Here is a 121,896-nt window from a genome sequence, read left to right as displayed (position 1 = left end):
CCAAATGCTCTCATGGCCAGACAAAGGCCTGCGCCTATCTCATTTCCTGCTAGGGACTTACAAAGGGACCATCTTTAGTAAAAATGGATGACAGTAACAATACACTATCCGAGATACCGAATCCTTGGAAACACATGTGCTATTGCAAATACACATGGTTGACTGAGTACATAACGCAGTGCAATCAGAACACTTCACCGTTACATTTATATCTAAATAGATTAAAACATATCGCGTAAACCTGAGCGGGGAAATATAACTAAAAAAAATCCCCATGAACTATTCCAGTTTTAAATAAAAATCAAGATGTGTTAAATCATCTCTTCTTTGTGCTTTGTGAATACTATTTGCAATCGAGTTTCAATTCAGTTTTCCACAATTAGCTGTTGTGGACAGAGTTAGTAACACAGTGTAATGAGAACACTTCACCATTAACTTCTAAACATAACGGCTAACATGGATGTGTTATCAACGTGTTTGGAAAAGTATATCTTTTCCCACGATTGCAAGGGTCTTTTTTAAATTTTCCTTTCTAGTTTTTGTGCTCTATTACATCATACGCGTTAGAGGCATAGCGACGCACCAGTTAATCAGTAAATATCGATTTTTAAAGCTTACAATACATGCATTGAATCGCGTGTGTAACAATCTTGTACTTCTTATTCGTACTTTGCTCAATGTACTCTAATGGGTTATGAGACACCTGAAGCCGCTAGAGGCCGCTATGTTTATTACGGCGTTACAAAAAAAAGAGCTCATCTTTGAATAGAATTATGACTATCTTAATTTTAGAACTTTCGTGACTGCAGGAATTATTATTTGGTTCTTTCGGTTAAGTCACGTCTAAAGATAAAATAATACATTAAATTAAATAATAGAATACGACGTTTCGATTGCAACACAAGCAATCATCATCAGGTATAATGAAATAGCGACATAAATCTAACCAGAAAACTATAGACAGACATATTAGCAGACAGATATCACCAAGATACATAGCGGGAGCAACACAGGTAACAGAGAGGGGTGATCGTCTCTGTGGGGTGGCCTTAAATAGACAGAGGGGGGGGCGGAGGCAGAGAGAAGGAAGGGGGGTTAGAGAAAAATTAGCATATCAATGAGTGGTCAACAGACGTGGTGCTGCACGGCAAGTAAGTTTTAAGCTTATCTTTTTTCTCTCTCTCTGGCGACTTGTTTTCTCTGCCTGTGTCCTCTTTAGAATGTTCAAACTTAAATTCTAACTTAGCAATCTTTGAAATACGTAATCAACCAGGCTATGCGTTAATTGTGTGTTGACCGACCCTCTGTGTTGTATTACATTACATTTCGATATTTTACTAGGTTATTTAATTTTAGTGTGTCCTTCTCCTGATTTTCAGGCTTACTTGCCGTGCAGCACCACGTCTGTTGACCACTCATTGATATGCTAATTTTTTCTCTAACCCCCCTTCCTTCTCTCTGCCTCCGCCCCCCCCTCTGTCTCTATGGCCACCCCACAGAGACGATCACCCCTCTCTGTTACCTGTGTTGCTCCCGCAATGTATCTTGGTGATATCTGTCTGCTAATATGTCTGTCTATAGTTTTCTGGTTAGATTTTATGTCGCTATTTCATTATACCTGATGATGATTGCTTGTGTTGCAATCGAAACGTCGTATTCTATTATTTAATTTAATTTATTATTTTATCTTTAGACGTGACTTAACCAAAAGAACCAAATAATAAGAATTATGACTGTGAATGACAATTCATTGAATCACTGAGGAAGGGATAGGCTGTTGTTTTTACTCCAAAGAGCAATACCGGAAAATGAAAACCTCCCTGATCTACACTGCGCACTGCATTTGTCATCACAGCCACTTGCGTATCACACCTTTTGCATGCGCGTGACAAAGCAAAAGTCACGCGCCTTTATTGTTGGAGTCGGCCTGGTCTGCACAAAACCCACAGTCAGTCTGTTACGCTGCGCTTGAGGCAGCTGCATTTGGTTTCAGGTGGCCTGCTTTACAAAGGCAACACTCTGCACGGTTTAGCTGCTGATGCTGCTGCTGCTGATGCTTCTGCTGCTGATGCTGCTGATGCTGCAGTACTCTCAAACACATTGCAAATCTGCTACTGGCACAATGTCTCATCACACCGTGACAGAAGTGGCACAGACACAGGTCCTGGTGAGCTGCAGGAAGTTGTTGTTGTCTTGGTTCGTTACATGAGGGTTGCTGAACACAAAGCGGCCATCAACAAACAACATTGAAATAAATTACATTTATTTTCTACCCACGTGACTTTACCGACAGAACCAAAGAGTATGGATCCCTGCAGTCACGAACACGTCAAATCTAGGTTACAATTGAAGGTGTACCGGTAATGGATGCAAGTCAACGTTTCCTAAATTTAACAAGGTTATAGGAACATTCTAAATGACAGCATTGCAGTCATTTCCAGAGGTGAGCATTGCAATAAAATAAATCAAAAGATGAGTATTCTGAACGACAGAATGCCAGTAAATAATCTTGGTCCAACGATTTCAACTATTGCACACACAACGTTGGCCCAACCTATGCTTACTGGGGTGGTAGATGAACACAGCATGGAAGGTGTGAAATCAGCCTGGTTGTAAGCAATGTTAACTTATTATAATACTGCACACCGATAATTCACAAGTACTATACTGTATATCCGGTGTGTGCAACTGGAGAGAAGCGATATGTGAATCACAGAGCAAGGAACACATCTTCAATCGTGCTGGGCGTGGATGGTGTGGTGCAGAGGTGGGACAAAGTCATTGTTATGCAAGTCCAAGTCGAGTCGCAAGTCATCAAATTCATGACTCGAGTCTGACTCGAGTCCAAGTCACATGACTCGAGTCCACACCTCTGGTGTGGTGTAAAAGTTTTACTTGCATATATAGAAATCCAAAATAGAGTTTTTTTGGGGTTAGATCACGTAAATATAAATGCGTCGTTAAACCCGCCACCACCCGACACAGCCAATTCGTAAGGTTTGTGACCTAAACAGAACGTGCCAATTCGTACAGGTGTGTTGGAGAGTAAACCCACAACATTCACAATTCCAGTACAAATATATAGAAATACAAAAGCATTATATTATTTGTTTCTTTCGGTTAAGTCACGTCTAAAGATAAAATAATAAATTAAATTAAATAATAGAATACGACGTTTCGATTGCAACACAAGCAATAATCAACAGGTATAATGAAATAGCGACATAAAATCTAACCATAAAACTATAGACAGACATATTAGCAGACAGATATCACCAAGATACATAGAGAGAGCAACAAAGGTAACAGAGAGAGGTGGTCGTCTCTGTGGGGTGGCCTTAAATAGACAGAGGAGGGCGGAAGCAGAGAGAGGGAGGGGGGTTAGAGAAAAAATTAGCATATCAATGAGTGGACAACAAAACGTGGTGCTGCAAGTGCGATGACACGGCAAGCAAGCCTGAAAATCAGGAGAAGGACACACTAAAATTAAATAACCTAGTAAAATATCGAAATGTAATGTAATACAACACAGAGGGTCGGTCAACACACAATTAACGCATAGCCTGGTTGATTACGTATTTCAAAGATTGCTAAGTTAGAATTTAAGTGTGAACATTCCAAAGAGAGGACACAGGCAGAGAGAACAAGTAGTCAGAGAGAGAGAAAAAGAAGATAAGTTTAAAACTTCCCCGTAGAAGTGGTTCAATCTTAATTTTAGAACTTTCGTGACTGCAGGAATTATTATTTGTTTATAGCATTATAGTTTCTGTACAAACTGAAATAGCGCTTCTTTAAAATGAGCTAAAATTCAACACACACCTCCATAAAGTGACATTATGAATACTACATTACAACGACAAAATTACTTTGTGTAGTGGAGTTCACCACAGGTTTTTAACATGAATGTTAAATAATGATGATGCTGCTGCTAACACAGCTCACGATTTGCGTTGGTGTCACAGCGCCCCTCTGTGGTGGCCACGCGCAGGTGCGAGACGCGTCTCCACTGCGGGGCTTGACAAGTTGACATTCACACAGCTGCTCTGATGGGGTCAGCCACAGAGATACCCCGGATAGCCTGTTACATAATATTGGGGCAAGTGCTGATAGCGAGCACATATGAAAGGCCAACACCACGCCCGGCCGCCTTTGTCTCCCGAGTGGCTATGTTTACACACCGCAAACCAGGTACTCGTTTGAGGCTGAGTCGACCTAGGGGAGGCCCAGGACCGGTTCAGAGAATCGCCACCAGTGTTGGTGGCCGTGAACGGGAATCGAACTCGGGAGGCCGGGTTCGTAGCGCAGCTCCAAACCACCGCTTTGTATCCACCACCACCACCAGCACCACCAGCACCACCACCACCACCAGCACCACCACCAGCACCACCAGCACCACCACCACCACCAGCACCACCACCACCAGCACCACCAGCACCACCGCTTTGTATCCACCACACACCACCACCAGCACCACCACCACCACCAGCACCACCGCTTTGTATCCACCACCACCACCAGCACCACCACCACCACCAGCACCACCAGCACCACCGCTTTGTATCCACCACACACCACCACCAGCACAACCAACACCAGCACCACCAGCACCACCAGCACCACCACCATCACCACCACCAGCATGGTGTGCTGGAGCTGAGAAGGGGAATTTCACGCAATTGCCTTCACTGGGATCTATGAAAAACACTATCACAGTAAGCCTAACTTTTTATTTTTAATCTGAATGGTAAGACACCCCAATCATAACAGAGAAAGGCCCATTGTGAACTGTAGTTTCAAGTCAAACATCACCAATTCTCACAATGGCATGGGCCCCACTGAAACTCGCCTCACAATTATTTCTCTCTGTGTGTGGTCATGGAATTTCGTGACATATTTGTATCCATCTGAGAGCCGGTTCGGAGGTCACTCGCCACTGATGTTTGCCATCGCTGTTAATGATGCACGGATGGACGGACGGATCGATGAGCCTCATTCGTAAGCACATTCAACAACACATTCCTGCGGAGGGAGCTGGGAGGAACGTTGGGTTGCTCGGTCAATGGCCAGGGTCAACGGCGGCGTGGTGTATTCCGCAAATACGGCCAACTGTGAGGGCGGGCACAAGCCGGCGTGAGTAGGTTAAACGTTGAGTTTTATAAGGGCACCACGGGGTGACCAGCCCCCACCCTCCCCACCCAGCCCCTCCCCACCCAGCCCCTCCCTGCACGACGGACAGACGGACACAATAATCCCCTGTGGGCTGGTGGAACCAGTGGGTTCCTACCAGTATTACAGTTCTATAGTTGGAAAGTGTGTATGTTGAACTTCTTTCGCACCGTACGTCGTAAATGTGAAGGCATTGTAGAATATATAAATAGTAATGCAATATTGTTGTAAAGATCTGTGTAGCATTATTGTGTCTGCCATGCGGGCTTTAAATAGAAATACATTTTCCTTTGGCAATTTAGTAATAAGACAGACTTGGCTACATTCTGTGCTGTTTAGCACTATTCAGCAAACTGAAATTGATCACACTTTATCATGATATGCAGGGTACAGTAACATGCATAAATAACTCCTGAATTCGTCCTCACAGCAAGTGTTTATTGATTGTATCCGCTGTGTTCATTATGCTGAGCAATGCCTCCAATCCTCGCGCGCGTGTGCAGGCTGCAGCGGGGGTAGGTGGACCACGCACGGATGTTGCTCAGCAGCCCCCTTCCCCGTGGCGTCAACACGGCAACAGATATCGCCTCTTCCGTGGTCATGGGATCGAGTGTTGTACCCTCGCACGCGCGGGGTTTTTCGGGGTGCTCCAGTTTCCTCCCGCAAGCGAGACCCTCGTCATTAGCTGGCGGGTAACGCCTTCATACGTAGAGGCCCGCAGAGCTGGGGCAAGCGTCGGCACAGGTTCCTCACGGCGCGGCTGCCTTCCCGCTCGTCTGGGGCTCCTCCTCGCGCCTCTCGAGTCGTTCTCTCTCCAGCAGAGCGATCGGATACTCTGAGGTGCATTACAAGTCGATATTATATTTACAAACTTTTAATTATTTACCACTCCAAACGTGAAACCAGTCCAATGTGCAGTTGTACAAAGGTAAACAAAAACACTCTCAGTGGGATTTCCCTTGGTGTGTTAGTCTCGATGAGGGGGAAATCTCTGATGGTGTTTGTCATGCCGGTCATCATCATTTGTCTGACAATTGTAGAACTGGCCACGACTTGCTGATGAATGCCAATATCACAAAACCATTCCAAGTCTGTTTTACTGCACGACTGTCATGTACATGCAATACTTCGCAGCAAAGAACATGAGCAATAGCTTCAGAGAAGACTGTTGCATGCCCGATGGCAACGATTCGTTAATGGCTAATGACTCGTGCACGTTATTAAGCAGGAACTCTGCTCTAATTAAAATCTGATAACGAATTGACTGGGCCGGAACGAAGTTTCGCGGCGTGGCTTGGTCCCGTTTTTGGGGGGGGGACCCGGTCCGTGCAGCACCAATCCGCCTACGCGGCGCGGAAACGACGAAGCGCCTCGACATTTTACGTTCAAATTTAGTTTTTAAACCAAAATAATAAAACACCACACAAATAAACAATCATATTTACACACACGCAAACACGACGGTCGCCTTGTTCTTCCAAAAATAAACGCGGGGCAAAAGATGGAACCACCCGTTGAACGTAACGAGCCGGGCAGCGCCATGTGAGTGCCTCGCCGAACCGATCCAAACGCCGTGAACACGTGCGAGTTCATTCGCGACTCTAATTACATTCTGTTCGCGTCGTGAATGTGTGAGCTGCAGCAGCAGCTTCTATAATCTGTTGCTAGAAGAGCAGCAGTGACGACTCCCGGGTAGTGGTCACCACACTGCCAGTGCACGAGTGTACAGTAGTGTACAGTGCGTTAGTACAGCAGGTGCCGTGGGCATGCTGGACGATGTCCGTCTTGATTCACGATGATTGTCGTGACAATCAATAGCGATACAAGATATTGATCAGCTTTACACTCATTTTAATGTGATTATAGTAACAGCTATACATGTTTAACTGTTAATCGTGGTAAAAAATAATACTAATGATCGGTATCTACAACGGTTATACTATACCAAAATGTTCATGATAATAAGTTAAATAACCCGACATTAATAATAAATCACAATCGTGGGACGCCACGAACGGTGAGGATGGTGGTGGTGGACACCACGCGCGAGTGAGACACTGAACGCGAGGGGGCCGCCCGGCATCCTCAAAGCCTCGCCTCCTCCTCCTACACGCAGCAGCAGTAGCTGCTGTGCCTCGTCTCCTTAGCCCTGCGATTTGTTTGTGTTGTTTACACCATCACCACTAGTTAGTGTGTTGCTATGCCCGGCGTAGTGTGTTGTTGCTGAAGGTGTTGTTGACTCGCTGTGTTGCGTTATCGCTGCGATGCTGGGCGGCCTCAGGAGGCGACCACTTTCACGGTAGCGGCGTCGGGCGGTTTCGGTCGCCAGGCTCCGCGCTGTGTGAGTAGACTCGGTGTGACACACACACTCACTCATCTAACACACACACTCACTCATCTTACACATACTCATCTAACACACACACACACACACTCATCTAACACACTCACTCATCTAACACACACACTCACTCATCTAACACACACACTCATCTAACACACTCACTCATCTAACACACACACACACTCATCTAACACACACACACACTCATCTAACACACACTCACACTCACTCATCTAACACACACTCGCTCATCTAACACACACACACTCACTCATCTAACACACTCACTCACTCATCTAACACACACACTCACTCACTCATCTAACACACACACTCACTCATCTAACACACACACACACTCACTCATCTAACACACACTCACACTCACTCATCTAACACACACACTCACTCATCTAACACACACACACTCACTCATCTTAAACATACTCATCTAACACACACTCACTCATCTTACACACACACTCACTCATCTAACACACTCACTCATCTAACACACTCACACACACTCATCTAACACACACACTCATCTAACACACACACTCATCTAACACACACACTCATCTAACACACACACTCATCTAACACACACACTCATCTAACACACACTCATCTAACACACACTCATCTAACACACTCACTCATCTAACACACACTCACTCATCTAACACACTCACTCATCGTGTATAACTCGACGCGTTCGCTTGTTTATTATATACGTCTCGAAGTGTGCTGCCTGGGAGGCGTGGTGTCAATACCAGTGATGATGAGACGTGAACCACCATGAATATGCATGTTGAACTTCTTTCGCACCGTACGTAGCCAGCCGTGCCAATCGGAGGTGTGAACTTGACTGCAATAACCCGCCGCCAGTGCTCTCTGGCTTCACCAAGGCACGCTGACCAGCGTCGTGAAGTCTGGTCAGGGAAGGGGCCATCATCCAGCAGTGGATTGACAGCACAATTGTTTACTGTACGCCTGCGACAATCGTACACCACATGTTACGTAACATGACATGGTATATGATGACATGTTATATAACATGCCATGGTATATCTCGGTGTTGTGTCCATTAGGAAAAGCCGGTTGACCGAAACGTCGATATCTTCCCTCTGGGTGTATAACCAAACCCCGACGTTGTTACTTTATATATATCCCGTTATTCATCGCGCAAGTGCCGTGGTGCATTGTAATTGAACTGCGTACGACTGTTCCATGTAACAGCCCTGTTGTCAGTCCACTGCTGGATGAGGGCCTCCATAGGCTGTGCGGGTTGTGGAGGTTGTTTGGTCGTACTTCACCACGCTGGTCAGTGCAAGTTGGCGAAGTCGGGCAGCAAGCAGCACGTTACGTGGGAACATGATGCTGTTGTTACACGTCTTGCACAATGACACGTGTAAACAGCATAGTGACATACTTGTACAATGTAGTACAATCACATTGGCAGTATATGTACTTTATTACACATCAACACGCGGACGTAACGGCTTAATCTGTAGGTATATACGCTACTCGATAAAGCGTTGCTATTTGTGCAATTGTACGTTGCAAGTCCTGAATTGACACTACACTGTGCACGGACATTTACAGTATGTAAATAACGATACGCATACTACGACATGACATGTTAAAATAAATCACGAGGCATGCGTCTGATATCGTCAGACCTCGGAAGCAAAGCGGTTTGAGATTGCATCCTGTTTGGATGAGCAACCATCACTCATAAGACCATCAACCCACGTTGACCAGCAGTGGCTTGATGAAAGAGAACGGACACGCAGAGTGACTCACTCCCGCATGAAGCACGCATACATCACATCCTGTACACAGATGTAGCCTGTGCTGTATGCACCATCGGGCAAATCATTGCAGTAGCAGGCTTCAGCTGCGAGGTAACGTGACATTGGACCGGTGTGCTCGCGAGTTTAACTGTTTTGTGTACGAAGCTCAGAGAGAGTGAATCGCGTTTGGAAGTGAGCCGAGGTGCTGTCAACATGTCACGTGAAGCATGGTGGTGTGTTGCTCCGAGTCGAGATACCGGACACCACACTGGCGTTCTGAATGTCACACGGGTTGTACACGATGTCACTGTATTGTACTGTGAGCTGTAAGCCACACAGCGATGCGTATGTGTCAGCTTTAGCGTTGGTAATATTTTGTGTCGATAGTTCAGAGGCGTCATTAATGTTGTTGGCCTTTTGGCTTTAATGTCATCGTGACGTATTCACGTATTAGTAAATAAAACCCGATTTACAATGTTATGTACATAGCTGTTTTGTGTGCTATTGAGAAGTGCCTTTACCTGAAACTTAACCGCATATGTATATTTTTAGGGAATTGTTGACTAGTGTGCTGAGTTGTTTTTTGTAAATTGTTCATAGCTATTGATTGATAAACACGTGTTTAGAGTGTTTGACTGAAAACAACATCCGAGACTTGGCATGCTAATCCAGAGGACAAGATTTATAGACATGTCAGATAGCAAAGCTAATGCTACAGCATGGGGTTGTTTTGACAGTTAACGTTTCCAGCAAAGCATTTATGTTCGTGACAAAATACTGCACTCGGCATCAGACTAAGGTGGTAATGGTAAAGCAGAAACTCTGTGTGTCACACAATTGGTATTGTGGTCAAGAGTGTTTATTCTCTGATGTAATGTGTTGTACAGATTTACGTTATGACATCCACATTGAGTATATAGCGTTGTATTTCTTAAATTTGTGTTGAAAATAGACAAAAACATTGCTGGTAGACCTGGGGTCAGTTAGATGTACAAGTGTTGCAGCATTGTTAGTTGATGCTACAATTACAATGATATTGTAATTCATTGTTAAAACAGATGCCAGGTCTGATTGCTGCTGGAGTGGAACTTCTCATAGCCACGATTCCTGTTAGCCTCATTGAGTCCAAATTCCCTTCAATACGTGTTCTTTATACAGGAGGAAACAGGAATGCCCAGAGAAATATAACACAGTTCCGTGCATATGGCATCACGTGCTCACTCTCTGTACTGTCATCTCCGAGCTGTGCCGGTTTGACCCCAGTCACCGCTGATGCTGTTGCTGATTGCCCTGTGAAAATGTCCAGAAACAGTTTCAAAATATGCACGCTGAACATTTTTGCACAGATAATAGATCATGTAATGTGTCAAAAATAGGTCCTCTGGATGTAACTGGTATTGATCAATACCGGTTACAATACCAGAGCGATGGTGTTATTTCACCCTTCTTACTTGCAGATGGAACTGTCCATGTGAGATGTGCCAAGTGGAAGGGATTATTTTACTAGCAATGCCGATTTACTGTATTTCAACCTGCTTGCTTCAGTGTGATAAAACCTCGAACAGAAAACAGACAGATTTGTTAAAATCTTCAAACATTTGCACTGTCCGCCACCTGAATTGTTCTCTCTAGTGGCGGCCCTTCTGACAGCAGTGGCATGATCAAGCAATTACAAGGCTGCACCTTTAACTTTACTACCTTTACCATTTCAGGTGACGAATGCTGGGATATCAACACCGCGCCTTTTGCCATGCACGTGGGAAAGCACTCTTGCTTCAGTGTGATAAAACCTCGAACAGAAAACAGACAGATTTGTTAAAATCTTCAAACATTTGCACTGTCCGCCACCTGAAATGGCCAGGTGTGCGCTTACGGACATATTGCCTACGCTGGAGAGATAAAGATCCCCACCGGCCATTGGTGTCGTGGGATAAGGTATCTCCTTCCTTCTTGTCCACCACAAGCGTCCACATGCAAAAAGGAGAGGGCAGCTCGCCCAAGCGGAGTCGCTTGTCAGCGGACAGCGCTGGCACGGGCAGCAACAGCGTCCCCAAGGACAGTGATGCTCCTCGTGAAGAACGGAGAAAAGTTGATGCACAAGTCCGCCCCACTCAGGGCAGCATGTACAGGAAGTGTAAGTGTGCTTACCTTACGCTAGCACCGATTCCACAATTTGTAAACAGACTGTGTCAAGACCACTGATCCATTTTATATATTCGCAGAATACAAAATGTTTTATAATTAGTTTTTCTCTGAAGTCAAGTTATTAAGGTCCTTAATAATGCTTGGATCGATGCCCACCAGACACACTGCTTGGCACTGCTATGTGGTGGTCAGCAGAGGGCGGTACAGCAAAATTCATTGTTGTACTGCGGTTATATGCTGCCATTCTATGCTCCCTCTGCCTTCACCAACTAGCGCTGACCAAGGTGGTGAAGTATGGTCAAATAATCGATACGATCCATGTCATGCGGGGGGCCCTCATTTAACAATTGCTTGAGTAAAGACCTATGGATGTTTTATTACCATTTCCTGTTTGATTATGATCATACAATTGTTTGTACAATTTAATATGATACATGAATGTTGTTCACGATTGCCATTCCATGACACAAACTTCTAAATCATGACATTTGATTTAAAAAAAGTTTTATTGTGTACATGACATAAAAAAATTTGAGCCCAATTCATGTGTTGGCAGAAAAGCTATTTTCTTATTGTTAAAATGCACAAAACTTGTAAATGTTTTGAAAATTTGGCCATTTTCCACCAACTGTTGGTGTTGGGGTGTTGCCATGATGGAATGGTAAGAACACTGCGCTTGCAATCCAGAGGTCATCAGCTTGCTTTGGTTTCCCGGGATGGCAGTTGAAACAATGGGCACCTTTATTAACACCCTCCCACCCACCACGGTCAAGTAGCAGGACTGTGTGATGGGGTAAAATGTGGGTGCTCCCACTTCTTGCAAGACTGGACAGCGTCCTTATCTCTAAATATCCCTCCACTTGAGGCCCTTCCACTAGCAGCAGCATGAGCAAGTAAATGCAGTGTTGCACCTTGACCTCACGTGTCGTGCCAACACTACACGTGGAATCGTTGCTGGTCCTCGTGTTCTCACAGGGAGTCACTGCCGGTGGTGGAAAGGCATGGAGGACAGGAGCAGCGATGCGAGCGTGTTGGGCCTCCGCAACCACATGTCCTTCAGTGTGATGACCTACAACATCCTGTCGCAGAGATTGCTCGAGGACAATGCCTACCTGTACCGCCACTGTAGCCGCAGCGTGCTGGAATGGGCCTACCGCTTCCCCAACCTGATCCAGGAGATCGAACGGTTCAATGCGGATGTACGTTGACATCGTGCAATACAAACAATGTGGATTTGTACAGTGTCTTCATGTGATCGCGAGCTCAAAATCCCATTATTTTTTTCTCTTGAAAAAGAGATGGTCAGTCATAGTCATAGGCAGGGCAGATTTTCTTGAGCCTGGGCTTTAACAGAGACAGAAAGTCAACAGTACAGATGGCTGGGGAAGGCAGGCCATGGGAGAACAAGCAGTAACTCTAGAAACTGCCCCTCCTGAAGCAGCCTCATTCATGTCATTATTTTATTAATTTTATCAAAGAGCACTGATATCATTTTGCATTAGTTCCTTGGCAGCTGTAGTATTCCATATCATTTTACAATGCCACTACATTGTTGTGATGATTTCTTCAGTGGGGTTCCTATTTTGGCTGCACGACTTTTGTTGCTTAAATCTAATTTATTTGGTGTTCGAGACCTGTTATCTTTTTACTTACTTTTGTTGGTGACCTTTTATGTGTTTACCATGACTAGTCAATATGTGATATGAACGCTTTGTTTTATTACAATTATTAGAACTTCCAATTTAACTATGAACTTACAACTGAATATGGGACTTGGATATCATTTATAAATGGAAAGCATTCATATTCTGTCTTTTTCAGAGCTAGGAAAGTATAATTTACAATTGTAGTCTTGCAGACAATTTTGAGTGTGTCGTTCGTAAAGATTTGAATGAACATGTAATTGGAATTTAGAGCTCACATTGTTGCTGCAAGTATAATTGACCCCAGATATAATTGCAGAAGGGCGTTTTCAGCTGTCAATGTTTAATCTAGTGGACCAAAGTACAAGCTCCTCCCTTGGGTGTTGACATACATTCTTGCAATGTTTGCACGCGCATCAACTATGCCAAGAGAAAAACAACATGTTTAACCGTGGATTTGCAGAGTAAGCCTTGGCAGCAAAAAGTCAATGGTTCAATATAGCCACTGCATGCTTTAATCTGTTGGTAAAACTGTAAGACGAGTTACACTTTAATTGTAAAATGAATTACTAACTTAGTTACATTAATCAAAACATATCATCGCCATCATACTTTTTTATCTTTTAACTAGGTAAGGACTTGTTTCGACTAAAAGTCTTGTTTCTAGGAGGGACCCAGGTTACAGATACAATACAGGAAATATGATTACTAGGACATTTTGAATATATACCAAAAAAATTGGACTGAAATTTAAATCTAGCTCACAAGTACACTCAATATTAACATGGAAAAGGCAAACGATAAAACTAGGCTGAGTAAAAAAAATGATCAGTAGCAATTTGACTCAAACCTTCAAATCACGGTGTCCGGTCCTTCATAGAAGGCCGATTTTGATGGAATGGCCATTGGTGTTGTTGAATGAGGGATGCCACATTGTTGTTAAATTAAGGATGCCACATTGTTACAGGTTATTAGCAGCATCATTCGTGAATTAACATCCTACAAATCTGGTATCAATGCTTAGCACATTATACATCAACGTAGGCTATTCCATTTACATTTAACTGGACAAAATACCATGTTGAATATTGTGCATGGTTATTTTAGTAATTAAAATATTAAATTAAAACATATTTTTGCAAATGTAACTTTATTGATTGTCATCAGAAATTACAACTTTGGTATTAATTTCACAGTTTTTATAACAAAAGAAAGGTATTGCAAAATACATGAACATCAGTTTAACCTTGCGATTGCTGGTTTAATCAGTGAATGAAAAAACACTCAAATTATGTTAAAATATAAAATCTTCTCATACAGTCTCCACACGTGTGTTTGGTGAGTTGTATTGTAACATGCAACTCGTTGTTTATTGCAGGTACTGTGTCTGCAGGAGGTGCAAAAGGACCATTACATCGACCAGTTGAAGCCTCGTCTCATCAGACTGGGTATGGAGCAGGGCCGGTGCAAGGGAGATGCTAGGGTTGGCCCCACCCCATCAAATGTCCATTTGGCCCTCCCAAGCTCACTATCCTTAGTGGTATCAACCTGTAATTGTTTTTATTTAATGAGGTAAGGCCCACTGAGCTATGAAGCTCTTTTTCAGAAGCAACTTGGCCACAAATGATTTATAGCAGCAAAATACTGTAAACGCATGTTGATTTTAAATGTGGAGGAAAAAACCGGAGGACCTGGAGAAAAATCCACCAGACCACGGGGAGAAGATACAAACGGTAAATATACAAACTTCAGGGTTGCGATCGAACCCACGACCTCCTGCATACCAGGCGAGGTAGTTAACATCTCGCTATCACGGCGCGAATACAGTATATCACTATCGACCGTCCTCCCATCCAATAGGAACTGGAGCCAGGCCTGGTATTCAAGGGAACATGGTATGGAGTTTCTTCAAGCTTATTTACTTCTCTATTGAGAAGAACGATAGTAGCTATGTGACTTGATTTAAAATTAAGACACATGGGCCACCCTTGGTGTAATGACTTCGACTGTAGCAGAATGAATTTCGGGATTTACTTGAACCTGACTGCAAGAGTCCAATGTACCAACTTTGTCTTGCCACTGAAAAAGCTATGAAACGTAATTTGTAGTGAGAATGCAGGATGTTGAGTAGTATTCAAATTAATGGTATATTTTGAAATGCATTTTTTTGGAATGCAGCATTGCACAGAAATATCACAAGAGTTGCCCCCATCCACATTATTCTACAACTCATTAAGTCAAAGCCGCAAAGGGAAACATGTGGGTGTGCGTGATAGAGAGCTTCACCAACGCTGTGCAAGCTTCTTCGTTCAAAGTTCACAGTATTATTGGTCGATTTGTTGTATTTTCACTGCATTGCCACACAGGCTACAGCTGCCACTACAAGATGCGCACGGGCGATAAGAACGATGGCTGCGCCATCTGCTTCAAGAGGTCGCGCTTCTCCCTGCGCTCGTGGCACGCGGTGGAGTACTACCGGCCCGGGGTGTCGCTCATGGACCGGGACAACGTGGGCACCATCGCCGTGCTGCAGCCACTGCCCCAAGAGGTCGAACACCCGTTAACGCCGCACCCTACGAGATGCGCTTCGAGCCCAGAGAACGCACTCGTTCACACTGCGGGTGTATTCACCATGAAGTACGTGCCGTCTGCTTCACAGCGGCCGTTAAAGATCCCGTCGTGACGCTATGCGTGAGCCGGCATCGCAGTTTGAAGATTAGTTTAAAATCGCTTAATTGGGAAGCCACAGTAATATTGTCCCCTACTGGCCCGCTAGTTGACCAGTGCTGCATTGTTCACCTTCTGCCTCACAGAGACAGCTGCCGCCGGGGTCCCCTGCCACGTGGTTTCTTGAGATGTGCTGGAGATGAGAGATGCGCTGTAGATGAGAGATGCGCTGTAATAATATTAAGTGTTGATGATAACGATGACACGTTCCATCTAATTAACGAATCTGCGTGTGTTTGGTGTCTCATACTGCTCAACTACATATATATTCAAAAGAACAAAACCTTTGTGAACACTGCTGTTGCCAAGGTAGCTCTGCTGTACATCTTAATTGTCTGCAAATGACCCTTGTGTCAACATTTCATAATAAAATTTACTTTTTTCCTATTCTATGAGGATGTGCAGAAAAGTAAAGTTACAATATTGACAGTCCTTTTCTAGACTCCAGGAAATGTAATGGATCCCAGTCGTATCACTGTTATGTGTGGTTAATGATAATTTCACGAATGTTATTGTTTTTGTTGACTAGGGTACAAGTTCGGCACCCTATACACAATTCCCCCCGAGTGTCTGCATTGCCAACACACATCTCCTCTTCAATCCCAAAAGGGGGGATATCAAGGTACATTAATATCGTTTTTGGTGTCTTTACGTTGTTATTTTCATAGTTGAATAACCAACGATTTGTTTGTTTTAATGTTAAGGTCCTCAACATTGCTGTTATTACAGGGTAATCCATTTATAAATACACCACTGATTTCTCAAGAGTCAAAGTGATTTCCTGTTCAAATGTATGTACGTGTGTATGTTGAACTTCTTTTGCGCCGTACGTAGCCAACCTTGCTAATCGGAGGTGCGGGGGAAGGACAACAATTAAACACAGACCACAAACTAAACACAATGATGAACATTGAGGCAGCGTTCATCTATTACAGCCCTGAGTCAGTGGTGGAAACTCAGCATCCCGTTGGCAGGGACAAGTCCTGTGGACTTTACCCACAAAGTTTTACTCATTCTATTGACCCCAGAGAGAGATGGACTAAATCAACCCCCAGCCGGGTGGATTGGTGAAGTGGAGCCAAGGAGCTGTTCGGATATCACTCGCCACTCATGTTACCCGTGGCCTGGAATCCAACTGGAGGACAATGTACCTTGACATTGGAAGTTATTCAGTTTCGTAAACAAATGTGTTCATGACCGTCACGTAATTATTTTCATTATATAACATTCAGGCTTTTTTTTATATATAAACACATTAAGTTAATATTACTGTTTATAGTGTTCAAGAAAAAATGCTATCATTGTTGGCCGTCTGTCAAGGATGGCCTTCAGTAGTTCTCAGCGTGATGTCTGTCTTGCATCTTCGAAGCAGATGCCGCAATGTCCAGCAAGGCGGAAATAATTCATAATCTAAATAATCAGGAAGCCAAATCTGTTTATTTATTTTCATGTGTACTCCAGTATGTTTAGCTTGTAATGGCCTTTTTGTTTGTTTCCTTGTTCCTGCGCGTCTCGTGTAATGGTCTGCAGCTTGCCCAACTGGCCCTGCTGCTCGCCGAGATTGACAAAGTGTCGGACGGCGGACGTTTGCCGGTGCTGCTGTGCGGAGACTTCAACAGCGTGCCCGGCTCACCGCTGTACCACTTCCTACGCCACGGATACCTCCACTACCACGGCCTGCCTGCCTGGAAGGCGAGGCCCTGCATCTGCTGCACTTTTGTGTCTCATGTTAACATCGTCATCATAGTCGTCATCTGTCCCTTCCGTCTGCTCGCTAGTGACGAAGAGGCCAAATTATTTTCCACCTGGGTTCTCGTCTTCTTCAATCTCCATCCGTTGTCTTCATCTATCCGCCGGGTTTTCTGTCTTCTCCTACTCCTGTATCCTTTCACTTTTCTGTCGCATCGCCAATTACGGGATCTTGTCCGGGCTTATTCTCGTGATGTGTGCCAGCTACTGAAGCCTTCTTTCCTTCACTTTACTGGAATAATGTTTAGTTGTATCTGTGTCGTTCATACTAATTACTTCTCACTATCCCTGGGGAACCACAGACAAGCTGGAAGGCGGCCAGGTGGAGAGTTGGTGTCAACAATTGCCCAAGCCCTGCAATCTCTATGTTTTAAGAAGATTTCGGCAAATTAATGAGTGCTTATACACTTTGTTGAACAAGGTAGTTTTGTTATATAGTAATTTTATATCTCTGCAGTCTTGAAACTGCACGAGTCTTGTATTCCAGCCATGTGCTGTGTACACTTTTAAAGTGAGGAGCGGTTTCTAAAGAGTGGAACTCATTCTCTATTTGTAGTGTTCAATTTTTTTTCATGTTTTTACATTTACATAACAGTGAGATATTAACTACCTCGCCTCGTGTACAGAAGCTTGTTGGTTTGATCGCGACCCTGACGCCTGCTGTATATTTTGAGTTTGCATGTCTCCCTGTGGTTGCATGGATTTTTATTTCGGTCCTCCGGTTTTTCCCTCCACATTTATAAATATGAGTTTCGAGTATTTGGCTGATGTAAATTTCCACGTGATAAGCCACTTGATTGGGCTATCATTTGTGGCCAGGTTACTTCTGAAAAATATCTATATAACTCAGTAGGCCTTACCTGGTAAAATAAAAATAAATGTTTTGTTTAGAATCATGTATGTTCGTCAACCATTAACTTGCAAAGAGAAATTAAATTTATTGTACAATTCAATGAGAGTACCGGGCAGTCCTTGCCAATGGGTGCAGCCTAAATGTAATTGGCCACAACAGCAAAGGAGGGAGTGACAAGACCCCACGTGTAGTCATTTGCAGCACCTCTGATCAGTCCACATATGAAGCGATTGTTGAGCTTTACCGACAGATGGCGTGAAAGGTCAAAACCAGTTGGTTGGACTGCTGGGTCTGTCGCGAAGTGCACAGTGGCTATGCCTGAGCTTGTTCTTGCTACTCGGTATGCTGCCTGAAAATGACATTGAGGTTTTTTAGAGGAATTGTCCAAGCAGAGGGCCTGAAGCTAAAACAGTGGCTCGGTGGATTGAACACACTCTTTGATTCTTTCGGTAAAGTCAATTAGGTGGGAAAAAAAAATAGAAAAAAATATATATATAAATAACTATTATTATTTTTTTTTTTCACCTACGTGACTTTACCGAAAGAACCAAAGAGTATGGATCCTTGCAGTCACGAAAACTTCAAATCTAGGATGGATTGAGCACACTTTTAAACGTGTGGCTTGTCTTGCACATCAAGGATTCTGCAAGGCGAATTGTCGCCTGGTGTCAGAACGGGCGATGTTGGACAGAACGGGCAGCCAGGCCAGGTTGGTTTGGTCTCATTCTACCTTTTGTTATATGCATAGTTTAATTTGCAGCTGAGCATCCACAAGTGCTGTTTGGGAAGAGCTGAGAATCCAGAAGTCATTGCCGAGTCAAATCCAGAGCTCCGTAGCATCAGCATATTCCCAAAGATCTATGGAAAGTAGTACGTTAGGAGTAAGTCGAAGAGGTAGCTTAAGGAATGTATAAATACGGAAAACAAGTCGCCGATATGGTTGTGATAGAACAAGAAATGAGAACAAGAGATGAGAGACAAAATCAACTACAGAGTGGATGCCGAGAGTGGGTAAAGAAGCAGAATTCAAAACGCTTGAAGGCCACTACTGGACGGCAGCGATGAAAGAAAGGAATTCAGATGATCCAGTTATTATTGACTGCATAATTGCATTGCACTCTCATGCCTATGGATTGCCCTCTCATGCTTACGTGTCTTTTGGATTGCACCCGTTGGGTGGCACTCCCTCGTCGAGGAGGCCGCTCTTCTCCTTTTCTACAGCTACATGCTAATTTCTCACATTAACATCACGAGCCCCGGCCACGTCTTTATAACCCCTGAGCTACACCCATTTCAAACCTTTTAAAACAGTCTGCATCAGCAACAGACCATGCTTTCCCACCTAATGACGGACGCTTGTGTTGCGCCCGAAACGTCGTGATCTATTTTATTTTCTACCTACGTGACTTTACCGAAAGAACCAAAGAGTATGGATTCCTGCAGTCACGAAAGCTTCAAATCAAGATTGCATAATTACCATTTAAAGAACTCGAGCTATTAAGGTTTGGTTCAAGGTGTGTCTGTCTTGAATAATAATGTACAGCCCAAAGAAGGGCTCCCCGTAGGAGTTGTGAAACCATACTTAGGCTGCTGCTCATTGTGGGGCAGTCGAGAGAGGGCACCCAAGACCGGCTCATATCTCTGATAATGTCATCCATGGCTGGTAATCGAATTTGGATCGCCGGGTTCACAGTGTAGACGAAACCACTGCCCGACTGCTTCACCCCCTATCGCGAAGGCTGCACAGAATTGTAGAGCAAACTCAACGTCTGTGCTAAGTGGAGCGATGGTGTGTGTGTGTGTGCGCAGGTGTCAGGGCAGCAGGAAGTGTACCAGGCAAATCATCGTCTGCTGCAAGCCCCGCTTTGGCCTCAAACACTCGGCGTGTCTCCGTTCTGCCAGTACATGGAGGTGAGCAAACCTCAAGCAGCCCAACAAGCCAAGCCCCTCCAGCCGCCAGAGTCGGCACAACGACCATCACCGCCGGCCAGCTTGGGTACCACAGCCGCCACTGCGCTGCAAGAGCGGGCAGCAGGTACAGAAAACAACCCCACTCCTCACGCTCACCCACTACACGCCTGGAGGTAGCGTTTGGCTTCTAACGATGCACCAATCAATTGATTATAACGGATTCTTACGCTCACGACATGTGCATTAGGATACATGTTTTTGGTAATGCCGAGTTTAAATGTTATGGAAATTAATGCTAATGTTTACGTGACAAACCTTACTGGTTGGCTCTGTCGGCTAGTCGCGGGTTTAACAACAAGTTTATATTTACGCGATCTAACCCACAAGAAAACCTTTACTATAGAATTTTATGTCAATGTTACATTTAAGCTAGATGCAAACTAATGTATTGTTGAATCAAGTTACGACCACAGTATTGTGACAATTCATAACATTTCTGTCGGGGTAAATCGTTACATGCTGAGCTATTCTCGTTTTAATTGGGGATTACCAACTGCACATATTGTCAGAGCAAGTGGTGAACATGTAAATCAACGGCCTACCCCCAGGTACAATTTTGGAGTGAATAATGTTTGACTGATCAATAGGCTATTTGTGGGGCATGCTGCATTGTGCTTGAATATTATGTAACTTCATTATTTATCAAATCAAGATATTTAAGTATCGTTTAGAGAGCTCTTATAAGCGAAAACTTCATGATAATCACTGATAGAGATTGGTTGTAGTTATTTTCTTGAAGTAAATATTCAGCAAAATAACTTAACAATTCTGGAAATTCGCTATATGAAGCTGGTTGTAATCACCAGCGAAACCTCGTACTCAATTGTAAATGTTGTGGTTTAACTCGTCATCACACCGATGTACTGAACTTATTGCCAATTGTCACGTTTTGTTGACGTGACAAAGCTTACGAATTGGCTGTGTCGGGTGGTGGGTCAACGGCACATTTATATTTACGTGATCTAACCCAGAAACCTTCTGAATGAACATGTGTTTTTGCTTTCACGGTACATTGCTACAGCTCCGGCTGTAGCCAGCAACCAACTAAAGGCAGCACCTTCAGGGAACGCCCCATGTGGACATTATGCCACATCCGGAGGCGGATCACGTTCTCATACTAACTGCAGGTACGCTGGCACGTATAACACAGCGACTTGCTCTTGTGAGAATGACACTATCATCCTTTACTGTGCGCTTGAATCCAGAAGTCAAGGTGATTGAAGGAAATAGCTTGAACTACCAAACCATCGTGTTACGCTCTTGGGGGCTATTCCTTCGCACAGCGTTGAATTGGGGCCAATTGAGTCGATTGTGTTGTTGTTGTTGGAATGAGCAGTGGTACTGTTTGTCCGATAGAGGGAGTGCCTAGCTTGCATTCACATACCTTGCGCGGAAAGTTTCACAGCATGACCAGTTCCGAACAGCTGTTAAAGCCGACTGACGTCACACTGCAGCCCATCACAACATTGGTGCAATGACATCCCCACAAATAGAATGTGGAATGCCATGCATATAAATTGCCACATCACATTGTGTTTGTTACCAATTTGCTTTCATTTAGGGGAATGTTGCATCTCTGATTATGTCTGAGGAGCGTGTGCGCATGAGAAATGCTATTACATGTGGGCAGCACTGCAGTGTGCATGCATTATTTATTATCCCAGCGTAATGGGAGAAGGTGTTCCTGGATGTCAGGAGCACAGATGGTGGTGGGGTCGTCATACTAGCCTTGGCTGCGTAACTTGAACCCTACTGGGGCCCATCAAACTCCCTAGGCTATAAGACATGGCAACAGATGACACTCCCATTTTTTCAAATTATTCTCGAGGGGTGCCACTGAGCTCTGGTATTGTTTAGCTTTGAGTCATTCTGACAGCTTTGTCAGTCAGCTGAATGAAACTTACGGGATTTTTACCATATGTCCCTGACTGCCAGTGTGGTTTCCCATGAAATGAAACTTCATTGTAGATTTGACATTGAATATGCTTAACAGAGCGGTAACGTTTTTGACATTTGATGCGTTTCAAATTATCAACTGTAAAAGGGGGGCGGATCATTGAAAAAAGGCAATACTGTATATTAATATGCACGTTCATTATGCTATGGTGTGGTTATACAACATTTTGAAAGTCATATTTATAACTTATATTTTATTCGAGAATCTTTTAATTGTAATAAAATAATAAAATATATAAGCTATGTGCAATTAAACCTCATGGTGAAAATATGTATTTTATCAAATTGAAATTTTATCTCGGTGCATAAGGCTACACAATGCATCTAACATCTTTAATAACAATATTCTATTTCCTAACAACTTCAGTAACAAAACATGTGTTACCTGTTTGCTTTTTAACGTATATAACATTACAATCGTAATTGCATAACGTGATATTACTTTACAATAAATGGCCATTGTATCCATCGCTGTCTTCCTTTGCCCACCGAATTTCACTTCTCCCTCCCTTGCCAACCCCAAGCCCTTTCCCTAAGGCGATCCAGCACAGGATGAGCTTCAACTCTGTCTACTCACACTTCGTCCCAGAGGAAAACCTAATGGAGGCGACCATCTGTACATCCACAACAGGAGTCACAGTGGATTACATTTTTTACACATGTCCGAGTCCATCACCCTTCGAAGGCAAGTGCTCTTCACTGGATGCTGAGGTTTAGTTAGGCACAGTAATGAAGAAACCAATGTATTAATATCTTAATATCTCGCAGATTTGCCGACCCTATACGTGCCATCCCTCCCGGTTAGCACGTTTGGTTACGTACGGTGCGAAAGAAGTTCAACATACACACATCTCGAAGTCTTAGTGTTTTGATGGCTGGTGCCCCCTCTGAGTTCCCAGGATGTGGCTCCTCCACACACTGGGTGGCCCTTCTGCTGTGCTGCTCCCCATCTGTGGAGCGCCTGGCCCAGTGTTGTTAGCAATTCAAAGACACCGGCGGTGTTTAAACCCCGCCTCAAGACACATTTGTTTTCTCTGGCTTTTGGTTCTCTAAATTACCTCCTACACTCAGTCTTCCCTGCCCTTGGCCAATGATTTATTTTTGTTATGTACAGCACTTTGAGCACCTTGTAGAATGGTGCTTTATGTAATTAAATATTAATATTAATGTAACCATTTCTGTATAAAAGCTAAGCCATTACATTGGCCTCAATCTTACCCTTTTGCAAGCCAAAAGGCTTGCTATGGTGCTCTTGTTAATCCTGGGACACAGTTTCTGTTTGAGCATCATTGTCCCTTTGTTGCAAGATGCCCATCCAGGGCCTGGGTGTGTCTTAACCTATATCCATTTTCTTATTTTAATACCTTTGTATGAGATACACTGCTTTCAACAGACTAACAGTTGTTTTTATGAATAGGGGTCCATGTGGCAGTGTAATATTACAGCTTTAGCTCTTGTGATATACGATTTATTCCACAAATCCTCCATGCTCATTTTCATAATTCTGTTTTCAACGTTGTGCTTACAAGATTATTGAATGCTGCCATGGTGTGGCGGTTAGTACATGAGAATTGCAATCCAGAGGTCACCGGTTCAATTGCATCTCGTGGCACAGCAGTATAAGTGTGTACGCAGCAGTCGATTGGCAGGTCACGTCGAGTTGGTGTAAAGTGTGGGTACAGGTCACCTCTTCCAAGAAGCGTGGAAGAATAGGCCCAAAATATCCTCGAGTGGAATCCTTTACACCGCTAGTGTGACATGAGCAAGAAATTTATAACATTCTGCTATTTGTTCTACCAGTGCTCCACTTTAATTTTAATAATTTTGTTTAATGTCACTCCTATGAGATGTAGAATACTGCTCATACCATGTGAAGTTCTGTGGAAGTGAAATGTAAAGCTAGAAGGAGAACTGCATTTACTGCTGTACAGCTTCGACAAACTAAACACAACCAAAAGCAGTTCTTAATAAATTTGTTTTTAAGCTAGGTTTAATTGTGCTTAGCTCCAGTGGCTTCCTAATATCGGAAGGAAGTGGCGTTCCAGACGGCGGAAGAAGCGCCTCTGTAAGCGCGCAATGATGCGGTGACCACTGCCTGTTTGATGCTTGAGCAGTGTGTGTTGTGGCGTGCGCAACGTGACGTGTGCAGGCCGGCCCTGGAGGGAGGCAGGCAGCAGGTGCCCGGGGTTTGGCTGGCGGCTGAGGCCTATTGCGCGCCTCACCCTGCTCACGTTGCCGCAGATCTGGCAGCACAAGGGCCTCCCCAATGAGGCGGCGCCTTCCGACCACCTGCCCCTTCTCGCCAAATTTGCCCTCGAGTTCTAACCCCCCTCACCGCCCGCCAGCTGCTATTAATATTGATTGCTGGAGAAATCTCTTGGGCAAGAATGGGCATGCCCACTACGATGTATGAGGCTCATCTGGACGTCGTTTTTAACTCCGGTCGACGTCTAACACTCCTCTTACCCCATCTCCACTGGCATATCCGAGCCGAGCCAGCGCGGGGCCCTCGCGGTATGGGTGGTTTTCCACTGGCTTTTGGGTGACCTGAGCAAGAACCAAACAATGCTACGCTGAGCATCGCAAGACATCTGACTTGGGGGCCAAGCAGGGTCAGCGGCGGATCTATCGATGCCTTTTTTTGCACATAACAACTCAAGGCAGACCGTCGCCTCATCTTCTACGTGCATCTCCACTCGCTCCTTGTGTGTGATGTCAGCTGCACGGCTTTGCTTCTGGAGTGGAAACACAAATCGGTGCCTCCTGAGTCACGCTGGGCTGGCTTGGTGTGGCCATTGTGCGGTTGTCCAGTGGAAAAAAGCAAGCAACATTCACAGTGGAATGTTCTACCTCACTGTTTGCCATTCAAGTTTTGCTCACAGTGTCTCTGCAATGGCCAAAGTATGAGCTTAATCAGTGCCCCTCCCCCCACCGCCAAATTCAAACTGAGCTTATGTGAAGCCTCCACCACCATGGGAAGCTGGTCACTCCCTGGCTGCATGAACATCGCTTTTTGTTTTGTTTCCTGTAAGACTTAGAGGTGGAAAGCAAAAGCCATGGAATGTTTTAAATGCACATAATTGTCCACAAAACGGCCATATCTAGCAACACGATTTGTTTCAAATATGAATTGACACTTAAACATAATGAAAAAGATAATTTTCTATATAGAAAAACAAGAATCCTACTCATCAATGTTTTCTGTTTAAGTTATGTCTTCCATTTCTTCATACTTAAGAAATACTTTCCTTTTACTTAACGTTGTCTGTGCTTGCATTTTAAGTTGTTCACCGTACTGTTCACATCTCCCCCGGTGAGCGGTGTGCAGTATTGCCACAAGTGCTTAGCTGTTCATAAAACACAGTGAATACAAAGCCACAGTTTGTACACCCTGCATAACACAGACTTAAAGCATTTCATTGAAAGGTCAGAGTAGAGAACAAGATGGCTTTAAAGTCAGTGTTGTGAGTGTACCTCCTACACTCCTTGGAAAACACTGTGTGTCCTCTACATAAGAACATTGAACCATGACTGAAAATCTATTGGACAATAACTGTAACGGTTCTGTCCCATGGGAATTCTACCTCCTACAGTACAGGATAATGTAGTTCCTTGCAAATTGAAAAGAGAGTTCTGTGTATTAGAAGTTAGCAGCACGCTCCATATCACAAAACCAGCCCGACCTTGTAAACAATTTATGTAATGTGGTACAGCTTTGCAGAATTGTAAATGGAAAGCTTGATTATAATGTACTACACAACACATTTTTGGGGGCTTAGGTTGGATTCAAACCGGTGAATCATATGTATGTGTGTTGAACTTCTTTCACACCAACAAAGGAAAGACATAAAGCAAATTCGACTCTAGGCAAGCATGTTTAATTTCGATTAAATTCATGGGCCAATTATCTATGAAACTACAAATAGACTTTGGCTTAGCAATCACTATTTCCCACCCTCCCATGCACCAGAGAGTTTGTGTGGGAGGGCCTGGGAAGAATTGACGTGAATCACTGTCACGTACGACTGGCTTTACAAGCACTCCCATGTCTTCTGTGCCGACCAAAGCCTATCACAAGGTAGTTCATTATTACACAGATATTAAAAAGCAACCTTTGGGAACACGTGGGTGTGGGTAGCTGGCTGGACTTCTTGCCCTATGCGACTGAACAATACAGGATTTCTGCAGAAGCATCGTTGAGTACATGCCTCTAAAGATTTGCTATCGGATGAACACGAAATGAGGAATTGTATTCCACTTAAAATGTGATTGTTCTTAAAGGGGGAGTCTGTGCTTCTGATTGAATTAATCGTGAATGTCTGCTCATGCAGATGTAACATGGCAGAAACATCCAGTTCTATTGTAATGTCTTGGCATTGCAATTGTTGTTATAGCTCAGAGTTATTACAGTGTGGGGCAATCACACTCACTTCGAGTGCTAATTGGGACATTATTCCACTCGTATAATCCTCTTGACTTGTATTGATCAACATACTCAATTCCAAGAGACTTACTAGATGCATAGTTGGAGTTTAAAACTTCAGGGTTTGTCTTGTGGGAAATGGTTTAGGAGGCTCGGTGTGAGATGTGCTAATGGAAGTAGCGTTTCTGTTCTGCTTTAATTCCAAGCAGCTATCTGTGTTTGATATTTATCCAAAATTCATTTGTTCATTTGCTTGAGTTGGGGGTTGAGGGGGTCTCCTTGGAACATAACAGGAGTGTGTAACATATTGGTCACATCTTGGCATGATTCACTGCTATTTGTGCCTGTAATCTTTAACGTTTAGCAAGGAAATAATCTTCAAATAGTGAAAATGTCTATACAAATATTAGGATAGAAGCCACGCAATTTGGCAGCTAATCACCATTAAATATATTTTGTAGCCAATTAAGGAGACTCGTATAACAATATATGCAGTTACATCTCGACTTAAAGCTTTCGTAACTGCATTAATTCATATTCTTTGGGTTTTTCGGTAAATGTTTTTTATTGTTCTACGTGACTTTACCGAAAAACCCAGAGAAAATGTATTGAGTTACCATGGTTATTTTGGGTCCTGGTTTTGTTATGTGGCCATATTTCCAAAACACCAGCTATTTGGCTCTAAAGGTTTTCTTTTCAAATGAACAAGAATGTGTTTTTGACAGTAGTAAGTGGAGTAAACAATCTTAAAAGTGGAATGTATCTAAATGTAGATGCGCTGCAAGTAGAACCAGCAGGTGTGAGTCAGGGTCACGGCAGAAACCCCATTGAGTAATTTTTTTAAAGTTGACTGCCAGGTGTGTAACATTTGGAGGAGAGGAACGTTGTGGTTGTTTATATGTATATATGTGTTAGCAATGCAACTGACTGACAAATTGGTGACATGTTTATAAAAGAAGAGCAATGGCTTAGTTATTTTCAAAGTTATTTTTGTCTTTACATTCTTAAAGTGCGCGTTCAAACGATGTATGGAACAAAGTCAAATCACATTGCCACGACAATTTCAAATCCCAAATTGCATTTTTACTTTGTAAACAGGTAAACCTCTTAACAGGTCATAGAAATAAAACCTCGTCCTTATATCTTGGCAAACTGACAAGGCACATTGGTGAGTGTTTCAAATTTGATAAATAATCTCACAACCTCATGTTGTTTGGCGATTGTCTGGCAATGGTGCACGAATGGCACGAATGTGTTGAGTTTTGTTGTTTATACTGCAATTAGCCATTTAGTGTCGCCAATCTCAGCATTACTACTCTCCCTACAAAAAAGTAACACGCAGTGTAATAAGGCGGTGGGTGGAGTTTCTTCAAGGGTCGTTGACAATGTCTGGCCACTCCACCGTAGTTATGGCATCTTGACGTGAACAGCATTTTGGCGTGTGAAGACAACATTGTGAATCTGTTCTAGATTTGAAGCTTTCGTGACTGCAAGGATTCATACTCTTAGGTTTTTTTCCGGTAAAGTCACGTAGGTAAAAATAAATAATAAAAATTAATAATACTAATAATTGTGAATCCGTTTGTGCACCACAAGGTGCAGATGCGTTAAAGAACAATAGCAACAGGTAGGTGCAATTTAGCCTTTAAGGGTCAGTTTAGGGCCTATTTAATTTGGTTTAGAATGTTTTTTTTGTTACACTAGTTCAATGTCAACTTGTGCTACGGTTTTTTATGTTGTCTTTGTTAGGAATGATGTATTGTTTGAGTGGGGCAATTTTAAAGTTCAAAACCCGAGTGCAGAAGTTAATTATACATCTGTATTAGTCTCTGAATATTACTGCAATCACTCTTCACTGGACAATTATTAAAAAGATGTACAGGCAGTTAACTTGGAAGTAGCTCTATGAGTGATTTTCATAAGTGTATAGGGTAACGTAGTTTAGTTTCTGCAAACGCTAAATTAGCATTGTGAAGTGGGGTAAAACAGTTGCAAACTAATCTTCTGTACAGTACATGCCATACATCATTGAATTCATTCTTTGGTTTGTGAGATAAATGTCACAAGTTATTGAAAAGAAGCATATCACGTGCCTAAATCACCCAAGGTATATGCTACGTGGGTGTGAAATTAGGTTTAAAGGCACAGAGGGAGATCAGAGAGAAAAAGCTGCCAGCCTGTGCTCTCTGATGCCTGACGTCTTTAAAGCCCTCCTGGTGCTCTGCATATGCCACGTCTGCCCGTTCTCGGAGACTTTTAACTTGTGAGGACATCTCCACCCTCATTCCATCGTTGGTTCAAACCCACACGAATGAATGCGATTCTGGCTCCAGTGTGTTACAACAGTTGCAACATGCATAGATAATTGTTGTAAGTGCTGTGTAGATTAAGGAAACAATATTGACCGTTAAAGTTTACATTGAAAGTTCTAGGAGCTTTAACAGGTTTCACAATTTTGTCTTTCTAATACTTGTATGCCAGTGAGCAGATGTAATGGACAGACTATCGTCTAATGTATTGCACATTTACCGTTCATTCTTTAAAAAGTTGAGACTTTAAAATTACTTCTGTGCATGTTGATTTGTGCCTCATTTTTATTAAACTTGTTGCTGTTTAAATAAAAAGGCGAAGTTAAGTATACGTTATTCTTCATTGACGTACTTAACGGACTGTTGTATTTCTACCAACTCATCCCAAATCTAATACTGTATTATCTCCATGTATAGCCACTGAAGTTATTGGATTAACCATTTGTTACATAAAGCGCATCTGAAGAAATGTTATTATGCATTGCAAAGGTAACTAGTTCCAAATAAGAGTCATGGATGCCCTAAGGATTTAACTTAAAATGTAGAGTTGTAGCCAGTACAATGGGTTCGGCCACGTCATAGTTTTATGCCACCCGATAAGATTGTCACATTTACAAAGATGATGTTTATACGTGCCCACGCATTCATTGTAATTCTGACCCAATGAAGCTGCTCGCCGTGACAGAATGCAACAATAACATGGCAACGCTTCTCTCTCAAACTGCCTTGAGCTTCATGTAATGCACGCGGATATCAAATAGCTATCTATCCTTTGAGTCGTACATACGTTGAAGACAGATGACTATATGGGAGCAAAACACAGTGGTATATCTTGTTATTTTAATCGTTTATTGATTCACACGTAAAAGTTGTAGATTTGACAGAAGTCATGCATGTTACAAACCAGCACACAATACCTTTTGTCGTCTGAAATCCATGAATTCCCTTCTTCAGTCTCTCCAAAGAGATCACATGAACTTGTACATAATTTTCAAATTTATATTACATATCGTTTATTACAAAAATGGAAACCAAATAACCATTCGTAGTTTTATTATTCCAAATTCACTCCAGTCTGCCATTCATTTTGAACAGGGGTTACATTAAAATGAATTATCTTGTCCTTATGGGTTAATCTTCACGTAAACGACGCCTGTCCTGAACTTCTCGACAGGCTCGTCAGGTGCCCCACTTTTACAAACTATGATGTTTTTGTTTTAAGATGTGGGATATTTCCCTGTACAACTTGGCCACCAATGTGACGATGGATTAAAACTGCGCCGCTTAGAAGGGGACGGCATCCATCGGGCAACGTCACGTGAAGAATATGTAAAATATGGGCAGAACTTTATAAAGAAGTATCGAGTACTAAACTCAGGATAATGCGTACTCAACAGCAATAACACAGGCCACGTGATGGCAGGGAGCTGGTGTCGTCAAATGTAATTGTAACAGAACAACAATACACAATGTGTTTAAAAAAACTATTATAATACACAATGTGTTTATTTTGACGATACGCTTTGTTCTAATTCACGATGATATTGGTCATCCCGAGTAATAATCTCATGTCCTTATTTTAGCACCCTTGGACTAAAATAGCTTTAACACGATTATCCAACATTGCTAAAACAAGACCGTGTAACGCCGCAAAAAGTTCAATAAAACAAGAGCGATCCACCCCTGGTGTACGGTGCATCTCAAGTTTGTTGTTGCAACCATTCTGAATTGTGAGCCGTCGGCTTGCACTTCCAAAACCAAGTTATTCAAGCAAACATTTCCTCTATTGTTTTCACTACAAATGTCCAAACCGTTCATGATTTATAGAGTTGAATAAACCACGGCAATGAGAGTTGACGGGAAGCATGTAGGTGCGGCATCTTGAAAGAAATAGACATTGGTATTCACAGTCGGATTTAATAAATATCACATTGATGCCGTTTACGTAATGTTATAATGAATTAGTATGTGCTTTCGTTGAATGTAAAACAAAATCGTGAATTTTAAAATAAAACATTTTGTAGCGACACATTATTTTTTATGTCATTTAGATCGTCCAGGAAAGCCTCCACTGAGTGTCAAGAGTCAGAACATTGGGATATCTCATCGTCTAAAGTCGTTCCTCAGTCGGCCGCAAGGTTTCAATCTTCCAATAAAGTGTGCTTCCTGCAAGATAATACTAATCATCTGCTGTTGTATGTGTATTGTAATGGTACTGGTAATGAAGTTGTCGAGGCCATACGTACGTTAGGTTTTCTAACCCCCAGTGCAGTTTAATAATGGACTTATACCCGCGTAAGATGTGGCTTTATTCTAGTATGTATTATTGAAACTTTAAATATACAGCATCCAACTGTAGAAGACTTACGTAAAAAAAAGTGTACAATATGTAAAAATAGCAAACAATATGAAATGGCCACCAAATTGATGTTTTATAAAGATATGAAGCTAATTCTAAGCTAATGCTCGCTAAAACAATACTACATTTGGACAAATCCCAGGCTATATGCTCATGAAGTGATCCACGTGTCAACATTAAAATATTTTGATTTCAGCATCGTCTCCTCGTCAACAGATCTGCTAAGCTGAGCCTGTAAATGTCGAACATTGCTCATGCGTCGAATGACCTTAAACCGGGGGTGGGGAGCCTTCTCCTTACTGAGGGCCCGACATAATTTTCGAATACTTTTTGTTGGCCACACATTCCCTAACGATACACTTTGGTTACTTGGCAAGTCCAAAATGTCCCCCTCTAGTACCCGATTAGTGCAGCAAAGATGCTTGTGGCGCCGGATCAATGGCGTCAACAGGCCGGAGGTTCCCCTGCCCTAAACAATGACATTGTACAGCATTTGAGAATAGCCTTCAAATGTCAAGCGCAGATGTTAGCTGCTGTGCAATTTTCAAAATACCACTGCATATCTGAGACGTACCCTTCCTACGGTTTGTCCATAACAATTATGAAAGCAATAAAAACAATTAAGTGTCATTCAAAGTCTAAATCTGCAACGATATTTATACATAAGCATCACTACAAACACAATCTAAGTTTACGAATATCACTGTTGGCCTCTGCTGCAAATACGAGAGGATGAGCGATCACTTATAGTGCAAAATATGGTTCTTGTTATAAAGCTTATGCACTTTTGGGTAGCAGGTGTAAGACACCCAAATGTGACGATGTTGTTATTGCTTCGCTTGGTTTAAAAAGCAATTACCATCAAGTGGAGAGGTGGAAAACAAAATGTGACTGCACAGGAAAACAATACGAGTTGGCAAACAGTTTGCGTGAAATACTGAGAAGGAATCGTTCTCAAGACGGTCTTCTCTGCAGCGTCTCTGCGGAAAACCCGTTGGGAGGGGGAGCGGAGGGGGTGGTTCAGTTACCAGGACAATGTGTTAACGGACCTTTGGAATAAAACAAAATTTGAGACTTTATAAAATTGGGAGTGAATAGGAAACATTGTTGATATGCCAACACCACTCTTCAACCCAAGGCCCGGGGGCTTACGAGCCGCCTGGATAACGTGACACTCGTTTGAAAATTATCCAACGCCAATGAGTTTCGACGATGGAAAAGTGACGCAGCCCAACGATTTCTAATTGGCATGCCGAACAGAAATTCTAGCAACTGAAATTAAAACAGTCTGCAGCTACACTGCTCGGACAAGAGGAAGTGGAGTCGTGGCGACTCCTTGGACGTTATTCGCGTGTTGAGGAAAGGGGATTGATTTGTGCTGCGGTAAATAGACAATTCAGCATTACATGTTGGTAATCATAATCGTGTTGATTTTTTGTGCCAAGTATTGAAATAAATTGCCCTTCTACCAGAACGAAAAATCAATCCGCTCATCACAACTGTGACAGAAGGCAAATTTTCTCGCGATGGAGTGTTGAAAAGAAGATAGTATTTTGCTGTTGTCTGAAACATGTAATTTATAATGTTTTTTTTTTAAAGCTGCACACTCAGTCATTGTACGAGGTCCAGGAAAGTCTACGGTGTGTTCTTTTAAACGTTACCATTCCTTCATCAAAATGGAACGCCATCTCCCCCCGTTTGCTGTGTAAATATTCACATATAGTACGAGATGCAAACCAAACCACTACGGTCTAGTGCAACAGAGCCTCCAGGACACATACCAGTGGTTGTCTAAATATGGGAACTACTACCCGCCTTCATTCATGCTTTGTGCCTTCATACTCCAGGGACAGCTGCGCTTGTAACAGAGACACAACAGATGGCGTCTCTCCACGACAACCCTCGGCCATCAACAAAAAGTGAATTTATCTCTGCCTTTTATAACCCCGTGTTGTGATCACTGGATAATAATTCTAATTAGTCGATCCGCTGGTCACATGCGGTGGGGTAGATTGTGGATACTCCCAAATGTTCGAAGACGTCTGGAAAAGACAAGGTCCAGTAGAGGTGCTCTCCAGAGCTCCCTCGAGTGGAGGCTCTTCTGCTAGCAGTGGAGTGGACAAGCAATTGCGGGGCTGCACTTTTATCTTCAAACACGCTTGCCTCCAACCATTGCGAGACACCACGACTGGGACGTGTTACCATTTACTCTCAAACGCAGTCGTGCGCAACATTGCTGCGTGGCCCTGCTTCATGATGGATTTATCACAAGTAACAACACTGCCATGTCAATCTCTCAGTCACGGCAGTGGACAGAAATTATCTTTAATAAGTATGCTTGATAATGTAACCGTCTGATTAAGGCCATAATGTTAAAGCACGGCTGGTGGTTATGTCTAGGTATGAGGCAGTATTTGAAACACAAGCTCTGCTGTGTTTACTTTAAATGAAATGCAATAACTGTGTAAAACAGCCCCTGCTATATAAAAAAGTGTGTCAGTCTTCAGGATGTTAATGAGCAAACTGACACTTGTGGGATTCTACACTAAAACTATATTAAAAAGTAAACTTAAACGCAACGGAATATATTGTGCTATTTGTTTCTTTAGTGTTTGTAATTTTTTTTGCCACGTGTGTTTTCAGTGATAAGTTGGATTCCATTATCCATGGAATCGCGCCCATTTAAGAATGTGCGTCATGATTAATGTTCGCTCACACACACACACTCCAAAGCTCCTTTACAATGTGCTTGCATGAATTTTACATTTAGCCAGTGGCCCTTTCATTCTTCTCTGTATACAACAAAAAAACCCGTCCAATTTAATTCAAAGCGTGTCCCTGAGAACCAATGTCTAGGTATCGATGTTACTTAAATGAGAGATTTATGTTTGCCATTTGGCGAGAAGATTTTGGACAGCGAAATACCAAATCCTGGCCTGAACTATTCTGACTAATGCTCTCCAACCGCAGCCCTAATCCCTGCAAAGCAAAAGTGGTTGTATGGCATTCCTCCAAGAATAAAATAAATTAAGTCTATGGGAAAAAAAACACAAGTGGTCAGCTGTTCCTCATATTCAATACATGGGAGTTGCAAACCTTATACAGCAGTCTAAAAACAATAATCGCTACAACAGGCAGCACTGTTTGTGAGGTCAGCTGCCCACACAGCCCAAGCACGTGTCTTGAGTTCCCATCTCAGTCCACGTGAGCGCCTCCTCGATGGAGGGAGTTCACGATGCCGGGTAGGAAAAGGGGGCACAGCGCCTGGCTGGGCAAGCGTGCATTGGAGTCTCCACTTCCGTAGCGCTGCCGTGGGCCGGAGCGGTAGCGGCTCAGTGGGCTGTGCTGTCAACCCGGGTGGCCGTGTTGCGACTCCCATTCACGGCCAATCATTCACGAGTGATGTCAGAAGCCATTCCTCCCCATCGCGACGCACGCTTTGAACGGTCAAAACAAAATAACGACATAAAACCGTGACCAACGTGGTGCAAGGGAGGGGACGGGGGGTTAATCCGTCAGTGGTTTAAGAATGGCTGTAATGTTAATGCTGTTTTTATAATAATGGTTATCAGAGGATACAAGCCTGGTGGCATCACTCATAGCATTTCCTTCAACACAGGCCGTTGTTTAGTGGGGAGGCCTGCCTATTATCCTCGTTCAGAGTTAAGTACATTTTCTCATCCAAGAGCCGACAAGTTCTATTTCTTATAACTGCTGTCAGTGCCCGTAAGATTGTCTGAATCGTGGACCCTACTGTACGCAATCGTAGTTTTCCCACATCTAATGCAGATAAGAATAAGCGATTGAAAACAACTCTATTCTAAGGAAGTAAACAGTTGCCTTGTGACATCTACATGGGGATTACAAAGTTTAGATTGCTTCCGTCCCTCAGTACTTTTAAAGTATCAAATCGCACTTCGTATCAAAACAACATGCACGTGGGACCACGTCCCTTTTTGGTTCAAATTCATTCTCATGAGAGATGGATTTAAATAAACCTCTTTTATCTATTTAAAAACACATTATAGTAAATTGGAAAGAAAAAAAACCCCATCTAGTTTTGATTATCCCTAGCCGAGCACACAATACCACAATCTAACTTCTGCTTTCTGCCTTAAAATTCCCCCCACGGAGCTACCGCCCGTGTCAAGTTGTCCCCAAAGAAACTGGTGTCCACGCGCGAGGCAGGCTGCGCCACCCCACGCTCCTGCAAACTCAGCTTCCACGCAGTGAAGGGAATCCCAGGTAAAGACGTTTAAAAAAAAAGAAACGGAGCCACATCGATCAGGGCTTGATATCCGCCGCGTTAAGTAGCGTCCACTGTGCGAGGAGTTTGCAGCCGGGAGGGTTCTGCAACGATGGGAGAGGCGCCCTCCAAGCTCCTGCTGCGGATCATCGCCGCCTCGCTGGGTCACACTCGGATCTGGTAGCCGCTCTCGGTGAGGGTGACCGGCAATGCAGACTTCCTCCCTCCGGGCGTGCACCTGTGACACAATGATAGACACGGATGGACCTTTTATTCCAAATTCGTACGAGTAAGACTGTGCATTTTTTACAAGCAAAATGATATAAAAGTGACTTCCTGCTGAAGTGAGTGTGAGATGGTGGCCCAGAGCTTGGTGGTGTAAATTCCACATTCCGATGAAAGTGGACAAACTCTCCATGAAACAGCTGTTTATTTTTAATGCTTTCCAACTAAAATCAAAAGCGCCAATGCATTCGCTCTCTCCGTTAATCCGTAAAAAAACGCATGGGCTCACAATAACTCTCATGAAGATCACCCAACACGAATACAATTTCTGTACGAGGTTGCGTGTTGCTATCAGGGACGTACACGACGTAAAATCCAAGCAAATGTATTTTCGCGTTACCTAAAAGTCTCCACTAAATACACAGCCCCTAGCGACAATGGGGCAAGCCTTGTCGGCCACGGCAGTGACGTCACGCGCTCGCCTCCCCAGGACGTCATTGCGTGCGACTTTACGTCACCCACGTCACAAATCACTCTCCGTGTGACGTCACCGCTCATTAAATCTTGTACCGCCGAGAACAAACGGTGTGTTTGAAAGCGGCACAGTATCCACGTGCCTGCCACGATTTATTTTGTTTAAATACCGCGCTATTTGGATGAGATTGATTAGACTCTAACATGTTTATTTTCCATGCATATTTCTGGAATGTAGTTGTCATGCATTGCAACGTTTAAAATTATGAAATAACAATTCAGCTGTCGACAGCTCTGCCAAACCCCTGTGGTGTGGGAGCCGGCTGCAGAGTGTGCTCCCGCAGATTTCTAACCTCTTTCTCATCAGGGATTCCCACAGGCAAGCCTGAGAGAGGGACCAGGGCGGCGTGAGGGGAGTGAGCGCGTGAGCAGTCGGCAGGAAAGCAGAGACAAACACGGTCCCTGCTGCAGCCGTTATTGCTCTGCCATGTGAAACCTCCAACAAAGACAAAGCGATGGAGGGCTGCTTGTCGACGGACGACTCTGAGTCGCAGCTAGACGAGCAAGACCGCTGCGCTGCAGTCAGCTGCTTGAGGTGCGTAGCCACTGAGATTGTTGCGCAAGAAAGTAAATAGGAGAAAAGACAAAAAAAACCTGCTTTGTTAAAACTCAACTCGAGAGAGCAGAATCTATGCCTCATTATGACAAGCTGATGATTAACAATATTAATTTGACTTAGAGAGCATTCTAGTAATCATGAAGAATTAACAATTAATTGGCCCTCCAGTTGAGTCAATTGATTCCAGAATTTCCTGCGCAGTCGTAAAACATAAATAGTGTTTCTGCAAATTACGTTCATTAAGAATTAAGTTGTATTTTAGCAATTATGGTGTGAAATATAATCACACAAAAAAATCCCCTAAGACAGTTATTTATTTAAGATGCAGAGGCATTAGTGACGTGACTTAAAATAAAATAGAATTTCTGTTTCATTAATTCCATTTGTATGCCAATTATATTCCAAATTAGCGATTGGCATCAGGTCACAAGATGAATAGATTTGGATTCAGAAATCTTGCAGTAAGCAGTGCATCATACTGTGTCAGAGAACGGCTTCGGGAATGACTCTCTGAGCTGGGCAGAGTAATCCAAAATAAGTCAATAACAATCATTCAGAGCTGGTGTCAATCCACTGCTGGATGGAGGCCACCCCACACCATGTTGGTTATGAAGGTCGTTTGACCATGAGATGTTGTCCGCTTCTGATGTTGAGTTGCTCGCTGAGGCAGGGGCATTGAAATCGGGTAGCTGGATTCATAACGCAACTGTGGTGCTCACCGCTGCACCAAGTGAAAACACGAATTGAACATCATATTGTTGGTGCAGTCATTGGTAAACAGGCTGAGGCCATCAAATAACTAGACTTGAGATTTTAGTTTAGTTCAGGGCAGCTGCCTGGATGTGAACTTAGCGCCTCAGCGGTGCTGGCTCCATGTTTGGACCACTCAGCCGCTTCTACATTAGATCATTAATTTAGTTATGAAAATAACTCAGGATGGTATGGTTTAGTCGTTAACAGGCAACGCAAACTCGTAACGTCATATGAGCCACAGAGCACATGGTCCCAGAACCAATTAAAAGGTGCAAAGCAAGCTTCAGAAATTCAGTAACAAGATACTAAGTAGTGACCCTGAGAGCCTCGAGGTTAACCTCAGTCTCTTGGGCTTTCCACGTCCGCATTTCGAATCCCCCACATTGAAATGTAAAAATAGGTCTAGCAGCTGAGCACGATGGCTCGTGTCAGCTTCTTGAGCTGGTATTTACATCTCAAGTCAAGTGTTCAGCTCTCTGCTTCTGGCTGGAGGCGACTGTCCACATAACCCGCTTCGTAATGATTATTGAGAGTGGTAGCTGAGTGATTCATAGGTCTAAAGCCAGAGTGAAAATGTCTACCTGCGACTAAAGAAGTCGGATACCACAAACAAGCTAAAACGAAAACCGATGCAATGGAAATCGACAGATGGAATATGGAAAAGATCTAGGATCAGATGGTAACACACATCAGACAGAGGCTTGGCACAATGGGATGGAGCAATGACAAGAGCTGAGAAGATCTAGCATCAGGTGGGAAGACGAAGCAGACAGAGGACTTGGCGCAATGGGATGGAGCAAAAACGACAGCGGAGAAAGTGGCGAGAGATGACAATGGATGTGCGTAAACACAAAATACCACCTGGTGATGAGGACTATAAAATTACAATAAATATTAAAGTCGATTTCCAAGCCCCTTATCAGACAGACACTAAAATTAGAATCAGAATGTTTTCCCCGACAGTACTTAAACGTTGTGGATCTGAAGCCTTTAAAACGCAGCCAACGATCGAGAGCGGACGGTGAATAGTGAGCTTCCTGACGCTGTGTGTGACGCTGTGTGCGACGCTGTGTGCGACGCTGTGTGCGACGCTGTGTGCGACGCTGAGTGCGACGCTGAGTGTGACGCTGTGTGTGACGCTGTGTGTGACGCTGTGTGTGACGCTGTGTGTAAAGCTGTGTGTGACGCTGTGTGTAAAGCTGTGTGTGACGCTGTGCGTGACGCTGTGTGTGACGCGTATTATTTTAAAATGCTTGGCCCTGTCCGTGGTCCATGCCAGCTCTGGCGTGGGGACTTGGAGTGCTGGATGCAAGCCCCAAGTGGTTCGCAAACCAGGCGCTAAGCGATGACCTCATTCATCGTTTAATCGATGTCAGAATCAACAGCTTGCCGCCAGGACAAAAAAGTATTTGCAATTTAGAATGTTTTAAACTGCTACAATTACTCAAAACGTTAATACTGATAGGAACCTCCTGGTTACACCAGCCCACAGGGGATTATTGTGTCCGTCCGTCGTGCAGGGAGGGGCTGGGTGGGGAGGGAGGGGCTGGGTGGGGAGGGTGGGGCTGGGTGGGGAGGGGAGGGTGGGGAGGGGCTGGGTGGGGAGGCTGGGGAGGGGCTGGGTGGGGTGGGGCTGGGTGGGGAGGGACTGGTCACCCCGTGGTGCCCTTATAATACTCAACGTTTAACCTACTCACGCCGGCTTGTGCCCGCCCTCATAGTCGAGCATATTTGTGGAATACACCACGCCGCCGTTGACCCTGGCCATTGACCGAGCAACCCAACCTTCCTACCAGCTCCCTCCGCAGGAATGTGTTTTGATATATGAATTGAAAAACATCTGCGTGCCAACATTTTTACTTGTAATATCTGGCAGTCATTAATACTCGAGTGATAAATGGTAGATTTGAGAGCTTATATTTCTAAAAAGAACATGTATGTTAAATCATGGCCCCTTATGTAAGTTACTCTTGCATTTGTAATACATAAGCACAGGAACACTTTGGGGATGAAGCTGAGTTAATCCAGAAATGTCCGGACTTCAAATTGGCAGACAAGTTTAGCGCTGCGATGCGAGCCGGGTCTCGATCTGCCGCCATCAACATCCACAAGTGGCGAGGCGACACGACAGCTTGCCGGCACCCTGGAGGGGGGCAAGCGGGGGAGGCTACTGTGGGTGTGAGGGCCACGGGGCCCGGATGTGTGGGTGGTGGTGGTGGTGGTGGTGTTGGGGTAGTAGGGTGTGTGGGTGGTGGTGGTGTTGGGCTAGGAGGGTGGTGGTGGTGGTGTTAGGCTAGGAGGGTGGTCGTGGTGGTGGTGTTAGTGGGCTAGGAGGGTGTGTGGGTGGTGGTGGTGTTGGGCTAGGAGAGTGTGTGGGTGGTGGTGGTGTTAGGCTAGGAGGGTGGTGGTGGTGTTAGTGGGCTAGGAGGGTGTGGTGGTGGTGGTGGTGTTGGGCTAGGAGGGTGTGTGGTGGTGGTGGTGTTGGGCTAGGAGGGTGTGTGGGTGGTGGTGGTGGTGTTGGGCTAGGAGGGTGTGTGGGTGGTGGTGGTGTTGGGCTAGGAGGGTGGTGGTGGTGTTGGGCTAGGAGGGTGGTGGTGGTGTTGGGCTAGGAGGGTGGTGGTGGTGGTGTTAGTGGGCTAGGAGGGTGTGTGGTGGTGGTGGTGTTGGAGTAGGAGGGTGTGTGGTGGTGGTGGTGGTGTTCACTCACAGTCCATCGTCTCGTCCGGGCCTGCCGAGCGCGCTGCTCAGCCCTCGGTGCGGGGACACCGACTTGCCCCGGCGACGATCCCTCGGTGGAGACGGAACCCCAAAGAGACTCTTACGCAGCTGGGAAGGCGGAGTAACCATGTGGAACACACGATGCAAACACGTCGAACACGCAACACAGACATGTCAAACACACGACTCAGACACTAAAAAACACGCCACGCAGACACGTGGAACACGCAACACAGACACCTCAAACACATGACGCAGACATGTCGAACACATGACGCCGGTGCAAGGGGAATACATGGTCATCATATGCAAACAGATAGACAATGGATTGCCTCAACATTTGCTGCTTGGCATTTTTGATGAGGTCAGACAGTTGATTACTCCCACTCTGGCCGCGTAGGGTGTGGCCACTTTTCTGACCACTCCTTTAAATCTCCCTTGGCAACATTTCTTCATGTATGAACTGCCTCTGGCAGGAGACTAAGTGATTATGTGGTTTCACCTAGTTACGATGATATAATTGTAATTTGAAGCCTTTTGTCAAGCTACCGCCGTGACGATTGTTTGACCACACTTAACCACGCCGGCTCGTGCGGATTGGTGACGGAGAGGCCTGGGGACCGGTCCAGATATCTCTCGCCACCGATGTTAACGGTGGGCAGCAATCAAATTGAGGCAATGCGATTCCTAGCGCAGCGCCCAATCACCGCTCCACCGCTTTATTTGGAGCTACCAATGACAGACGTGGCCTGGACACGGCTCGGTCGCGAGAGCGGCACGCTTCCAGGAGTGAGCCGACGCAACGTTGACTCGGCACAATCAACTCCATTGTGTCAAACGGGTTCCATTTAAAAAAGGGCGCAAGGGGATGCCCTCTGGCCTTGGCGCTCTGCCCTCGTACTTTGCAGCGGATGTCCCTGCTGTGGCGCTCCAAGCGGCTGCGCGTCTCGGCCGCGCTCGTCCGCAGCGTGTTGAGCGTCAGGTGGTCCCACGCGATGGTCTCGAAGCTCTGCGAGTCGTGCGGCACCGACAGGCCCACTTTGATGCGCGTCACCGTGTGCAGGTAACCCCGGTACGCCTCCTGCAGCGGCCGCGTGAAGGAAGTTCAACACGCGTAAATTAGGCGATGAAACACATTTGTCGTTGGCCGAGGTAGAATGGGAGTGAAGACATAGAAGCCGTTGTCCATCTTTAATGCTCTTTAAAGCGATCGGTTGACTCGCCGACGTTTGCCGCTGACGAGCGAGGAGGAGCTACTTATAGAGCCGTAGCAGCCGGGCGTCGACACGGCTTTATCGACGGTCCTTCGAACCCACGCGGTACGTCCTGTGATGAGGCGCTGCCCCAACCTGTCTGTTTACGCGTCCATCGCGCGCGGGCCACTCCAGCGGGACGGGGCAAAGCGGCGCGAGGTGCCACGGGGGAGAGAGAGACGCACCTGGAAGTCGGCGATGAGGTCGTAGAGCGAGCGGAACGTGAGCGGCTTGTGCATGAGGTCAGGCCGCCGGCTCATGCCCAGCGAGCCGAAGCGGCCGTTGTGGTAGACGCCCAGCACCACGTGGCGGAACGTCCGCCCGCCGAACTGAGACTTGAAGCTGAGGGGGAAGCGCTCCACGCCAGGGATCCCATTGGTCAAGTGTCTGTCAAGTTCCACGAGGGGGTTAAGGGTCACCGTCGCTCACTAAATGCCACGCTTACCGCGATATAATTTTTCATGATACGATACCGTGCCGTTCCTATCAAATTTTTATAGATATACTACTGTACAGTGTTGCATCATACCATGTGGTATTGTACTGTATCGGTTTTCAAGGCACTATATCAGTTTGACGATTATTGTGATATCAGTGTCCTATACTCTTGTAATTATATTTGTATTTTTTATTGCATTGTTTTGTGCTTTGCTATACTTCCTGTACGATTAAAGATTACTCTAAACATTCACTCGCTGCAGTTTACTCATTATAAGCCTGCCAAAACTGTTCTAATCATTGCTACTTTACAATCAATGCTACTCAGACATTCTGTCAGTGACACAAGTAGTGAAATGAACGACAAAAATAATGACGTCATACAACTGCCATGCCATCAAAAATGTATGAACAACAATCATCAGCATGGTTATATGTTTCAACACAGACGATACGATCATCATGGACCTCATACCGTACAAAGTTTAGTATGAATAGTGTCGCCTTACCGCTGTAAGCCGACTCAGATTAGCACGGTGGGCCACGTACGGTGCGAAAGAAGTTCAACATCCACACATAAATACGTAGTGCCCCGCAAACCCCACATTGACCAACACACGCCCCAACCTACACACCTATCCTCAGCCCAGGTACGTGTACAGCGCTTTAGTAAATCTACTGCTGGATGAGGTCCTCCCCACGGTTATTTGAGCGTAAGTCCCCACGCTGGGTCTGTGCGAGTCGGTTATGGAGGTTCCCAGGACTGGTTCAGACAGCACTTGCCACCGGTGTCAGCCCAGCTCAGAAATGTAACTCAGGTCGCTGGGTTCACAGTGCCAGTGGGCCAACCACTGCCCCGCAGCTCCAAGTCTTACGTCGTTAAGTTATTTAAATTAATCGTCTTTGAAATAAACGTGTACTATGTGATGCCATGGGAAATGTCATACACAGCCAAAAGCTATGAAAACGGCTTTAAAAAAATAACGTTTTAAAATTGAAAGTAATATCGTAGCAATATAAGTGTATTTTCCATGCAAACGTCACATCTATTGTAAAAAAAACATGGTTTTGTATTATATTATCATAAAACCAACTTCCTACAGGACAACATTGGAAAAGTGTTACATAAATGGTTCACACGCTCATAAATTGATGTTCATTTCCCAACGGATAAATCTGTGAGCGGAAAAAGCAATGCCAACCATGCATTCTATGGGTGTGCCTGCTATTCAGAGGCAATGGTAAACATTTGCCTAACAATGAAAAGAAGTACTTGATTAGATTTATTGGAATTTTGTGAGTGGCTGTGTAAACAGACCAGTCCACACGCTCTCCCTGTTTCTGTTGGTTGTGACCGTGCATTGTTCGGCACCATGTCTGACGTTTCGCTCCACATGCTGGGAGATTCTTTAGGAATTGAATTTCAGTTCTTGAAGCTCCCAGCACATGGAGTAAAACGAACAACATGCAGAACATCCCGGGAACACATCGGAGAGCCATGCAGCACAAATGCAAAAACCGATGCAGTCGGCCGTTTACTAGTGTGCTGGTTTTCTTTAGAGCAGTAAACATTGCCTGGAATCTTCTCCAGGTGGTCTCCAGAGCCCGGAGGCACATTTCCTGTGGTGTCGTTGCATATTCTCAGAAGTGGTATCGTATAATAGACAAGGTAATATATATTAAAATATAAATAATATACACTTACTTTTCACACCGATGGTTGTACAGTATAGTAAGTAACGCATTGCACGTTACTGAGCATCCTCTGTGTAGGTATTGTACCACGTTGCGATCCACCAAAAATGCTTCGAATGAAGTCCTTTATATTTAGGTTCCGGTTTTGAGGAACACACAATGGGAGTAAACCGGGATATATGCCTCGATTGGCATTCAATTGTTTGAGTTCTGACTCCACGCTTCCGAATTCTCCACAGAACAATGAGTTGGATTCATAATATACGCTATAAGTTATTTTACTTTTATTAATTTTAATTTTTTACCTACGTGACTTTACCAAAAAAACCCTAAGAATATGAATCCTTGCAGTCACGAAAGCTTCAAATCTAGAATACGCTATAAGTTGTTTATTATTATTATTACCGTGAGATTCCAAAAATAATGATTTAGAAGTAACATTGTACGCTAATGAGTTTTTGCTTGGCTCATCCCTGTAGATTCCACTCTAGAAATACAGCGCTGCCGCAAAGCCCAAACGTGAGCAGCATGAATGTAACTCTTTAAGCCGTGCGGAGTTGCTGCTCGTCACAGATTTAGTGCTCAAGAAAGGCTGTCTGGAGTCACAGCCACGCAGCAGACAGAAATTAGAGGCACACACTTAGCAAACATGCCCTGGGGGGTATGAGAATGTGGCAGAGTGTAATATGCAGGGAATAAAAATATACAAGACTCTGCAATTCAGAAAAATCTGCGGTATAATTGAGTGGCTTTACTCTCAAACTCAAAATGCCTTTTTCTGTATATCGAGTATTTCGTTTTTATAGATTGTCAATCCACTCAAGAGACGAAGGCCACTCAATGCTATCTTGCTGTATCAGGGGGGTTGACTGCCCATCATCACCACGCTGGCGGGCGAGGCGAGTGAGGGTGAGGCTCAGGACAATGCGCTCAATACCATGGATATTACCTTGTGACAATACGTCCAATGTGGACATCCTCTTGGATAAAACAATGGAGAAACGACTCTTTATGTGTTGTACATTGTAACACTCGTTTTAAATAGCCTTATCCAACTTATGACATAAGGTCGATAATGTCTATGCCATGTAATAACACCATTACATGGCAACAGAATGATTCACATTATTTAATTAACTTCAGTGGCATCTAACAGCTACCTATCAGCCGTGCCGCACATCCCGAGATTGTAATCACTCAGCCCAGTGGGCACCGCGTGTTGAACTTATCTCGCACAATACGGAGACAACCACGCCAATCAGAGGCGAGTTGTCAACATTAAACTCAAACCCATGCAGTGATTCAATACTACCCAACTATACGTGGTTGTGTTTGCGACGAAATCACCCACAATTCACTCCATCTCGTCATGTCTTGCAGGCTCAGCAGGTTTGAGCCTGGATAGCGCGAGCACTTCGTGACCACCACGCACAGAAAAACAAAGCTCATAGGCTGCTACGCAAGCTACAATGTCCCAGAGGCCAGTGCACAATAATCAATGGATAAATAGAACTTAGCTCATGACCACTGTACTCCCTGCATTCACCAGCCAGCACTGACCATGGTACAATACTTTACACGACTCACACGGCATGGGGAACCCCTCATCCAGCAGTGGATTGGCAAATGGACCATGCACGTACGTGTACGATGTCATTTTTAATTGATATGTATACAGTATATATAAAATCAAGACTCTCTTGACCGCGAAGGAAAATCAAGACTCGATCTGTGAGGTTTATACAGCTTGGGAATTGTGGCACGGAGCTCGCAGGCACCTCGAGGGGCTTGCTCTGTCCGCGACTTGATTTTAATTGACAATGAGCCACATAAATGGACTGACTTTTTGTATTTTATCTCGACAACAGTGTGTCCAATTCGATTATTTCTGCAGGATTAATACAAAAAACGTAACATACTGTACAGCCTCCCAAGAAGGTCCTCGTAATAAGGTAATTTATAAATTATGAGCAGATAACGACCATGCAGTAGTAGTGGGATCCATTGAGTAGTGCGAGTGATGTAGCAGGAAGAGAAGTCGTTTGGGGGACTGGCTTGCTGTTTCAAAAAGGGTGGGCAGACACAATATTGGAATTCACCGCACTCCTTCCTGGCGTGGAGACAGCCAGCTGGCTGAAACGCCGAGACATTTACTTCCTCTCAGGGACTGGAACAAGCCCCCGCTATGATATGTGTACATCTCTGATGCATCGTTTAGCTTCACTGAAGCAGCAACTTCATTCCTTCGTTTTGTTATCGCCACTACTAGCACGCTAAAGTATGATCCACATTAAGTTATTGGAGCAGTAGTGGGTAGCATGCTGCACCATGAACCCGACGACCCGAGTTCTAAACTATTTTTTATTTTACCATGTAAGGCCCACTGTGCTACATAGCTCTTTTTCAGAAGCGACCTGGCCACAAATGATAACTCAACGAAGTGGCTTATCATGTGTAAGTGTATATCAGTCAAATATTCTAAACGCACGTTTATAAATGTGGAGGGAAAAACCGGAGGACCTGGAGAAAAATCCACGCGACCACGGGGAGAACATGCAAACTGCAAATATACAGACATCAGGATCGGGATCGAACCCACGACCTCCTCCATACCAGGCGAGGGAGTTAACATCTTCTTGGGTCTTTCGATTAAATGCACGTAGATAGGTTCAAAGAAAATAACAAAAAACTACGACATTTGGATCGCAACACAAGCGGTCGTCTTCAGGAAAACTACTGGAGCTTTGTTGATAGTCAGTGGGCTTGCAAAGTACCTTCGTCTTAGAGAAATACATTTTGTGTGAGCCCACTGCATTAAAACAATGATGAGCCACGGCTGAGGTATTGGTCCTACCGTGTTTCAAATCTGCCTTATGTTCACGAACACGGTCTGAGACATGTCGCTTAGTTTCCCCAGTGTAACTACTGCCGCAGACAGCTTAGTTTGTAGACGCCGGGGTATTGCATGTCAGGGATCTTATTCTAACAGATGGGATCAGATCACGAATTTTATGTACTGTGTTAAATCTAACCTGGATCTTGTGTTTGCTCGTGATTTTGGAAATATTTTTAGTGACTCCTGCTATGTATGGCAAGGTGATGGTTTTGATTGGGTCCTCAAATGGTTCTTTCCCAACGGTTGGGGTGATAGCTTTGTTATTTTTTGTTATTTTTTGTTATTTTCTTTGAACCTATTTACGTGACTTTACCGAAAGACCCAAGAAGATGAATTCCTGCAGTCACGAAAGCTTTAAGTCAAGGAGTTAACATCTCTTCGCCACGAGTTCGAACACGAGTGGCGCGTGATATCTCAACTGGAGCTGCCCTCCCCACCTTCCACCATCGTGGTGAAGCGTGGTGAAGTATGGTGAAAACACACACACAAACGACACGGTGTGGGGAAGCTTTCGTTCAACGGTGGATTTATAATGGCTGGAATTCATTTTCATGTTAATATTTGTAAAATCTCTTTGTATAAACTGTAGGCATAATATATAAATAGTAGCTACTCAACAACCTCCTTAACCACCTTCATGGAGGCCTCTTTTATTGCACATGACTCAAGAGTACAGATGGCTCATTTAACCGCGGACAAAGGAGCCATAATTCAAAGAGCAGTTGATACAATTATCCCAGCCAGGGAAAGAGCAGTGGAATATCGTAAGCCAATTTCCAAGACGGGAGAATGTCACAGATTAGTGAATTTATATTTACATAGATCTAATCTAATTGTGTGTTCATCAGACAGTGGCTGGCTATTTGGAATTCTTGCTATCATTGCTGTAGAATTGTTGATATTGCGAGGAGGGCCAACGTGCAGTAGTTAAAGGATGAAATGAACATCAACTTAGTGTGATAGGAATGCAGAGCACATGCTGCTTTGTTAATATTCAGGAAATAAAGTTTTAGAGGCAAAACAACACTTTTCATTAGAACGATATCCCTCTACCAGCTGAGTGTTCATTCATATTAACACTGCAAGCCTGTAGAGGATTTGTTTTCAACGACAGATGTATTTAACAATCGCAAAGAACAATAAATAATGATCTAACTCTCCAAAACAACGTAGATTATGCAAACGTTTTTTTTTGCAGGAAAAGCAAAACTGAATTATTAGTTATTTTTCAGAGGCAACCTGGCCATGCACGATATCCCACTGAAGTGGCTTATCATGACATGCAGGAATGTATGGTAGCAGCCAAATAATCTCAACACGTTTTTCGAAATGCGGAGGGTAAAAACAGAGGAACCCAGAGAAAAATCCACACCACGGGGAGAAAGAACATGCAGACTCCAAATATACAGCAGGCAGCAGGGTCGGGATCGAACCCACGATGTCCTCCACACCAGGAGAGGGAGTTAACATCTCCTCGTCCCAGTGGATCCTACGACGGGAAATATAACAAGCGGGCATTTGTGGCAAAGCAACATCGTGGAAAAAATCTAATAAAGCAGTCCCCCAACCTTAATGGTGTATGACACTCAAATGTCTAATTTAGCCTGGCCGAATAACAATTAGGGAAGATCTGTGGTGCAGTGGCGAGCGCACTAGGCCACGAGCCTCGCCACCTGAGTTTGATTCCCGCTCTGGCCCAGACAACTAGAAGTAGAAGAATGATAAAAGACAACAAAAAACAGCATCGCAAAATGATGCAGCTCTTAGTTTTCACGATTCATTGGCTCTGAAGGTAATTAGGTTGAGATGTGTAAGGAAATGTAATCTAAAGAGAAAACATCAAATGGCTTAAAATCTAAATCATCCTTATTAAATCTCACCGTTTACAAATAATGGTGCACTTGATAATTTGCACCTCCTTCGGAACGTTAACAGGTTTATGATGGCGTAATGAGTGAGAATAAAATATAAATGTGTGTGTGTGCACTCTCAGCTGTATATTAGCATAAATTCAGCCTTTGCTGTGTATACAAAGTACAGGACTGTTGCTGTAATTAAGCTCGAAAGTCTTCAAACTGGTGCTTGCTTGATGGCACTGCATGCTTGGCAGGGAGCGTAATTGAACGAGAAGAATTAATGTTAGTAAACAGCGGTTCCTTATCAAGGTGCCGTATTGCCCTCCCTTGTCACACAGGCAGCACGTGATCACGCTGCCACTCCCGCACGGCGCGCCTCTCACCCGCTCTGCAATCTTTATTGTTCGGCAGATTCTAAGCCTGTTCTCGACGAGCCAACGTAACGTCGCAAAGGAATTAAGAGTGTCTGAAAAATGGCTTTTCAAATGCCATGAATGTTCTGAACGGTACAGAGCGTCTCCAGGAGACATCATGCGCCCGTGGTGAAGGCATCACTGGGCATGAACGTGCACTTTTATTTCTTGCAGTTGCCGATTGCCTCTAGAATGGTGATGTCATATTAAATATCCCTACACTAATACTCTTATCAAGGATAAACCTCTAATTGGCTTTCCAAAGGTTTAATCGTGTACGTATGTTGAGCTTCTTCCACATCGTGCGTAGCCAACTGCGTGAATAGAAGGTGCTGGGGAAGTACAACAAACTAAACACAAAACGCAGTTATCAAGAAATTCGTTTTCAATCTATACCTAAAAGTACGTATCTCAGTGGCTCCCAAGTATCGGAAGAGCGTTCCTGACGCCCGCAGAAGCGCATCTGAGAACGCGCGACGCAGGGACCATCTTTGTTCGATGGCCAGCCAAAAGCCACTGTGAGAATGGGGGAGATTCAAGTGAATTCCGCTGCTGGATGAAGGCCTCCCCAGACCGACGCCGTCTCTCATGGCCCGGCGATGTAACACTCCACCTAGCGCAAGCACACCACGAGCCGACCAGCGTCGCTCCACCTCCGCGGCGGACGTCCTCTCGGCCGCGTGCCCTCGCTTGGCTGCCACCAAATCGCGGCTCTCATCCACCAGCCACCATCCGCTCGAGCGGCGCGTCATGCCCAAGCTCGCTCGCTCTCCCCAACAGTCAAAGCGATGGCTTTCACCTGCATGCTCTCCGATTCATGTGTTCCTTTTTATGCCTCGCAGTATAGTTCCATGCATGCACCTCTGCACACTTTTTTAGCAGGATGTCGAGCTTTTGTTATAATTTTGTCAATGCCCAGCCTCGTCTCAAACGGTGTCAGACCAGAGGACGCCAAAAGGCGTCCAGCACAAAGACAATGCCACTATCAGAGTAATGAGAGCTAGGGGTGAGCATCTACATCATGGGACCTCCTTTTGTTTGTATTTTCACCACAAGTATTGTGGTTAATGCAGACACAATTCCTTGCAAAAAGGTTTCAGTTTGGTGTTTTAACATCTTAACACCTGTTTTGTTTGCAGAAAGGGTAAAACCTATTCGTATATTTTGATACTGGCAAGGGAGTGTAATTGTATATTTATGAGTGTACAATGGCTTTAACATCCATTATTTATCCAGAAATCTACACTCAGGTGTTTTCTGATTATAATGTGTGTAGTGAGCACCCTGCCACTACATATGTATGGCAAAGCACCAGGCTATAAAATATTGTTTTAGCAAATAGTGCCATAGTTCAATTCATGTTTATTCATGTGATCGTAAGTAGTACTCAATATTAAACAATTATAAAAGTTTAAAGTTAGCTATGCCGAAGTAATCTTAAAAAATTGTAGCCAAGAAAAAAATATTAAAATGTATCCCGAAGCAGAGCTACAAAGTGTCTCCTATTGAGTAGTTATGACAAAAAGACGTTCACTACATTAGCAACACGCATGGATTACATGCTCTTGAGATTACGTTTAGACATAAAACGTCTCACTATATCATCACGTGAAATGTGTGGTAATTCTATAAACAGTCAAACATTGTCCTGGTTCAATAAAGCCAGAGGGCCCCAGTCACAAGTCTATTTTCACCGTTATTCCAGCAGCGTCTCAATGGCACCGTCACGGCATGAAACAGCCATTGTCTCTCGAACTTCTCTCGCACCGTACATGGCTAGCCGTGCTCAGCAGAGGTGCAACTCGTGCCACAAATGCAACATCCACAAATCACAAAACCCAACACATTTCTCAATAACGATGTTGCCTTAAGTGAAAACAACATATACATGCAACAGGAGACTTGCATTAAGATTATTTAGATAAGTTTAGTGCTATAAATGTCCAAATGATGAACCACTTTGTTGAGCGATCATTTGTGACGAGGTTGCTTATAAAAAATAAGTTCATACCTGAGTGAGCTTTGCCTGGTAGGATGGGAATGGTATAGTTTTATTTGTTTGTGTTTGAATTATTTATTTACCTTTCTTGTACTTTGCACTATTATCATGTTTTTGTATTTTTTGTTGTTGTAACGATCTTACCCGCCCCTACCGGATATGTGAAAGAGAGCTACATAGCTCATTGGATTCCTCCAGAATAAATATTCTGATTCTGACTTTTCAGGGCAATGGCTTTTCTTCTCGGCGCACCAAAGTGCTAGTGCCCCGCTTCCAATGGAGTAGGTAGCACCGAATCATTGGTTTAAATGGCTCGGAGCTCAAGGCGAGCAGGCTTGGGTGAGCGCAGCGTCACGGCGACCGCTCTCGAGCGCCCTGGCTCGTGCGGCCAGCGCCGAGAGCGTGCGGCGAGCGCCGAGAGCGTGCGGCGAGCGCCGAGAGCGTGCGGCGGCCCATTCTGAAACTTTGTTGCGGTATTTCCGCACCACGGTTTTTGAAGGCTTTTTCGTGGTGCGCTAATCTTTTGAGAGAACTGCAAAATGGGAGCCATGCATGCACACAACCAGGGTGACTGATGATGAAAACAAATAAGATGTGAATAAAATAAGCAATGCTTTTGGTGATTATGTTATGGCAATGACATCAAACAGCTCTGTTCTGCCTTTCGAATTCGAGGTGAAAGAATGTGGAACCACGTGAGCTCTCTTGCTAATCTGAAACAGACCCTGCAACACTCTTCATGTGAAGTGCTCTTCCCAATAACATCTGGCAATTCAGCAGCGTTTGCTCCACAGTCCTGACTGCTGATGAGACCAGGTCGAAACCAGCCCCAGAGTCTGCTTCCTTAAACACATTCTGCTTGACAATACTGGTATGGAAAGTCACAAGGCTGATGGACTAAAACATTACACTTCTATTTGTATGAGAAGTATTTTTTGTTATTCTTCTCCCCACTGGCGGTGGCACGTACCCCCCCCCCCCCCCCCAATGATCTGATCGAAATCCCTAATTTCGATCGGATCATTGGGGTTTATTAGTAATAAAACGGCATTTTGCGACCCCCACTGCCACTGTGTAGCATATTACTACGTGCCAGGGACTCAATGAGATGATAGGAACATAGTCCGAGTCCATAATTGGCAATAACGGCAAAGCAATTATAAGTGACTCACAAAATTGTGCGCAGTTGTGTATACAGTAAACGACTTCCCTGAAGGCATTCACCTTCAGCGAGCGCGATGCCGATCACACACGGTTCGAATTCGACCCTCGATAGTTGGCTGCACCATCGCCGCACACGCGTCGAATAAAAAGCAAGGGACAGGTCCTTACTTACTAACAACTCCTATCATTTTTCATCGCTGGAGGGGTTGCCCCCCTTCTACCTGAAAACCCTGGCTCCGCCATTCTTCTCCCGCACCTCCAATTACCAGTTAGCGACGTATGGTGCGAAAGAAGTTCAACATACATACATACAAGACACAGAACATATCTCTGCTTATGTATTCTGTACGCTGGATTTAAGGTGACCGGATGTGTAGTCACGCCACATTTGTTGTTCATCAAAGCACCCTGGGTGCCACATGATGGGTTGGCCACGTTAGTGGAATGTAAAGTTTTCTTAAACGGTTAAATCTAGGATTTACAGTGCAGCACCTGCTTGCTGACCAAGTGCGTCACGCCAAGTGGCTTAAAGTCATTCATTCCCTTTAGCGGCTCTAAACTGCCAAGCCAAGGGTCACGGTGCAGGCCTCTCTGCCACTCGAGTAAAGGAACTTGGAAGCTGCTGAACATATTAAAAAATATGCAAGCGGAACTCCATTCAGTCTCCACATATGAATAAAAAAATATTTTTTGCCACTTTTTCCATCAGCTTTTTTGTGTTGAAGGGGCCATAGTTGAGATGGGAATGCTCTTGCTAATAACATGTGGTAACCTCGCAGTATTTTCTTTTAATAAGCCTGACTGATGATGAGATCCGGGTCAAAACCGGTCAACAGTTTGCTTGCTTTAAACATTTCTGCTGGATATTGGTCTGGAGAGCTAATAGGCTGATGGACTAATTGTTGTATTTATTATAATTATTATTACTTGCGAAGAGAAAGTATGTCTCTATATTGTGAATACTTTCACCAAAAATGCTCCACAGCAACAGATGAGTTTATAAAGAACACGGCACCTACAATAGACTGTAGACCACATTCACTTTCCAAGTGAAACCAGACGGTAAACAATGGCAATGAATCCTTGAAACTTCGCATGATAATGTGCACCTTCAATTAATTCTGCATTGCCTCCTTCATCAAACAAGTGTTTCTGAACACGTTTCTGAAATGTTTTTTGCTAAAAGATACGTAGAGCACTGTACACACACACATTGCCACATGCCGACACTCGCTGAAAAACCTCTGCATTCATAATAACAATTAGTATTGCCATCGCATCACACGCCACCAAGCAGAGGGAGGGTCACCCCAGACACATTGGGTGCACGTCAAGGATACATTCCCAGTATGACGGCTTCCAGACACTTGATGGGAAGAGATTCTTGCACCATCTCACGAGCGGAATCCATAAGCCTGTTGGGAGGCAGACGTCCATTAATCCACTGTGTGCCAAACGATTGGAGGGTTGGCATCGATACAGCTCTAAGTGAAAACAGACATGGGATAGCTTGGAAAGGCCTGGGGCTTTTTTTTTGCTCCATGCAATGAGCAAATTCAGTGTTATTATGTGGCCCCTAAATTATTATTAATACAACACTTTTTACCCTGGAAAGCCTAACGACTCTGTTTCAGGAGGATACTGCCACAATTTTTGCAGAAGGGGACAATAGCTGTTATGTTTATTCCAATTGAGTAGTTTATTGGGGTAATTTTGGTATTATTGTTGTTGGTAAATTTGTACCACGATATCGGCACACAATGGCCTCCTCTTGCGAATGGTGTCATGGGATCTTTAACGTCCGCTGTGAAGCAGACGCCGCATACGTTTACGTTTGACAGAACCACAGTACGAGTCAAGGCGGCCGCTAGATTAGAACGGCGGACCTCTGGTGACATGAATAATGAAGCTCTCATCAACATGACGCAGTGCCTCGTGAGTGGGTTTCCTCCCATATATGCCGTTTGTGTTACTTTCTGCACACTGCTCGACTTTGTAATTCCCTCCCATCATCTTTCCTCCAAGTTCTGTAAACCTTACTCAACTCAAGAAATGTATTAACTCATGCATATTACGTCGTTAACTCATGTATATTACGTCGTTAACTCATGTATATTACGTCGTTAACTCATGTATATTACGTCGTTAACTCATGTATATTACGTCGTTAACTCATGTATATTACGTCGTTAACTCATGTATATTACGTCGTTAACTCATGTATATTACGTCGTTAACTCATGTATATTACGTCGTTAACTCATGTATATTACGTCGTTAACTCATGTATATTACGTCGTTAACTCATGTATATTACGTCGTTAACTCATGTATATTACGTCGTTAACTCATGTATATTACGTCGTTAACTCATGTATATTACGTCGTTAACTCATGTATATTACGTCGTTAACTCATGTATATTACGTCGTTAACTCATGTATATTACGTCGTTAACTCATGTATATTACGTCGTTAACTCATGTATATTACGTCGTTAACTCATGTATATTACGTCGTTAACTCATGTATATTACGTCGTTAACTCATGTATATTACGTCGTTAACTCATGTATATTACGTCGTTAACTCATGTATATTACGTCGTTAACTCATGTATATTACGTCGTTAACTCATGTATATTACGTCGTTAACTCATGCATATTACGTCGTTAACTCATGCATATTACGTCGTTAACTCATGTATATTACGTCGTTAACTCATGCATATTACGTCGTTAACTCATGCATATTACGTCGTTAACTCATGCATATTACGTCGTTAACTCATGTATATTACGTCGTTAACTCATGTATATTACGTCGTTAACTCATGCATATTACGTCGTTAACTCATGCATATTACGTCGTTAACTCATGTATATTACGTCGTTAACTCATGCATATTACGTCGTTAACTCATGCATATTACGTCGTTAACTCATGCATATTACGTCGTTAACTCATGTATATTACGTCGTTAACTCATGTATATTACGTCGTTAACTCATGCATATTACGTCGTTAACTCATGCATATTACGTCGTTAACTCATGTATATTACGTCGTTAACTCATGCATATTACGTCGTTAACTCATGCATATTACGTCGTTAACTCATGCATATTACGTCGTTAACTCATGTATATTACGTCGTTAACTCATGCATATTACGTCGTTAACTCATGTATATTACGTCGTTAACTCATGTATATTACGTCGTTAACTCATGTATATTACGTCGTTAACTCATGTATATTACGTCGTTAACTCATGTATATTACACCTTCAGGAATGGTTTACTGTTCGCTGCCTTGGTATTTGGGGCCTCTGGGCATTTGCTCAGTAATCATAATTGAATATTGTTTAAATATATATGTATTTACACTGAACTGTTATAATGTATTGCTGGTTATTTAAACTGTGAATCACGAGATAACATTCCTGTTATGCATATACACAGACAAGTCAAGTGCATGGCCTGACAGTGTGGGGTATTAAACTTCTGTGTGTGCTATATTCCATGATGACATAAGCACGTGTGAAACGGTTGCACAAGGCATGCATCCACATTAGTTTCCACGTGGAAAAAACGACAGCCGTTATATGACTGGACTGAAAGTCTGAAGCCCGTGGTTATGCCTCATAACCACGACTGTTCAGACAAAGGCATCTTATCACTCAACTTGTGGTGCGTCAGAAATGAGAATTCTTGCATGTGGCTCATATTGGTGATGTGAGTCACTGCAAATATCGAGGTTCTCAGAGGGCAAGGCACTGCATCGAGCCACATCCAAGGCGAGAATTGTGAAAGGCGTTAATATACCGGGGCTATTGTACGTGCCGTCTAAAACACGTGTTGTTCACAACCTGAACATGACACTCCTGAATAAATAACACGTTTAATAAATGCTTCCTTGAATTCTACACAAGCGTAATAACCCTCTATAAACGTTGCAGATGCCATTGTGCAGCTAGAATTTCCGGATTTTATAATTCTACATATTATCATCATCATCAGGCATGTTCGATCCACTCCTGAAAGCCTACCCAATTTGTCACCATCCATCACAGTCTCGTGGCTATGATTCATTATGACAACTACGACTATGCCTGCCTACCCAAAAACATCTCACCGAATCTCACGTGAACATTATTTCTGGAGGGTCCTGCCAAGTTTTTTTTTAAGTATGGGGCGAGCATTGCTCCATATATATATTCCCTTTGAATAATTTGGTGCAACAATCTATCTCGCTTCTGCACACAATGCGATGTCACCGTTCCATCTCTCATCTTCTCGGCCGTGTTCCCTACGATGGCTGCTGCCACTCCATCGTTCGTCTCGGCGATCGGCCAAATCATCCTGTCTCCTCGTGTTGTGTCCTGCTCGAGCCGGCTTGCTTTTCTTCAGCGTCAAGACGACGTCTCTACATTGTGTTCTGTCTCTCTCAGAAACCTGCGATGCTCAGCACCTCTTTGCGCACTTTTCAGCAATTGTTCCATTTTCTTTGTCAATGAACCACGTTTCCCATCCATTTATCCGAGCAGGTTTTACTTGGAATGATTCGGAATGATCTTCCTTAGGTACAATGCTATGTTGCTGCTTATCATCGAAAAGCACTCAAACTGGCTCTCGCTCATCACTTTATTTCATCACATTTATCCTGCTTGCCCAAGGCGCACCATACTATGATGTGTTACAGTCACATCCATTCCCAAATCTTCATTTGTTTAGAAAATTTGAAATGCTACAAATCATTCACGGAGATGCAGATTGCAAGAAGAAAGTAGCAAAATACATTCTCAGAAGAGGAGTCACGCAAGGAGACACGCTCTTGCCACAGTTATTCACAGCGATATTAGATGTGTTCTGAAAATTGGATTGGAGAAAAAAAAAAAGAGTATATATATTAATGGTGAAGATGTTAAACTGTATCATACTTGATGGTGACATTGTCAGGATAACAACCAGTGGAAATTAATGCCAGCAAATGATTGAGAAACTTTGCAAAGGCTTCAAAGTGTTCCTCAAGATAACTAGCATGCACAGTACCGTATACATACACACAGCACAGTTTATATTTTAACAATAGTTTAGTGCATTTTAAGTAAGGAGTGTTATTTTGTATATGATACGTTAATTTTGTTTTAATCCAAAACGAGACAGAGTGAACACGGTTACTTACCCAACCAACGGCCTGCTTTTGCGAATCTCAAAGAACTGAGTCCCAGTGTGATTATATCTGTGTCAAGAACACGCTTAGGAAGAAAACAAGCAGCCAACAGCGCTGCGGACAGGCGGAAGCCGACGTTGTAAAATATGCACACGACTTGAGAGCCAAAAGCTCCAGGTTCAGAAACGATATTTCATACTCTTCTATATTGGCACCGATATCATTAGAAACATCGCCAATGTTGTAATTGTATCATACACCGATGTGTACTTTATGTGTAGAGCTTCGCATAGAAATACTATGCCATCAAGCTTATTAGTTTGTACTAACGAGCAACAACACATTTTAGGAGTCTAATAAAAAAAAGATCCACATTTCATAGAGATTTTCTGACATTGATCCAAAATGCAAACGCAACTCTCGTGGAAATACTCTGCTCTGTCGACCCGCCGAGAGATAAGGGCACGAGTGGCCCCATTCCCATGGTCCCTTCGAGGGGCTGGAAGTCTGTGGCAGACGGCCACAACTTTCACCACAGAGCACATGACGCACATAAGCCTGCACTGTCATGCAAATCCCCAGTGCCGCACAGTGTCTCACTGTTGTGTGGACACAACGGACAGATTGTGCCTTGCGGATGTCCGTGAATGGATCCAATACATCGCGATGTACGCACTCTATAGCTACTGTAGTTGACACAAAGGTGTCATCCGCGATGAAATGTAATTAGATCGTGGTGGAGCGATGACTGCACGACGCCATGAACGCGGGGACGCGCTAACATCAGTGGCGAGTGAAGTCTTAAGTGGTCACGGCCCCGCTCCGCTCCCCCTCTCAACACCCTCTGCCAAGCCGCACCGACCAACATTGGGGAAGTATGGCCAAACAATCCCCATAACTGACACGGTGTGGGGGGCCTTCATCCAGTAGGGGATTGACAAAGGAATTCACGTGAGATGTATTCTTCGACAAGACAGTAGTTTGAAAGGAAGGCGAGGGTGACTGCGAGGGTTGGGTGGTACGTGCAGCGTACGCCTCTCCAGTATTTGGCTGCTGCTATAAATTGACACTCGACAAGCCACTTCGTCGACGTGTCGTTTGTGGCCAACTCGCTTCTGAAGAAGAGCTCGACAGCTCAGTTGGTGTTACCTGGTGAAATAAAGCATTGGTTAGTTTTATATTGTTGGTTCTTTCGGTAAAGTCACGGTAAAGTCACGTATATATGAATTCCTGCAGTCACGGAAGTTTTAAGTCTGGTTAATTTTTTGAAACTCTGAAGTTGTCCTCAACAGACGTTGGGGAACACATGGGGCTCAGGTCTCGGTGCGACGTGTCGCCGACACCGTGGCAGACACGTGCAGGTTTGGAGGGATGAGACTCGTCCAGGAGAATAAAAATCAAACGACCGAGTTCAAACTGACGAGTAATTGTGATTCTTTAATACATTCACTTCTTTCGCACCGTACGGTAGCCAACCGTGCTAATAACTTGTTATCAGTGCATGCATCAGATGGATTGCCGATTTCCGTTTCACCAATCCCAATTTTGTGATGTTGCGTGTAACTGCGTCACTATCACTTTCATCTTCTTTTTTATTTTCAACGATAGCAGATGACCAATTAAGAGTTGTTATCGAATTGAGGTAAATTCACAACTGATTATAGCGAATTCGATTCCAATTAGAAAACGCATATTTTGAAAAGAACCCACAGAATGGATTGAGAAAGATACACTGGCACAGAGCATGCCCATATGGTCGTGTTGCAATTGCAACGTCTAACGCTGCACACGCACACTGCTCTATATGAGGACATTTGAAGCTGCAGTCCCTTGTAGGGGCGAGCTTACTTAAGGTCTACTCAAGCAGTCAACACGTTCACAGCGGTCAACTGTTTACGATCATACTTGAATGGGCCGATCGCTCCGATGCATAACGCACGGAGCTGTGCATGCACGTTACATGCGCGGATCATCGTGACGTCGCGCACACATTTCGTTCACGACAGTAAGTTTTTTTATTCCACGTTACATTTGCGAGCTCAGGCAGGCACCTCTAGTACATATTGGATCGATTCTCTTTTCTGTGAGGGCAATATAATTGGAAACTCAATGGCTACTATATTTTTGTTCCATGAGAGCACTCGGATTGAATTGCCTGGCTCCTTTCATGGTAACATGACACGTCTGCAGGAACGGCTCTGTCAGCAGAAACGTTACTTTGTAACCAATTTGAGTTGACAATGGAAAGAATGGCCGAATTAACACTTGGCAAAGCGTCTACGCCGCGTAGCACAGTACAGTCGTTGTAATTCACATGCTAAACTGTTTCCTCGGCGTACTGGCAGCAATCGTCGGATTTCAGGCTCTGCACAACTTTCAGCCACATCCACTTATTTAAACTTGACTATCCTCATCGTGTTCTATGCAAAGACTGTTCCTGCCATAGAAATGCAGAGTTGGCAGCACTGATTCAGGGCCACCAACAAATGAGCGGTGCAAAACATGACGGCTGAACTCCACGTCGTGTGAAGTTTGAGCGAGCAGACAATTTGTCAGGCCGGTTTAAAGATTTGTGTTATTTCACCGAGTCCATTTTTGTACTGCTCTAAGCAGTGCACACAAAACCCATTACAGTGTCGCATCCTTTTGCATTGACATGGAAAGGGTTTCACGGTCTTAAACATTGAAAACAGAATCTGCAAACATTCGATATGCACTCACCATGAGAGTGTTTGCAAATTGCAGTGGTGATTTGAAGTTTCGTTTCACAATTCTGTCTACGACCAAATAACCATGAATATGCCCTATCCAACGTTGCATTGTACTTCAACGCTCCAACAACTATGCTCCCCACCTTCACTAACCGGCATTGACCAGCGTGGTGACATATGGTCAAATAGTGCCTCTGACCTGCATCGCTTGGGGAGGCCCTCATCCAGCAGTGAATCAGTAAAAAGGACTGTACATGTATACATCATAACTTTGGAAAGAGTCACTATAAATGTCTCTACTCTGCAAACAAATTTGTGACGCGCACTATGTTTTTGCTATTTGTTTATTCAGTGTGAAAGTGGTCATATACAAACACATATTTCTTATGCCCATTCATTCTATGCGGTCAAGCGAGCTGGTCAAAATGTTTTAAGGATAGAATAGGGCACCTAACAGGTTACACCTTTCTCATTTAAACTGTATTGAAAGCATTATCATTATGAAAATAAATAAGTAAAATAAGTTACTTTCAAAATCAGTTTGTGAGCAGCTGCTATGTGGATTATTGACCACATCGCAAGGATCGTGAAAGGGGGCAGCAACATCCAGCAGTGGCTTGATCATGGCTGATGAAGAATGGTCGAGTAGTTAGAGGTCACCGCATTATCTTGAACAGTAAAGTATGAGGTGTGTGTACATTAAATTAAACGTTCCGTCAGCAAAACTCTCCTACGTGTAGGGATAACAAGAAAGAAGACAAAGTAGTTGGTGCGTGAATTGTGTAAGGATACTGTAGTTCCCGCATGTAGTTCTGCACAGCCAGCAGGCGCTCAGGGATCGGCATCGACGGTCGAAATGTCGGCACAGCTGGAACTGGAGGCTGGAAACAAAGAGGGGAGAGAGGGGGGAGAGAGGGGAGAACACAAAAACGGGTCAACACACTCAGACGCACTCTAACGGCCGGAATTCACAAGACTCCCAAGGGCACAGAAGCAGTTTAAAAAAAGCAAGCAGGCTTCACTTCATAAGACTCGTCACCAAGTCCTTGAATAAGGCAAACTCCAAAATGGCCCAGGTCAGCTCTGAAGGGCAGAGTGCAGGGTGATAGAGTAACAACAACACCCTTTCTCAGAGACACCCAAACAACCACCACCACGATAGATACTCCAGCAACTCAAACATCACAACGGGGTCAAGGATGCAAACTGTGTGGTGCAGTGAGATCTTTATTAGTGTGTTTATCTCAAGTTGTGTTACGGCTTGAACTAATATTGTAATATAACGTCCCTGCCTTGTTTCATACCCAATGTGTAATATGATTTCAAGTAAGAGAAAAACACAAGCAGAACTGTATTCTTTGTTCTTTCGGTAAAGTCACGTAGAAGGGAAATAATAAAATAATAAAAATAAAACATTATACAAATTCTCACGACGTTTAGGCCAGAACGCAAGCAGCCGTCCTCATTGCGTTGTGGCCGAAACGTCGTGAGAATTTTTATTATTTTATTATTTCCCTTCTACGTGACTTTACCGAAAGAACCAATAAAATGAATCCCTGCAGTCACGAAAGCTTTCAATCGAAAAGCAGAACAGTATTGTCTCCACATGTAAAACAGGTACTTTATTTTAACAGCCTATTGATTTTTTCAGACCAATATTTTAAAGCAGCATTTATTTAAGCAAGACATCTCTGCACTGGTTTAGACCATCTGGATCTCATCAGTAGAGTCAGTCTTGTGAAACAAAGATGGCAAAGTTACATTACTTAAAAGGTTCTTCGGTTTATAAACCAATTAAAAACAACTCAAAAAGTACCACAATCTATAAACCCATGAACTGTATTTGCCATGAAACACTGTTCAAATTACGTCATCATATTGTTTGGTTATTTCAGTTAAGTCACGTAGATAGAAAAAATAAGAAAAATAAAGATATGTCATCATATATGTCCAAATACCAACTATGTGGGGAAACGTTGCCATGGTACCGTGGTCATGCTCACTGGACCTGCAAACCAGAGGTCACCGGTTCAATGTAAACAGTGGGAAGTTTTCTTAAATTCCCCCTTGCCTGGTCCACCTACCAAAGGGGGGGCGACCTGCGGCTCCGGAGCCGCAGGCGGTGGCTCTGTAAGGGCTGCTGCTTCGCGACGTTGTTCATCAAGGGCCACCACAGTCTCGTATTCACTACGTGCATCGCGGATCTTCAAGTATCGAGTTATTTTTTACCGAATTCGAAAAACTTGTCTCTTCTTGTTATGTTGGTTGCCGAACCCTGACCTAGCAGCAGTGCGCATGATCAAGACATTGCAGGTCTGCATCTTTACCTTTAACCTTTCCCAACCAAACATATGGGATTCGTTTGAAAATAACCAAATCATTATAAAAGCAGGATTTGGCCAATCAATTCCCGCAGACACACAAGCACATGCATACAAACTACTTGCCGGACCAAAAAAAGAAATCGATATTACACTCAAGTGCACTTGAAAAGTGTGCTCCTTAATCGTAATTAATTATCAACAATGACCTGTAAGAAGCTCATGGGGAATAAGACGGACTTTTTTATTTTACAAAAAAATTGTCCTGTGGCAGGCGAAGTGTAGGCACTCCCATCTCTTCCAAGATGTCTGTTCAACATGGAGGAGTAGGCCAAATACCTCTAGAAGTGCTCTCATGATCTAGATCTGATCACGGCCCTTCTGCCAGCAGTGGCGTATATTTATACTGGAGGAATCCGAAGAGCTATAAGAGCTTTTTCGGAGATGTCTACGAGTTTTTCACAGATGTCCACAGCAAGCAATTGCGGGGCAGACACCGTTTTCCCTTTTATAGGCAGAGGAATGTTTTCTGCTCCTATGGCTCCCTCGTGTTTGTCACAAACACAGGGAACGGTGCTTTTGAAAGCAGAGAGTTCATATAAGGTGGCCGTGAAAAAAGTATCACCCAACTGTAACCGATTACTTTTTAATTATCTGTCAAAACAAATCCTGGCCTGAACTAGCTCCCGAAATGGTGTGTTTTGTTAAGTTTGTTAAGTGGTGCGTTTTGTTAAGTTCAAAGTTCTCTAAGGTATTTTAAGATACTGCCTAGATAAGTGCTGCGGCTATAAATGAATACAGAATTTTAATAGTATATTCCACCCATGATCAAATCACCCAGAATCTAGGTGCTAGGTGGATTATTACGTGACAGGATCATGAGAGATGGTGACATTGTGGGGAGGCCGTCATCCAGCAGTGGACTGACCATAGCTGATGATGATGACATTAGACACACAATGTCCAGCAGTCTGGTTTTAAAGAAGACTGCTCACATTGTGCTCACGAGATAGAGAATATAAACAATGGTCATTTTCTTCTGTGTAGGGTAACAAATTCAATCTGAGGCACAACTGGAGAAAACATACGAGGATGCTATAATCACAGGATACGAATTCGGTACAGAATCTCAAATTCATCACCGTAATTTAGTGAGAGAGGAATTCCTGGGACGTAATTACAGCAATGCAATGATAAAAATAAATCGAACAAAAGCTGTTAAGTGCACGTGGAGAGATGCATGCGTGGAATTACACTGAATGACAGGAAGAGGAGCACACGGATCAGGGAACAAACACAAGAGACATCATATTTACTAAGGGACATGGTTTTGGGCAGGAGGAAAACAATGCCGAGAAATGACGGCCAATGGACAAAGCTGGAGGTGGAATGAAAGCCAAAGGACGGAATGTACCCACGGGGACGGCCACTGTGAAACAACGATACACTCACATGCAGGGTAAAGATGGATCATGGCATCGCAGGAGACCTTCATCCAGCAGTGGATAAACAATGGTTGATGGCTTTACCCTTTCTGGCGAGTATACAGCTGTCAAGATGTTCAAACACCGAATCGACACCTATTACAAGACATCAAGTCTGTATTTACTACACATATGTGTAGTCAAACGTGCAAACAAGGCATACATTATAAAAACATAAATGTGTGGTTAATGCAGACATAATGCCTTGTAATGTGTCTGTTTGGTATTTTTGTTGCATCATCTTGATAACGGTTGATGATGATTAAATACTCGAAAATCGTATTAAGTCACAGCATGTAACAGGTACAAGCGATGCACGCAACATTAATCAAGACCTGCCAAACGGGTAGGCCTCCGACTCCAAGAGCTCTTCTTGTGCTTTCCAAATGTGTCCCACTCGACTTGAATGTAACACTTTGTAGCGAGCACGATTTGGTCAACCGAAGCAAATGGTGAGGAAGCAGCATTACGTTTGAGCCAGCGTCTACTGCATAAATCACAAATATTTGAAATCATAGGGACAGTTTATAATTATCACTTGGATAATTATAAATGTCTTTGAACCTATCTACGTGACTTTATCGAAAGACCCAAGGATATGAATTCCTGCAGTCACGAAAGCTTTAAGTCAAGATTTAATGTCGGTATGCATACATACATACATTATGCACTCACAGTTTGAAAATATCTACACAGAATGGAGTAAACAGGTATTTCTCGATTTACAAACAAGGGATGTGTTCTTTAAAAAAACGCTTAAAGTGAACTTTTGTAAATCGGAATGGATTTTCCCATTAATTTAACACAAAAAATGTGAGATTTGTTTCGCACAGTCATTCCAACTCTACTCCTAACCTAAAAATATACACCGACTCTATCGCTTTTCACGAGACAAAAATAAAGAGCATAAACATGAAAAGTTTTCAACATTAATTAATAAAAAAAAACTTCAATAATTAACCTTTTCAGAGAACTCACCAACAGATCTGCTGCATTGTTGGAATGAATGGCAAGGTGATGTGTAGGTGTCACTGTTGCATTGTGGGACACGGTGACGTTATCGCGGATGGATGACGACGCAGCCTCCCGGATGGTGCTTCTTGTTTGATTTTTTGCCGCTTGAAATTTCGATAACACGGAAATTTGATTTTGTTGATGGAAAAGTGCCCATAATTTGTGAATTGCATTCACGCGACATTTCGACAACGTTTGTAAATCGAGACATATCTGTACATCTCATTACATTTGGTACAAATATATTGTTTTACTGTTTTGCTGCTTGGCATCTATCAACGAGAGTTGTCAGCTATAGTTTGTGTTTTTAAAATTACCCGTGTAAGACAACATGCACTCTACCATATCCACAGTGGGAAGCAACACATCACGACCAACTTAATTGCTTTGTCAGCATGTGAATTGCCATGCCGTTTGGCAGAATTCCACAACACATTTTTACACCTGCCGTTCCAAGCGGATGGCTGATTTGCTGGAAACTAGATACCAACACATACAAGAGCCCAGCAATTCCTACGTTACGTCAGCCTTATGGCATACTGTTGCACACAACCCCAGGAGAGTGGAACACATTTAAATGGATAGGGGGGCCGTGATGCTGAGAAAGCCATGTGTTTAGGCAGCCGCACACAGCGAAATGAGCCAACGAGAAAAAGCCTTCACTGCAATTGCTATTGAACAATGAAAACATACATGTTGGTCTAAAATATCTATCCGGATGTTTATACACATTCGGGTCCGTTAACGATCATTCTACAGCCCCTTCGTCGACCCACTGGTGAAGGCCTGCCCACGCCCTGTGCTTTGTGGGGGTTATTTGACCATACTTCACCACGCTGGCCAGTGGGGGTCGGTGAAGAAATAATTATACGAAAATTCCAACAACCAAAAATTGTGCCAAGAACGTCCATCTGTTACTTGGACAAGTGAAAGCCCATACAAAGATTTACGGTACATCACATTAATTCTCTGACACCTTCTAAAGCGCGTACATACTAAATCTTGACTTAAAGCTTTCGTGACTGCAGGAATTCATATTATTTGGGTCTTTCGGTAAAGTCACGTAGATAGGTTCAAAGAAAATAACTAAAAACTACGACGATTCGATCGCAACACAAGCGGTCGTCATCAGGAAAGGGGGGGGGGGTTAGCTTCTAAAGACAACCGCTTATAAAGGTTTGAAATGGAAGTGTGAGCCCACTGCATTAAAACAATGATCAGCCACGGCCGAGATATTGGTCCTACCGTGCTTCAGATCTGCCTCATGTTCACGAATATGGTCGGAGACATGTCGCTTAGTTTCCTCAATGTAACTACTGCCGCAGACACAGCTTAGTTTGTAGACGCCAGGGTATTACATGTCAGGGGTCACATCCTTCACAAATGGGATCAGATCACGATTTTTATGTGCTGTGTTATATTGAACCTGGATCTTGTGTTTGTTCCTTCTAAGACGAAGGTACTTTGCAAACCCACTGGCTATCAACAAAGATACAATTTCAACAGAGAAGATGGGTACAAACTGAGCAATCATTGGAAGGAGGTTATTAACCAGTTAAAGTCATAGCTGGCTGTGATGTTCCCAGCCTACCACCTTCCGATGTTAGTTGTTATTTTCGGCTCTCTGATTTTCTACATTAACAGATTAAATGTCTCACTAACACAGCTACACACTCTAACACAGCTACCTCCCTAGCCATCCTCGAGGCTGCTGCTTCACGATCTACCATCAACATGCCAATCTCTCACATCAACATGCTAATCTCTCACATCAACATGCTCATCTCTCACATTAACACGCTCATCTCTCACATCAACATGCTCATCTCTCACATTAACATGCTCATCTCTCACATCAACATGCTCATCTCTCACATTAACATGCTCATCTCTCACATCAACATGCTCATCTCTCACATTAACATGCTCATCTCTCACATCAACATGCTCATCTCTCACATTAACACGCTCATCTCTCACATCAACATGCTCATCTCTCACATTAACATGCTCATCTCTCACATCAACATGCTCATCTCTCACATTAACATGCTCATCTCTCACATTAACATGCTCATCTCTCACATCAACATGCTCATCTCTCACATCAACATGCTCATCTCTCACATCAACATGCTCATCTCTCACATCAACATGCTCATCTCTCACATTAACACGCTCATCTCTCACATCAACATGCTCATCTCTCACATTAACATGCTCATCTCTCACATCAACATGCTCATCTCTCACATTAACATGCTCATCTCTCACATTAACACGCTCATCTCTCACATCAACATGCTCATCTCTCACATCAACATGCTCATCTCTCACATCAACATGCTCATCTCTCACATCAACATGCTCATCTCTCACATTAACACGCTCATCTCTCACATCAACATGCTCATCTCTCACATTAACATGCTCATCTCTCACATCAACATGCTCATCTCTCACATTAACATGCTCATCTCTCACATCAACATGCTCATCTCTCACATTAACATGCTCATCTCTCACATCAACATGCTCATCTCTTACATTAACTCGCCGTGGAGGATGCTCGGCGATCTTGCATTGACATGCTCATTTTTGCCTGGCAGCCCTTTGATTGGTGGAAAGCCCACCACCGCCGCGGCTCGCTGCCCACCACTTGCATTGGCTGCTGACATTTGGGATATGCCCATTTCAAACCTTTATAAGCAGTTGTCTTTAGAAGCTAACCCCCCTTTTCCTGATGACGACCGCTTGTGTTGCGATCGAAACGTCGTAGTTTTTTGTTATTTTCTTTAAACCTATCTACGTGACTTTACCGAAAGACCCAAATAATACGCAAACATACTGTATGTAAGTTGGTTTAGTCTTGAATCAGAAATCCCACAACAATGACCTATCGGGCCGTAAATCACAAATCAAGGCTAATACATTCGCATATTTCCGTGCGTTCTTTGCGTGCAGCACATGTAGATGAATCGTTAAATAGCACGATATTGTGGATGAAGTTGGGATGGAATGTCGACCATTTTAGTGAAAACCATGTTCAACAACACAGATAAATGGGTGGGAATGCCCCTCTGTTACCATGCACAATTCTGCACGACTAAATTTTTACCAGGGCCCCACATTTTGTGAAGCGTTGTTGACAAAAATGTGTTGAGTTTTGGGTTATCTGTTCATACAGCAATCCCTGTTAGTGGGACAGCACGTGCCGAAGCGAAAACACCAGGGACAATGACCGGATGCAGTCTCTCTGATGTGGCACGTAACCTGCCACTGAATTTGTAAACATCGCAGGGGATGCACTGTACCGAATTTAACCTACTTTTTTGGCAACGCTTATTTTTGTTTTGCCGGATGCCGCAGGTTCATCGCTAAGATAATTCGCACATTCATATCTGCAGTATTTCACCAAACCCTAGTGCTCAGCAATGCTTATGCACTGATACAGTGGATGTGAAAGAGGGTGATCACAACCAAACACCAAGTAGTGCCTAATGCGACTAAATATAAACCCCATGGCTAATTCGAGCTCTGTCTCTTCCAGACAAGCTAAATCTAAACTGCACGATATAAGCCACATACAATGTTAAATTTATCCCATTTAACTGGGGCATGTTATGCAGCAACACGGCCGTGACATAAAACAGCACACACCAAGTCAAACATTCTATTATAAAAACAACCCTGAACATAGTCCACTACAATCATCATCAGCCATGATCAATCCACAACTGGTGAATTAATGTCTCCCCAAGCCATTGCCAGTTCTCTTGATCCTGGGATTAGGTGCATCGGTCATACTTCACCACGATGGTCAATGCGGGCTGCTATGGGTGCCCCTATTAGGCAAAGTATTTAGCTCCCCAAGTCTACAAGTCTCTCTCTCTCTCAAGCTGTTGCACTGCATCAAGGCTGCGCTCAGGCAAAGAGGTAAAATGAGCCACTCACACGGACACCGCCACGCAGGTGAGCCGTGCACACACTGACACCACCACCACACAGGTGAGACGTGCACACTCCACCACCACCACCACACAGGTGAGACGACACACACTGACACCACCACCACACAGGTGAGACGTGCACACTCCACCACCACCACCACACAGGTGAGACGACACACAATGACACCACCACCACCACATAGGTGAGACGTGCACACACCACCACCACCACACAGGTGAGACGTGCACACTCCACCACCACCACCACACAGGTGAGACGACACACACTGACACCACCACCACCACCACACAGGTGAGACGTGCACACACTGACACCACCACCACCACACAGGTGAGACGTGCACACACTGACACCACCACCACCATCACCACCACCACAGGTGAGACACACACACTGACACCACCACCACACAGGTGAGACGTGCACACACTGACACCACCACCACCACCACCACACAGGTGAGACGACACACACTGACACCACCACCACCACCACACAGGTGAGACGTGCACACACCACCACCACCACACAGGTGAGACGTGCACACACTGACACCACCGCCACCACCACACAGGTGAGACGACACACACTGACACCACCACCACCACCACACAGGTGAGACGTGCACACACCACCACCACCACCACACAGGTGAGACGTGCACACACTGACACCACCACACAGGTGAGACGACACACACTGACACCACCACCACCACACAGGTGAGACGTGCACACTGCACCACCACCACACAGGTGAGACGTGCACACACTGACACCACCGCCACCACCACACAGGTGAGACGACACACACTGACACCACCACCACCACACAGGTGAGACGTGCACACACCACCACCACCACCACACAGGTGAGACGTGCACACACTGACACCACCACCACAGGTGAGACGTGCACACCGCACCACCACCACGACACAGGTGAGACGTGCACACACTGACACCACCACACAGGTGAGACGACACACACTGACACCACCACCACCACACAGGTGAGACGTGCACACTGCACCACCACCACCACACAGGTGAGACGTGCACACACTGACACCACCACCACCACACAGGTGAGACGTGCACACTGCACCACCACCACCACACAGGTGAGACGTGCACACACTGACACCACCACCACCACACAGGTGAGACGTGCACACACTGACACCACCACCACCACACAGGTGAGACGTGCACACACTGACACCACCACCACCACACAGGTGAGACGTGTACACACTGACACCACCACCACCACACAGGTGAGACGTGCACACACTGACACCACCACACAGGTGAGACGACACACACACTGACACCACCACCACCACCACCACCACACAGGTGAGACACACACTGACACCACCACCACCACAGGTGAGACGACACACACTAACTCCACCACCACCACAGGTGAGACGACACACACACTGACACCACCACCACCACAGGTGAGACGACACACACTCACTCCACCACCACCACCACCACACAGGTGAGACACACACTGACACCACCACCACCACACAGGTGAGACACACACTGACACCACCACCACACAGGTGAGACACACACTGACACCACCACCACCACACAGGTGAGACGTGCACACACTGACACCACCACCACCACACAGGTGAGACGTGCACACACTGACACCACCACCACCACACAGGTGAGACGTGTACACACTGACACCACCACCACCACACAGGTGAGACGTGCACACACTGACACCACCACACAGGTGAGACGACACACACACTGACACCACCACCACCACCACACAGGTGAGACACACACTGACACCACCACCACCACAGGTGAGACGACACACACTAACTCCACCACCACCACAGGTGAGACGACACACACACTGACACCACCACCACCACAGGTGAGACGACACACACTCACTCCACCACCACAGGTGAGACGACACACACTCACTCCACCACCACCACCACCACACAGGTGAGACACACACTGACACCACCACCACCACACAGGTGAGACACACACTGACACCACCACCACACAGGTGAGACACACACTGACACCACCACCACCACCACGCAGGTGAGCCACACACACTCCACAGGCACCACTTGCACCTGCGCCAGGGCGGCCTCTCCGCGGATGCCGCGCCCGGCGTCTCCGCCCGCGGGGTGCGCGCCCGCCACGTGGCGCCACAGGCGCTCCCACGTCGCCTCGTCCAGCGGGAAGCCGCCGCGGTTCACGTAGAAGCTGCACGGGCCGCTCTCCCCGCCGCTCTCCCCCTGCTGCTGCTGCTGCCGCTGCTGCTGCTGCTGCCCGGGGTGGCGGTGCCCATTGGAGGCGGTGGCGCCGCTCTCTCGCCGGCGGCCTCCGCCCCCGTACGCGGAGCGCTCCGACCCCGCCGAGACGAGCCCCGAGGCCCCCGGGGAGACGGCCACGCTGGCCGCAGAGCGGGCCCGGCGGAGACCCCCGGCCTGGCCGGCCTCGGTGGCCGGGGGCATCGCTTAGCGCACGGCGGAGGGGCAGTGGGGAGGAGGTGGAGGGAGAGGAGGTGGAGGAGGTGGAGGGAGAGCAGCAGCAGCAGGAGGTGCGAGGAGGAGGTGGAGGTCACGAGAGCGGCAGCGGCTACAAGGCGGCTACAAGGCGGCGGGCATTGACCCAGGTGGGCGAGGGAGACGTCTCCAGCCCATGGCCACCCTGGGGACGCTGCTGCTGCCTTTGTTGTTGTTGTTGTCTGTCGCCTCTCGATTGCTGCTTCTGCTGCTGCCGCTGCTGCTGCTTCTTCCTTTGTTCGTCTGCCGCTGCTGCTGCGGCTCCCGCGGCGAGGGCTGAACCCGCCTGGAGGCAGCAGCCCGAGGCGGAGGCAGAGGCGGCAGCAGCAGCAAAGGCGGCGGCGGCGGCGATGTCGTTGCTGCTGCTGCTGCGACTGCTGCAGTCGAACAGCGGGGACTGCCCGCGAGAGCCGGCGGACCGTGACACAGTCTGGCAGGCCCAGCTCGGTGTGTTACCACGTAGACGCGCCACAATGTAGACGCGTTATAATTATAATGATTAGTAGTATTATTATTATCGCCGGTTCCTCGATTCTCGTGATCTCTCCTGCCCGGCTGTACCCGGCGGCGTTCGCTGCGAGGTCTCGCTGCTGTCACCGCCGCTCAACGGTCCTCCATGCACCCTGTGAGATGTTCACATGGCGCACGCACGGTGCAAGACAGAAACAACAACGTTGTGTATAACAAGACAACAACAACAATGTTGTTGTGTATAACAACAACCGCGTTGCGAGTGGGTGAACCACCCAGCAGCAGGCACCGTTATATGGGACGCGCATGCGCCCTTGCAGCCAATCGGCAGCGAAGCCACGCCCCTCTGTGCTCTAGACACGCCCCCATGCTCTAGCCACGCCTTCATGCTCGAGCCACGCCCTCCATGCTCTAGCCACGCCCCCATGCTCTAGCCACGCCCCCTTTCACTTATCCACGCCCCCACCAGGTCTGGCAGTGCACCAACCGCCACCTTAGCGCCACCAAACGATTGTTTTGCCGTACGAGGCACCCACAACAACAAACACTGGGTTCAGATCGCGTACATATAAATGTGTCGTTAACCCACCACCCGACACAGCTAACTCGTAAGGTTTGTCACGTCAACAAAACGTGACAATTCGTTACGACTTCAGCACTAACCGCTTGTGTGTTGGGAGAGTAAACCCACAGAATTTACGATTTGAGTACGACGACGCTGAGCTGGCGATTACAACCAGCTTCATCGGGCGATTTGCCGCAATTAAACGTAGAGTTCCCTCTCGTGGAGGCTCTTCCGCAAGTAGTGTCGTGAGCAAGCCATTTCAGGCCTGTGCCTTTACCTATTTAATCTAAATCTTCACTTAAAGCTTTCGTGACTGCAGGAATTCATAGTCTTTGGGTATATCGGTAAAGCCACGTTGATAGAAAATATAATCTTTAAAAAATCTAGTTTGGGAGAAGCTTTACGCTGATGACGCGCACAGATCGAATGATGACGCGCACACATCGAATGATGACGCGCACAGATCGAATGGTGACGCGGACAGATGGAATGGTGACGCGCACACATCGAATGGTAACGCGCACAGATCGAATAGTCTGGGGGTTGAGGAGCCACGAGATATGTCACGAGACATGATGGTCTGGGGATGTGCAATGTAGTTGCTGTTTTCCAACTTGTCCCTCCGAAAAACTAAAAACTTATAATTTTTATGAGCAAGTTTGTTGTATGGCTAAGAAGCATCGATAATTATCGATGATGTTACCAGCTACTCTTTTCCACGAGGCCAAATCGATGATTCTTCACGTTATCTACGAGTCATCACTCCTGTTATCCGCCAATTTGTGTCCCCACCCCCCATATCCACAATGTTGCAGATAACACGAAGGAGTCACGCTACGTTAAATGTATTTTCTGTGTTCATGGTTAATAGGAAGGCCGAAAATAGTGAGGCGTGAGATGAATCCTGTTATCCGCTGCCATGGAGGTTGCGGTGAAGATTATAAGGGTTGCCCCTCGTAACCTCGGAGGCAGTGCAGCGAAATTGAATGTTATACTGTACTTCTATGCCCCTCCTCCCTGCACTGCTACCTCGCCGTGTTGGAGAAACTAGCATACATTCAAGACCTTAAAAGCTATAATGGGTGGGAACTTTATCTCCTGGTAGGGTCACCCAAGGTTGGCAGGTCATTTTGTAGAAGCCAGCCAAATAGCGGTCCCCTGGGCAGACTATAGGTGACCTGCTCTAGAAGATCGCTCCACAAATGAACACAGCAGCCAGCGAGTGCCTCAGTCGCCTCGGCCCTGCCCTGGAGCCTGATTGCTGGCCGCGAGAGAGCGAGAGAGAGAGGGCACGTTGGATGTGCAACTGCTCGTTCACTTTAAATGCACCTCCCCCCCCGCAAGCTTTGGCAATCCCACATGAGCAGCAGTGCTGGGAGACCGGCGAAAGTGACAGAGGCGATGGATCGAACTGTGAGTCAGTGGTGAGCTGTGAGTCAGCGGTGAGTCAGTGTTGAGTCAGTGGTGAGTCAGTGGTGAGTTGTGAGTCAGTGGTGAGCTGTGAGTCAGTGGTGAGTAAGTGGTGAGTCAGTAGTGAGTTGTGAGTCAGTGGTGAGTTGTGAGTCAGTGGTGAGTCAGTGATGGGCTGTGAGTCAGTGGTGAGTCAGTGGTGAGTCAGTGGTGAGCTGTGAGTCAGCGGTGAGCTGCACACAAGCAGATACGGAGTTTGTTCCCGTGCATTGACCTGGGATGACACCGAAGTTCGGCAGCATCTGGATCAACTCAACTGCCCTATTTAGGGAAAGCAAAGCTGACTTTAATCTGTTTTATCCCGAACAGCCCTGGTCAGCACACCCCAGCTCAAAGGTGTCCCATTTTGTGGTCGAAAACACAATAAGCATTGAGAAGCCTCATGTTTTAATGTTGCGAAATGGAACATCTGTACACCTCTTGAGAATCACTTAAATCAGAACTGATCGTCTCGGCAGGCGGACCGCTACGGTTGCTTGAGAGCTCAGAAGCTACCACACCGACATCGCCGCACCGATTGAGACGTGTTTTTAGCGAAAAGTTAAAATGACCGAGGGAAGTGCGAAGGTCAACCTTCCTTTGGAAAGGTCACGTACAAGACGAGTCGCGCAAAGCAAGGATTGGTCCTGCCACCCAAAATATTCCAAAGTTTCGACTCGCCGTGACTTTGTGAGGAGCACATTACGTAGGTCAACATCATCATCTCAAGGGGGAGTCAAAGCTTCGGTGCCTTTCGTACCAACAATGACCAACCCTGTTGAAGTCGATGAGCAATTCTACTCCAGGCTGCATGATGTGATCCAGTTGAAGCCAAATTAGTCAGTGAGGACAATGTTTCAATACCCGCCCGTGAAGATTTTACGCAGCGTGGCTTACTCGGCGAGCCGCTGTCATCGGCAAGACGAACAGCGATGGCTCGCCGTTACTGACATCCCCTGTTGAGTAGCAACTAGAAACCATTTACACAGTTACTCAAAGGTGTTCATACTGCAGCCGTCAGAATGAACCCACACATACCAACCAAAACTGGCCGGCTGGGAGGTGTCCAAGTGCACATCTTGAATCTTGTAACAATTAAAATTATCAATATCTGGTGTGTGATTAATGAACAGGGTAATTCGTATAAACATCGAAGAGAAGCAACGTATCATTGTGTTAAGGGCATAAATGAGCAATGTTAATATGTATAATTAAGTATGAGTACGATACAGCGATACGAAAGCCAACGGACAGCTGTTCCAGCAGGGGGCTCCCACAGCACACGTTGTAAGACATCGAGGGTGGGCCAACTACACTCGAGGTGCCCTTTAATAACGTCTGGTTTAGAAAAAAACAGTAGTGTTAGTTTAGCGTGGTCGACTGCTGGTGAGCGCCAGAATATTGAGAATTTTGAAATGAGTCCACAGTTTGTTGGCTTAAGCAAAGCCCATCAATGACATCTGCTCGTGTGGATCGTTACATTACAACACCGTGAAAGGAGGATCTCATCCAGCGGTCGATTGATCGTAGCTGATGGTGATGATATAGTCATTAATCGTATAAAGACAAAAGAGATACCAAGCGCAATATTAGCTTAAATGAACCGCACGCTCTTATCTAAAGACTGCTGCTGCTACGCCACAATGGAGGCGTAGACGACGTCGTGATCCTGGCTGGTTGGAGCTTCTCTGCGCGCGTCTGCGCCCACAATCACCGCGGCATATGTCACATCGCCATCGTCCACCTGCAAGACGGAGAAACACGTTCGGAATCAGTACAAACAAATCGACTCCATCCACTCCACTGCACTGTGCTGGAATGTCCACCAGTGGCTCAGGGCGATTGACAACAGCTGCGGACTAACTGGAAGCTCATTTCAGCAGGAAATAACTTAATTTTTTAGCATCCACATTTTTACCTTTCCATCTATAAAAAGTATCTAAATTAGGGCTCACCATGTACGCTTGTTTGCCCAGCAAGACTATGTGTACGTGTATCCTGCATTGTTCTCGCAATAGGGGGCGATGTTGCTGCCGTGTCTGTAATTTTCAGGTGATTTTCAGCATTGGGATGGCTGTTGAACTTCTTTTTAACCGTACGTAGCCAACCATGTTTGGCCAATACCAGTTACATTGTTGTTGTTGTTGTTGTTGTTTTTTACTTTGGGAGGAAACCATGCAGAACAGGGATTACATACAAATTCCTCGCAAAGTTGCACGAGTTGGGTATTGAACCTAAAGAGTGCTTGCTGAGGCACGAGTGTTACCACGACATCGCCCTGCCTCCCCGCTGATGTCTGGCATGTGTGCGTAGACGTCAAATCACTCAGATGTATACATGAATCATATCACATCCGTGGAGACAATTTCACATTATACCACAGAATAAATTAATTGCAATGTGGCCCACAGCTTAAACACCCTCCTTGTATGGCAACATCAATGGAAGAACTAGTGCAATGGTTCCTAACCTCTTTTGGTTCACCGTCAAAACATATGTTCATGGGCCAGCGAATGTGGTGCTTTGTGGAGAAGTAAAACAACGCAATAATTCCGCAGACCACAGCTACCATGCACTTGCAAACCACCGGGGGTCTGCATGCGACAGACGGGAAACCACAGGCGCTGAGCAGCGCTTCGCAACTGGCGTGCCGCGGCACACTGTAGTCTGCCGCGGCAAGGCCCCGTGGCATTCCACAAGCGAGGCCAGACGAACTCCCCTCCGTGCCGTTCAGTGGCCCCCCCACCCCCCATCTAATTCCTCTCTGCAGTAACGGCGCACGGCCGCCAGCCCCCCCCCTCCACTTCTGCATTGCCACCCACACGCCCGGACATCGCGAGAACCGAGCAAGCTCAAATGTGTGCCGTGGGATAAAAAAACAAGGTTGAGAAATCAGTGGCCTAAATGATTTTGAGAAATAAAACGACTACGTGATGAGTCAAGTCTCTTTGTTTTGGTACAAACTCTTAATGAGTTTAACACGTGGCAGGCTCTCGCGACCAATATCATCCATAACACAGGGTTTTTGTTGTTTAGATCGTCGCGTAAATATAATTACTGGCGACACGTCGTGCTCAGATTGTAAATGTCGTGGCTTGGCTCTCCAACACACGGGTGTGCTGTACTAGTATATTACACTATACACTACACTATACACTAGTGCTCTACTAGTATATTACACTATACACTACACTATACACTAGTGCTGTACTAGTGACGAATTGGCACGTTCTGTTTATGTGACGAACCTTACTAGTTGGCTGTGTCGGGTGGTGGCGGGTTTAACAACACATTTATATATTTACGCCAACTAACTCAAAAAAACCTCTATGATGGATGTTATTGGTCGCGAAAGCCTACTACGTGTTAAACTGAGGGCAACGTGGTTATATCAGGTGAGAACCGTGGTCACGAGAACACCCGGTTTGTGGCATTTTTGACATAAACTTTTTTTGTTTAATGCTACAACATTGAGCTACAGGAAATGGTATATTTGAAGTCGAAGCCATACGGATATTTCAGCAATTATGCACATGTCGTTTGGATAATTATGCCATCATACATTTTTAAATTGCAGTCGCTTAACTTTTCAGAATTATTTTCATAGTTATAAAGGAGGAGAATGTGATACATTTGGCATTTATTATAGCTTTAGAGGTACTACTGCATTCGACACTTCTGAATCGCGACCTTCCCCATCGCGGTTTAGATATACCGCGGGGTCGGCATAAGAAATTAAATGGGAATTTTTTGTGAGTTTGTGAAAGCCGCAGACGACACGGGAAGACCAGCAGACGACACACACACAGGTTAGTAACTCATAAATGCATAAAATATATGTACAGTACTGTATAACATTAATGTATTTTATATTTTAATACCATATATATACACTTTTTTAAAGTAATAATGTGTAAATACGGAAGTAATAAAATAATAAAAATAAAACAAATAAAATAATTCTCACGACGTTTCGGCCGTCCTCAGGTGAAGACCAGGTCTGACGGGGAGACAGTCTCCCAGGTCTGTCGGGGAGACTGTCTCCCCGACAGACCTGGTCTTCACCTGAGGACGGCTGCTTGCGTTGTGGCCGAAACGTCGTGAGAATTATTTTATTTGATTTATTTTTATTATTTTATTGCTTCCCTTCTACGTGACTTTACCGAAAGAACCAAGAAGATGAATCCCTGCAGTCACGAAAGCTTTAAATCGAAATGTGTAAATAGTTTGCGAAAGGAACTGCGGTTCTCCGCGCTGGCTTGGAGGACGCCAGCGTGTTGACAGCAGCCTGTCACGTGATATCTCACAGTGATGTCTCGCAGTGATCTTTGTATCTCGCGTTTCTCGTTTCTTTTTGTGCCGTTTTAGTGCCCTAAACTACTAAAAAATTACGCGGTTTTTCCAGATCGCGGGGGGCCTGCGCCCCCCAAACCCCCGCGATGTGGACGGTCGACTGTACTTACTTTCAAATGTGTTTTCGTATTATTTTTCAATGCCTTTTTGGGGGATGTGGTTCCAGTATGTCAACACTTGACAATTTGTTTCATTTCATTTACTTACATTTGGACTTGAGCTCTCACATTGCCCTGCGCCAGACTTGTCTGGAAATTAAACCACAATGTTATTTATTGTGCACAATTTAACAGTTAAACATATACATGTATATTGCAGTTCTGTATGTGTCTTCATTCAATGTAAGTTAACGATTTTAGACTCAACGTTTTCATTCTAAATGCCTCTAGAGTTGTTTCATGGAAGTTGAAGTCATTATCTATTATTGGTTTTTCATGATGACATTTCTGCTTATAGGTATACTGTTTAACACTTGATCATATTCACAGCAATTATTTCCTTTCTCAGTGTCCCATGTTTCTGAACCGTAGGTCGTAGCAGGTAGGTAATTTCGGCAATGTTTGTAAACATTATGTTTGAGGTCCATTGATATATTGCTTTTCAGGTTCAATTTTCAATCAATGCATTTCGCTTGCTAAGGCGTACAAATGAAAACCATGGTCACTGTCAAAGAATAGGAAAACAGCTAGAGTTGATGCTCATGATAACAATTTAACTGAATATCAATATCACAGTGGGCTCTACAGTACAGTACTTATTATGCAGGGTGGCTGAAGACTGCAGAAACGGCCATGGTATAAATGCACCCATTTGGAGCAAGGCCAGTTGTGCTTATTTTTAAAGTGCTGGGTTTGTATCAGAATTTTCCCATTGACTTCCACCTACCAGAACAAGCACGTGTGTTGCTTAAATCAGAACTCTGATGACTCAAACTAAAGCAGAAGTACATCTCACATATATCACAATCATTCGATGAATCATAAAGGTTACACTAACCAGCACTCGTGTTTTCGTATATGTGTTCTTTCGTCAGCTCTTGATTCACTTCCCCGTTGCTCTTCCTGAAATGTATGAATCGTGTAAATCCATCTTGTTCTCTGTAAATAACTCGTTCAACATGTACATTCTAATTGCGGTACACGATGAATAGAGCCTCAATGTCGCTGCACTTATCTCCCCCCATAAGTGGAAGATTAAAAGCAGCCCCCCCCCACCCTCTGTGCACAGACGATTGACCACCTCGCCGATGAATGTGCCTCCCGCTCATTCGGAGGAGGGAGAAGCCATCCGCAGCCTCACGCCAGAGGGCCTGGACTGGCTAGAGAACTGTGACATGAACCTTTGACAATAAGTCTGCTATACTGCAGCAACCCACACCACAGATAAAGAGAACAGTTGAGCGCTTCCATTCACTGTCATTCCACGTGATATAGCAGAGACAGCCTGATGCATTCTCAAGGTTTTATTTTGAACATTGTCATAAAATATAGCCAAATATAGCCACCGCGGCACCACTGCCCACGATGTACACACACCGTGTATTTTAATCACGGCCATTTGAATCGCTGTAATCAAACGTATTCGACAGTAAAATTGCATTGATAGTAAAAGTTGACAAATTGATATACAGATGGATAAAGATGAAGCACTGCATGAATCCAATACAAAACCTACTATCCCTTTAAATCCATAGTATTATAGAACGTTACATATCTGGCTCGGTGGGGACTGAGGTAGAGGTGGATATGTGGATGGGTCAGATATGCGGTACTCGATAGGTAATGACGGTTACATCATGCAATGTCACTGCTTTGGCTGTGAGTGGTTCATTGACAGGGGCGGATATCCGACATTTTGTACTTTGTAGTTTTTCTTTTCCAAACTTGTGCAATGCAGTCTTGCCAAGTTCAAATTGATTTTGTTTAGGGTCCGATGAAGGAAGTTCAACATACAGTACATACATGAAGAAGTTAAGAGACATGGGTCACCAAACTCAAGAACGCGAAACAAATCCATTAAGAAAGCAAAATAAATAAAATTAAAAACAAATCAAGTGAATAGAAATTAGAACAAAAAAATACCAGTTTCAAATGAGAAATCGAAAATATTGCACAAACACGTCTGAAGGTTAAATAATACATTCCCTGAAGTGCACATCAACTCAGGCCTATTATATTTAGACGGATACTATTACAATTAATAACTAAGTTGCTGAAACATTAACTTTAGATAAAGCGTCATTATTTCGATTTAAAGCTTTCGTGACTGCAGGGATTCATGTTCTTGGTTCTTTCGGTAAAGTCACGTAGAAGGGAAGTAATAAAATAATAAAACATAATTAAATAATTCTCACGACGTTTCAGCCACAACGCAAGCAGCCGTCCTCAGGTGAAGAATGAGGACGGCTGCTTGCGTTGTGGCCGAAACGTCGTGAGAATTATTTTATTATGTTTTATTTTTATTATTTTATTACTTCCCTTCTACGTGACTTTACCGAAAGAACCAAGAAGAAGGGTCATTATTGTCATAGTAATCCAAGGGCGGTACTAACCTTTGTATTCGCCAGCGCCAGAACGTGATGAGTGCGGAGAGTGCGCACAGAAAGACGATCGCTGCGCTTGCTCCGATGAAAATTGCGCTCGCATTTGTCGGAGCTGGCTCCACGTCGTGAGATGTGCTGTCTTCCCCATGCTGGTTGATCGCTCGGCAGGTGTAGCCTCCGGGGGGCAGCTCCCCACAAATTATCAGCCTGCTGCTGTAACGATTCGGTCCAGAACCTGCATCATCCGCCACCTCGGCGTCTAATGGGCGTGCGACTTCAGGCGGCACATCCCACGTGATGTTCGGTTTTGGTTTTCCCTCCACCGTGCACCAGAAGATGGACGAATTGACAGGATCGGTGACGTCCACTTTTGTCAAATTCCAAACTTGAGGAATGGCTGAATCAGAAAATAAATCAACTTAAAAGCATGCATATTATGAACTAGCATTTTGCCCGTCCAATGACGGGTGTATAATGTATTGCAGTAATTCTGAAACTTGAAAGCGAACAGCAGACTGCGACGTGATATATTCCTTGCATCCATTCGTGTGCAATTAGTAAGGGCGCGGTGACACAGACCTATTTCATGTGAAGGTTATAATCCCTTGTTCATCATTAGTAAGGCCGCGGTGGCACAGACCTATTTCATGTGAAGGTGATAATCCCTTGTTCATCACGACGTCCTTTTTACTTCGATGTCTCAACAGCGTGACGGAGACCACGTGACGTGAGGGTTCTGCCTTTGTAGTGAGGGTTGTGAGTTGACGCCAAGGAGGGGGGGAGGAGGCGCTTCGCCCCCCACCCCCCACGTGGAGTGACGTCACCCGCTAATTATTATTAATGAGGGGGGGTTCTCCATGCGGAGTGACGTCACCCGCTCATGATTATTAATCAGGGGCGGGTCCATGTGGAGGACGTAACCTGTTCATGATTATTAATGAGGGGGGCTGCTCAACGTGGAGTGACGTCACGCGCGTTACACACTGACAATCTTGGGTAAATATAGTAGTACATTTCTGATAATTAAGCATGTAATGAAAATTTTACTTCAATTCATACAATCACAAAAGCATAAAACCGTGCAAATACTAACTTATTTAATAGGTACGCAAATGTTATCTTTTGGCTAATGCAGCAAATGAGATTTCACAGTTCAGACAGTAATAAGAAGAGAAAAGAAGTCAATGCTGCCATCGAATCGTGACCCACAATCATGCAAATAGCCCGCGAGCATCATGTGTTACAACACCTGCGATTACTCTGTCGGCTGGCACGAGTGACGGCATCATGTGTTACAACACCTGCGATTACTCTGTCGGCTGGCACGAGTGATGGCATCATGTGTTACAACACCTGCGATTACTCTGTGTCGACTGGCACGAGTGATAGCACTCCTCATGTGTTTTGGGGTCGTGTCGTGTCTTGTTTGGCACGATGTCCGACGTTTTGCTCCATAGTCTCCAACACGGAGGAAAAGTCAGACACCATGCCAAGCAAAATGCATTACAACCCTAAAACACATCGGATCTACTGCATATACACACATATACACACATATACACACATATACATACATATACATATACACACATATACATACATACATATACACACATATACAGACATACATACACACACCCGACGGGCATCACGCAATAACTATTCACTTTCAACATTGACAACAAAACAATTTTTTTTTTAGACTCAACTCACAGTGCACTTCAAGATGGATCGCATGTTGTGTTTCGTACTGATCTTCAATTTCAAACCGACAGTAATAATCGTCGCTATCTGAGTATTTCAGGTCCCGGATTTGGATGGAAGCGGTGCTGCTGTGTTCAGGGTCTCCAACAAGTGACACGCGGCCGCTGAAGTCGGCGCGCGTTGTATTTGTAGTTCTGTTAAAGATGTAATATGAGGCATTTCTCTCAAACACATTTGTTTGCTTCCAGATCACTTGAATCTTTTTAGCAAAGTTCCGTGCGCTTGACGGGTAGGTGAAGTTACACCACAGAGTGGCCTCCTTCGTCTTGAGTCCAGTGACTGACTTCGGAACGCAAATGGACCAATTTTCCTTTCTTTGACAGTTGAACTCAGAGGCAGCCAGACCTTCAAAGATTAATTTTAAAAAAGTATTATATATCTTAATCATAAAAAGACATTTTAAACAGTATGTAATATATATTATGCAGCTCTACAGTATAATAATTAAAACTACAGTAGCAATGTAATTGATGTACAGTACTATGGTTACTATACTGACGTGGCAAGTAGCAATTAAAATGTATTATGCTCATAACAGGTGCTTAAAATCGTATGTATTAGAATTGATGGTGTGATTTATGCAATTGTAAGTATTTACTAAGTGTATGACTGTTTCTATTACAGCAAAAGGCGCGAACAAAACTGTAGAAGCGAGACAAAAAACGAGAAACAATACGAAACGAGGTCGTCAATAAAACAGCGAACCCGAATTACATCTGGGGCCACATCTGGGGCCTGAGCACGGGAAATCATCTGCTTGGAATCCGCCAAGCAGTGATTCACACAGGCTCCAAGAAAATCGTGGTGCAGGTTTTTTTCTAAACACAATCGGGGTCCTCGTCACCCACTCCGAATGGGTCGAGTGGCATTCTCTTTTCATTCGCAGCCTAACAATGTGGAATCTGGCCTTTCGAAGCTCACGCAGCATCGGGTCTTCTTGGCCACAGTTATGCCCTCACTCATCTATGCATGCGAAATGTGGACTCCTCTTATTGAACATCTGCACCGGTTAGAACCATTCAGACTGGCCTGCCAAGGATCCATCGTGGGTTCAACCAGGCTGTATCATGGGTTTAACTAGGCTGGATTGTGTGAGGACCTCACAAATCCTTGAAATAATCTGGATGTTGTCCCATCGGTGAGCTTCTCCGGCAGGTAAGGCTGCGTTGGCTGCGGCATGCAGCCCGCATTCCCAGCCACTGCATGTTCACGAGCTTTTGTTTGGCTGGATAGAGGGACTAAACGGGCACGATACGGGCAAGAGAAGAGATGAGCTGATGGGGTACAGGAGGATATGGAGTTGAGTGGACTTGTTGATGACTGACACGAGCGGTGTTAAGGCCGGCCTTTAGGCAGGAGGAGGCTCACAAAGGACGCTACTAGGCAGTTAGAGGTCGTCGCCTTAGAGGTACTCCAGCACAGTGGCGGCTCCTGCAAAATCTCTCAGGGGGGGAAAATGTCTGGATGATTGATAAGGATAAGGTCCACCCATGCAATGGATAAATTAACAGCTTAAGCATGTAAAGGCAACTTCACTTCTTTAATATTAATGGAAAAATAAAGTGACTCTTAACAATACGTCTTGTTTGTTTCTATACTCACTATTATTACAATCCACTCAGTTTTTTTTTATTAAAGATTCCACTAGGTGGCGACAAATAATATTGTTGACTGAAACGTGCTTACGTATGATGACGTAAGCACGTTAGTGCGAGCCCTCCCGGAAGCCATAGAGAATGCATTGCAGCGCCCGCCGTTCGAAAAAAAAACATCTTTGAATGTAAGTCTATGGGGCCACTCGGGGCGATTCTCAGCCGGAGTGAAATCGCCCAAAAAGAGGCGGTACTCCACAGAACGTGACATGACGCTGATTGGACTATATGCAGAGGCACAGTAACGCCTAGCGTAACTGTGGTTGAATGAGATTGGTGGTGCGTCGCCCAATCGCCCTAATGAAGAAACTGCCCCTGCTCCAGCAAGAGTGGAGGGCAGAGGAGCGACGCTTACAATAATCGAGCGCCGGGCACAGGCGGTGCATCTGCCAGTCATCTCAGTCAACCCATGGCACCTGGGTCTGTCCCGTCACCTCCAGCCAGCAAGCCTTCGATCATTAACGTGGTCTAAAAGTGCATCTAGCCTGGCACAAGCACCGTGGTTAGGCCATTCGCCACTGCGTGGCTGCGCCTCTGTACGTGTTATTCAATGTACAGAGGGAAGGTGTTTGTGTTGGATCTTACACATGTTACATTTGTTTTTGTTGAGAGAAAATGTGACCTAATGTTAGCAGTGGTCAGGTATCGAACTTACAGTAGGTCCCCTGCTCCATAGTGTAGTGCGCTAATTACAGCACCACCACTTTACCCCATGGATACAACAATTAATACATTCAATCTGCTTTGAGCCTCGCTGAAGGTTTATTTGAAACAGATATCGTTACAGTAAAAGAGTACATTGACATATTGCCGTGTATACATTTTGTGTCGTTTAATTTTATATAAACTGATGCTTTAATAAGAGTTATATTTGTTATATTCTGCAATTTGTTAATGCATGCTCTTTGTATATACAATCAGAATAGAAGATGCATCAAATATAACGCAAAACAAATTACAATTTAGTCAACGAGCAACTTTGGTTGACGGATGAACATTTGCCCAACAGCAACCAATGTTTGCCCAACTTTGCATGTTTACAGGGAACGTAGTATTAAAACAAGACACAAGTATTAAAAAGTAAATATGTTTCCACTTACCGAAAAGGGTCAGCATAAAAGTGATTGTGAACAAAAGTTGAATAATAATCATTTTGTCAATAGGTAAGAGTCTCAAAGCTTGCTTCTCATTTGACTGCAGATAACCAAACACCGTCTCGAACCCAACGGTGAATAGTATCGTTGCATAATGTGGAACTACCAAGGGGCTCTGTTCATTTATACTCGATACATTCAGGAACTCGTTAAACATCCGGGGATTTACTTCCTGTTTATAAATTTACTATAACACTTCTTCATATTACCAGGTAAGGCTCACTGAGCTACAGTATACAGCTCTTTAGATGATAGCTTAACGCAGTGGCTTATTACGTGGATTTGTATAGCACACAAATACTCAACGCATGTTGCTAATTGTGGAGGGAAAACCGGAGGACGTGGACATCATGCAGACTCCGAATATACAGGCGTCAGGCTTGGGATTGTACCCACGACCTCTTGCATACCAGGCGAGATAGTTAACATCTCACCACCATGGCATAAATGAGCTTGTATAATAACACCTTCCACGAATTCCTTCACGAAATACACATTTAATAAAGTTTTAAACCCTTTTATCTGGCATAAAACTGACACCTTTTTACAAGGGATCATGTTTGCATTAACCACAATATTTGCAGTCGAAATGCTGTTTTTTGTTTGCATTTTGACTGCAGGTATTGTGGTTAATGCAAACACGATCCCTTGTAAAAAGGTGTCAGTTTTGTGCCAGATAAATGGGTAAAAACCCTATTATTATATTTTGCTACTGGCAAAGGAGGTCTCAAGATAATGAAAAACAAATTTTATTAAACCACTAACGGTTGAAGTTTTGAAAAATTAATGAATGAAGATAATAACGTTTGTTTTAAAACTAGAAAGATTTGTTTTAATCAACAACGCAAACAACGTAAGGGGCCATCCATTTAGTAGGCACGCAAAAATCTGTCAAAACTTGACCCCTCCCCCCCTCCCTGTAGGCACGCGGACTTTTTACACCCCCCCCCCCCACCTGCGTAGGTTCGCCTGACGCCATTTGTGGAAATATTTTCCCATGGTGTTTAGATCTTGGTTCAGAGTGGATTCGATGTCGTTGAAAGTGTCTGCTTGCGTTGCCAGGGAAAAGTCATCCACATAAAGACATTTTTGCAACCTGCGTGCATCTCGTATAGACAATGAAGAGCATTTGCGCCAATACTGAACCTTTTGGCAATTCATTGTTGAAGAATCGGGGTGAGCTGGCTTGGTCACCCACATATACACCCACATACCAGGCCTATTGTTTCCAGGTGAAGAATGGTCCTTGCGAGCTTCAACATCAAGCCCTACATCCAGACTGTGGTGTAGGCCCATCACAAGTCCACAAAGGCTGTGCCGGTCTTGGATTTCTTCTGGATTATGACCTGAATGTGCATTGCAAGAAGCCAAAACTTGGTCACAGCAACTACGTCCAGGATGGTGCGTCCCTGGAGTTTATAGGTCATGCACAGGAGTGATATCGCCCTATAGCCTTGCCAGATCGTCGGTTGGCTTGACCGGTTTGGGTATTGCAATGGCCATCTCGTCCCGCCATGCTTTGTGGATGCATCCGGTTTTCATGGTTTTGGTATACAGGTTTGCCAGCCATTGGAGTCCCCTAGGGCCTAAATATTTGTAGAAATGTTCCCAATAGTCGCCCCTATGAGAGTAGGAGGACAGTGAGCCCACTTCCAAGGACACCTGGCCTCGGGGTTGTTGTTGATCGCACGTGGCTCGCGCTGCCCCTCCCCGATGGGCACACTCTGTTTTGGGCTCTTGTGCGTAGTGACAAACAACACAGTATGTCAGTTGAAACACAGCTGAACAAGCGTACAGGGTATTACAATAATCAATTCGACATACCCAAATATTGTGAGGGGCAGAGGGATTCGATATAGGTTTATACATTTTAAGAATGTAGGTCAATGTCTGCCTGAATAAGTCTCTTCATATAGTTATGGCAAACTTAAAATGTATTTAAGTCAATTGCCTTGGCAAATATGTATAGATTAATACATTTTCATCTCCAAATTTGATGACTTACCCTTCAGTCCAGTCTTTATTTGTAAATCAGGACTTTCGGCATTCGTGTCAGTAAGGGGACGATGTTTTCGTGGCAGGCGCTGTACTGTACAAGCTTGATTTATTTAATTATGCTTCAAATGATTAGAGAAATGGGAAGTAAAAAAGTGCCACGGGTAAATATGTTCGGGAAACGTGACGGGTATAAAGGAACTTCATCTTTGATGATTCCATAGCGAGCACCCGAGTTGTTCGCCACCCCGACATCACCTGAGCCACAGATGGTGTCGGTGTCTCCAGTCGCGAGTGGAATCTCGGCGAGTCAGCTGGCACTTCAAGATTCGTCTCATCGCACTCCCCCTCACTGAATGATGACGATCCAACTCTCGGTGGAGGTAACTTTGATTTTGACCATCTTTTGGTGAGTAAAAAAAAAACATTTACTCGTGAAATGTTTTCAATGAATACCATGTTGCTGCTCAACATTTACATGTACATTGTATCATATATGTTTTATATGCAGTATATACATGTACACAGGAAGAAATTGACCAACCTAACGCGTGTTTCGGCTATACGCGGTTTAGCTAACGAGGTCTGTTTTCCGACACACGGGGGTGATGTTTCGACTCTACGCGGCTAAGATTTTTCTTTATCTCCGAATCGACAAGTCGTGACATGAGGGTGCTGCTGCACCTGTTGGAAGGAGTGAATGAGTCGACTGCGAGAGCGACTAATTTACCACGAATGTTTTTACTGGTAGGAACCTCTTGGTTACACCAGCCCACAGGGGATTATTGTGTCCGTCGTGCAGGGAGGGGCTGGGTGGGGAGGGTGGGGCTGGGTGGGGAGGGGAGGGTGGGGAGGGGCTGGGTGGGGAGGGTGGGGAGGGGCTGAGTGGGGAGGGTGGGGCTGGGTGGGGGGTGGGAGGGGTGGGGTTGGGTGGGGAGGGGCTAGTCACCCCGTGGTGCCCTTATAAAACTCAACGTTTAACCTACTCACGCCGGCTTGTGCCCGCCCTCACAGTCGGCCATATTTGCAGAACACAGCACGCCGCCGTTGACCCTGGCCATTGACCGAGCAACCCAACGTTCCTACCAGCTCCCTCCGCAGGAATGTTTGTTTGTGTACGTTTCTAGCGCGTTTTTGTGTTGTTACGTAACACACACTCAACACACACAACAACACATCGCAAATGTTCACATTGCCGCATGCATCTTGCCGTCAAGTTAAGGATGCCGAGATGGCGAACCATTAACGTTCCTCTGACCCGCTGTCCTTGTCAGGGCCGGGCAGAGCAAGCCAGTGGTGTGACCCCAGAGGCTCGTGTGGCTGGTGGTCGAGATCTGCGCCTTGCCTGTGCCAGGTCAGGTAGTCTCCTTGAGAGGAGAGTCGAGGTCTCGATGGACAGTAGGCGAGTTGGCTGGGAATACCTCCCTTGAGAGCAGCGGGTGAAGAAGTCATTACCTCTTCCAGTGATGAGCTGTAACGGGGACGAAGTGTTAATACATAAGTGTTGCCTCTACCTCCACGTCTCTGTCGTCAGAAGAACCCACTACACACTGGTCTACAGCCAAAATGCTTCCGAAATAAATGTAGTTCAATTTCGATTTAAAGCTTTCGTGACTGCAGGGATTCATCTTCTTGGTTCTTTCGGTAAAGTCACGTAGAAGGGAAGTAATAAAATAATAAAAATAAAACATAATAAAACAATTCTCACGACGTTTCGGCCACAACGCAAGCAGCCGTCCTCAGGCGAAGAATGAGACATTATCAAGCTAGGAGCTTATATAGGTGTAGCGAGGAGGAGCGCCTTAACAAAAGAATGTGCATATGAAGAGGAATTTTAGCATACCAATGGGCAATGCGTAGGAGGGGGGGCGGAGGGGTTTCAAAGTCCCATTATGCCCATGCATTATGCAGGATCAACAGCACCACGGGGGGGCGCAAGGAACAACGTTAATAAAGGAAAGGAATGTTAATGATATGTAGCTGCATTTACCAAACAACCACGTAGAAAACCAAAGTAAAAACTACATAAAAAACTAAAATATAAACTGATACTTACTATACTCTACAATAAGCTGAGTTACTAACAACAAATAATAAATTACAATTCTACGTCGTAAGAAGTATATAATATACTTCCATCTAAACTTTATTCTCTTAGCATATACAGTACTATATACTGCCATAGATAAACCCAACATTAAATAATATACTGTATTGCTGTAAACAACCCTATACTTTATACATTTTAATATAACACTATGTATTATTCAACTCACCCTAATGTGTATCGAAATGGTTTATTACGTCCTTCCAATGATTGCTAAGCCTGAATCCATCTTCTCGGTTAAAATTGTCTCTGTGTTTGTATATGTGGATCGCCTCATGAACGAATCTCTCATGATAGCCAGATGGCTTGCAGAGAACCTCCGTCTTGGAGAAGTCAATGTCATGTGAGCCCACTGAGTTGTAACAGTGGTCTGCCACGGCTGAGGTGTTTGTCCTACCGTGTTTTAGATCAGCTTTATGTTCACGAATGCGGTTGCAGTTACATTGGGGAAACCAAACGACACGTCTCAGACCGCATTCGTGAACATAAAGCTGATCTAAAACACGGTAGGACAAACACCTCAGCCGTGGCAGACCACTGTTACAACTCAGTGGGCTCACATGACATTGACTTCTCCAAGACGGAGGTTCTCTGCAAGCCATCTGGCTATCATGAGAGATTCGTTCATGAGGCGATCCACATATACAAACACAGAGACAATTTTAACCGAGAAGATGGATTCAGGCTTAGCAATCATTGGAAGGACGTAATAAACCATTTCGATACACATTAGGGTGAGTTGAATAATACATAGTGTTATATTAAAATGTATAAAGTATAGGGTTGTTTACAGCAATACAGTATATTATTTAATGTTGGGTTTATCTATGGCAGTATATAGTACTGTATATGCTAAGAGAATAAAGTTTAGATGGAAGTATATTATATACTTCTTACGACGTAGAATTGTAATTTATTATTTGTTGTTAGTAACTCAGCTTATTGTAGAGTATAGTAAGTATCAGTTTATATTTTAGTTTTTTATGTAGTTTTTACTTTGGTTTTCTACGTGGTTGTTTGGTAAATGCAGCTACATATCATTAACATTCCTTTCCTTTATTAACGTTGTTCCTTGCGCCCCCCCGTGGTGCTGTTGATCCTGCATAATGCATGGGCATAATGGGACTGGATCAGTATGTACGACCCTTGACTAGGGAATGGCAGAGAATAAGTGAGTTATAAAGGGAAGGGATCTCAATTTAAACCAGAAATTACTAAAATACATCTTTGACTGGATCTGTTAATAAATCCACGACTGGGTTTGGACAGTACTTGCTTTTTTAGCAAAACAATGAATGATACTATCTGAACCTAGTATTGCATCATACATGATATGAATTGAATCATGTTATTCCTAGAAGACATGGATTATACAATCATAACTAGGCTTACATCCCTCTGATGAACAAATTGCCCTATATCAGCTCTAGAAATCTTACAGTGTTGTGCTCTCTTATTTGTCAGTGTTTGATTTTGAAAAGGGACACATTTCTGTTTAACCAAAGTCAGCAGAGATGCCTCGTACTTGTGTGAACAAAGCAGATAACTTCTGCTATGTTTGTGGTGAAGTGACTTTTGCATCACAAAAGTGCAGTATAACCACTATGGTTAAGAAAGCCTATCACCTTTATTTTGGTTGCAAAATTGGAAATCAGGACTAAATGTGGGTCCCACACAAATGCTGCAACACTTGTGCAACAAATCTTTACCAGTGGTTGAACAGGAAAAGGAAATCTCTGCCTTTTTCAGTATCAATGATTTGGAGAGAGCCAACAGATCATATCAGCAAATGTTACTTCTGCATAGCGCCTCCAGTTAGGAAAGGTTTGTCAAAGAAGAAGTGGACTGTGCATTATCCAAACATTCCATCAGCTATATTCCCAGTACCCCACGGAGAAGGACTGCCGTTTCCAGATGCACCAGAACCATTCTCACTTGAGTCAGACGAGTAAGAGGATGAAACCTCTAGTCCTGAACCATCAAGGTCACATGACCCAGATGTTCACCCATCCTCCTCCTCTGAACCACACCTCATAACACAAGGTGAACTGAAAGACCTTGTCAGGGATTTGGAACTACCCAAGAGTAAGGCAGAGCTTTTGGACTCCAGACTGCAGCAGTGGAATCTAATGGCAGGTGATGTTAGGGTTTCCATGTTCCGTGACTGTCAAAAGCATCTTGTGCCATTCTTCTTCATGGAAGGTGATCTTGTAGCCTTCAACAACATTGATAGTGTGATGGCAGCCCTCAACATTGTTCATGATCGAGATGAGTGGAGACTGTTCATTGATTCATCGAAGATGAGTCTTAAAGCTGTTTTACTGCACACTGGCAATGGTTTGACATAAAATCCAGTTGGTTATGCAGTCCATATGAAGAAAACCTATGACAACAGGAAATAACTTTTGAGGTGCATAAACTATGACCAACATCAGTGGCAGCTTTGTGGCGATTTGAATGTTGTTGCTCTCTTGCTTGGTCTGCAGTCTGGATACACAAAGTACTGATGTTTTCTCTGCGAATGGGATAGTCGTGCGAGAGATTCCCACTACATCAAGATCGACTGTCCACTCCGACAGCCATTGGAGCCTGGGAGGAAAAGTGTTCAGCAGCCACCACTTGTTGAATCAAGGAAGATTTGTTACCACCCTTACACATCAAGCTGGGTCTGATGAAGAACTTTGTCAAATCCATGGACAAAACACAAGCAGCTTTCAAGTACTTCCGTGGAAAATGTCCAAGGTTAAGTGAAGCTAAGATAAAGGAAGGTGTCTTTGTTGGTCCTCAGATTCGTGAACTTCTTCGAGATGATGCATTTGACAGTGCACTGCGTGGCAAGGCAAAGACGGCATGGAAACCTTCCAGTTAGTGGCAACATTTTCTCGGAAACAACAAAGCAGACAACTACAGGGAGTTGGTGGAAAACCTCCTCAAGGCATACAAAAGCCTTGGTTGCTACATGTCACTAAAGATACATTTTTTTCACTCTCATCGAGATCTTGTCCCACCGAACTGCGGAGTGACGAGCATGGCGAGCGATGTCACCAGGAGATTGCGACGATGGAGAAACGCTATCAGGGCAAATGAAGCCCATCAATGCTTGCAGACTCTTGCTGGACAGTGACAAGAGATGCTCCATTTAATGAATACAACAGACAAGCCAAGAAGCGCTGAGTAGACTCTGAATAAGGACTAAACTATGTACTTATATATACATAATCGTTTTTGCCTTTTGTTTCATAATACATTTTATTTATAAAACCCGTTTGCTGATTTGTAAGTGTGACATGAACAGGACAGGTGACATGTTATCATGTCAAGCAACCGTAAACACGTAAAAAAAACTTAGGTTAACAATTTATCAGTACCCCTAGTCGCGAGGAGGCCATGTTCAATCCAGTAGTGGATTGAAAAAGCGCCTTGAATATAACTGTGTACGTCACTCGACGTTCATCCATCATCGCACGGCACATACAGGCATTTTGAGAGCAGTGGCAGAGTGATTAGCGCACCGTGCTATTCATCTGGCGACCTGAGTTAGATTCCTCGCCATGGTTGTCCACGCCAGTGATGAGCGATGCCTGATCGGGTCGTTGCCTCCTCCTCTCCATACACCAGCCCACTGACAGTCGGGACGGTCAACACACACACAAACACAGCTGCCCTCCAAACATCGTTGCCGAGTGTCGACACTGCCCACGGAGTTAACGTGAACGTCCTGGGGAGCCTCTCCCCTACTCGAGTACACACAGTGGCCATCCTGGAAGAGCTGGGGGTATCCACACTCTGCCCCACCACACGCTACGTGCCGGTCGACTGCTGTGCACGCATTGAAACTGATGTGTGGACACGGACGGGGGATGTGGGGGCGGTGGTGCTGGGGGAGATTTAATGAACTCGCCCAACCTCACGGTTTTTCACGTCTCTTTTAGAGCGACCAAACTTTTGTTCCCTAATTTTTCTCTTCGTAAAACTGTCGCCACCGCAACTGCAGCTGCTTGCCACACTTCTCGAATCGCCGGCACGCAGCGTCACGCAGCCGCGTGCTTGTGGCCTCGTGACGTCACAAGCAGCTCATTAGCATAGAGGTCAGGCCGCGTTCCACTCCTCTCTCTCGTGCTCACAGAGTGCCCGCCAAGGGGTTTGCGCTGTTCCACACCAAGCAAATGCACCACACGCGGGATGGCGCTCGCGTTCGACAATGCACACAGTTGCAAAGTTCCAGACAACAGTAATGATATCGTGCTGTCTGAATATTCATAGCGCACAGAACGTCGTAACGACAGTGCAAACGATCACAAGTCCCTTAGAATGATGCTGCTTTGTGCTAAGTACAATATTTACGTGTAATGTGTGAAATTTGCTTAGTGTCAAATGCTGCACAATTTAATTATAATTTATGCGGTTGTGAAATCAGTGTATGCGATGTTAATTAAAGTTGCAGTGCAGCCATCATCATCAGACGCGGCACATTAATTTATTATTTACGTTCGACACCTCCGCGTGCCCACTGGGTGTGTGACGTCACGTGACGTGGCCGCGACGTTCCGAGCGGAGAGCGCCACAAAGTCGCACCAAAAACAAAGATCCCCCGTATAGCCTGTCACAGACTGGAGGGGCAAGTGCCGTTAGCGAGTAGCATCTATGAAGGCCGGCACGACGTGGTGGGTGGCCAGCGCCACGCCCGGCCGCCTTTGTCTCCCTAGTGGCGATGTTTACACACCGCACCAGGTACTCGTTTTTATTTTAGGCTGAGTCGACATAGGTGAGGCCCAGGACCGGTAGAGATAATCGTCACCGGTGTTGGCCGGTGACGATTTTCGCTGTCGTCGGGTTCCTAGCGCAGCGTAGCGCTCACCGCTGCGACGCTCTTTAACACCGAGTCGGCTTCCAGGACCAATGTCATCCATAAAAGAGTTTTTTTGGGGGGTTAGCTAAAATCGCGTAAATATATAAATGTGTCGTTAAACCCGCCACCACCCGACACAGCCAACTCGTCAGGGTAGTCACGTGAGCACTGCCGCTCTGCACACCACCACCACCACCACCACCCTCCTCGAGCACGCTGCGCTGCTCTCCGTCGGCGTGGGAACGTCGCTGGAACGTCGCTGGAACGTCGCCGTGGTGCAGGTCGCCTGGAGCCGCTCGTTGACTCGTGCGCGTCAGTTCAAGGCGGACTGGAAGCCGGCCCTATTATTATTATTTCGCCAGCGATGTGGCACCGGTAGCCACTGCCATGTCAAGTCCCGCGTGCTATTTACCGGACGGCAGCGTCCGAGGTGTGACAGGACGACGGCTGTCTTTGGCCAGAGCTGTATGAGTAGCTTCTGCCAGCATGGGGCATGTTTGGGTTCACTTCCTGCCCCAGAGCAGCGTCCAGGTTCGATTCAGGGTCTCGTTTCTATCACCTCATTTGTATTGTTCCTCGTTTTTCTGTCCTCGCTTGTAGTTTTGTTCGCCCCGCGAGCTTGACGTGATGTTAGGCCTGTATATCATTCATGAACACTGACATTAATGACCCTTATAGCGGGACCCCGGGGTCCCCTAAGCCCCGGCTCTCGCATAAACTGCGTTACGACGTCATTTTATGTCTGTTGAAGGCGAACGATATGGCGACCTATTCCTCTCGACGAGCTCTACAATCAAAGTTTTGTTTCTTCTTCTGCGCATTCGTCCTCGCCGCTGCGCTGAACGATCCGCGCCGGGCGGGTCGCGGCGTTGATGTGCGCGGTGGACAGAGTCGCCACAAATACATGCATTACGAGTTTGACTTCCGTTTATTCGGGACCCCGGGGTCCCGCCATAAGGTTCATTTGCCTAAAATCATAAATAATTGATTCTTGCACGCACGATTTGAGAAGCAAGTTTAATGAGCATCAGAATCCCTTTCAATCGTTACCTGACTCGCCAGTAGAATATGCATAGCACTCGACACATATTACATTCATGTGGTCGTTAAGGTTACTGTAGAGCTGCATTATATGTTACATACTGTTGAAGATGCATTTTTATAATTGCGACACTTTGTTATTATATTTGAAGGTCTGGCTGCCTCTGAGTTAGTCCGTGAAATGAGTAACTTGACTCAAGACGAAGGATGCAACTCTGTTGTGTAACTTCACCTACCCGACAGACCAACGGAACAAGGATCAGAGCATTTAAGTGATCTGGTATAAATGCCTCGCATTACATATTTAATAGAAATGCAAATACGAAGCACGCTGACTTCAATGGAGGCATCTCACTTGTTGGACCCCCTGACAGCAGCAGCAGCAGCACCGCTTCCATCCACACCCGGGACCTGAAACACTCAGATGGCCACGAGTATTAAAGTTGATCAGCAATCTCTGATCCTCTTCTAAGTGACCTCTGGTCTGCAGAGAGGGAAGCGTTACCGCCCTCACGTTGCGTATGAGAGTAATGTCCATCACACTCCAAACCAGTTTAGCCTTGTGCAGGTGCGGAACCACATTTAATGTCGCCCATATTTTTGCAGTCACTGCAGACCGGGCTGAAACCGTAAACCAACAAAACCGAGATCTTGTTTTCACCAAAGACGGTGCCTGGATTCGGACTCAGGAAGTAAGCGGTTCCAGTTCAGCACTCTGATCCTTGAGCCACTTCCTCAAAACAACACAAATAACCGCTATTTTATAAAGCGCCTTTCATCTTGAAGTATCTCAAAGCGCCATATGTATCAGTAAAAACAGGGCCGGCCCGAGGCATAAGCGAACTAAGCGGCTGCTTGGGGCCCCCTGGCCACCAGGGGGCCCCCGAATCGTTTTTTTTTTTACAATTAAATAACTTAAACAAGTGATATAAATGAATTAATGAATGAATGAATAAATGATTCAAGACAAGAAAATTCTGTCGACAACTGCTGCTTTGTCACGGCTCACGGATGTTGGGAGGGGGGCCCCCAAATCAAATTCTGCTTAGGGCCCCCAAGAGGCTCGGGCCGGCACTGAGTAAAAATAGCTACACGCACAAGTTTAGATAATATCTAAGCGAAAAAGAAAGCTTATTTTAACAATATCAATGACTTATCTCGAAATTCCAATACAATGAAGAACTATAAAGTGAATTATAATAATTACAGAGTAATTCAATCAGACAACAAAATAGATGTTCCAATCTAAAGTTACCGGGAAAGCCAATAGTACAACGAGGTGAGTTTTAAGACGTGATTTAAAAAAAATGTAACAGACGCAGAATCCATAATGAACAAAGGAATGGGATTCCACACAAAGCGTGGCTGAAAGAAATCTCCGTCTCCAATAGAACAACAAGGTCTGGTCTTTGGAATGACGAGTAGACCCGAATTAGCAGATCTTACGTTTTCGCTCATTTTAATGCCATGGATGCTTGATGAACATTTTCGGATGGCTTGTTTGACAAGTCCTAGTGGTGCACGATGCTTGCATACACAACAGCATCGTCGTGGCAAGGTGGAGTGGCTTGTGTGGCCGATGTGTCGTGGCTCAAGGTGACGTACACCACGCTCTCCTCCTGCAGAACACAAATGGCTCACAGCACATGCTCCTTCGGTGTCATATATATGTGCGTGTCCATGCTGCACAGTGTGTGTGGATGTATATGCAGCGTGCGTGTTCAATTCAAAAGTCATGCCACTTGGTGGATTGTCGAAGCGTGCCACGAAAAAGGGAATTATGACATACAAGCAAATGTACACATGGGCACACAGACTTACAGTACACCGTATCTACAGGTATACCGTGGGTGAGAGGTGTGTGCGCATGCAAGCGTGACTGGGTGCGTGAGAGTTATGTGTCTGTGCGTGTCACTGGGTCTGTGAGAGTGAGTTGTAGAGGGGGTGGTGGTTTAGAATGAGAAATTGGGAGTGAAACTTTTATCTGAACCTATCCTAGGCCTTTCCTAGGTCAACTCGGCCTCAAACGAGTACCTGGTGTGATGTGTAAACATCCCCACGAGGGAGACAAAGGCGGTCGGGCGTGGTGCTGGCCACCCACCCCCTCATGTGCCATCCCGGCCTTCATAGGTGTTCGCTGACAGCACTTGCCACGACAATCTGCTAAAGCTATACGTGGGATCTTTGTAGAAGAGGTATTGGTTGTGAAAGAGGTAGTTAGGACCATGGGTTAATGAAAGTCGTGTGTGTGTGTACATTGGAGAGGGGTAAATTTAAATTTTCACAAGAGTACTGGTGATGGTAAATGTGCAGTCCTGCAATTGTTTGCTCATGCCACTGCTGGTGGAAGGACCTCCAAAGGAATCCACAAAGAGTATCTCTAGAGGGTATTTGGCCTACTCTTCAATGCTCACTACAAGTCTTGATAGAGGTGAGAGTAACCGCACATTACTACCACCTCACTAAGCATGCCGAACAGCTGATCGTGGTTGTACCCATTTATACAGTCCTGCTGGGTGGACGCAATCGGGGAGACTTACCAGAAACTAGCCCATTGTTGCAACTTCCGTGCCACGAAATCGAGTCAGCAACCTCTATATTGCAAGTCTATCGTGCTAAGCGTTATACTGCGGCAGTGTGTAGCGATGACATTGTGAAGATAAACTTACGTCTTGAGCTGTAGGCTCCAATGTTGCTACTCCAGCAGAAACTGAAACACATGTTTCACATACATAATTTAGAATTTGCTTTCATATACTAAAGCCCATCAATAAAATACACTTTAAGTCATACATAGGTTTGATCATTTACTTATATTAAAATACTCCAGTTATCAGTGCAGTCACGAAAGCTTTAAATCGAATTTCATCCAGAAGAGTCGAGAACACTGCCCTGGGGATGCCTCTGAGCACCCAGCCACATCCATTTCGCCAAAGGTGCTGAGGCTTTGCAGACGCCCTCAAAACAGGTGCTTGACAAGAACATGAGTTGGCCTGTGGCTTGATCTGCGGCATTGCATTCGTGCTGCCTGTTGCACTCACTCGTGCTTGATTCTGGGTTTCCACTTCCCTAATTTAGCAGAAGTTCACAGCTGAAACGCACCTCCGCGTTATGCAAATTCGGGGCTCGCCCGCCCCGCCCCCTACCCCTATAGGTCACGCCCATTTCCTCGTCAGGCTCCGCCCACTCCACAGAACACACGCAGCGGCAGCGGCGGGAGCATTTCGCGACCAACTTTCTTTCACAAGACGTGTTTTTTGGGTTAGATCGCGTCAATCTAAACGTGTCGTTAAATGTTGTGTGTTTACTCTCCCACACACCGGCGTGCTTCGACTGGTAACGAATCGCCACGTTTTGTTTAGGTGACACACCTTACGAATTGGCTGTGGTGGCGGGCTTGACGACACGTGTTTACTTACGCGATCTAACCCCCGAGGAAACCTCTACTCTGCACAGCGTGGCGCGTTTACTGGGCGCTGTGCCGTGATCTTGATTCCCCCATGAGACCGGCGACTGTGGCCTCCATCCGAGTCGATGTGAGTGAGGAGAGGCAGCGTGGGCAGGGGGCATCGTGGTGGTTGGGGCGCCTCCACGCGACCAACATCCCTCTTAAGGTAGCGATGTTAATGATCCTTATTAGGAAGCCGCTGGAGCTACGCATTTTTATATCGAGATTGAAACAAATTCTTTAGAACTGCTATTTGTATTAAGTTTGCTGTCTTTCCCCCGCACCTAGAGTCCGCACATTCTGCAGATTATTATGGACAGGCGTGCCTTGTACTCTAGTGGTAGTGCCTTATTCAGACGGTGCCTAACTCCAAATCAGCTTAGCAGCGTTCCGGAAAATATCGAGTGAGAAATTGAATCCTGCCATTAGGTTTCGCCACGCTGTGAACAAGAAGGCTGTGCACGTGCAATGACCGAAACCAAGGTCTCCGATTGGCGGAAAGAGGCCTCCACGATGATTGGTCGCAGGTCAGGGCTTTTGAAGTGATAGGAGGAAACAGCGGAACCCAGAGGCGACGGTTGAGAACCGTTCGAGGAGAAGGGCAGGATCGGCTAGGCCGCTAGGGGGAGGGAGGGAACAGGGGGGAGCACGAGGGGAGGGGGACTTGGAGGGAAGGGACCCGCTTGAGGAACAAGCACGAAGCCCGGACGTCGCTGTGTTCCTGCGTCAATAAGAGAGGCTCCGTGTAGCTCCTCGTTCGTGTCGTTTCTCACGCGCAGTCGTCTGCTTCTCTGCGTTGGATGGGTTCACATTTGTCACGTGCAGCCACTCGTTTGGAGCTGGCGAGCCGCTTTAAACGATGGTGACGCACTATTGTTGCTGGCAGGCCCTTTTGTCAATCCACTGCTAGATGATGGCCTCCAAGTCCTCGTGCAGGTCGCGGGGGTCGTTTGACGGCACTTGACCCCGCTGGTGGTTGGTGCGGGTTGGTGAAGTCAGGGAGCGTCATCTTGGGGGCGCCACTCAGCGCAACGATGGCTTTTACAAGGGACACGCCATTCACGTGTCATTCACGGTGGCTGCCAATTCAAGAACTATCCAGGCTCAAGCCTGCTTAGCTTCTGACATCTGCTGAGAGTGGTGCATTGCGGGTGTATTGGTCAGACAGCATACTATTTAAACACGAGGTGGGGTTGATGTTTTTGTAACGCTTTGTTTTGAAAATCAACAAAGGATGGAAATGTGACCCTCAACAGTCAATGTTGATTGACTAACTTTATTTTGTGTCTCTAACTTACCATCTGAGATGCTCCTTTGCCTAGATGAGAAGGAAAACAGTTGTTAAAATCGAAGCAGGTGATTTGCACACCATTAAAATGCCGTATGACGATTCAATCATTATTTTTGTTTAGTGATGTTTCAGGCTGAGAAAAGTTCACATTTAAATATTAATGAGTGCTACTTTTCAGTAAAGATAATGTAGATGTGGCTGCGATGGAGGAAGTTGACTTTATGTACCCATCACTGCGGTTACTCGTGATATGCACACTTCTCCCCACGAAAATGGATCACCATGCACGTTGGCGCAGGAGCTCACACGAGACCTCAGGGACTGAACGAGCACACATCTGAAAACGCCTCATCACCATTAGCTCGTGCTTCCTCCCGTGTACTTCTGAGAAGCACGGTTGGCTACGTACGGTGCGAAAGAAGTTCGACGTCGTACATTAGCGGCAACACAACCGCCATGAAATGTAAACAAAAACGACTGTAAAGGTGCAGCCCTGCAAGTGCAATGCCCACTCCGATGACGTATGAAGGGCCCCCCGCTCGAGGCATCTCGAGATTGCTCCTTGGCACGCGACTTGGCCCAAGCGGTGGCACTGCCCACAATGCACTCTCCACACGCAGCCGACCCATCGACTGTGGTGGACACATCCATTATACTTCCGGGTTGACGGGAGGGGAGATTTACTTGCACCACTGTTTCAAATGTCACACTGGGAATTTGGATAGAGCGGTCGAACTCTGGATTGCCTGAACTGTTACAATGTGATTTTACGTTACACAGCAGTGATGATGGTGGCAACGGTCACATTTTCTTGAGTCCAATAAGGGACAGTGATGTGCTTCGTGTGGATGATTTCACCTTTTGTGACGTGTGAAGATGACAGCCGCCATCGTGACGAGCGCAACACCGAGAATGGCTCCAACACTCAACATTATCTTGAAGGTTTTTCTATCTGTGTCTTTGACACGTGGCGCAGACACTGGCAGCTGGATATCTTGGCTCGCATTCCCATACTGGTTGCGTGCTCGACAGGTGTATGTTCCATCTGGCAACCCCCCCTGATGTTCGAGCATGTGCTGACTGATAAACCATTTTTTGATGGTCAGTTTCGTCTCATTCAGAGGCATCGGGAACCCATCCGGAACAATCCACGTGATGTTCGGTGTGGGCACCCCCTCCACTTTGCAAATCAATTTGGTGAGATCCACGATATCTTTGAAGAGCTTTCTTGCGAGTTTTTTAACCTTGGGAGCACCTGCGGTTATAAAGAAGCAGGCGGATGGAGAACGTAATGATTGCGCGCAAACATCGCAACGTGTTTGGGGAGAGGGGAGTTTATCATCTTTAAGTGTGGCAGTCTGAGTACAGTGCAGTCAAACTCATATCCATATCCTTCGTATCCACAAATAGATCGTCTGGCTAGGCCATGCTGTTTCTTCCCCTTTTGCAGGAACACATCCTTCGTGTTATCTGCGGCTTGTGTGTATGAGAGGAAGAGTGTACTCAGATTGTAAATGTGTGCTGTACTAGTGACGAATTGGCACGTTTTGTTTACGTGACAAACCTTACTAACTGGCTGTGTCGGGTGGTAGCGGGTTTAACGACACAGTTATATATTTACGCGATCTTACCCCAAAACAACCCTGTATGATGGAAGAGTACACAGTAGAATGAGCCGTGGATAGGTATTGACATTTCCTCACAACCACAGCTTTACAGATAAGAGGAACGCCGATTAATACTTCTTTCTTTGTAACTGCTGCTACTGGTTGCTGTGTGATGGTATTGTTCTTCTCCAAGATATGTTTTATATGTGAATGGACGGAATCCCACGATGAGCTCGTTGAGAATGTGAACACCATGGGTGGCTCACAGTTCAGTGCTGAGCAGGCAATGGACGCTAAGATCCCGGGGTTCGAATGCTTGCGGCCCTCGGGAGAGTAACCCGGGGTAACCACGTGTGATGAGTTGATGATCGGAGCCTACCTGACAGTGACATTTAATTTGGATGATTTTATTTGGCTAAATTCCAGCTCGACGAACATTACCCTCGGGGGTAGAGCGTGTTGGAGAGTCTGTCTCCTATCCCCGACAAATGATGTGTTTGTTGTTTCTTTCGCATCAAAGTCTTATAGCTTTTCTCCTTACGGTTTAAACTCGAATGGAATATTAACTTAAGTGTAAAGCCACGTTACTTACATCACAAGTCATCGTTTTACTTACTGTGCTCTCAGCATAATTGTTTAAAGTACAGCATTCACATTTTGCAACAACGTAGTTTGTGTATTGCAACATGCACATGGCGGCCACTATATGTCTCAGTGAAAATGTAACTTTAACTTACCTTCCACTGTAAGTCGTGTCGCTCCGGGTGCTGTTTGTTTGGTATTATTTTCCTGAACCTCACAAAAGTATATTCCATTGTCGGAATACTGAAGACGTTTTATTTTGATCGATGCCTGTCCTGAATTCTTATCTACAGCCAGCATAAAGCGGACACTGGAACCAATTTCAATGGTATATTTTGTAGAGCATGTGTCCATCTCCATTGATCCATTGACTTTCAGCCAACTGATTAGTGGATTATTAAAGTTTGTGGAATAGTTGCAAACCAAGATGGCCTCTTTATTTTTTACACCAGCAATTGATTGCAAAACACAAATCTCTGACTTATTGGACGTCTGAGAAGTACCTAAAACAATGGCATAAAAATATATACATTACAAAAAACATATTCAAGATACAATATTGTTGTGACGTGCCAGACGAGGAATGTATGCGAGTAATGCTCATCGCGTCACGTGGGACGTGTTTAACAATCAGCGGGCGCGTGCAGCGTGCGAGGAGTATATTGGTGACGCGCACAAAGACGTAAGCGTCGTGGTGGTGGTGGGCTGCGAGGGCTGGGGTCTGGGCAAGCTTGCAGTCCGCACGCACGCGTGACAGCGGCTGGATCACATTGTGCGTCTGTGAGCGTGACTGGGGAGCGGTGGTGCAGCGGTTCGCGCACCGTGCGATGAACCCGGCGACCCGAGTTCGATTCCCGCTCACGGCCAACACCAGTGACGATTGTCTGAACCGGTCCTGGGTCGACTCAGCCTCGAATGAGTACCTGGTGCGGCGTGTAAAAACATTGCCACTGGGGAGACAAAGGCGGCCGGGCGTGGTGCTGGCCACCCACCCTCTTCGCGTGCCGTGCCGGCCCTCATAGGTGCTCGCTAACAGCACTTGCCCCAACAGTCTGTCAAGGCTATATGGGAGATCTTTGCCTGCGAAGCACATTTGATCGAAGAGCGCGCAACTGAGACGGAGAGGGTGACGATTTTATGGAATGGACAGCGGATCAATCGATCGATCAAGCAGCCGATTGCGCTCACGAGTGGCCTCAGAGCCGCGTGCCAGGAGATCTCCATTGTATCGAGAAGAGGCGCTCTCATCGAAGCGCTAAGCTCAAGCCCAGGGCTGTGTCGTGCAGGGACTCGCAGAGCGCAGACGTGAGAGGCGGGGGTCGTGTGAGGGCAGAGGCAGTGGCGCTGGGGGTCGAGTCGAGTCGCCAGCCAAGTGGGAAGAGCCGAGCCCGCAGCTGACTAAGAATGGTGGTACGCAAGGCTGTGTAACACGAAACTCAATAAAAACGTGAAGTGTAACTTTTTGTGTTCATGTACAGGGTGGTCCAGATGTCTTGTAATCCTTTCCCCCTCCCCCCTAATTAAATGATCCCTAAAAATTTTTATTTTGTATATTCATAGCATTAAATAAACCTTACTTCAAGAAAAATATATAAAGTTTTAGAGAATTAAATGGGGGTCACGATAGACTTGCACCACCATGGAGAGCGGCATTCTCAATGTTCTCAATGTCCAGGCCCGCGGGTCACTGGCGGCCCCTAGCGGCCTTTAGTGCGACCCCTGCCAAGACCCCATCATCATCACCATCATCACCATCATAATCACCATCATCACCATCATCATCACCATCATGACCACCATCATCACCACCATCATCATCACCACCATCATCACCACCATCATTATCACCATCATCATCACCATCATCATCAACATCATCACCATCATCATCACCACCATCATCATCACCATCATCATCACCACCATCATCATCACCATCATCATCACCATTATCATCATCACCACCATCATCATCACCATCATCATCACCACCACCACCACCACAATCATCACCATCATCACCACCATCATCATCACCATCATCATCACCATCATCATCACCACCATCATCATCACCACCATCATCATCACCATCATCACCATCATCATCATCAACATCATCACCATCATCATCACCATCACCACCATCATCATCATCACCATCATCATCACCACCATCATCATCACCATTATCATCATCATCACCATCATCATCACCACCACCACCACCATCATCACCATCATCACCACCATCATCATCACCATCATCATCACCATCATCATCACCACCATCATCATCATCACCACCATCATCATCACCATCATCATCACCATCATCACCATCATCATCATGACCATCATCATCATCACCATCATCACCATCATCACCACCATCATTACCATCATCATCACCACCATCATCATCACCATCATCATCATCACCATCATCATCATCACCACCATCATCATCATCACCATCATTATCACCATCATCACCATCATCATCACCATCATCATCACCATCATCACCACCATCATCACCATCATCACCATCATCATCACCACCATCATCATCACCATCATCACCATCATCATCATTACCATCATCATCACCACCACCACCATCATCACCATCATCACCACCATCATCATCACCATCATCATCACCATCATCACCATCATCATCACTATTATAACGATCATCATCATCATCACCATTATAACCATTATCATCACCATCATCATCACCATTATAACCATTATCATCACCATCATCATCACCATCATCACCATCATCACCATCATCATTATCACCATCATCACCACCATTATAACCATTATCATCATCATCACCATCATCACCGTGCTGCTGTCATCATCATCACCATCATCATCACCAGAAAAAAGAATAACAATAATTTTTTTTTTTTAATAAAGTGAATTAAAAAAAATTATCACGACCGCAATGTGTTGCGATCGAAACGTCGTGATATTTTCATGATATTTATTCACTTTATTTTTTATTAATTTAGTGATATTATTTTTTATATCTACGTAACTTTACCGATAGAACCATAGAATATAAATAAAACTAGTTTATAGTTTCATAGTTTTTAAACCGCAGATTGTGAAAGCATGGAAAACAGATCTCTCACCTTGAATGAATGCCAATATGACTGTAGCCTTAAACAACAGCGAGACCATCTTTTACTTGAGACCTGACGAGAAATGTACAAATACGGAAGACCTAGTTAAGTTAATGTAGCTGTTTTTTTTAATCACAAATGCCATGACTGCAGAATTCCTACGCAATCACAATGTGGGATGTGTCAGCAAATACACTGCCCATTTCTTGTTTGCAAAATATTGTAAAAAATACCATTCGTTCGCAGATTGTTCTTCAGCAAAATTTGATTCCTCGTGACTTTAAATTTGTATAACAGTTTAACTTTTGCGTGTTCTTTCCTTCGACTATTCGCGATTTGTGAACGAGCGTCACGGCAGAGGGGGGCTGGCGCTGTGCAGCAGCACTGTCCTTTCGGTCTCGGGGTCTCAGCGTCAGGTGAGTGCAGGACGTGAGGGCAAGAGTTCAAGGTAGACTCGAGTGGTGAATTTAGCTCAAAGTAGAGTTGTTGCATAGACGTGTTCGTGGTAAGTGCGTCTGCTCTAAATCATCGCCATAATCACACCCTCCAGTCCATAGTTGTCTTTAGGTTGGGCCATATAGTCGGATTATGTCGAATTCTTGTCATTAACCCTCCACCACATGTGGGGTGAAGATCATTTCCGGGTAAATCTGCTCGTGTGCAGGTGCTGGATGGAGTCGGACTTCATCCAGACTGACCGTGGCTGATTATTCCGATAACAAGAGCCACCCTTTCCAGGATGCCGAGCACCCAACGGGCGATCCAATGATTTGTCGACAGCACGCCACACGGCGCTGGCTTAACAGTGGTCAGAAATTTCGCATACGATTCTGAAGGGCTTTAAAAATATCCATACAGTACACCTGTCAACCCATATGGTTTAGCCCCTATTCTTGTACAGGGAAGTTGAGTTACGGGCACAAACAAATTGTCTATTCGTTTGCGTTTCTCCCTTGTGATTGGACTTTGTAGGATGAACGTTGAGATTTATAAGGGCACGGGGTGACCAATAATGTCTGAATTGGTATGTAATAATGTAAGCAGCACCGATAAGGGGTTGACAGGTACGATATAGTAAATAACTCCAGTCTTTCGGGTTTCGTCATCTAGGATGCTCAAAACCGGGACCGACTGTGGCAAGGACGCCATCGCCATGCCAGCAGATGGCTCCGTGTAAATGCGTTGTTTTAAGTGGTATATCACTTCTTGATGAAGACAACAGGGCTCTTTAATTCGCTTGCGAAGAACAAAACGAATTGCCAGCTCGGCTACCTCGACAAGAGGGCGATCCTGTGAAGGGCAGAGCAAGTGGCATCGCGACCCCACGCAGTTGCCCGGCCACGTCACAAGGCGGATCCGAGGCACGTGAGCACCACGGATCTGCCTTGCAACGTGGCCAACAAAGCAACAGCATCAATATTGCAGACGACGAGTACAGGGTCCTTCAGGAATATTGCACAACTTACGAACGGGAATATTTAACCGTAATAAACGGCACACGCGCAAATATAAGCAGAGCAAGATGTGGCAGCAGTGCCGGATTATCTTCGTAGCACAAGTATTTACATATGTAGCGACACAATATGTAGCTACACAATTAGCTACTTGTGTAGCTACATATCCTACAGGCCCCGCACTTTCAAGGTCCGCGCGCAAAATGCTTTCAATCTATCGATTCCGGTTCAGTGATTCTGCACAAGCTCTATTACTATAGTACTATACTGCCTTAAACTTTTATTAACGACTGGGTGTTTAAGGTTAGCGATTTGTCGTCTGATCTGGCTGTATAGCAAATTAAAAAATACAATTACTTTACGATGCAAGTAAAAAAACGTGTGTTTTAATATGTTTGTGTTTATTTATTTATTGTCCCTTTAAAGCATCATGCTACAGGCCCTGCGCGAGCTTCATCCGGCACTGTGTGGCAGGAGCAGCAATAAGCGCACAGAGCACAGCGGCGCGGGGTGGTGGATTTGCAAGATTCCCCTTCCTGCTCTGGTGGGTTGTGATGCAACGACGAAGACCACAACCACGACGATGATGCTGATGGAAGTTACGTGAAAGGAGGGAGCTACCTGGCTTTTTATCATTTCCCATTCCGAGACGTCTGCCAATTGCAGGGTGGGTGTCCCGTTCGCCGCTGAATCTCGGAACGCGCAAGGGGTTAGCGTTATTTAGAGAGGTGTAGTGCCGTTGTTTTAAAAGACGTTGTACTCACCGCAGAGAACTGTTGCAACACGACCACACTCCACGATAGCTGGCGCCAAACTGTGGCACGCCCTCCCGCATGGCCTTGTGGGAGCCTTGGTTACTGAAACACTTTTTTTACTTTTTTTTCCAGTTGTCATTTTTTTCCGTTCTGTCATCGGAATGGAAGCGGAAGAGAAACTGATGATGTGCACGTACGTCATCGGAAGGCTGTCACCTGCCCTAGTTTTCTCAGGATCGATTCTCTTGTTGACGAGGTATTGCTACTTTCTTTTTGGAAATCTGAAGTCTTCCCGGGATTTGAAGTCCAGGCTTTTGTTGTTGTTGTACGTAGCCAGCGATTAGCACCGCTGTCTACGTACGGCGCAGCAGAAGTTCGACGTGCATTCATTGCAGCTGTGGCGATGTTTGTGCGTCATCCGGCCAGTCGGCCAGAGGTGGTACAGCGCTGTCACATATCTCACGTCGCCACGCTCCACTCAAGCTCCACTCGAGTGTGATTGTAGAGAACGCCGGGTTTATTTTGGAGAGTATTCGGCCTATGAATCCGCACAGACTAAACATCCTTGAAGATTTGTTCCCACAACATTCGACCTGCCGATAGATTTCAGCTGTTTTGTTGGACAGAAGTGGGGGTGAAATCAAATTGAACAAACAGCGCCGGGCTTCAGCTGCCGTGCCGAGAGATCGAACTGGCGATCTGAACTTTTAAGCGCCGGGTGCTAACCATTACATCCAAGCAGCAGCTTCCCTGTCGCCGATACCGCAGTTCCACGTTTGTGGTGGCCTTAACCACCGTCTTGAGCTCTGAAGTGTCAACGCAAGCCCTGGGCAGGCTGTTACAAGTGTGCGAAATTACCCCAAAACAAGCGTTTTAAACGATTATCATCAGAAATGTGTCGAGCAAGTTAAACCCTGTTGGAAAGAGTCGGAATGAGCAAAACAAGTTGCCGTGACGTATGCAGTTCTACAACCCAACCAGACATGCACCTAACATGTGTTTTTACTGATTACGTATCAAGTTGCGGAAGTGGGTCACTTTATTTAACAATGTCATTCGTCTTTCCTACCCTTAAAAGGGTACTTTCGTGTACAGATGTCAGCCTGCACACGAAACGTCGGCTCCTCTGTCTGCACGCCTCTCCACAACTACACCGCTTTCCGACTGGTACCTGTGAGCCACGCTGGGATTGCAGCGCCATGCCGTGGCAGCTCGGGAGAAGCCATGGTTGTGTGTTTTTTCCACTGCAGAAGGCGAGCCGTGCCGCTGACGACACGCGCACAATGGGTTGAGACGTGTGTAAAATGGCAAGCTAATTTTTCTTAGCGAATTTCTTTTGCACGTGACTGTCACACAGAGCACCAAGAAAAAACAATAAAATACTTGAATATGTATGTCAATGTGGTGTGTGTGGTGAACGTCAGCCCACGTAGCCGCACAGCTGTGCCAGCTTCCTCCTCCAGCACGTGCAGCGCACCGAGTGTGCCTGGCACGCCCCGAGGGACTTGCTAATGCGGTGTCCTCAATGTAGTGGGATCATTTCAGATATACAAATAAATGCGTCATTAGCCTCAACCTTGGCCCTGCTTGGCTCCGACCTAGATTCAGATGTCGCCAGGGCAGTGCATCACGGTTTGGTTCTGGCTCTGCTGTGTATGTTGAACTTATTTCAACCCGTACGTAGCCAACCTTGCTAATCGCAGGTGCGGGGAAAACAACTAAACAGAAGCGGTTCTCAATAATTGAGCTTTCAATCTACATTTAACAGAGCGTAGCTCCGGCGGATTCCTAATATCAGAAGAGCGTTCCAGACGGCCGCAGAAGTGGATCTGAAAGCGTGCGATGCAATGACCGTCTTTGTTCGATGGCTACCCAAAAGCCGCTGCGAGGATGAGCGGAGTTCGCGTGATGATGGTTTATGCTCCTTGAGATCAGCGAGGTATCGTTGTTCATTTGTGGCAAGCGCGCTGTCTAATGAGTGCGACCTGATTATAGTCGTTCGGCAACGAGAAGCCAATGCAGCTCGGCAAGCACTGTAAATAAGTAATGGCAAAGCACCTGAATCACGAGGGACTGGCTCAGATGTGCCAGGAGACCACGAGTATGACTGACCGCTCGTTTGTTTGCGGAACGGGGTTGCACCCATTCGGCACAGAAATTGGCTGAATCTATCGTTCAATTATACACGGGGTAGTCACTGCAATTACTGCAGCCGAACACTTTTAATGTTAGTTTTACAGTCTTAAGCCATTCGGAATTTTTAATTGGCTATATGCTCTGGAGAGACGAAAGCAGATTAAATTCAGTGTTCAATCGCACGGGTCCATTAAAAAGTATCAGCCTGAGAACAAGAATTGCCTCGACTCTGCCTGGTATCAGTACAGGAGACGTTAAGATGCTCAAAACCAAATCTATACGTATTGCGAGGCATCAACGATGCATTATCGACACATGCCTGTGGCAAACATGCAAGCATGCTTTGATAATAATGTGTGCAACTGTGCATTGTCCTTGCAAGTCATTGGCCTACGCCTCCTGTGTGACCGTCTCCCAAGTGTTCGACCCGAGAACGCCAAGACTCACGGCACAAAGGCGATGGAAGTATGAGACTGAAGACAATTGTGGAGATTGTAGCAGACGCTAAAGTAACATAAACTGAACTGTTTTGCATGAGAACATTGAAGCGAGTGTAAACATCGAATTTGCCTCCAGAACAATCAAACATCCAAGCGCGCGCACACACACACACGCGCGCACACACGCGCACATACACACACACACGCACACACGCACGCACGCACACACACACACACACGCGCGCACACACGCGCACATACACACACACACGCGCGCACACACGCGCACATACACACACACACGCACACACGCACGCACGCACACACACACACACACGCGCGCACACACGCGCACATACACACACACACGCGCGCACACACGCGCACATACACACACACACACACGCTCACACGCACGCACACACACACACACACGCGCGCACACACGCGCACATACACACACGCACGCACACACGCGCACATACACACACACACGCACGCACACACACGCACATACACACACACACGCACGCACACACACACACACGGACACACGCACACACACGCGCACACGCCTACAGAAGCACACGCTGCACGGGCCACGCACTCGTTGCTTTATTGATAAGAAGACAGTCGTGACAAGCTGCAGACAAGCGCCATCACACCTTGCATGGACATCTAGAAGACCCCAGTTAAGGCACACAACATGTGGGCAACTTACTTGAGGAAAAGCATCGGCGTTACTACCGCCTGTTTGTGCTCGTACACGTTTCAAAGAAAACTGTTTTGCTTGTGCGTGATTGAAGGTGGGGCTTGAGGAAAGTTACGTTTCTAACGAACTCGAACAGTTGCTCTTTTTGTGAAGAAATTGGTAAATATTCGTCGACGTTGCATTTGTGTGCGTCAGCGGCGACGGAGTCGAAGATGACATTGGTCGAGGCGTGGCGATGAGCGACGAAGCACCAACGTTGGAGCGTGAAGAGGGCGCTTTAGTGGACAAGACACAGCGCACGACGACAACGTGACATATCTTGGACTAAGGTTGACAAAGTTCCACAGGTCGTTGACTCGACTAAGAAAAACTAAATGTGGACTTAATCAACACCGATTAAAACGAACTTAACATTTTTTATAACAAATTATGATTGTAAATTAAACATAAAAAGGGTTGCAACTGTACCGACTAATATGTAACCAGATGTTTGTATATTTATTTCTCTGTATCGAACATTGAAAATATACACCGGAATGCCAATCTAGTACGAATATTCTTTGAAAAACTGGACCATCGTTTAAACATTGTGAATGTTGTACAAACGACATGGCGACTTGTGGAAAGTTATAAACACATTCACAATACTTACAATTTGACTCTCGTAACATGATAAAAAAAATTGCGTTACTTTGGTGAAATATACACAACGTATTCGAAAGAGATTTCTTCCATGTGACTAATACCATCCCAGAGCACCGAGCCAGGTCTGGGTTCAAATGTGGACCGGCACCCACGGTCACACATGGTTACACATGGTCACATAACACATCGCACATTGTTCTGAAACGCAGCGGCAAGTTTCTGGTCTCGGAACCATAACAAATGGCAGCACATTAAATGTTAAATACAATATGGATTTTTCAGCTCGGAGTGAAACTTGTGTAGGTCTTAAAACATGTGCCCCCAAAGTGTAGAATAGTAACACGTCTATTGAAGGGACTTCAGAAGTAGATGTGACATCAACTGCTCGTTGTGACCATTTCGAATGCGGATTGTCTGGTACTGTGCTAGCACAGCAAACAATGTGGGGTTTTTCCTCTCGAATCGCAGCAGTGAATTGTGCAGCTTTATCCTCGATCATATTTTTTTACACTATATTTGAGATGGACACAATGTATCTACGGAGTGGATACGGAGAGGAGGCAGAGACAGAAGAGGAGATGGCAGTGGGAGAGAATCGAAGCGTTTGGAGGCATCTACAAAACTAGAATGAGGAAAATGGGGAAAATTGGAGAAGCATTTGGCCAGCAGCAGGACGTGACAAGCTGATGACTCCACACAGTACAATATTACTGGAAACATGTCGTAACAAAACCCAGCGCAACTTGTATAATAGCTCTTACATTGAAAACTTAATCCACGCATTTAAAGACTAAAAGAACCCCTAACTAAATGTTGTACATCTACAAGTAATCTACATCTCCCATGATTAAACATGGGCACACGCACCAAAAATGTAACGGCAGAAAAAACTATGAACGTGCAGAACAACTCGTTGCGTTTACAGACCACTTCTAACAAAACGAACAAGAAAGTCCATTAAGGCAGCCTCCACTTTGTTATAAGATCGGACTGTGCAAAAACATACGTAGTCCTCACTCGCACACACGGTGGGCACACAGACTTGGAGCACACGTGCTCCAGTTTAACACGTAGCAGGCGCTCGCGATCAATATCATCCATAACACAGGTGTGTTTGCGTTAGGTCGCGTAAAAAAAAATGCGTCGTTAAACCCGCCACCACCCGACACAGCCAATTAGTAAGGTTTGTCACGTAAACAGAACATGCCAAATCGTTACTAGTACAGCAAGCCGGTGTGTTGGAGAGCAAATCCATAACATTTTAAATATTTTGTAAATGTAATTCTTAGTCGAGGCCCCTCCTCCACCCACGGTGGTGCGAGTAAAGCAACTGCAGGGCTGCACCTTTGCCACTGTGCCCCAGTAATATCGATATGGGCATTGGTGTTGTTTGCAAAGTGTCAATGGACGAACGGTTGGACAAGATTTGCCCAGGCATAGCACGCAGTCAAACAGGCTCACTAAAATTAGATTTTCATAAAATCCGTTATGACATTCAACAACAACAAAATAACATTCTGTATTGTGTATCCCACTCTCATGTGCACATCTGATCAATCAAGGGAGATGCTCAAACTGGAGTTGCTGCAATGTGGCGATACTCGATCTCGTACACGGTCCACGATCATCGTGGTGTCCGCTTTACAAAGTAATGTCGTGATAATGGTTCCTCATTTTACATTTTAAAGTATATATTTTAATTATGTAAAACGCAATCCAATGTTCCAGATAAATAGCTGATACGTATCAAGTGCCTTTCAAAACGTTTCCGTGAGTAATTAACAGAATGGTGGTTGTGTTATTTATTTTTCCAGTCCACTTCATTATTTTTCACCCCTCCGTCCGCACGTGATCATGATCATTTAGATATTTAAAATGAGCAATTATGAGAATACCGATGGCAGGCTTGTGTTGAGTAGACTGCAGTGAAAGAACTCGCAAGTCATCTTTATGCCTTCAAGTGCGCTCAGCAGAGCACAAACAAATCAATGAACCGGTGCAATGTCGTGATCGTCATATCGTGGCATGAAACAGTCGCAGCAACCCTCGGGAAAATACATACATAAATATTATTTTCTCTGCTGCAACTTGTCTGCTACAACCTGTCCCAAGAAACCGGATCGCACGGGACACAATGAAAGTCACACAGTTGATTGTTTCATCAACGCATGTTGATAATCGACGTTTAACGTTGATAATCGAAGTGTAACGGAATGTGGTACTAGCGGTTGGTTGTAAACCGTTCACAAGCATGACCACGTGGTGTTCTCCTGAAGAACACAGACCTCAGCACATTTTCTTCAGACACCCTTAAGTCTTTGTTGATTTGTTTCGCTCTTAACGTTGAATACAAACACTCATTCACCGATCAGCCAACATTTAGTAATGCAAATCCGTATTAGTAAAACATGATTTGGGGGTAAAAGTTTTTTTTTTATATTTCATTAACGAGCGTTTGGAATGCAAGATGAAACTGCAGCACCCAGAGAAAACCTGAGCACACGAGAGTGGTACGAGGGAATGCCGCCGTATGCACCACACAGATAGATTCACGAATCCATTGCTCTACAGGACTGCCATCTTTGAGTTAAATCACAGCCCAAGCCTTCATCTGGTGTTCTCCAGCTTCGCTTCTGAGATTTGACAAGATCTGGCACATTCAAGGCGATTTGGTCATAGATCAATAGGTTCATAGTATCCCTCTAATATTTAACGGAATGAAATGTCTACAATAGCTAGAACTAATGACAAATGTTCTTCTTAGTTTCAAATAATATTTTTTTATAAATTAGTGACACAAACACGTGGTTCTGAAACATGGTTACAATTGCCACGCTTACAGGTGATGTACGGACTTGGTGAGCACACTTGCTGATATTTTACCGAGTTATTTCACCGTACACCCAAGTGCTTTTACCCATCACATTTAAAACGAAACCATGCTTCCTAAAGCAACGTGCTTCCTGACACAAACTTATTTTAAACGAATTGCTGGGACATTTTTACATCATAATTTACCGCGAGACAAAAGGTCAAAATAAAAGCACACAATACGTAACGACTTTTTACACAGATGTGCGTGGAGCAGCCCTTCGTAAATCCTCCGCTGGGCGAGGATCTCGCCCCACTGCGCAGGCTGCTGCTGTGCGGATTCGTGAGGAGGAAAGGCCTTTCCCGCCAGCAGTGGCATAAGAAAGAATGTGCAGGGCTGCAACGTCACCGTGATATTCATTGCAAGTGGAGTGACTGGTGGCAATGTCTGAACGGCGTCTTTGAAGGTTGGATACTGCACCATGATTGACTGGTGTAAAGGGTTTTGTTGTATCCGCCGTGGAAATAATACAGCAACTCAAAATAATTTCCATGCGCTTTTAAACACATGTAAAATAATGTTCTCGCATTATTGTTAATGTGGTATCATGTTTCCATGTAAACTAGCTATTACAGAAACAAAATCAAACAAATGAACAAAACATTGGTGTTTACTAGCACTGAAGAATGCAGTATTCCCTTTCAAATAATAACCTGATCAAGGCGACATGACCCATTGAATGCACATGCATACAGCCAAACAACAACAACAACAATTGTAAAAACACCAAGTACTCATTCTTGGGGCAAGTAAAAAATATAAATATTAAATTAAATATCTTTAATAAAATAAATGTATTGTGAAAGTAAATGATATTAAAACAAAAGCACATCGACTAGAAATGAGATTTTTGCAAGCCAAACCAAATATAATTACCAACAAAACATTTGTGTTGGTTTATATGTAACAGGCATATCCATATAGGGTGTGTCCAAAATGGTATCATCCAATATTAAACAGAGTAGTTTCATGGAGGTTAATGAAACCACACAAACACACTGGGTAGTATGAACATTCTATCGTCGGAGTCTCATCGCTCTAAACCTCCATGGTGGTTGCTACAGCATTGGCTGTTAAGGATCGCTTGACCTGTTCAGTTTAGAATAAGGAATATTTTGCCACTCTTTCAACCACGCAATTGAAACTGCTCTTTGTACTTCTTTAACAGCTAATACCTGCATAGAAACCAATGACAAAATGTCGTGTAAACTAACGGGCTATCTGCCCACGGATTATGATGACCTTCATGGATACCCTGTGCAGTATGTTATATGAATAAATAATAATTTAGGGGTCATTTTATGTTTGCTTGGAGCAAATGGCAAACTGCAGGCAGAGTATTCCAACGGGCTTATATAATCCCCCAACATGGGAATACATTACTCCGATGAACTGAACACATGCGTCAATAACACTGCCTTAACATCTATATATAATAGGCGAGGCATTTGGTATGGCCCTTCTTAATAGCGCACAATGTGCTATGAATGTGCTCGGTAGGGCCCATCGCCTGAAATGTCGCCTCTTGTGTATTTTTTTCCCTGTTTCCGCAGTGTCATCGACGGGGTGTGAGCTGCTTTGCTATTTGTGTTTGTGCGGCATTGCCGACGCAGCAGCAGCATCGCCAAATGATGAATTTACTCACTCAGAATGTTGCCGGATTATTAAAAATCACTTGCACTAATTGCTCCACGTATTTCAGCCGTAAAATCCATGATTATTTTTGGATAAACAGTGCTTTTGTTTTAATATCGATTGCAAATATTATAAATAAACACAAAAATGTCGTAGGTGCAGATTTTATCCGAGTATCATTTTACGGTTTATAAATTATATTTGTTCACGTTTCCTTGATTCTGAATCATTTGGTTTTAAATTCTTGTGCTAAAATATTACAGAAAATGTTTGGATCCTGCCAGCGCAGGTGACATGCCATGCTTTAGTAAAGCTGATGACAAATAAGTGCTTAATAATATAATACCAAAATAAATTAATGGGGGAAATGCAGCACATATCAAAGATCTGGGATTGTCGGTCTGGAGCGAGCGTGGCTCTAGAACCTGCCTTGTCTACCAGATTAAGGTCAAGTCGCTTGTGACCCAAAACAACCCGTTAGTCACATTAGTCACGGTGAAGCCCCAGCGAGCCAGACTTCACACTGAGCCGCGCCAGCTCGCCACGGGGACATCCATTGAGTAGCTGCGCAAAAATCTGACAAAATTTGACCCCCCCCCCTCCCTGTAGGCAAGTGGACTTTTTACACCCCCCCCCCCCACCTGCGTACGTACGCCTGACGCACCCCCCCGAATCCTATAGAACGGCCGATATTTAATCGACGCAGAAACGATAAATAATATTAACGTGTTAAAGCAAACAGATAGACCACCGCTGGACTATCTAACTCATTTGAAGGCCAAAGTAGACAAATTAGTATCGAGTCTTCACCCCCCCACCCCGTTTCCTATGCGTACATTGTCAGCAGACCCCCTATACGCAAACGGTACGCATTTGGCTTAACCCCCCCTCCCCCTCCATGCGTACGTACTCAATGGATGGCTCCTACCCACACGTGCAGCGCGTCCACACACCCAGTAGGCGGCGGTATCTCCGTGTAGCCGTCTCAGTAGCCCTGCCTCTCTCGCTTCGTGCCACTCCTTAACTCCCCGTTTGTATTTCATTCTGTTTAGTCCACTCCGTTTTTGTGTTCATTAGATCTCTTCTCAGAGAGCATCAACACAGCTCAACAATGAGCAGAGTGCAGCACTCACACTGTAAACACAGTTCTTGGATTCGTTTTTGTTCACGAAATTTGTATCTAGCATTGAAAACACAGGTAAATGTATTGATTTTGACTACATTTCACACGTGTTTCTCACACTTTACAGTGTTGTTATTTTCATGATGTACAGGGTTGTTTACGGTTTTATATTCATTGCCAATAAATTTCATTGTTGCAGCAACTAGTTGGACTTTTCAGCATAAACAGACTCTTCCTCCTCGAGTCCAACTTGCCGAGATTTTGAGGCATCACAGCGATGCCCTCCACGACTCCCGACTCGGATCTGGCTCAACCACCTCAATGTAAAATGAGACTTGTTACTCGACATCACCGTCATCATCCATACAAGCCGGGGTGTCGGTTGGTGTGCATGTCAACTTCATGCTCACATAATTGATTTCATCTATCTGGTCAATCTTTGTAAATCTAGGCAGGCCCGTGCTTCCTACATATGTCAACTAAACGCGTATCCCCTCCTCACTGTGTCAAGCAACAATCCAGGATAAAAAGTGCACATTTATGAATTGAGGAATGTATACTAAAAATGAAAGAAAAATCTGCAGCTTTAAACAATATGAACATGCCTAAGTGGCAAGTGTACAGTAGAATTAACGTTTTTGTTATTCCTTCAACTAAGACAACTCCAAAGTTTAAAGGAATACAAAAAAAGCTTCTGTACTTAAAAAAATAATACAGTGGATTTACTTAACGGAGCGTAAGACGTGGAATTACGTCATTTGCACTACTAAGCAGGAGGCAGAAACCTAGGAAGAGCGTCTGAATGTCTGTGGACTAACATTGGAGGCTTTTTTTGCCAGGTCAAGTGTGACCCAGGAATGGCTTCGCACAAACCTAAAGGGGAATGCATGGTGCTCGGACGTGCGACCTACAAACCTGCAAGTCACAAATAAATAAGAAACTTCGATCCAAAAATTGTGCTCATTCAGCTCAACTGATTGCTTTAAAATCAAACATCTCCAACCGTATTGAGTAAATCTGAAAAGCACCTTGGGGTGTTTTTTCTCATAATACTTGATATTAAAGCTTTCCTTTGAAGTGTAAAACCACATGATGCTTTCACGTATATCAACCCACAAGCGCAACTTTATCGCTGAATAAAAATGCAGGCTTGCCACGAAACGTTCACACGCCGGTCTTCCGCTGGTCTGCGCTCAGATAGAGGAACCTTCGTTGCAGGAGACGGGCAAGTAGGTGTTTGGCGAGAGCCCGTTGGAATGCTTTTCATCCGGAGTCCCAGTTATCGTCTGCCAGTAATACCACAAAGGAAACGGGTCACCGCATCAATACAGGTCAAGTATATGGCAAAGATAGATAAGTGCCGTGCCGTGGCGTGCCACGGTTAAAGGATATTTTCAAACGTCTTGCAGAGGCCTGGAGCACACATCTATGAGTGTGCAGATCCCGATGGAGAGTTCTTCTTCGCATCACCCGATGCCGATAGCATAATGCTAATTTAATTGGAGAGGGGAATTAACATAAATAAAATAACGTTTAACTGCAACAAGTGAGAATGCAAGTGTTTTACCTCCGCCTTCACAAAACCCAGATTCGCACTTTGCCTCCGTAGATCCGACTTGATAAGTGCTTCAGCAACAAATCGTAGAGAACAGGGAACGGTACAAGTCAGAGGTGTTTCCGTGCTCAAAACATCAAGCATTCTCCATTGGCAGGCAGTGGCACAAAACTCCCCACTCACATAATGGGGCTCCGTCTACCCGTAGCATGAACGCTGTGGAGCTCCCACAAAGTGGTATACAATTTCTAGTCTCATCTAAACATTTTATTCAATTAGCAATCAACACAAAGAGGGGGGGGGGGAGAGGGGAGGGGAATGTATGTGCGCAGCATAAGTAGCCAGTCCCGTGCTAATCAGAGGTGCGGGGAAAGGACAACAAACTAAAGACAAAAAGCAGTTCTAAACAAATGAGTCTTCAATCTAGTTGATTTAAAAGTGCTTAGCTCCAGTGGCTTCCTAATATTGGAAGGAAGAGCATTCCAGATGGCCGCAGAAGTGCATCTGAAAGCACCGCGTGATGCGGTGATCACCTCAAACCATGCACGATGTGCCAGCAACGCCAACAAATACCATTACTGAAGGCAACGTCGACTTGAGCGGGGTTGAACGACAGCCGTGGGAGAAGGCTTAAGATTCTATGACCTGGAAAATGGTCTTCACGCAGCGTCGATCCCACGTGCATGCACCGGTGCGGCCCCTTTAACTTTATCGTTACTCCCCTGAGGGATTATGGGTTTGAGTCGAATGCGAGCCAAGCACGCCAACCACAACGCTGCCTGGCGCTTTAACGGCATTCTGACGAGGCTTTCTGGACAAATGTTTTAACATTTCTGACAGGTACAATATCATCATTTGTTTGTATTCACTGTGTGGGAGGGTGATGAGTGAGGGCAGACTGGTAACCACAAGCACATTTGGTTTTCATCACACAAATTATCAATGGATAAGTTTGTAGCTTTACGTATACAGTATATAGAAAACACAATGGTCACAGGTGAAATATTTTACGTGGGAATATTTTTATGAAAAGTACTTGACGTACAGTAGATACAAATGAGCTTGGTTCAACAGAGCCATGGTTCCCATCAATTCTAAAGGCTGCACGATGTCAAATAGCAGTTGTAGGATGAGATTATTTCATTCAGCTTTTTATATTGAATGTAAAAAAAGGTACAAAACAGCAACTGGTTATTATTATTTTGCTCTAAGTCTGAATAAATCCCCTCAAGCCATCGTCACGTCGAACTCGCCTGCAATGCAACGACACACCTAGGATCCGAACGTGAACAGATTTCATCGCTCCATTTCTTGGCTGCCACTCCGACATTATTCTAGAACAACGACTCTCATTCCTCCTAAACCATGACGTATACTGCACAAGCAAACTTAATTTCAAAACCGTCTCAATGATGTCATTATCATGCGCATGCTCTCGAATGCACGCGTTCCTTTTCCTGTCTCTCAATGTCGTCTCAAGCTCACATCTCTCCAGGATTCGTTGCACACTTTGGGGGTGCCACGGTGGTGAGATGTTAACTACCTCGCCTGGTATACAGCAGGTCGTGGGCTCAATCACAACCCTGACGTTTGTATATTTGGAGTTTGTATGTTGCTCTCCCTGTGGTCGTGTGGATATTTCTTTGGGTCATCTGGTTTTTCCCTCCACATTCAGAATCGACACATATTTAGAGTATTTGGCTGCTATGAATTTCCACATCAGCAAATTCGTTGAGCTATGATTTATGGGCAGATCGCTTCTGAAAACGAGCGATATAGCTGAGTGGGAGTCTGACCTGGTGAAATAAAAAATAGTTTAATAGTTTCTATTTTTCACAAATTATGATGCTTATGAACTATATATATGCAGGTAGAAGTGGTAAAGCTCTATAATGTCTGTATGTTGAACTTATTTTACACCGTACGTATCCAACCGTGCTACTCGGGAGGTGCGGGGATGGATCTCACCGGTGAGGACGGACCCCAGCAGCAGGAAGGCACACAGAAAGATATTCCCTGCAAGCGGGCTGTACAAGGTCGTCAGCTTCCCTTGCACCAGCGTGAAGATCAGGCCAAAGATCTGCACGATACATTACGATGACAATCAGCCTCATCTCTCGTCAAGCGAGTGCAGTTCATTCACAAATATCCGTCAGTGGATTATCGGGAATGCCGATTCATCGAGCTTGTGAAAAAAAATATCTTTACGAGCGTTGGTTTAAGTCGTTTGGCTGCTCCTCATTCAAGATAAAAAAGAAAATACTTTACCCCTTCTGGCATATATACAGGAGGTGTTATGATGTTCAAACACCAAATAGATACCGATTGCAAGGCATCACATCTGCATTAACCACACATGTCACGAAACAAGCAAATACGCATTTCTGGTTAATGCAGACTTGATGCCTTGTACAAAGGTGTCTATTTGGTGTTTGAACATCTTAACACCTGGATTCATGCCAGAAAAGGTCAAGTAATTTTTTTTAATCTTGATACAGTATTAGCAACAAGGGTCCCGTAGAAATGCTTCTCACTCGTTGAGGGTCTGCAACTCAGTGATTATGTGACATCCTTACGGCATTCAAAACAAATAAATAAATAAATATTATCACCTAATTTACATAAGGATTGCTTTAGTCGTGATGTTTAGCCCAGCAATCTATTACCCTAGATCACTAAAAGTCACTGTGTACATGTGTATGTAGCTTGTCAATGACATTAACTTCCAATTCTGGAAGGGATATGAAAAAAACTCGATGCCAAATGCCTTCATAGGATTTATTTCCTCCTTTCAAGGTCATAGGTCATTATATTACTTTTTGAAATCGAATTCATCAGTTATCAAGCCGTCTAGTGTAGGCCCTTGCACCAGCAGGTGTGCCACGGTGGCTAGATGTTAACTACCTCGCCTGGTATTGAGGCGGTCGTGGGTTCGATCCCAACCCTGGCGTCTGCTGTATATTTGGAGTTTGCTTGTCTCTCTCCCCGTGGTCGCTTGGATTTTTCTCGGCATCCTCTGGTTTTTCCCTCCAAATTTAGAAATATGCGTTTAGAGTACACGTATTTAGCTGCTATAAAGTTCCACGTGATAAGCCACTTCGTTGGGCTATCATTTGT

General features: G+C 44.9%; 3 protein-coding genes and 1 long non-coding RNA gene across 7 annotated transcripts in view; 1 reads left to right on the top strand and 3 right to left on the bottom strand.

Annotated features, from left to right (window-relative positions):
* Positions 1 to 6,480: 6,480 nt before the first annotated feature.
* On the top strand, positions 6,481 to 29,944 carry ANGEL2 (angel homolog 2). 3 transcript variants are annotated; one of them, XM_078868316.1, is made up of 12 exons: positions 6,481 to 6,708; positions 7,448 to 7,507; positions 11,022 to 11,443; positions 12,430 to 12,653; positions 14,476 to 14,545; positions 15,464 to 15,645; positions 16,354 to 16,446; positions 17,355 to 17,516; positions 20,236 to 20,461; positions 21,419 to 21,524; positions 22,878 to 23,038; positions 24,503 to 29,944. In XM_078868316.1, the coding sequence occupies exons 3-12, from the start codon at positions 11,029 to 11,031 to the stop codon at positions 24,676 to 24,678; spliced, it is 1,815 nt and encodes a 604-aa protein (XP_078724442.1). In that variant the 5' UTR covers positions 6,481 to 6,708; positions 7,448 to 7,507; positions 11,022 to 11,028; the 3' UTR covers positions 24,679 to 29,944. The 3 variants fall into 3 exon arrangements, with proteins under 3 accessions (XP_078724442.1, XP_078724441.1, XP_078724443.1); XM_078868315.1 differs by lacking the exon at positions 7,448 to 7,507; XM_078868317.1 differs by lacking the exon at positions 6,481 to 6,708 and having other exon boundaries at positions 7,178 to 7,520.
* Positions 29,945 to 31,036: 1,092 nt separating this feature from the next.
* VASH2 (vasohibin 2) lies at positions 31,037 to 72,241 on the bottom strand. Its single transcript, XM_078868318.1, has 8 exons — positions 71,002 to 72,241; positions 60,872 to 60,960; positions 57,381 to 57,437; positions 53,534 to 53,608; positions 41,918 to 42,119; positions 41,381 to 41,560; positions 40,469 to 40,587; positions 31,037 to 35,928 (listed from the first exon to the last, which is right to left on the bottom strand). Exons 1-8 carry the CDS (start codon positions 71,383 to 71,385, stop codon positions 35,856 to 35,858), a joined length of 1,179 nt encoding a protein of 392 aa, XP_078724444.1. The 5' UTR covers positions 71,386 to 72,241; the 3' UTR covers positions 31,037 to 35,855.
* Positions 72,242 to 75,519: 3,278 nt separating this feature from the next.
* Positions 75,520 to 81,153, bottom strand: LOC144941919 (uncharacterized). The gene is made up of 4 exons (XR_013639292.1): positions 80,826 to 81,153; positions 79,271 to 79,335; positions 78,482 to 78,522; positions 75,520 to 75,665 (listed from the first exon to the last, which is right to left on the bottom strand). It is a non-coding gene; the product is annotated as an uncharacterized LOC144941919 (long non-coding RNA).
* A 35,595-nt stretch (positions 81,154 to 116,748) lies between these two features.
* FLVCR1 (FLVCR choline and heme transporter 1) overlaps positions 116,749 to 121,896 on the bottom strand; it is a 20,851-nt gene continuing 15,703 nt past the window's right edge. The window contains exons 8-10 of one of the 2 annotated variants that reach the window (XM_078868312.1): positions 120,748 to 120,859; positions 118,792 to 118,850; positions 116,749 to 118,510 (exon numbers count right to left, since the gene is read on the bottom strand). In XM_078868312.1, coding sequence (XP_078724438.1) covers positions 118,418 to 118,510; positions 118,792 to 118,850; positions 120,748 to 120,859 — 264 coding nt within the window. In that variant the 3' untranslated portion in view covers positions 116,749 to 118,417. The remainder of the gene's footprint in view (positions 118,511 to 118,791; positions 118,851 to 120,747; positions 120,860 to 121,896) is intronic. The other variant, XM_078868313.1, reaches the window with a different exon arrangement.

This window comes from Lampetra fluviatilis, chromosome 25 (assembly GCF_964198595.1).
Source record: "Lampetra fluviatilis chromosome 25, kcLamFluv1.1, whole genome shotgun sequence".
Taxonomy (NCBI): Eukaryota; Metazoa; Chordata; class Hyperoartia; order Petromyzontiformes; family Petromyzontidae; genus Lampetra; species Lampetra fluviatilis.
Note: the sequence above shows the minus strand (reverse complement) of the source record. Positions and strands in the feature narration are given on the sequence as shown.

What these genes read in the sequence shown, in the direction of transcription:
- ANGEL2 (XM_078868315.1), top strand. Translation starts at nt 11,029, where the DNA reads ATGCTGGGATATCAACACCGCGCCTTTTGCCATGCACGTGGGAAAGCA. An exon ending in TCGAACGGTTCAATGCGGAT is followed by an intron (nt 12,654 to 14,475) that starts GTACGTTGACAT and finishes TGTTTATTGCAG; the next exon opens with GTACTGTGTCTGCAGGAGGT. An exon ending in GCCTCGTCTCATCAGACTGG is followed by an intron (nt 14,546 to 15,463) that starts GTATGGAGCAGG and finishes ATTGCCACACAG; the next exon opens with GCTACAGCTGCCACTACAAG.
- VASH2 (XM_078868318.1), bottom strand. Translation starts at nt 71,385, where the DNA reads ATGCCCCCGGCCACCGAGGCCGGCCAGGCCGGGGGTCTCCGCCGGGCC. An exon ending in AAAAGCAGGCCGTTGGTTGG is followed by an intron (nt 53,609 to 57,380) that starts GTAAGTAACCGT and finishes GCCTCCCAACAG; the next exon opens with GCTTATGGATTCCGCTCGTG. An exon ending in ACCTCATCGCCGACTTCCAG is followed by an intron (nt 41,561 to 41,917) that starts GTGCGTCTCTCT and finishes CGGCCGCTGCAG; the next exon opens with GAGGCGTACCGGGGTTACCT.